The 130,126-nt window shown below is 35.0% G+C and overlaps 3 protein-coding genes across 7 annotated transcripts; 2 read left to right on the forward strand and 1 right to left on the reverse strand.

The window, feature by feature from the left end:
• The first annotated feature begins 3,922 nt into the window (after positions 1-3,922).
• LOC138693456 (JNK1/MAPK8-associated membrane protein) lies at positions 3,923-70,817 on the forward strand. 4 transcript variants are annotated; one of them, XM_069817435.1, is made up of 8 exons: positions 3,926-4,388; positions 15,352-15,589; positions 23,710-23,922; positions 33,903-34,072; positions 40,101-40,177; positions 51,959-52,189; positions 69,690-70,101; positions 70,266-70,817. In XM_069817435.1, the coding sequence occupies exons 1-6, from the start codon at positions 4,301-4,303 to the stop codon at positions 52,172-52,174; spliced, it is 1,002 nt and encodes a 333-aa protein (XP_069673536.1). In that variant the 5' UTR covers positions 3,926-4,300; the 3' UTR covers positions 52,175-52,189; positions 69,690-70,101; positions 70,266-70,817. The 4 variants fall into 4 exon arrangements, with proteins under 4 accessions (XP_069673538.1, XP_069673536.1, XP_069673535.1 ...); XM_069817436.1 differs by lacking the exon at positions 3,926-4,388 and adding an exon at positions 7,903-8,036; XM_069817437.1 differs by lacking the exon at positions 23,710-23,922 and having other exon boundaries at positions 3,923-4,388.
• On the reverse strand, positions 51,921-91,562 carry Wdr92 (WD repeat domain 92). Its single transcript, XM_069817433.1, has 8 exons — positions 91,328-91,562; positions 90,522-90,622; positions 80,762-80,892; positions 67,803-67,904; positions 64,948-65,063; positions 60,042-60,176; positions 57,060-57,157; positions 51,921-54,242 (listed from the first exon to the last, which is right to left on the reverse strand). The coding sequence occupies exons 1-8, from the start codon at positions 91,499-91,501 to the stop codon at positions 54,035-54,037; spliced, it is 1,065 nt and encodes a 354-aa protein (XP_069673534.1). The 5' UTR covers positions 91,502-91,562; the 3' UTR covers positions 51,921-54,034.
• A 265-nt stretch (positions 91,563-91,827) lies between these two features.
• On the forward strand, positions 91,828-120,899 carry LOC138693457 (ribosomal RNA processing protein 36 homolog). 2 transcript variants are annotated; one of them, XM_069817440.1, is made up of 6 exons: positions 91,828-92,206; positions 97,321-97,466; positions 104,185-104,302; positions 104,741-104,869; positions 107,259-107,376; positions 120,737-120,899. In XM_069817440.1, the coding sequence occupies exons 2-6, from the start codon at positions 97,348-97,350 to the stop codon at positions 120,874-120,876; spliced, it is 624 nt and encodes a 207-aa protein (XP_069673541.1). In that variant the 5' UTR covers positions 91,828-92,206; positions 97,321-97,347; the 3' UTR covers positions 120,877-120,899. The 2 variants fall into 2 exon arrangements, with proteins under 2 accessions (XP_069673541.1, XP_069673540.1); XM_069817439.1 differs by having other exon boundaries at positions 91,830-92,193.
• The last annotated feature ends 9,227 nt before the right edge of the window (positions 120,900-130,126 follow it).

Raw genomic sequence — 130,126 nt, forward strand, 5'->3', positions numbered from 1 at the left:
AGTCCTAGTTATTATTGAAGCCAAATGTGTGTCTATTGTCAAGAGTCCATTTTATTTATACTTGTTAAGACATCATTCATAGACTAGTTACCACTTTCAGTTTTGATACTACATACATTGAAATTAATCTATTATTATTCGTCCTATTTATACATTTATATTGAATGATTCGGTCTACCTTCATAACACATCTCATCAACAATACTCGATAAAGTTGAATTAGCTTCCATGCTGCGTTGTATTTATTTTGTCATGTTCCTATAGCAGGAATATTAAATAGGAATTCCTTAAAACAGATTTATATTCACTCCTATGCCTTTATATAGAATACCAGTACATATACTGTATTTCTTAAGATTTGGTTACTTTATAAACAGTATGTTAGTGCAAGAACTCTTTTTTTCATATTTAATAATTCTGGCATGTGTCATTAAATATGCTTGAGACCTCTGTCTCTCTGAATTACTCTTTACTAACTGGAAACATATTCCAAATTTATATTTTAAAAAAGTATTAAAATATCCTCACAATTTAGAGCATAACAATTCCCGAAATAATCATCCTACATTAAATTATTAAGATAAAAATGATTCAATCTATCGCTTGTAACAATACCTTTATGGTCCTAATAAATTAAGAAATAATTTACATCCAACAGATTTATTTTAAAATGGCCTGCAGTTATTATTTTGAATTTTATTGTACCTTAATAAATTGAGTTAAGGTACAATAAAATTTCATCAAGTTTCAAACAAAGTAATTCCATCTTTCCAACAGGGGGACAATAAATACTTAAAGTAATGCTAAACTCGAAAAACTTATTGATGCAACTTAATTTCATATTCTATACCACTAGCACCAAAAAAAAAAAAGTATCTTATTGTTCATACTGATTCAAGATGAATAGTTTCTTAGTGTTTGTCCATTCCACTTTTTTTATTGTCCTTCCCATTTCTATTTCTCTCATTTTTAGTAGGTACTTCACATGTAATATATGTTTTATTTTAATACATATAATGACCATGAAGATAAAATGGATTTGAGGGAGGTGGGGTATGATGATAGAGACTGGATTAATCTTGCACAGGATAGGGACCGATGGTGGGCTTATGTGAGGGCGGCAATGAACCTTCGGGTTCCTTAAAAGCCATTTGTAAGTAAGTAAGTAATGACCATGAAGATATTTGGATATGTCTTACAAAATTCTTGCTGAAGACCATTGTGGTAATATTCTGCCGCATCTGTAGTTTGTACATTTCGAAATTTTCGTGCTTCAGCCCAGAATTCAGGCGGGGGGAGGGGAGGTTGATGTGCCAATGTAGTTTTCCAGAATATAATAATATTCAAAACATTCTCTAATAGGAGGGGCCTCTGATATTAGCTCTGCAAAAAATCTGATACCGGTACTTCTGTTGCTGGTAAATAAGAAAGAACGAAATATAAAAATTTTTAACCACTTTCGAATTTCAGGTGCTTTGTGTCTCAGCTGCTGGTTTGATATACTGTTTGTTTCCTTTAATTTTCCAGAGCAAAAACTGTCCTAAGCGAAATTTACACTCTGTAATTTTAACACTGGGAACATTTATTTTGGCAGCATTGTGTGATGCTATTTCATAATATAACAAGAGCTTTGAAATGATTAACTGCTAACTACTTACCTGGGTGAAGCGGTTCCTGTGATTTCTGAAGTGAAAACCGTTCAATTTATAAGGAATTTTTTTGTGGAGATGCAGTTGATTGTATATGCAAGGTGTAAAAGTGCCTAAACTAACTGACCCCAGTGCTGTCATGGAGGCCACATGAGGCCATATATCGTATGGAACCTACAATTTTTTTTAATTAATCGTATGGGGAAATGAAAATTTTGTCTGTAAGGAGCCATACGGCATATGGTGCCTAAGTTTTGTACGTGGAGATCTATACAGATCTTAGATCATCTCTTCCTGTTCCTACTGTACCTATTTTGTTTGATGTTCATAAACAAAAATTATCCACCTCTTCAGCACTGGAATCCAGAATTATATAAAATAATGGTTGAAAAACAAGAAGTGCTGCAAATATACACTCCAAGATTCATCGAGACAAGTGTGCATCTATGGTGGTGCTACATGGTGTATTCTTTAAATCAAACTTGTACAATTAAATTGTAAAGCAAAACAATTTATTTACTTCTTCTTTAATATTAAAAAAAAATAATTAAATGGCAATTGGAGAGATAGAGAGAGGAGAGTAAAATATATTTCAAGGGAGAAAACAAGGGGTGGGGTGTATGGCCAAGAAAAAAATTACCATGACAGCACTGACCAAACCTAACCTGTTTACAGACTCGTGTATGCAAGGTGAATAAGCGGAGTATGAAGGAAACTACCTCAGCGCTAGTTTAACTCTTATAGATGAACTATATAAAGAATTTCAAGTGTCAATATTGTCTCAAAGGTTTCTGTGTAACAAACTTCATTTAGAAATGTCCATCTGCGATTATGTTAACTGCAGAAGAAGGAAGAAATATTGTCGTCATATGAAGTTACTCAAATTTCCAATTAAGGACAAGGAAAGGCTACAAAAATTATTTTTGATTTCACCCTTATAAATTGAACTATTTTCACTTCAGAAATCACCGTAACTACCTCAGCACTAGTTTCAGTAATTTAAGGACCAGTATAAAGTAAATTTGATTAAAGTTAGAAAGAAATTCGTAAGGGAGGCGGTCAGGAGGGATTGAGGTTGTCTACTAATTCGTTACAAACAACTATTATAGGCTATTTCATTTGACTAACGATGATTTGTAGAGAGCAAAATACCTACAGTAGGGTAAAGAATCTAAATCAGTACGTTTATGAGAACGGATATAAAAGTGTCAGGAAAATAACAGAATTACCGTATATTGCAATTAACTCTGCATTGGCAGAGAAACCGCACAGGGTATCTTAAATCTGTTGAAAATTAGAAAATTGTGTAAAAAAAAATGCATTCAGAGCGAATTTTCCAGCCTGATAATATCTCGCCCACGTTATGGACATAATTCAATACCGTAAGACTGATATGAAACGAATACTTGAACAATTTGTTAAACAAAGACGATGTTCAGTAGTTATTTAACAACATACAGAGCAAATAAAAACACAAACGCATATTCTAGCAATAGTTCAGATGAAAAGAAAATGATTAGTACGACCGCTTATTTGTAAAAAGAACACTGCCAGCTGTGTAGCCTACATGAAGCAATATATCAGGTCTACGTTATGAACACGTTGAATTTAATGTGGACGAGAAATGTACAGTTATTATTTATCTGCTTCAATATCGCATCATATAATACACCTGTAAAATGAAAACGTGTAGGGGGAGGGAGTTGTAATTCTTCCCCTTTCGGATAAATTTCAGAAGAGGGATACCTGCTTTTCCTTCATATTCAAAAATTGTAATCTTGGTCACACAAAATAAATTAGTGCCTTTTCGTGAGCATCATGATGTGCATTCAACAAACGCAGACAAATCTGCTCTTTTTAGTATTTTGTGATAGTTGTTGCTAGGGAGGTATTGTATACTGAAAATTAAAAACAATTAGATATCGTACATCAAATGATGACAGATTATATATTGAACGCAAACAACATTATATCAGCCATGTACCAAAATGTCATCTATGTGTGTTGATGAATTTGGGTAAAACAAGCTTCTGTATGCTACAATTTAGCGACACATCAAAGTCTTATTGTAACATAACCTCACTTTACAATGAGAAAGAAATTTGGAGGTGGCATCACGTAAAAAAGTCTTCCCACAGTCGTATTACTCTATGTACTTTTCAGGTACTCTGCCATCTAGTGTTTGTTATTGCAAGCTCATTTCTCGACACTAGCGACGCATAGCGTCCGTTATTTTCCAGTTGCGTCCAAATTTAACATAAGCTTGAGCGATCTGTTTTATATATGATCTAGGATTTTACATTGACAATATAGCAATTTAGCGGTTTCTGCACTGTATCATAGCGGGTTTTTAAAATTCGAGTTGGTGACACTGGCTACCACGCTTGCTCTTAAGCGCGATTTACATAGACGACAATCTACGATAAATTTTGACAGGCAAATAAATATTGATGGTCAATTAGTGTCGTTAAGATTTTTTATTGGGCTCTTGAGCTCTGTGATGTGTTAAGATTTTTTATTGGGCTCTTGAGCTCTGTGATGTATAATGATAAAATAATTTCTCTGTGATACTTGGTATTTGTGTGGTGTTGTAGTGGAGTTTGAAAGAACATAACCTATTATAATAGAGACATTAGAAATGAAGATATAATATGTGTGGAAGGCAACATCTATTTTACATGCTAATAACGTTATATACTGGTACTGTCGCTAGTGCTTCCGCATATGATATAGAATTAGGTAACTTGTATTTTATTACTGTATACGTATTATACCTATGCCGTTTGATAGTGGAATGTAACCACTGTAGCCAATTTTTTATATTTGCGTTCTCTGTGGTGTACGCTATTACAATAATGTGAATGAAATTGGATATTTATTAAGCATGTATGTGTATCGCCACAGTATTAGTTGTTGCTAGATACCAATGTAAGATCTAAAATTTATATAAGGTGAATCAGAATACAAGGCAGATGAGATGGTTTATTTTAAACCAAATTAACTTATTCATTTGTAAACATACCAATATAATTGAGTAATATTACACAAAATATAACCTAATGAGGTTTTATTCGAGTGAATTGAAGTTATCGTGACAGAACCCTTCACTATTCTTTTTTCTGGTCCAAGAACTAACATATTCTTGTTTGAAAAGAGGAAATATTCACTTATTGTTGAAATAGGCGTATATGCACCTGTACAGAGTTCATATAATGTCATATCTGGCTAAGTTTCGCGAAAAAAAATAACACTTTTGAAATAATCTGTTAAGTTAAGATGAACTGTTCCAGCATAACTTGATTTGACCTGAATTACTTATTGCTTAGTGTTTGTCATGAGGTAATTGTTAGGCTGTGATCGCTAGGAACGTGAGCAGGATTCTTGAATTAGGCCTAGGACCGATTAGGAACGTAGATCCACTCGTTGAATTTGATTTAATCACTAGTGTTTGATCTTGTAAGAAACAAATTTTAATGTTTTGGTAAATCGGTAGAAAACGTTTGTCAGTATGACGAACATCAATATCATCGAGGATCAGTGACAGATTAGGTTTGATTTGTTCAGGCTTTTGGTATGTGTTGCATGTACGTTTTTTGATAGGCATACCAAAAGCCTGAACAAATCACTGATCCTGGATGATATCTGCCATACTGATCAACATTTTCTACCGAATTATCTACAATTATATTACCTTGGTGGAAAATTTATTGCCGAACGTTAATGATGTTAATGAAAATTTTTGCATTGTAATTTTATTTAGATGTAGAGGAGACAGATTGGGTAGACCATGAACTAATTAATTTTGACGCCTTCAATTTACATCGTTAGTATTTCCAAACATACCGGTATATATTTTTTTATCAAGCATCCTATTAGTAATTTCTGTGTTATCAATAACACCCATACAATGTGATCAATTTTGAAAGTCCCGAAACACTGCTCATCCGGTCAACAGTCAGAGCCTCATGCAATCATTGGCATTCCCCTCCTTGAAAGCATTGCGCTCTTCCCACCTGCAGCCAGTTGTGAGCACAGAACAACAAAATAATAGAAGTGCATGGCACGTGTTATTGTTATGACAGGGAAGCAGAGAACAACTGATCCTCTCCAGGTGGCTGGGCTGTGAAACTTAACATTTGAACATTTGAGCGCGAAATTGGTTTTGTTGATAAAATTATAAAAAGATGGTTAAAAATGAATATTATTTTTGTGTGTTTATGTTATTTTATGTAAACATTTCATCAGAATAAGTATAAGTAAAATATAATTTTTTGTGATGAAATTTTCACGTATTTTCTTAATTAAATAACATATACACACAAACGACTCGTAACATATCAGATTCTCATCTTAAAACAAATGTCTATGGTGGCAATTTTGTTGTTCTGTATGGCTTTCTTGCAGGCACTTTCCCACCAGCATCCAATCAGAAAATACCATGTTTTGTGCTACTGGTGGCTGGGCAACAAAAAAACAGTCTGAACAGTCTTGCTACCGGAAACTCCTATTTCAGTTTCATCTCCAGGTTGCGAAAGAGATTTCATCAGAGTAGGAGAATTGAGTTGGGCTAAACTAGCACTGAGTAGTTGCCTTCGTACTCCGCTTATACACCTTGCATATACGAATCTGTGACAGGTTAGGTTTGATTGGTTTAGGCTTTTGTTATTCCTTGCATATACGATCAACTGCATCTCCACAAAAAATTCCTTATAAATTCAACGATTTTCATTTCCGAAATCACCAGAACTGCCACAGCGCTAGTTCCAACCTTCGTCATATATTAATCTTGAAGACATATGCCTACAACAAGTGCAGAAAGTTTTGTGGCAGAAAGATGAGCATTTAAGTCTGTACTTTGTTCCATAATGTCTGACAGACGACATAAACATTGCCAGCAGAGAGAAAGAGATAATTGCTATTGAACCAATTGCAGAGGTCTCCTTTCACGCTTATCTTGAAGCTGGGCGGTCTGAAGCATTTTACCCCCACCCAACTTCAGGACAGTGTAGAATGAGATCTCTGCCATTGTTGAATAGCAATTGTACTTCTCGACTGCTGGCAATGTTTACGTCGCTTGTCAGACATTATGGAACGAAGTGTAGACGTAAATTCCTGGCAACTCAGTTTCAACTCGAAAAGTAATATTAAAGTTAATGTATAAGTTTAATAAAATAGGTTCTGTGACTGACCAGAATAGAAAACGACATATGTCATGTGTTTACAGAAGAAAAACTTGATGAAATAGGAGCTACCTTGGAATATAGGTTCCAATTGTTGTACATATGTTTTCCAAAAAAGGGTGTGTTTGTATTTTTAGTAGAGATAATCTGTTATTTACTAAAATTGATATATCTGATCTCTGCAGTGAAAAAGATATTGAAATCTGTGGCATGCAAGTTGGTAGTCCGATATCAAATTTTATTATATTGTGTGTTTATAGGGCGCCAATGGGAGATTTTAGAAAATTTATAACCAACTTAGATTTATTATTGAAAAGATGGGTCCAGTAGGCCTATACATCCAATACCAGATGTTGGAACTATTTTCTTACATGTCTGCGATGTTGTTGTATGTTGTGATATGTCATTAGTTATTCATTGCTGTGTTATAGGATAGAAGTTTGCTGATTTAGTAAGCAGTGAATTTGAGTTTTGGGTCATTCCATGGTAAGAGGGACATTTTCCTCTGTTTTTGAAAATGGTATATTTGTGTTTATTTTTTTATTGTAAGGTTGTCTACCCTTTAGACTTCCTGTTCCACATTTAGAATTTTTGTGGGAAACAATTTTCTTTGTTGCTTTGCCTCCAAGAAGATAGCAACATAGCCTGTACATTTTATTACACAATTTTCAATAACTTGAAGGTAAGTTTTTGTTCAATTTTACAGTAACATAATATATTAGGGGTTTATAATTTTCTTTCTTATACTTTGAGGTACAAAATAGAACAAAAAGCATGTATATAGCTGTTGAATGAACAGAGTATTATGAAATTTAGAAATTGCATATTAACGTGTAATGTGAGTGACAAAATATGCTATTTTTTAAATAAAAAAGCAATAAATGCCATCCATTTTCATTAAAAATCTGGTATTACTAAATAGAGATAAAGAATATTATTGGGTGAAATTAGCAGCTTCGTATGAATTTTATTTAATATGATATATCAAATTAAATTAGTGTAATGTGAGTGACGCTTTTAATAGTAATACAGAAATTATAGTATGATGTTTTTACACATTTCAGGAGAAGCAAAGTACCTGACTTGGTTTTGGTGAGGAAATAAAATCTGACATCACTGGACATTGTTTTCATTCTGTGATTCAACAAAATGCCATCAACCTCTGCTGAGAGAATGAGAAAAATGAGGCAGAAGCTTAAGGAGGAAGGTAATTATGATAAATATAAAGAACAACATACAATCTGTGTAAGTAAATATAGAGAAAGGAGGAAAGAGAAATTGAAGAATTGTAAGATGGAAGTCAAGAAAGCAATTGAAGAAGAGGAAAAAAGAAAAAACAGAGAACGCGTTGCCAGATTTAGGCGCCTAAAGAAAGAGAGGGCCGAGACAAAGCTCGCAGAACAAGACCACAATTTCTGTGCCTACAAAAATTCAAGTTCCCTTGGGAAGGCTACATCTCGTGCTCGGAAAGCTCTTCCAAATTCACCACGCAAAAAAAGATTTGTTGTGAAAAGATTATTTGAGACTTATGTAGGAAATTCAAACTTGAGTGAGGAAAAGTGTTCTTCTACAAATCAAAAAGGATTGGATATAAGTACTGTCACTGCAGTAACTGAATTTTACAATAGAGACAAGCACCAGGACTGAAAGATGTGAGAACCATACATAAACCAGATGGTTCAAAGGAGAGAATGCAAATCCGGCATTTATATTCATCACTTAAGGAGACACATGCCCTCTTCATCTCAGAACATGGCAGTATCATTGGCAAGAGTAAATTTGCAGACCTCAGACCGAAACATGTTCTGCTCAGTTGCCAATTACCACATAATGTTTGTATGTGCAAGTACCACGAAAATTTCATTTTGGCTGTGAATTCTTTGCACAAAGTAGTTCCTGCATGCCCTGCTTACTCATCATCTTATCTGGATGAAATTGTATGTCAATCAGCAAAAGAAGATTGCTGGGTGATGAAATGCGCTGATTGTAAGGACAGGTTGTACAATCGTATGCAGGAAAATGTCTTTAATCAAGAGGCATCCACACTGAGTTGTTCATGGTACGTGTGGAAAGAAGAAGGACGTTTCACCAGAGTACAGGAGGAGGGTAGTGCAGCAGATCTGGCAGAATATATAATTTCCTTGTTGCCCTATTTCTTGGAACATTGTTTTGTGAAAAGAGAACAGGCAAAATTCTATAATGAAGAAAGGTTAATGGCTACGTCTTCCAGCTTCAAACCAAATGTAGCGGTCGTACAGGTGGACTTCTCTGAAAATTTTACATGTTCTGCACAAGATGAAGTACAAAGTTTTCATTGGGTGCAACCTCAAATCAGTTTATTTACTGTAGCAGCCTGGTATTCTGGAGAACATCATCCCATGATCATAGTGTCTGATAACCTGGATCATACAAAACACACTGTGGTTGCGTATATGGACAGGCTACTTGAAGAAATTCCAACTGAAATAAATGAAGTCAGTGTTTGGTCAGATGGACCAAGTTCGCAATTTAAGAATCGATATATTGCAGCTAGTCTGAAAGTGCTTCAAGAAAAGCATAAACTGCAGGTGATGAGATGGAACTATTTTGCCACTTCACATGGCAAAGGCCCGGTAGATGGCACGGGTGGCGCTGTGAAGAGGCAAGTCAGAACACATGTCTTATCAAGAAAATCTCAAGTTTTCAATGCAGAAAATTTTGTTGAAGTAGCCAGAAAAGTATCATCTGTGAAGATAATTGAAATGTCTTCTGTAGATATAGAAGAAAGAAATCAGAAAATGAAGGTGGATAAAGTTTTTGAGATAGCACCTATCATTAGTGGAATCACTAAAATCCATGCCATGTATCTTAAAAATGAACTGGAAACTTACTTCTTATCAAAGCATAGTAATATGTCGAATAACTTGGAAGTACTGGTATTACAAAAGAGAGACTGTACACAAGATGTCAGAAATGGGAAATGTGTGAAAGTGGAGCTGCAAGGAAAACACAACATCTCGCATTATGCTGCAATTTGTCAGTCTTCAATCGATGCTGAAGGTGAAGTGAAGGTTGCGTTTTTGAAAAAGGTGGGAGAAAATAAATCACACTTTACTGTCAATAAGGGAGATACAGCATTTGTGACTAGAGAACAAATAAAGTGCATCCTTCCAGATCCTGAATTGGAGTGCAGGGGTAACAGGATATATTATAAATTTGAAATGGATATAAATGTTGCTTAAATTTAGTTGTCGTATCTACTATGATCTGTTTTCAATATGCAGATATTATGTACTCATTTGTATTGGATTTATTACATGATAAATAATTGTAAATCAATCATGTTGTTGATTATGTAATGTGAGTGACGAAAAACTGTAATGTGAGTGACAGATAAAAATAGCATTTATTAATTTCAGATTTACTCCAATAAATTAAAACTTTTGCTTCAGTAATCTGTGTATCTTATTAATGTACAGCTGAAAAATTGTGTTTCCAGAACTTTTACAAGAGCAGGAATCTTCATTTTTTTTAACGGTGAAATTTGTCATGTCATCTTCCTGTAATGTGAGTGACAATAACATTTCAATTTTTTCTCCATTTATTAAAACCACTAAATTAAAAGATAATATATCAAAATGTAGAGAATTGAATGAGGAATAAACATGTTTTATTGATGTTTTAAATTTACTTAGGAAAATAGAATTTATGGTAAAAACAATGTGGGAAAATAGTCAACTTGTAATGTGAGTGACAATGGAATGACCCTTTTTACGTTTTCGTTGTTGGTGTGTCATTTTTTTATTTTTGCCTGAGTGGATTTTAGGATTTTATTTGATGTGCTGTTCGAGAATGGTTTATTTGATGATGGAGCTAATGGGACTGATTCTTATTTGCGTTTTGTTATGGGCTAAATGGGTTAAATGAGGGGATAGCTAAGTGACATGAGACCGAGGTATGTAACAAGGTTAGTGGGTTAGTCGAGGGCATATTTAAGTGACTTGAGGCCAAGGAATGAGAAAGTGAACAGCGAGTTATTTTTTTAATGATTTAAGTACGCCTTCTTTCCTGTGTGCAGTGTGGGGAGATATTGAAGTTGCACCTTATTTTGTTAATATAAAAAGTAATTTCCTAGTATCGAGGATTGGATATATGATGTCATGTATTATTTCCAAGTTGAGGTATGTGACAAGGTTAATGAGTTAGTTGAGGGGATTATTTAAGAGAGATGAGGCCGAGGAATTGTGTAGTATGAGGAGATACGAAGTTTGTATGTAGTATAGGTAGGCCTATACTTACAAATAGTTTTTAGAGAACCTGGAGGTTTATTGCTGCCCTCACATAAGCCCGCCATCGGTTCCTATCCTGAGCAAGTTAATCCAGTCCCTACCATCATATCCCTAATATTTGGAGGTAGTCTGTACACGTGAAGTAATACTGATTTAGGAACTCCTTTTAAATTATTATTAGATGTATTAGATTCACTCTTATTACCCACTATAGTGGGTCGTTTGTTTACTTTACGTTCAACCACTTGAGTCTGTAGTTCTGTGGAATTTTGTGTCGTAACTTCATGTTTATCCTCTTGATTATTTGCACGAAGAGTTAAAGGTTTATGTGTTTCACTGTATTTTTCTTCTGAACTGTATGCATTTTGAACATCACTACGAACATCACTTAATTCACTATGAACTTCACTTGATGTATTTGTAACCCTAACCGTATTTTTGTTATCGTCATTTTTATTCCTATCAGTTCCTTTACCCTCAGACGATTCCACTTTCAAACCTTGTAATAAATCTATGTGTTTAGTTAAAATGCCAATCTTTTCACGTAATTCAACCATTATCTGATTCTTTTGATTTAGAATATATTTAAATATGTATGTATGTATGTATGTATGTATGTATGTATCCAATGTCTACCCACTTCATTTTATGTGATTCGAATTCCGCATATTACGGATAGATGGCAGGACTGTGAACCATTTTTATAGTTGTACACAACTTCGGCGGATCACACTGTACATGATTTGTATCTGTGAAGAGTTATGTCGTGTACTAGTGTGAGTGTATGTGTAAGTGTAGAGTCGGAATGAGTGATGATGATGATGATGATAATGAGGAAGGGAGAAGGGGAAACCCAGTGCCGACATGTAGCGTACTCCTGTCGAATAGCACCAAGGGGGCCGCCAGACTTAATGTTCCTGTCCGACGGATGAATCACTATCAGCAGTGACATATGGCTTCTCTTCATATGCACTGCGGAGAGATTTGGGATTTAACCCAGGCATATTGCTGCACACTCTAGTGATTAGAAGTTGCGCATTGCCATCCTAGCCGCGAGGTAGAAATTTTACATGAAAATTTCTGACCCCGCCGGGAATCAAACCCGGGCCGGCTAGTCTGGAGGCAGACACACGACCACAGAGCTATCTTGGCAGACATATATTTAAATATTCTTAGATCGATTTTATTACTACTATCTGAGAATTCTTTTAATGCGTCACATAACCTTACTTCATCACTATTCGAAAATTCTGGATCTGTTGAATCGATCCCATTACCGTCATTTCCAATATCACAGCATTTTATCAAATTTTCGTCCAAAATTTGAACATTATTTAGTTTTGCACATCTAGGATGGAAACACGGTCCAACAGTCACAACATTTAGAGCCATTAACCATTTTTGAGCGACAACGCTTGCAGTTATTTTCACCAACCATGATGTCTTGGAACTTAGAACTTACGAGATGATACGCATATACTCCACTGCTACCCACAGATGAAGCAGCCCATGCGTCCGTACTCGACCATTGACGACAGTTGAATCATAATATTCTGGAGCAATTCATCTGATGCTAAGCACATACTTGTATTACAAAAGAAAGCTATAAGGATAATGGCTGATGTGCATAAAAGAGGAGTGGATCAGGACAGCACGTTTGCACATCTCCTTTTTATGTTAGGTTAGGTTAGAGTAATTTTAACTGTACGCTTCACTCGTGGTTAGGTTAGGTTAGGTTAGAGTAATTTTAACTGTATGCTTCACTCGTCATTTCAGTTTGAAAAGAACCTAACCTAACCTAACCTAACCACGAGTGAAGCGTACAGTTAAAATTACTCTAACCTAACATAAAAAGGAGATGTGCAAATGTGCTGTCCTGATCCACTCCTCATAAAAGGACATCATGTAAAAAGATTTTCCAAAACTTAGAAATCTTGACTTTACCTTGTGACTATATTCTTTTCCTAATGATGTTTTATATTATAAACCAAACTTTAGTACAATTAGTACAAATAGAAACATTCATAATTTTAATACAAGACACAAATCAGATCTCTATCTACCTACTGTTAATCTAAGCTCTTATAAAAAAGGAGTTCACTATTCATGTATTATGGTCTTCAATACACTGTCTAGTATTATCTTAAAGCTTTGAGAGGAGGTTCAGAACAGAATTAACCACATTTCTACATAGTCATACCTTCTACACAAATGATGAATTGTTTTTGCTTGTAAATTGAATTAATCTATTTACTGTGTAATTATTGTACAATTTTATATAGTCCAGCTGATGGATTTTGTATAATATAAACTGAATTAATCTGCTCGCTATACATTGTATATTTTATGTATAGCTTAATTATTGATAAATTGTTTGTACTTGTAAATTGAGACTTAATTTGCTTGCTGTGTATTGAATATTTTTGTGTAGCTCAACTGGTGTATTATATAGACTTGTAAATTGAATTTCCTCAACTGATATATTTTTGTATAGTTGAATTGATTGAATTGTATATGTTTGTAAATTGAATTAATCTGCATGCTATAGCTTATATTGCATAATTTTGTATGGCTCGACTGATGAATTATTTAGGCTTTTAAATTGAATTAATCTGCTGTGTATTGTGTTTCGGTATAGTTCAACTGCTTGCTCTGTATTGTATACCTATTCTTTTGTACTTATAGTTGAACTACTTATTGTCTATTGTACTGGGTACATTCTTATAGAGCCATCAGTGTAGCTCGGTCAGCAGATTCATTTGCCTGCTGATAAGAAGCTGCACTCGAGCTTGGGTTAGATTTCCATTTGATTGATTACCTTATTGAGTTTTTATCGAGGTTTTCCCCAACTGTAAGGCAATGTCAGGAAATCTATGGCGAATCCTCGGCCTCACCTCATCTTGCCAAGAAATTGTGGAACTCTTGACTTGTTCCACATCTTAAACCTTCAATGTTGATTTAATATCTATAGAATACAATAAATTAAATGAAAATAGTTCTCGAAAATCTTCCTCCTGCACTTGATGTACTTCTCTAACTAAATCTCACTCATGGCTACATAACACAACTGCCCCTACCAGCAAAATCTCACTGATGACTGACTGCAGGCAGGATTAGCGCCATGCTTTCATGGAGGGGAATACCAGCGATTTCACGGGACATGGGCCTATCAATGTTTCAGTACTTTTAAACTCCCTAGTCTGTATTTTCCCATATATGTTTCATAAAATTGTTATTTAGAGTATTGACAATAGATAATATACTGACAACAAAAGGAGAGCTTTAAGAATCATTCTTTGGATTTACCTACTTGTTTGAAGTTGTTTTAATGTTTGTAAGTAACTTCAGTTGTGAAACTGTAGTAAACTTATCTTACAGAATTAATAATATACTACATAAATTTATATTGTCGGGATTACAGGGGTGTCCAGAAGAGAGGTCATTGAGACAACAGCCCCTACTGAGAAATCAAAGAGTTTCTTTTACTTTTTAGTTTATTATGTAGATTTTTCAAACATAGGCTATGTAGGCTTTTATAGGCCTATATTTTTCAAATGCATTGATTTCAATACAATGTATGGGAGAGGGCTGATAATTCAACACAGAATGTTACTTTTTAAAAGTTAACCCATAGGTATTGAGGAAGTGTTTTGCCCCCCCCCCCCCCCTCTTATTTTTCTTTCTTTTTGCGGGATCTATTATAAAGAGTAGCACTGCAGCTCGAGACTTATTGTGCCTTACAACTTCATTACTGAGTTGCAAACCTGCAGGTATTCTTGTCAGGCAGGGTATGTTATGGCTATACTCTTCAGCATTCGTGTATTATGAATGGTGAATTATTGCTCTGTATGAACAGTGTAAAATTGTGTTCCACTTTATTGTAAAATAACTGTCACAATTCAAGCGGCATTAAATGAATTCTTGTTTAATGGAATTTAAGTTTCATTTTGAAAATATTTTAAGCTGAAATGCTTCATTAACGTGATATCTTCCTGATGAGGATAGATACAAAATGGTGCTTACATATACATTGTTACTGTACCATTAACATCCTGTGTCATTATGGATTTGATGCTGTGAGTCCGCAGATTATGTGGTTAGTACTAGAGTGTGAGATTATAGAGAATAGTAAAGTTCTGCTGAATTATGAATTGGCATGTGTCACACTGTTGTCAATTGAACAAAATAATGATTGATTGCAATTTTACTTATTTCTTTATCAACAAGAATAAATATTTGTGTTTTAATTCACAGGTCCAGGAAACCAACTTACTAGATGTCCTGGTTTGTACTGTGGAAGAGAATTATTGCCAAATGGTACTTGGAGTAATTGTGGAGCGTGTCCACGTGGCTTTAGAACCAATGGCACTTCGGCATGCATTGAATGCAGTGATAATCCAGAATTTTATGATTGGTTGTATCTTGGTTTCATGGCACTCCTTGCTCTTGTCTTACATTGGTTTTCTATAGACACAGCAGCTAAGAGAAGAAGGTAGCTCTATTGTTGTGGTTTATTTATTAGACATTTACATGATTCTAGGTCCATAATGTTGTGTTTCACTTTAAAATTGTTTATTGCTAAGAAGTTGCATAAATATACGTACTGTAGGCCTATTCAAATGTTTTTCATAGATTTTAGCTTTCTTATGGTCCTTGCTATTAATTGAAGAGGAATATTTATATGAGTAACTGAAGATTATTAACCTACACACTGACCCGCCTGGCATAACAAGGACAACTGAATTGTAGTAACTGAAAGTTGGAAGACTCGTACAATAATTGTTGCATATAGTTAAACAAAATGGACAGGAAACTAATAAATGCATATACTAATCTTTTAATAGGTCTTGGCAATTGTTACATCCACTGATAATTTCCAGCTGTTTTCTCCTAGGATGAAGTGAAAAAATTATATATTTGTAGGGTTGGATAAATTTAACAAGCCATAGAATGGTTTTATACTGTAATGCTTTGCACTTTCATTCAAGCTTATTACTTTATTATTATTATTATTATTATTATTATTATTATTATTATTATTATTATTATTATTATTACCATATTTACTCGAAAATAAGATCCCCATTTTTCAAGATTTTTGTCTTTGAATTTGAGAGGGTCTTATATTCCCATCGGGTCTTAAAATCGAGTATATAGAAACATGAAAATGCAGTTTGAGGACTTACATTGTAACTAAGCAAAGATTATTGTATTGTACTAACACAGACTAAATTTAAAGATATTAAGATGTAGAAACTTTCATAACTAGGTATGCAATAGTTATTTTATAAAACAAAGTACAAATCATTTTCTTATGTAGTATCTGAATCACACAAGGCACTTGAAAGCACTATGCCACTCTAGCACAAAACTACCAGTAGTTACTGATTTTATGAGCTGTAATACTGAAAGGCATGATCAAGTAAAAGAATAAATGGAATGACCAGCTTCCACACTCCTGTGTTCTCATTGGTTTCACTAAAAATTACTGAAAAAAGGTGAAGTCTGTCCTTGGACTGTACCTAACAGTATTCCACGTACTGTTCTGTATTGACTTAGGAATCTATTATATTCTCTTGACAACGATTTTCTGAAAAAACTTACAGTTTCTGGCAATAGAATTCAATTATTTGTATTTTATTATGGGGTATATTAGCATACAAAATATTTTTATAAAACAAACTTTAAAAAATTAGGAGAGTGTTATAATCAATGGGGTCTTATTTTCGAGTAAATACGGTATTTATTATTATTATTCGTATTATATGCATACATGCCTGAGTCCACACCTGTGGAGTAACGGTCAGCGCATCTGGCCGCGAAACCAGGTGGCCCAGGTTCGAATCCTGGTTGGGGCAAGTTATCTGGTTGAGGTTTTTTCCAGGGTTTTCCCTCAACCCAATACGAGCAAATGCTGGGTAACTTTAGGTGCTGGACTCCGGACTCATTTCACCGGCATTATGACCTTCATTTCATTCAGACGCTAAATAACCTAGATGTTGATACAGCGTCGTAAAATAACCCAATAAAATAAAAAATAAATACATGCCTGATGATACATTGTACGTACCTGAGTGTAGGCCATTTCATAATTTTACAGTTAAAAACTGATGAAAGTCGTGCTTAGCAATGTTTAGCATTTAACTTACACAATTTTTAAAGTAGAGAGAGCTACTATTTTTAAATAGTTTAGATGCACTTGAAATCACTGGAGAGAAAATTCAGACCTCTAGAAGGAGGGAGGATATCCCCCCTGGAATCAGCCCCTCTAATTCAATACTGATTATGTGAATTTAAACTTTATAGACATTTTGTGAATTTTAATGATCTACATAAACGACAAATCATTATCCAAGTTGGTAGGAAATTTGTCTTTATTTTATTTATTTACAAAATCAAATAAATTTCTTTATTATTTGATTATGAGTCAATTTTATTAATTGTGTCACATATTCTGTTGTTTAACTTCTTATTTAATTAATTGTTTAGAATAGTTTTATAATTAACATATTATAAAATAAGCTTACACTAGTTCATTTTCCATTATACGGAAATGAACATTGAGGTTTTCACGGAAATACACGTATTAAACATCCCTGATATGGAAAAATTATTTTTTGCATGACATTTGTCAGTGGATAGTGATTTCTTAAACTACTGAATGGACGAGTTTATTTAATAATAATAATAATAATAATAATAACAACAATAACAACAAGTTTATTGCTAGAAAAATATTCAAAGAAATTGTAAATATACAAAAATTCTAACACTAACACTCTCCTGAAAGAGAATGATCTTGTGCTATTTGTATTGGGTATTATAATTCAGCTCATCTGGGAATGACTTACATTACTCACTTACAAATGGTTTTTAGAGAACCCAGAAGTTCAATGCTGCCCTCACATAAATCCACCCTCAGTCCCTATTCTGAGCAAGATTAATCCAGTTCCTAATATCATATCTCGCCTCCCTCAAATCCATGTTAATATTATCTTCCCATCTAATCTCAGCCTCCCCAAAAGTCTTTTTCCCTCAGGTCTCTCAACTAATATTCTATATTCACTTTGGATTCACTTATACATGCTACATGGCATGCCCATCTCAAACATCTGGATTTAATGTTCCTAATTATGTTAGGTGAAGAATATAATGCATGCAGTTCTGCGTTGTGTAACTTTAACCATCCTCCTGTAACTTCATCCCTCTTAGCCTCAAATATTTTCCTAAGCACCTTATTTTCGATCACCCTTAATCTCTGTTCCTCTCTCAAAATGAGAGTCCAAGTTTCACAACCATACAGAAAAACTGGTAATATAACTGTTTTATAAATTCTAACTTTCAGTTTTTTTGAAAGCAGACTAGATGACAAAAGTTTCTCAGCTGTCATTTATACTATGATTTACATTAAATATCACTTTTAATAAAATAAATAATAGAGTTTATTTGAAGAAATGAAAAAAATGGCGATTTACTCAAAGCTAACTGAATTTCTTTCCATATATAAGATGAAGTGATGGAATAGTATAGAGTGGTTAATGTGGGAGGAAAGCATAGAAAAAAATTCGAAATCAAACTTGGGGAAAAAAATACTAACTTCGAAGTAATCTGTAGAGTCAACCAAGTTGTTGGCTTCAGAGTCATGTGATCTCAGTATAGGAAACTACTGGAGAAAGAAACAGATACTCGCTAATTTCGCCTGAAACAGAGCTCCTCTACATACTGTAAACCTATACTGCATGAAACCTTCCATATGAAGCTACATTAAGAGACAAACACAGTATCTTCACTACTACTATTATTACTACTACTACTACTACTACTACTACTACTACTACTACTACTACTACTACTACTACTACTACTACTACTGCTGCTGCTGCCGTCACCACTGCCCTGCCCCTGTTGCCATTGACACTATAACAACAACAACAACATTCATCTTCATATGACGCCTTTGTTGTATGTCATATTGTTGGCTTAGTATGACACGAAATTCGAAAAATTGAGGTTTTAATGTTAGTATCTGCTTCAGAAGACTGTCACAGAATGGCAGCAATCATCGGTGTAAACACAAATGCTGATATTTGTATGGTGTATGTATATTTCTTTCCTTTCTTAGAGTTACAGAGTTGTATGTATACATAGAGATCTGTGATATCAGAATTTGCTAATTTTAGCAGTATGTATCCATTTACACCTTTGTAATATTAAGTCCTTAGAGTAATAAGGTTGTTAGTCCCAAAGAAGACTTAGATAAAAAACAAATATTTAATTTGTCTAGTTTCATACATCTTATTTAGTCTTGCATTTTACGTTATGTTATGTTTGGCATAGTGTTTTGATAACCATTTATGCATTTAAACCAATGGATTGTAAACATTATTTAGAATATTTAGATACTGGCCTGTCAGTTGCAGATATTTATATATATATATATATATATATATATATATATATATATATATTATATAAGGAGCAGAAAGAAAGTGAAAATAAACCTTTTGTAAAGGAATGCATATACCGACACATTTTTGTCAATGAATATAACTTGTTCTTTACGAGTTCAAGAAAGACTGCTGTAATATATATGAAGAGGGAAATGTGAGTAAAAGTGAAAACACATTATCACAAGAAGCAGAAAAAATCTTTGAAAAGACATCTGCTAGAATACAGTTATCTGTCAGAATATGTTATAATACAGTTCACTATATAGGCCTACTTATTGATACGTTTTCTGCTTGACATTGTAATATCAAGTAAAACTAATAAAAATAAACTTTTTTTATGTAATACAAAAAATACGTTCATGACAAGAGTCTTTTTATAATTATTTTGTGTATTAAGTCAAGCAAATAAACCCATTATGGTATTTTCTTACAATAAAGTTAATGAACATGTTGAAACCTATTATTCTGTTCACCCATTCCCTATAATTCTTCAGTAACTTCTGGTTTTCAAGTGTAATACCTTATATACAAGGTTGCTATTTTAAGTAAAACATACGATAAGGATGTCCTTTATCACCTACCGTGTTCAACATCTACTTGGAGGAATTAGTGAAGAACTGTTTTCAGAATATGGGAGGAGTGATAATAGGAGGAAGAAGAATAAAATGTATAAGATTTGCTGATGATATGATGTTGTAGCAGAAGAGGAGATGATACTAAGGGATATACTACTGGAGCTGAGTGACAGCTGTAAGCAGTATGGAATGAAGATAAATGCCAACAAGACGAAGACCATGGTCAAAGAAAGAAAAGTAAAGAAGGTATACTTGCGAATTCTAAATGAGGCAGTAGAGCAAGTGGACAGTTTCAAATACTATAAGCAGTAACATGAGCTGTTGCCAGAACATCAAAAGAAGAACAACAATGGCAAAGGAAGCTTTTAATAGAAAAAGGAGCATCTTCTGCGGATCTCTGGAAAAAAAAAAAAACTAAGGGAAGACTAGTGAAGTGCTTTCTGTGGAGTGTGGAATTGTATGGGGCAGAACCATGGACATTACGACGAAGTGAAGAGAAGTGACTAGAAGCATTTGAAATGTGGATATGGAGATGGATGGAGCGTGTGAAGTGGACAGACAGAATAAGAAATGAAGCTGTGTCCGAAAGAGTGGATGAAGAAAGAATGGTGCTGAAACTGATCAGAAAGATGAAAAGGAATTGGCTGGGTCACTGACTGAGAAGAAACTGTCTTCTAAAAGATGCACTGAAGGGAATGGTGAACGGGAAAAGAGTTCAGGGCAGAAGAAGATATCAGATGATAGATGACATTAAGATATATGGATCATATGAGGAGACAAAGAGGAAGGCAGAAAATAAGAAAGACTGAAGAATGCTGGGTTTGCAGTGAAAGATCTGCCCTTGGGCAGAACACTATGAATGAATGAATACAGTGTTATAAGGTCCAGTGTTTAGAAATAATGTTAAATAATTTGTTAACAAGCATGTACAGTAGTGTGCAAATTAATCTGAACAACGTAATTACTTATGCAAAAACACTCAAACGGGATAAAAAAAAGGATCTAAGACATACCTCAGTAATCTATGTGGCCTCCCTTGTTCCTAATAACAGCTCTGAGACGATTTGGCATGAATTCCACTAATTTTCCACAAATATTCTTCATTTCTTCATCGCGAAACCATACACCAATGAGGGCAGAAATCATCTTCTCCTTTGTAGAACAATCCATTTTTTGCATTCTTCTTTTGCAAATTTACCACAAGTTCTCAATGGGGTTGATGTCGGGTGAGTTGCCTGGCCAGGGGAGTACCTGAATATTCTTCTTGTTGAAGAATTCTGTACTTTTTCGAGACGTATGGCATGGTGCCAGGTCTTGTTGGAACACACCTCTGCCATCCGGAAATGATTTTTGCAGCTGGGGTACGATTCTGGTTTCCAATAAGTGAATATATTTGTCAGAATTCATCATTCCCTTGATAGGTATTAATGCTCCAGGCCCTTCATGTGTAAAACAACCCCAAAACATTACTTTAGGGGGGTATTTGGGTGCTTGTTGGAGATGAGCTGCTGTTACTTTTTCGGATCCTTTCCGTACATAAGAAACATGGTGGCTGTGGACCTCGAAATGAGACTTATCGAAAAAAGTACATTCTTCCACTCATTCACTGTCCAGTGTTGATGTAATTTTGCCCACATTAAGTGTTTTTTGCACATAACAGGGGTTAGCAGTTGCTTCTTAATAGGCTTACAAGCCCTTCGTCCAGCTTCCAAAAGCCTACGCCGCACTGTTGTGACGTGAATATTCGCCCCAGTGGTAGCCATTAACTCGCGGGCTAAGTCGACGCAGTTAGTCTAGGATTTAATTTACTTATCCTGACAATTAAACGATCATGTGCAGGTGAAGTCTTCCTTTTTCGGCCACAATTTCCTTTTTTCTGGGGTGTGATGGATCCAGTCTCCCTGTATCGTTTTATGATCGAATTAATAGTAGCCAAACCGATGTGACATTCTGCAGAAATTTGCCTCTGTGTCATAGAAGAATGCTCTGCTAATGTTATAATTTTAGACCGTTTTCGTGGAGTTGTATCCATTTGTGAAGACGACAGAATGTACACAGGATTGCAGTATTAAGTCTTCAACACAACTGAAATGCTTATAAGTACAAAATGACAGGCAAAATGTCACATATTATAAAAAAAATAATGACACACCTTCAACAATGGAATTACACGTACTACAGATGTCAATTAAAGCGGTATGAGCAGCTGTGAGGCCAACAATGACAGAAAATGTAAAAATATGTCATGTTCGGATTAATTTGCATGCTATTGTATATTCAGAATGTTTAGAAATAATGTTAATTAATTTGTTAACAGGCATGTATATTCAGACACTACTGCTGCATATTTACATTTTTAACTAGGTTTAAAATATGAACGCTGGTATGAAGAAATAATGTTAAAACAATGATTACTGATGGCCTAAAACTTCTATGTCTTGTTTCTCAAAAGTAGCATGTTGCTACATGCAACCTTGCAATACTGAGCCAGCTATATGATGTGTTGCAAATACTGAGAAAAAACTCGACAATGATCTTGCCCTTTCCTTTGTATTAATGTAGTGCTAGATTCAGTAATGTTATACAGGTAGGCAAAAATGAAATTCTACCAGTTTGTCTATATTCGGAATAGGAACTGTCAGTATGAGCAACTATTTACATCAGTCAGCAGTCTTCCAAAAGAACACTTGTGGAGTTCAGTTCTACTATCTGTAATGATTCATATTAGCTATTCTGTATTAGATCAATAAGTATTTAAATTAATGAACTTAAATAATTGTGTCTTGTGAGACTGGTAGAAATATGTTGTTGTTGTTTTCTAATGCCAGGCGTTTGACAATAAAGTTATTTGACCTCTTGCACTCCAATATTTTTCAAAGATATTATCATGACCAGCCAGTGAAGCACAGATTTTGAGGTGTTCCGAATCCATTTCTTGGTTTGAGTTGCACAATAGACAGTTACGGGACTGATATATTCCAATTCTATGCAGGTGTTTGGCCAAACAATCATGGCCTGTTGCCAATCTAAATGCAGCTACAGACGATTTTCGTGGTAGAAATATTAAAGAAATAATTGCAGTTCTTAAAGGAATTGTTGAGGAAAGAAACAATATATAGAAACACAAAAAACTTACAGATTATAAATGTTTCAGCAGGGTGTCAGTTTGAATTTTTTTTCTGCTTCTGATTCATTTCATTCAGAATGCATGACATAGAATTGAAAAAAAATCATCACTTGCTGATCGTGTGTAACAGTTGCCATAATTTGAAATATTATTAATGGATGTGTGTTTTATTCATAGTCATCGTGAATTGATATAACGTGAAGGTATGAAAGGGATGTATAAAAAATAAAAACAAATGAGTAGAAGAGGTAGGATGGTAGGTAACAGAATAGAAGAGGAATATGAAAAGAGGAAGAAATGGAAATTGAAAATGGGAAAATATGTTCAAAACAAAATTGGGGGAAGAGGTAATGAAATGTAACTATATTTTTTGTACCAAGACGTGTATTAGAATTTTCTCTTCTTCCAATACATGCTATCTGCAAAACATATAGATAAGTATATCTATCTTTGTTCACAGTTTCTGTAAGGAAGTGTTGGTGTTGCACGTATCTGCTCTGTTTGAAATTGTAACGGCAGCAGTTCTCACTTTGCTGATGTCTGATCCTATGGGAAGCCTGACTGTGCGGTCTTGTCGAACAGAGAAACTGTCTGATTGGTATACCCTACTTCACAACCCAAATCCAAATTATGATGAGACACTACACTGCACTCAGGAAGCTGTGTACCCATTGTATGTTGATTCATGTTTTTATTCCTAAATTATTTTAAATGTCTTTTATTACATATACAATTGTCATCTTCATTAAGCTTATACATTGTATTGGGACACCAGAGAGAAGATGGGTTAATTGTCCAAATTACCATAAGAACACAACAAACATATTTTATTTAAGTTATTTTTATGTCTCTTCAGATTGCCATGAGGCAAAGAATACCGAACAATTTTAACTGTCATGAATTCTGAAGTGATTTGCTGTTGTCATGAAATTGGTTGTTTCTAACATTTAATACGAGGTTCATTTCGTAAATCATGGAAACTATGTTATATCTTCCGAATAACCGAAAATGTGGTTAGTTCAGTATATACATTTGAAAACCTGTTGTACACTGTATGGGATGCCATCGCCAAATTGCGTCTGTGTGCATTGGTGGCTAGTTGACAGCACACGCAAAAGTTAGTATGCTAGAGGCTGTTCTCCAAGATGGATGTAAGTAAAGTTGAACATCGGTCATGTGTGAAGCTTGCAGCTCTTCATGGCAGAAACACTCGTCAGTGTCATTCTGAGCTACAAGAAGCATTGGATGATAGTGTGTTGCCTTATTGAATTATTGCAGTTTGCAAACAGGGAGGACATCTTAACAGCGTTTCAGTGAGAGGTGGTACACATAGACGAATTGCACACAGACGATGGTATTCAACACCTGTGTTGGCAAAGATAAAAGATGTGTGGAAGCCTTAGCGGATTATTTTGAAGAGTGTTACTGTGAGTAATGTACAGTGATTTATATTTACGCATCTTTCAATTTCCCTTAACCATTGCCGCCTGTACCTGGACCCAATTTGGTACTAGCATTGCAAAGTACATTCCAGTGACCATTAATTGCATTTAATGAATTTCTATTCCTGCAGCTTTATTGGCTGATATAATGCCATGACTTACGAAATGGCCCTCGTATAAACATAACAAAAAGAATCTATTCCTTTCAATCATTTGCAGATTGATAACAATATATGTTGCATTTATTTTCTTAATTGATTGTACAACTTTATCTTTATTTCTAAGACTTAAATATTGACAATTTAGCCACAGTAGCTTTCTTCATGCAATATGATTACTGTCACTGATGTCATTAGCTATTAATTATTAAAGGGATATCCTAAGTAGGATATCACATGCACACATGACGATGTGGAAATATGTTTTTTTAATTACATGAAGCATGATCACAGTTTATTTCTAAAAAAAAAAGTGGTTACTCATATATGAAAGATTAAAAAATATTCTTATTATTAATAATAATATTATTTAATTATATTATTATTCATTTCATTCATTTAGTGTTCTGCCCAAGGGCAGGTCTTTCACTGCAAACCCAGCTTTCTCCAATATTTCCTATTTTCTGCCTTCCTCTTTGTCTCCTCATACGATGCATATATCTTAATGTCGTCTATCATCTGATATCTTCTTCTGCTCTTGAACTCTTCTTCTGTTCACCACTCCTTCCAGTGCATCCTTCAGTAAGCAGTTTCTTCTCAGTCATTGACCCAACCAATTCCTTTTCCTGATCAGTTTTAGCATCATTCTTTCTTCACCCACTCGTTCTAACACAGCTTCATTATATTATTATTATTATTATTATTATTATTATTATTATACACTATCATTCAGTTTAAATGTGCACTTAATACTGAAACTCAAGATTATGCTTGTTGAAAAAAAATTTCCTGTATACTGGACCATCGGTTGAGGCCAGGTCCACAACATGGCATATTTGCTTTCAGCACATGAGCTTACTTCTTCTGTGCACTGTTAGCCATCCGTCATGACTATTTACGGTGACGAAATGTTATAGAATGTTTTACTCACCTCATTTATTCAAGGTGTTGAAGTTATGTTTTTTTCTTTTTCTGTGTATTTTTGACACTGCCTTAAATTCATGTCATGATGTAGCAGCCATTTCTGAAGGATACAGTTTTCAGTTCTTCTGACTTATGTAGATTTGTTTTGCACACTCTTTCCTTCCATGTGCCATAGAGAATAGTCACAGGGTATTGTCCATTTGCTTGCAGAAAAACCAGGGGAAGAAGTAAACCAAATGAGCTTGCTACCGAAACAGTGATTGTTTCTATGAAACCTGACACATGACCAAAAAAAGCAGTGTTGCAAAATAAACGAAGTGCCTTTATACCCCTCTGACAGTTAAGTTCGTAAACTCATCCTAGAAAAAGTGTTACATGCTTCATTGCTGAATATCACTATGATCACCTTCAAAGTACTTGCCTTGGGAAGCTATGCTCTGACACCAGCACTTAGTCCACCCTTCAAAGCAATTCTGGAACTCTGTTTCTGGAATGGCCAACATAGCTGTTGTCGTATTACCCTTGATGTCCTGAATGTTATCAAAATGTCTTTGTACCAATATTTCCTTTATCTTTGGATAAAGAAAAAAAAAGTCATTTTGGACCAGATTAGGTGAGTAGGGAGGATGTTCCTATACAGTTACTGGCTAAAAACTCCCTCACAGACAGTGCCTTGTGGGCGGTACATTATCATGATTCATGAGCCATGAGTTGGCTAAAAGTTCAGGTTGTTTTCGTGAACTTTCTTGTGCAGCATTTTCAGCACTTTCAAATAATAAACTTGGTTAATTGTGTTTTCAATTGGTACAAATTCGACGAATTTTTGCAATGTTTTCGTTAATTCTGCTCATCACCATCCACCCTGACCTCTCTTCATCAGTGATTCTTTCTCTCTCCTCAGAAAAACATTTAATCCATTCGTGCACTGCCATTTTCGTCGTGGCATTGTCTCCATAAACTTGGAATAACATATCTCTGATTTCAGTTTCCATTGAATAATGCAATGAATTAGACATGTGAGGCCATGCACTTTATGAAGTAGTGAACCAAAGTAATGTAAGCAAATCGTTCTAAAGTGAAAGGAAATTGAGTGAAAATTCTGATTAAAATGGATCTTGAAAGCTTAAAGGAAAGCATCATTATAATTAATAAGAAGATAGAAGAGCTACAAAAAAGGAAAATAAGATGTTGAAGAGAAAGGTGAAAGACTTAGAAGAATAGAAAAGGAGGAATAATTTAATATTGTTTTGGATTGAGGAGCAAGAAAAGAGCAGTCTTGGGAGACATATGAAGTGTTATTGATTGTGTGTTGAGGGTGGATGGGATTAGATATTGGAAATGGAGGAATGAAAGAAGTCTGTAGGGTGGGACATGGGAACAACAGGTCTGGTGAAATTGGCAAATTCGATGCTAAAAGAGAAGATTGTGAGCAACAGGAAAACGTTAAAAGACTCAAATATTAGCATCGAAAATGACTTTGAGTATGAAGTGAGGTGTAGGAGAAAAGTGATAGTAACCTTTTTGAAAGCAGCGAGGATCAATGGAATCTACATGAGATTAGTAAAGGATAATTAAAAATAAATGGAGAGATATTCGACATTGAATGCTGTTTAGAAAGTCTTAATAAATCTGAAATAGAGAATATAAATGAGAGAAAAAAAAACAGAGATTAAGGGAAAAGTAAGGGAGATAGTGAATAAAAGCTTAAATAGAAGTAGTGGTGAAGTTGTGAAAAGTGAAAAGTCAGGAATGCAAGAGAATATGGAGGTTGGAGTTCTGATGAATACAACAAATTCCAAACAAGCAGCCGGTTCGAGTATGAAGACCCCAAGAAAGTTCTAACTTCAGGAGGAAGGAGAGGGATTGCCGACAGGAGTAGAGCAGGGAGAAGTGGAAGTCTATCATGACTTCACCAAAAGATCACTGTAGAAGTGAAGTGTATCAAGAGAGCAAAAGTGAAAGCGAAGATTTTTATGGCTCAGTGATAGAAAAGAAATGTAGATCAACAGCTAGAAAAGGTAAAGGAGCACAAGAAAGATGATAAGGGGAAAAAGGAGGGATAGTGGTAAGAAGTGGAAGTACAGATAATGTGAATAGAGCAGATAGCAAGAATCGAGTGAGTTGTAGCAAAGAAAAAACAATTTGTAATTTAAGAAAATGGTGTGTCAGTGGAGGGAAGAAATAGTAAAGAAATACGTAGTTGAAAAGTTGATGAGTAGTGATTCAGTATTAGTAGTAGTTCATGATGGTTGTATTTAAGACGTTGGCTAAGAGTAGTACGTATTGTAATGAATGTAAGAGTAGGGGTTGCCCAAGATATGTATCAGTAGGGATGAGGAAGTAATATGGACAGAAGAGAAAACAATAATAGATAGTAAATAAGAATATTATGTAAACTTATTACAGTAGTCTATATAGTACAAGAGTAATATAAGGTAGAGATAGTAACAAGAATTGTAGTGAAATTATGTAGTAAATGGAAACTGAAGGAAATAGTAAAGGAAATTGCCATGAATAGGGAAATAGAATAAGATAGGATTAAGATGTTAATAAGGGATAGAGAATAAATGTTGAAATATAGTGAGTAAATAAGTGTATAAAATGGATACAGAGATATAGTGGATGAATAAAGAATGTGATGAATATGCATCGGTCACTAAATGTCTTGATCTGTAAAAGTTGTAGTGTAAGAATGGGACTGCTGACCTGAATGCAGAAATGTGAAGAGCAGCAGGACCAGAGAATTTGGTGTGAGAATAAATCATATATCTCTGATTTCACTTCCGATGGCGGTAATCTCAGGAAGAAATGTTCATTTTTAATACCAATTCATTTACTGCATATATCTTGCTCTTTTGCTAAATGGACTTAATAAATTCCTGTAACTATAATAATGTTTTAGGGGATGACATTGGCAATCATATGCTGTATTCATTTATGAATTTCATTATTTCAGGACGAGTTTTGAGCATTGGATTTAGAAGCTGAGAGGAGTGGTATGGAGTGTTATCATAATGATTACTTACGGTTTTTCAAACAGTTTCAGCATGTCTTCAAACTATTCTCCAAATATAGTTGTAGACATGGATCCATGATAATCACCTGAAGCTTCCAATGAGGTCTTGTGTGTTACTAGTAGAGCATGGGGAATAAATCCATTTCTTCCTCCAGTGTGGAGTATGACAATCCTCTCCCCTTTTCTGATAGAAAATTTGTCATCACAAGGGGCTGTTACATCTGGCCATCAGCAAAAATTCCTCTAATGCATGTTGTTCCGTGTTTCATCAAGAGATAAATCTTTATATCTTAGCTCACTATAATGACGCACCAGATTCAATTAATCCATTCTTCAATACTGGATTCTTCTATATTCCATTACTTTGATTTGATGAGTGTGTTTCTTACAAAAAAAGCCCATTTTCTTCAAGATATCCATCAGTGTGGCTCTCTTAAAATTAAGTTAGTAATTTGTGCCTCGTGTTTTTTCTTGTACTGCACTTAAAATTATATCCAATATAGGGGATATTCATTCATTCATAGTGTTCTGCCCAAGGGCAAATCTTTCACTGCAAACCCAGCATTCTTCAATCTTTCCTATTTTCTGCCTTCCTTTTAGTCTCCGTATACATTTCATGTATCTTAATGTTGTCTTTCTTCTTCTGCCCTGAACTTTTCTCTCGTTCACCATTCCTTCCAGTGCATCCTTCAGTAGACAGTTTCTTCTTAGCCAGTGGCCCAGCCATTTTTTTTTCCTGATCAGTTTCAGCATTATTCTTTCTTTACCCACTGTTTTTAGCACAACTTCATTTCTTATTCAGTCTATCCATTTCACATGTTCCATTCCTCTCCACATTTCAAATACTTTTAGTCGTTTCTCTTCAATTCGTCATGTTTCTGCCCCATACAGTGCCACACTGCACACTCTCTTCCTTAGTTCTTTTTCCAGAGGTCCACAGAAGATGCTCCTTTTTATATTAAAAGCTTCCTTTGCCATTGCTTTCCTCCTTTTGATGTCCTGGCAGCAGCTCATGTTACTACTTATAGTACAACCCAAGTATTGAAGCTGTCTACTTGTTCTATTGCCTCATTTCGAATTCGCAAGTTTACCTTCTTTAGTTTTCTTCTGATAACTCTAGTCCTCGTCTTGTTTGCATTTATCTTCAATCCACACTGCTCACAGCTGTCATTTAGCTCCAGTAGCACGTCCCTTAGTATCACCTGCTCTTCTGCTAACAATGCCATATCATCAGCAAATAGGGGATATGTGAGTGATTTCTATAACATCCATAAGTAACTCTTATTATATTCCGCCCAAAGTCCTCAATGTTATTGAATTTCGTCACTGTAATTCAGATTGAGTTTCCTTTTTAGAGGTGTTTAACTTAGCTATATTGATACGAATGATTTTCTTCACTAAAGATCTTGAGACCAGTAACACGAACAGTTTTAGCTATTGGTGTCTCACAGTTTTCTTCTTTTTCACTGAAATATCAGTATATATTTTGAATTATATATGAACTTGTATCTTTAAATGACTTAGCTCTTCCAACAGGAGAAATAAAAAAAATATAATTTTCCTCATCATTATCTTGTTTGTTTGTTTGAACAGACTCACATATCACCACATACTTCAATCATTTTATAATACACCGAGAAAAGTTAACTGATATTAAAAACGACTTGCACATACTTCAGATTATACAAAATCTGGCTACTGTGTTGTGTTTGCATAAGTCCGTGATGGAGTAAAGAGTATCCATTGCATCCTTGAGTGTCACTGTGCTACCAATCTCACTCTCTGGTTTTTCTGCAAGTGAATGTACAATAAATTGAGGGGAACATTGAGGCCACACAGTATTGATGTGTCCTGTCTTCAAACACATCATGAATTGCCTGTAAAGAAAGAAAGAGAAAGAAACCTAATTACGTTCCCTTTCAGTCAGCAGATTGAAAAAAAAAAGGCTGCAAAATCAGGTAAAGTTCCTATCAGAGCTTAGTGTCTACTCAAAAAAAAAAAATGTTGGATCTATAATTCATTTGTTACTAATGGTGCACCAAACACCTATTTTTTGGGCATGACTGGGCACGTCATAGGGGAAATCTGGTTTTTCTCTATTCCAGTATTGGTTTTGAGAATTTACATATTCACGCAGGTGACTCAGGTCTCATCTGTCATGAACGTGGGTCAATCTGCACATGGTCTTAATTCATTCACAACTGTAAATGTGTAGGATTTTAGTTTTAATAATTTTGTTGCCTTTTGAACCAATCTATAGGAAATTCCTGTTTGTTGAGAAAGCTGTCTAAGAGATTTTTTGAGAATTTTCTAGTGGAAATGCAATGTTCAAAGTTTCCTCAGTAAGTACTCAACACATATAATTGAGTTTTTTTTTGGCTATTGCCTATTAAACAATGAACGATTTGGAACATCAACAGCAGGTAATTGTTGCTCAATTCATCTTTGTACTTTTCGAACAAATTCTGCCAATACATAGGAATCGTCTTTGAATTCTTTCTTCAGCAGTAAGATGTATAACAGGCATGAAAGATTAATAGTAGAAGATGACTGGCGCTGGTAAACAAAGTTGATCTATTATCTGCTACACACAGCTATTTTTCAGAGTCTCAATGTCGTATCAGATGTCTCTCAGCACTTGGGAAGAAGATACTCTGTGCAAAAACACTGTGCTGGGGACCTGGCCTTACTGTAACTGATCGCCTAGCAGTATTTATATACATATCGTATACAATTTACTGAAAAATAAATTAACTCGGCAAAGGGTGATCCTTCTCAGTTTCACGAGATATCTTAAGCTTTAGTCCACACATTTTAATGACCTGTATGAGACATGATCTTTCTTTCAGAATTGTTTAAACAGGAATTGCGTCTGCTTTCTAATAGTTCACACTTACCTCTGTTTATGGGTTAATTAGCCAAGCACACCTAATTTTACAGTTGACAGTTTCATTTGGATGTTGGAATATGTTCAAACTGAACGAAATTTAATATGAAAATATATTTTGGTGTCATTTACTTTAAGTTAGTTCGCATCCATTAAATAATTACATTATGTTAAAAAAAAAAAAGTACTATGTTGCATTTTGCTGTAGGCTAATCAATTTGAAAAATGACAATATCCAAGCCATTAGAGAATGGTTTCCTAACATGGTTACAATTGAAGGGTACACGGGAAAAACGAACAATGTCACATTTCCATTAAGGTTGAGATAATGATCTATTTCGGTATATTACTGCTAAATTTATTGGTGTTTCTACTTGAAATGAAGGAAATGACGAATGTATCCGTGGTTTTAATTCTCCTTTACCACTTTTAGTAAAAATAACACTAAAGTTTGTAGTAATACAGTGAATTAGATAATGACATCACCCTTAACAGCATTGTGACATTGTTCGTTTTTCCCGTGTACCCTTCAATTGGGAATATGATTTTATTACATATTCTATACTACATACTGAAGATATAATTTATCAAAATTATTTTTCACATTGTAATGTGTGGAGAGGATTTCCATGCAAATGCATATTTTTATATAAACTTGCTACACTTCTCAAACTTTGTAAATATCAGTTTCATGGCTTAATAAGTCGAAATAAGTATATTTTTTCCGTGCTTATGTGCAAATTTAGGCCTTTTTAAAATAAATTCCTGCATAATGGATGTTTTCAAGATTTTTCGTTTAATAATGCATATTTAGAGGTTTATCTTGCATATTACGTCATTTTTATAGTTTAATGCATATTTTGTGTTAAATCACATTTTATAAATGTTGCTACTTAGAGTTTGGCATTTCTGAGTTTACAATATTTGAGTGTATCTATTGAAAAATATAAGTGAAAAGACTATGGTTTGCAGGACTTGTACCTGAGAGCTCCTGGACCTTACCAGCTAATCTCCAGATTGTATTGTTACACTGGAATTTCAAACCCCTAACTCTTGTTCTATCCAAACCCCATGCTGAGACTTAAATTATTATTAGAAGAATGTTTCTCATGCATCCCTCCCATACTTAGTGCCTGTACTTTGCCGACAATAGCGCTAACATGCTTCCCTTACCTGCCTTTAATTTGGAAAGATAGTAGATCTGTAGTACATGCACAGTTGCTTTGTGAATTGCTATATTTGAGTTCTGTGAAGTGTAAAGTATTGCAATGCCTCTAATTAAATGTTTGAGAAGATATCTTGTGGCACAGTGAACAAATTTTGCAAAATTGCGTACTGCAATAACTAAGTTGTAGACTCTTAGAATTCTATTGAAATTATTGAAGATGTTCGAAAGTATTTAGGTTTGCCTATGTGATTGTGAGTACATCAGCTAAAGGCAAACTGGACAAAGTCATTAGTGGAAATCCCGATTATGAACTTATGTTTTCAGTGAAAATATTGAAGACACAGAATTCGACCTCATTTTGTCTCAAATTTCATAATTTAAATTTGCACCTGTGACGGAGAAAAGTCATTTTCTATGTACAAAAACATTTTGACAGATAAACTCGTGAATTTTACAGCTGAAATTTTGGAAACACTGTTAGTTACACATTGTGCCATTCGAAAATAAAATGTAAGTTTGAATATTGATAGTGCATATTTTTAGTGGTTTTTTCCTTCATTGTGCATGTTTGGTAATTTGATAGTACATGAATGCATGCATATTTTACTATTTGATAGTGTATGAAAATCCTGTCTCTAGTAATGTGAATATACTGACATGACACAGGAAATTATTGGAAATTGTTTTTTAGATGTTTCGGTTCAATTCGATATACAGTACATACTCTAAAAGAAATGCAAAAGCTAGAGAAAAGAGAATCCGAGAAATCTTATCCATATAAATGTCCTTTTTTATTTTATTTTATTTTTTAGTTGATATATCTGCTTGTCTGCAGACTATTTCCAGACGATGCTGAAATGTAACATTATATTGTATATTTCGATAATATGTAAATTAAGAGAAGTAGTAACATAATTAATTTATTTTAATAAAAATTTAAAAATTAGTGTAGTCATAAACTTGATGTCATTTATTTTAATAAAAGAAAAATTTTAATTATGTTGAATTGTAATTTTAGATGGAAACATTTAATGATGTAACGTTTGTATGTTTTGCAGGTATACAATGGTATTTATTTTCTACGCATTATCTGTTCTACTTATGTTACTTGTGAGGCCCTGGTTGGCTCAGCATTTCTTGCCACAACATGGGAAGATGTCGATTTATGCAGCACTTTATTTCTTTCCAACACTGGCATTAATTCAAGCAGTATTTGGAGGACTTATTTGTAAGATTTAAGTTTTTTCAAATCTTAATTTTAAATGTCACAAAAAATGAATGAATGAATGAATGAATGAATGAATGAATGAATGAATGAATGAATGAATGAATGAATGAATGAATGAAGAAAAGCAAAGATGAACTAAGGAAAAAGAGAGAAAAATAAGAAACGAGAATTATGAAATCGAAAGAAATATTATGGGACAGGATAGACAGAAAGAGATTAAATGCAGTAGATAGAATGGGGGAGGGGGAGGGAGCATGAGAAGCAATAAGCGACCAATAGAAAAGTATGTTAGTGATAGTATGAGGTACATTTTTGTGTGGGTGCAAGCATATTTCAACATTTCTTAGTGTTGCGTTTTCATGAAAATATTTTTTACTAATTCTATGTAAAATGGTTACCAGGAACAAAACTTTTTATAATTATGTTGAAAAAGTGTCCAGTTTTTGCGATAATTTAGCAATAATACAGATAAGATGGCAGATGTTTCTGACACTTTTCAATATGTCCTAATGTTGCATAATGCTATATTTGTTAATTAATCACAGTGGATTAAAATTATATATATTACTGAACTTAATTAAACAACATTTATCTAGTGTTCATGATGTACAGTACCAGAAAACAGTAATCAGTCACTTAAAATATTCTGAGTCCAGATACAAGACAGTGTGCATGCTCAGGAACCTAGAGCACAGATACACAAGCTATCGCTAATAGAGTTATTGAGTGTTTTCTTAACCCATTCTAAAATGTACTTGAAAAGATGCGAAGAAAATGGAATAATTTGCTGTAAATTATACAGGGTGATTCAGACCACCAAATACTCATAAGAAATATTAGCCAAACAAAACAAACCAGAAGAACATAAACATGAGCAATTATTAAAATATAAGATCCACAAAATCCTCAATAATTTAAAGTTATCAATCCACCAATAACAATTCCTCCGTAACAGTAATTTATTTCGGAAACTAGTGCATTAAAATTTTTGAGACAAAAATATTTGTAACTAAAGCACATGTGAACTTTCACTTGAGCTTTATTTCATCAATCAGCCCTAACAGGAAGTGAAGTCAGTGGTGTATCACTTTAAAATTTTAAATGGAAGTCGGAGTCAAATAGGGTACCATTTGATAGAGCTCTTCAAAACAAACAACTTTCATAGGAAATGTTTTTATCAATTACTACTCCTTTAATGAGAAAACATACGAAAAGACAATGCCATTAATAATGAGAAATGTTACAAGGAGAAAATATAAATAAGATAAGTCCATTTAATGTTGACATAGTACACACGCACAATTATTGGGTGAGTGTAGACCTGGTGGTTGGCTGCACCGTCGAGGGGTGAATACAAGTAAACTACCCCTTTCCCTTTGTTCGCTCAGCAGTGTTTCCTTCAGTCACCGCAATACAGTACCGACAGTATGTACGACCAGGTCTACATGTACACTACACTTAACCAGGTAATAAGCTGAGGTGGCCTTGCCCAACAATGTATAATAAGGAAGAAATGTTTTGTTTTCTCTGTTCCTACGTATGTACATTTTTCAAGTTTTGCTGTTACTTTTGTGACTAATAAAATAAGTACACAAAAGTTAAGAGTGATTACAAATACCTCCTACATACTACAAACATTAATGGTTTACACAAATCAGGAAGGTTTTGATATGTTGATAGTATTGGGCGAATCTTGTAGAAACTTCCGGGTTGCCGAGCATCTGTACACAAAAAGATACCTGCAATGTGCTTGTCAGTCTTGCCATGTTTTCAGGTGTCTTGCTGCTCGTGTACAAGCAACTGGACAGCTGCAGCCTAACCATAATCAAAATAGACGTATCAGACGACCTGTGCAAGATGAGAGATCAGCTGGTGTCATTGCTGCCATTCTTGTTAATCCTCATGACTTGATCAGGAGAATTAATTGCTACGGAATCTGGAATTACTCAGACAGTGGTGTGGAGGATTCTGAATGGCAGTAAATACCATCATTACCACATCAATATGCACTAGCAGCTTGAAGGAGAAGATTTTCAGAGTCATGTGGTTTTCTGCAATTGGTTGTCAGGCAAAAACCGCCGGCTTCATTGCAGTATTCTGTGGACAGATGAAGCGACATTCAAGAGCAATAGGGATGTCAATATCCATAATGCTCACTACTGGTCTTAAGTCAATCTTCTCTGACTGAGAGAAGTAGACAACCAGCATGGAGTGTCAATGTCTGGTGTGGCATCTTCGGACACCGAATAATTGGACCTTATTTCTTTGAAGATGCTCTGAATGGTGTCATCTATGCGGACTTCCTTAAGAACATCCTCAACCAGCTTTTGGAAGACATGCCACTGGCAACACGAGCAGTAATGTAGCTGCAGCAGGATGCTTGCCCAGCCCATTTCTCTTTGGTGGCACATGATGCAGCCAATCAGCTCTTCCCTGGGCAATGAATTGAGGGGGTTCCGGGAAGAAAGTGCCAAGCCACATTTTTTGCCAAATTGAACTAATCGTGTCATTTCATGGGAAATAATATATTTAAAATTATGGTGTCAAGAGTTTCTGCAGAAAACCTAACAGATGGCTCTATTATCTGTTTTATGTTCTTGCCCTAATACTTCATGCATCTTCTATAATGGCAAGACAATGTCAAGCAACAAAGGTAGTTTGGAGAGAATGGTGCACAGGAGGAAACTGAAGTTTTTTAATGAATCAAATGATGAAAGCAGTGATTCCAGCTTTGATTCTGATTATTTGCCACTTTCTGAAGAAGAATTAACATAAAAAACTGAAATACAGTTAAGTGTTGCTTGGCATTATATTGCCCTCAGAGTGTTAAATGTAGACGTGTTGTTTGGACAAAGTATGCATTTCATTTCAAAAAACATGTTTATAATTATTGCTTTTTCATTATTTATTTAAAGTGATGATACTGTCCATTAATGTCTAATGTCTTGTTCCTTTTATTACCTTATGTGAGTCAAGATATTCTTAAATTTAAAATTGTTGCTTGGCATTTTCTTGCCCTAAATTTTTGCAATACGTTGGTTGGTATTCTCTTATCCTAAATATTTATTATTTATATGATTGCATTACTATATTATTGAGTTACCATTAAGTAGATTTCTGAGTAGTATAAACATGCAAACTAATTTGACTTCTATAATACGGTATTTTATTATTGGAAGAAAAAATTCATTATTAAAATATTGTTTCAACTATATCAGTAATACATTTTCTTCAAGATGACAATAGAACTATCTTTCCACGAGAAGAAGAAAAAGAGTTAGCTCATGGCAGATCTTCATTCAATAGTCCTGAAAAACAACCTACATTGAGGAAGGGGGTATCTCTTCGGGAGTATTGAGGCCAGTCATATAAAGTGAAGGTACAAGAAGTATTCCCCAGAAAATTGCTACAAACAATATATTTTCATTTTCAGAGTTAAAATTAATGGAAGGTCAGTGAGAGTATGGAAAACAACCATTTATGAGCATTGACGGCCTTCAAAATCCTAGAGAATGAATGAACAACAGCAGAATGAATATGGAGTTTGAAGAGGTTTCTTGGAAGAAAAGGAACGCAAGTACCATGACTGTAGACAGAAAAATGTGGGACCTGTGAAAATAAAGGAAATCAAACTTACAGATGTAATGAAGCTAATGGAATATGTCCCCCCCAATCCACCATGGCTTTTACCTCAACTTAATATATGATGATGGGGAATATGATGTGGAAGATGTATAGGTTATTTCAAAAGTCAGTTTAAACATTAAACCGCTATAAATATTATAATATTTGAGATAGGGAAAAAAACAAAAACATCACAGTATTGGGAAAACAACGGGGTTTATAAAACATTGGGAAGATGTCCATCGTTCTCTTGTTCAACATACAGCTTCTTGTCTGAACACCATGCACAGTATTTTGCAGATAATGTCTTGGATTATTGGCAATTTCTTGCGAGATGGCATCTTTCAGTTGCAGTAGGGTTGTTTGATGTGTCAGGAAAACTCGTTCCTTAAGGTAACCCCACAACCATAAGTCGACCAGATTGAAATCTGGAGATAGCGGAGGCCACATTTTTGCAAAGTCCTACTGATGACGCGATCGCCAAACATAACATCTGCGTAATTAATTGTTCTGTAGGGATAAAGATGTGGGGTAGAGCACCATCTTGCATGAAGATGATGTTTTCCATATCGTGTTTCCTCAGTCTAGGGATGACGAAGTTCTGTAACATGCTGTAGTAGCGGTCCCCGTTTACTGTAACAGTCTGCCTTATTCCATTATTGCCCACACCTGTGAAGTAACGGTTAGCGCGTCTGGCCGGGAAACCAGGTGGCCTGAGTTCGATTCTCGATCAGGGCAAGTTACTTGGTTGAGGTTTTTTGAGGTTTCTCCTCAACCCAGTATGACCAAATGCTGGGTAACTTCTTTCGGTGCTGGACCCCGGACTCATTCACCGGCATTATCACCTTCATTTCATTCAGACGCTAAATAACCTAAGATGTTGATAAAGCGTCGTAAAATATCCTACTAAAAATTAATGGTGGAGTTAACACGCGTCATTGAGGTTCGTTTTCCGACCGAAGTCATCAATAGGCACTGTCCAACAATGTGGCCTCCGCGATCTCCAGATTTCAATCCGGCCGACTTTTGGTCGTGGGATTACCTTAAAGAACGAGTTTTCCTGACACATCCAACAACCCTACTGCAACTGAAAGATGCCATCTCGCAAGAAATTATAAATATTCCAAGACATTATCGGCAAATGCTGTGCATGGTGTCGCAGACAGAATGCTGTATGTTGAACAAGAGAACGGTGGATATCTTCCCAATGTTTTGTAAACCCCGTTGTTTGCCCAACACTGTGATGTTTTTTTTTCTTCCCCATCTCAAATATTATAATATTTATAGGGGTTTAATGTTTGAACTGACTTTTGAAATACCCTATATTTTAGGTTATTGTTTGTCTTTTGTGAAGTAACGAAAGTAATATAAAGTTTCTTTGTCTTAAAAATGATAAATAATAGTTGAAAATATAACATTTCTAATGTTAATAAAATTTCACACTATATAATTAGTAATTCTTTTAGCCAAGATACTGTCAAGCCACGGAACAGTATACATATAAATATAAATTTTTAATATAATATAATAAAAAAATATGTACAATATATTTCACATTTTAATTAGAAATATATCAAGGTAACTCATTATAGATGTAGAATAAAAATTTAACTTTTTCTGTGATTTGAGGATTTGATCAAACATTCAACTTGCCTTATTTCAAAAGTGTAAAAATGTGGCTTGGCACTTTCTTGCTGGGACCCCTTCAATTGGGAGATGTGGCCCTGTGGCATGGCCACAATCTCCTGACTTGAATCCTTTGGATTTCTATCTTTGGGGATGGTTAAAAAACATCTTTATTTTTCTAACTTCCTAATTAATGTTTAAAGTTGACATTTTTATTATAAAGCCTTCAAAAAAAGGTCAATATATTTTAATAATAATCAAGTCTAACAACACTACACAATGTCGGCAACTCTCCTGTTTGAAAATACATGTAGGCTATGCTATGGAAAGTTAAAAAAATAAATTGTCATAATCATGTTGTCTACATTGTACACTTAGCAAGTGCCACAGATAGTTTACTTTTTATCACGTCAAACACCAAAATACATACAAACAGTATACATCTCGCAATTGCTACAAAAATTTATACCAATATCAGAAATGTTGCGACTGAGAACCCTGTTCACCCATCTTTAATTTAAAGCTGCATGCGGAATGAAAAAGTTGCAGACAGCTGGTTTGGGAGCCTCTACTTTCTTTGTTGCAGTACACGAGTTTCACAGTATTTTGTACTTCAGTGCTGCAAAAGTAGCAACATGTGACTGTACTGAACCTTACACTTTAATCACTAAATAGCTACATACTTATATTTTATTTATAATCATAATAATAAATTTAAAATTTCCCAGGAATCGTGCTTTATTTTACTAATACACATATTTTCTTTTATTTGTTTCAGATTATTCTTTCCCGTATGTTGTTATCATTTTATCTGTTATATCAAATGCCGCTCATTTTGCTTTCAAATTGGATCAAGTAAGTATTAGAGTTCGAATAGTGAAATATCTACTTTTAATTACGCATTTAGTTTCTTTAAGTGTACATATATTTAAAAAGAAACTCAGTAGTGGTAGACCAGGTAAGAGAGAAACATTCTGGAACAGTGGTCCCCAGACAATGGTTTGAAAAGTGTTTCAAGAGATGTACTAGTGAAAAAAAAGTAGATAGGTAGGCTAATTTTTTTTTTTTTGGAATTACAAGATCACGGCAGTTCTTCCTCTCAGGTATGGGTTGAAAATGATGTATTTAGGAGAATGTATAAATGAAGAATAGAAACTGCAGCAATGGCATTTTGAAGAAGAGTAACTGGCTATACTTTCCAAGTCCAGCTCAGCAATACAGACATTGAAAAGATACTAAACATTTTTAATTATAAAAATATACAATACTAACTGGCATGAACATATTCTCTGAATGGGCCTAGACTATACAGAATGTATCAAAAAGGATGGCGCAAACTTACACGGTTGAAAATACACTATAATAGAAGCAAAAAAGTCCCAGTAAACATGGGTCTGCAAACGAGCCGTTTGTGAGAAAATTACGAATGTATGGTTACAAGTCGTCACTGACTTTATTGTAAACATTGTTCTAGTTCAAATTAAATTGAAATTTAGAATGTACTATTAATTTTTCATCTGATCCATTTTCTCTGAGGCACTGATGGAGTCTTGTAAATGTATGATTTTCGGGGTTTGATCAGAATATGTTTCTTGGTACAAGCATACAGCCTCCCATGCATTGTTGTTAGCCCTACCATATATAAAATTCATATCCACATACTCCTCGTTACTGTAAGGTTCCATTGTAACTACAGTACAGCAACACTGGCACTCCTCATGACATGACTGATATCTTTTGAGACTGTGTATTGTATCCGTTCTGTACATTCTGCGTTGCGTATATGGTTTGATTACAACTCCACTTCTCGGCAATGTTCAGTTTTGTAAACAAAGTGCACGGGACCACTTCTACTGCACAAGGAGTAAACCATACGATGTTACAAACAGTGATGTCAGTGACAGCGTGTAACCATACATTCGTAATTTTCTCAGAAATGGCTCGTTGTGGATTCATGTTTACTGAGACTTTTTTGCTTCTATTATCGTGTACTTTCAATCGTGTAAGTTTGCACCATCGTTTTTGATACATTCTGTATGAGACACCAAATACATAATTACAGAGATAAAACTCTAGGATGGTCTAGGATAAGTAAAACTTTTGAGACAAAATGGCCTTTCACTTGATGAGGATGAATAGTTTGTTAGAATATGACGTGTATAGGGTTTCCAATTTCGAGCGCCTCCAACATATTTTTCCTGGTCTTTTGCTAGCTCCTTGTCTGCCACAAAGGGACTCACTTTCACCATGAAGTACGCAAACAGAGACTATTCTTCAGTCTTATGATTAAACTACAGGATTAAGAGTGTTTAATCTTACCTTAAATTACAACAAATATTTGAAGTGATATCCATCTGCTCATCGACAAGCTTTGCATCACTTCAATAAATTGTTTAACATGAGTCTCAGTTCCTCTTATGTAATGTTGTGAAGAATATTACAAATGTCATGTAATGGGCACTCATGTAACTGATGAGATGCTTCCAAACTGTAATACAGTTACAGTTACTGTACAGAAAAGTAACTGAGTTACAGTTACATTTATCAATGCACAGTTATTTTTAAAGTTACTTCAAAGAAAATTATAATTGTGTTATATTACTTTTAACAACCCAAAATATACAAAGTATGTGGAAAAAGAAAGTGCTCACAATGTCAGCAGTTAAATATCATTCATTCAGAGCTTTCGGCCCAAGGGCAGGTCCTTCACTGCAAATCCAGCATTCTCCAATCTTTCTTCTTTTTCGTCTTCCTCTTAGTCTCCACACATGATCCATATTTCTTAGTGTTGTCTATCATCTGATATTTTCTTCTGCCTCGAACTTATCCCCGTTAATCATTCCTTCCAGTACATCCCTTCAGTCAGCAACCCAGCCAATATCTTTTTCTCTTCCTGATCACTTTCAGCATTATTCTTTTTTCACCCACTCTTCCTAGCACAGCTTCATTTCTTATTCTGTCTGTCCATTTCACAAGTTCCATTCTTCTCCATATCCACATTTCCAATGCTTCTAGTCATTTCTCTTCATTTCATTGTAATGTCCATGTTTCTGCTCCATACAATGCCACACTCAATACAAAGCACTTCACTAGTCTCTTCCTTAGTTCTTTTTGCAGAAGATGCTCTTTTTTCTATTAAAAGCTTCCTTTGCCATTGCTATTCTCCTTTTGACTTCCTGACAACAGCTCATGTTACTGCTTATAGCATGTATTTGAAGCTGTCCACTTGCTCTACTGCCTCATTTTGGTTTTGCAAGTTTACCTTCTTTATTTTTCTTCCGATAACTATAGTCTTCATTTTGCTTGCTATCTTGAGCCCATACTGCTCTCAGCTGTCAATTAGCTCCAGTAGCATGTCCCTTAGTACAGTGGTGACCAACTTGGCTGCTCTTACGAAGCACTGTGTGCACTCACATGTACTCACGATAAAAAAAAAGAGCAACATTGGCATTGCAAGCATTGGGATAGGATGGTGTGCTCTTGTATACTGTCAATGTGCAGCAAGGAGTGCTCTTGCACAAAGAGCATGAGTTGGTTACCACTGTCTTATTATCTCCTCCTTCTAACAATGCCATATCAGCAAATCTTATACACTTTATTCTTCTTTCTCTTACTATCACCCTTCCCATGTTCTGAAAACAGTTCTTCATTAAATCCTCCAAGTAGATGTTGAAAAAAGCCTTTAGTTCATCTCACCGCGGATGTAGTGTAGATCAGCCCCCTATGGCACATCCTGGGAAATGACTGTCAGTAAATTGGTCTACACAACTGGCTTCGTAAGGTGAATGACGAACAGTAAAGTATGTGCCATCAGTAAAAAAATATATCTAAGGAATGTAGGCTTTCACGGCCGGAGTCAATAGAACAGGTATTTTCTGGGCTAGAGGGCCGTGGTCTGTCAGTGATACAACCGAACGTTTCGTCCACTATCACTCCGCCCCATTGTCAACAGTATTGGTTCCCCGACCTACGCATTGGCAAAATATCTCACAAACCTTTTGAAGCCATACATAGGCAAGACGAGCTCCTACATCAAGGACTCTAACCATTTCGAGAGACTCAAGATGCTGGTTGTCGAACCACAGGACATTCTAGTGAGCTTTGATGTGGTATCACTGTTCACTAAAGTGCCGGTCAGCGACACCATAGAATGACTAGGCGACATCTTTTCTGAAGACATCGTGGCTCTCTTCCGACATGTTTTGACTACCACATATTTCCAATGGTCACAGATTTTCTACGAACAGGCAGAAGGAGTGGCCATGGAGAGTCCCCTCAATCCTGTAGTGGCTAATTTCTACATGGAATCCTTTGAGGAAGCGACCTTGGAGTCTGCGCACTTAAGCCTGCCTGTTGGTTCAGATACGTGGACGATACATTTGTCATCTGGAATCAGGAAAACAAGCCCTCAAGGACTTCCTAATCCACCTGAACAGCCACCACACACAGATCCAGTTCACCATGGAGACAGAGAAGGCTGTGATGGTCTATAGGAAGGAGAATGGTTCCCTCGGTCACAAAGTCCACCCACACTGACAGATATTTACACGACTCAAACCACCACCCCAGGCAGAAGCGGGCGATGATGAAAACTCTCTTCAACCAGGCCAAATGGGTCCCCGATTCACAACATCTAAAACAGGAAATCGGCCACCTCATGTCTACATTGGAGGCCAATGGCTACTCCACAGGAGAAATTAAAAGAGCCTTAAAACCAAGATGGCAAACACCACTTGATCCAAGACAAGGCCAAACCAAGAGAGGTACGGTTTTTCTCCTGTACTACAGACATGTTACAGACCGTATCAGCAAGATACTACAACAACACAATGTGGAGACAATCTTCACACCTACTAGGCAGACTAGTAACTGCTTACGGTCGGTCAAAGACAAACGTGACCGAATTTCATCAGCTGGAGTATACAGAATCCCGTGTTCCTGTGGGTCAGTGTACATAGGTACACTGACTCGCAAAACTTTTGTCCGATATACTGTAGAGTTTTCCTCGTTCTTAAGTTGGTATTTGTACTCACCCCAGTCGGCAGGTATCCTCCTTGCAGGTAACCACCATCCCTCCTCACAACAAGAAGGTTGACGACACGTAAGCTAGTTGATTCTAAACTGAAATAGAATCCTAGTTTATAAGTGAATAAACATGACATATTGTAGATCCTCCTCTAGCCACATTTCTTTGCGTTATGATGCGCGTATAGTTTATTTTCTTTGGCTGTTGTCATAGAAATAACACTACGTTAATTACATTAATTAAAGCTGGCACCAACAATCGACAGATTAATATTCTAAAAAAAATCTTGTAAATAATTTTATTAAGACAAATTTTTTATGGGCATATGTATAATTTAAATCTTAATTGTCAATTGTATCCCGTGGGATACGGAGTTTAATTTATATATTTGCACACAAAAATAGGTTTGCATGTTACTCTCATATAGTAACGGAACAAAAATGTGGATGTAACGAACAAAAAATAAACAAAGCATATAAGAAGGGCACTGTATTCCATATAATATTAAAGAAAATTATAATTGTTATTCCATTCTGTTGAAATGATAATATAAACGTGCTGAAGATAATGAGTGTTTCAGCATGGCCCTCTTCGTGCCCTTCTTTGCACATAGCCTTCTTTATTATTACAAACAAAAAATCTTCTTCTCTTTCTGTTTCTTCTTTATTATTACAAACAAAAATCTTCTTCTCTTTCTGTTTCTTCTTTATTATTAGGTCTACAAACAAAAATCTTCTTCTGTTTCTGTTTCTTCTTTATTACAAACAAAAATCTTCTTCTCTTTCTGTTTCTTCTTTATCATTACAAACAAAAATCTTCTTCTGTTTCTGTTTCTTCTTTATTATTACAAACAAAAATCTTCTTCTGTTTCTGTTTCTTCTTTCAACACCAAACATGATATTGGCTTGTAAACAGTAAACACTGACTGCTGATTTAGAACATGCAAAACATTTCTTCATGTGTATATTTTTATAAATAATATAACGCAGAGGAAATTAGTGAAAATTTATAATTTCAAGTAAAATCAAATTATAGTATGCCACAGATAAACTTCATTATTTCGTTTCTTTGCACTCCAGCTGGGTTTATGACATTTATTTGAAAACTGAATTTTCATAAATTTAAGTGCCAATGAAGAAACAGTTTTGTAATGAAGAATGGTAGTTAATAAATGAAATACTGATTTCCTTCTTAATTTGTTTTGATTAATGTAATCAATAGCCACTCCAGTTACCATCATATCGTATAACGTTGTCCATTCTTATCCTCATGGAAGTTACCAACCCATTTATATAGCGTTCAGACATGACTACATCATCCCAAGCATTCTGTAGTATTTCCCATAACTGTTGTGACGTCTGGGGTCTTGTGTTATCCAGGGTATCATTCACCGTGCTCTGAACTTCGGCCCAAACATTTTCCAACGGATCGAGATCAGGACTTTTTGGAACCCAAGGGACGAGTGAAATATCATCTTCATGAATCTGAAACCATCTCTGACACAACCAAGATGTGTGGATGGAGGAATTGTCCTGTTGGAAAAATATAATTCCATCAGGTTGCAGCATGCGCACGCTGGGTAGCATTATATTTTCCAGTATGTGGATGTATTGTTGGGAAGTCAAATTCTCTTCTATATTCCAAAGAGTTCCTCCTCCTAGCCTGGAAATCCATCCCCAAACAGCGACAGAAATACATCCACTGCGTTGTCTTGATGCTACATATTCAGGTTGGAACCTTGTGGACCCAGTAGGACGAAATACCTGAATAGGCCCATGACTGGTGTTTGAAAAAATCTTTTCATCTGAAAATATCACATTTTCCCATGGATATTCATAATATTCCTGGCAAAATGCGATGCGATCTATTTTGTGATCTTCCTTTAGTATATCCTTAATAGCCGCCCTCCTTGGTTTTGTGTTAGCTAGTGTCTTAATACGTCGAAGAACTGTGTCTCTCGATCCTGGGAAGTTAGCACGAGCACGAAGGATTTTAGCAGTGCTGAATGGTTGTTGTCTAACGGCAGCAATTAGTGCAGCGTCTTGTTCTGGAGTAGAAATGCTTGGTCGTCCGCCCCCTGGTTTTCTTGTTAAATAACCTTGTTCTCGATACTGTTTCCAGCAATGGGATGCTGTTCTTGGGTGCACTCCGTAGCATTCACCAGCACTAGCAGCGCTCATTCCTCCCTCTTCAATAAGTGCTATCACTTTAACTTTAGTATCCATTATTACAAACCTGTGTTATATTGTGATCCAACATTGTATTTATACGTGCATAAAAGATGAAAAATTATCCTGGAATGTTGTATAATACTCAAGAGAAATAATCAACATGTTTTAAACATTTCGGTGCAAAATTGACTCAATGTTGTTAGTTTTGTAGGTTACATATACCATTATTGCTCTAAAATGTTTTTAGTTCGATTAGCTCGGTATATCGATGGCTGAGAACCAGACTGTTCTAAGTCCAACTTTTTATAAGAAAGAAATCTGTGTTTCATTGCGTTCCAGTTCTTATCTTCATCTATGAATCGAACAAAATTGTAAATATTCCTCTCCATAAGGTTGCTATGAAACTATTCCAAATTGTTTCATGAAGCATAGAATGTCAGGACTTAATATAACTCTCCTGAAAAAAGAAATAGTAAAATGGACTTGGAACAGTCTGGTTCTGAGTCATCGATATACCTGGAACTCAGGGTTCGAATATCTCCCCCTCCATGACATGTGGAGTGGGGTATGTAGGTATATTGCCAACATAACGTCTCACAGAGCTCACTTCCACGTTATTTCATAGGAAAAAAGTTTTGCGAGCCAGTGTACAACAAAGCGTAGCTTAAAGACCCAAATCACCGAGCATAGAAGGAACTGCCGTCTAGGTCACGTGGACAAGTCAGCCATAGCAGAGCATGCTTTTAAAGATGGGGATCACAACATCAGGTTCCAGGACACAGACATCCGAAGCAGTACGCCACACTTCTGTGGCAGGTTACATCGGGAGGGTATTGAAATACATAAACACAACAACTTTAACAGTAAGGAGGAAAGACTCAAGGTGAACAAAGCTTGGTATCTGGCGCTCAGAAGCACACACATCAAACCCTTTCTCTGACAAACAATCGGAACACCGAAGCCACTGGTGCGGACTGCGGCGACGACAAGCCACAACCCTCCCACACCTTAAATATCGACGTGCTACCAGTTCTTGATACACATAGCAGATCTCTCTGTGCACGTGTACCACATGACTGAAGATGTCCACCGGAGTAGTGGACGAAACGTTTGGTTGTATCACCGACAGACCACAACCCTCTAGCCCAGAAAATACCCATCCTATATCTAAGAAGTTTCTCTCACATAGTAAATATTGAGTTAAAGTTTGCTTATGAAGTGTTTTTATCATTGATTTGCTTGAAATATTGTCTCACCTTTTTACTCATGATATGATTTATACTTAGCAAAAATATTCACCAATTGCAATATTCCACACTGCACTTAATATTCTAATGTCTACTTCGACCTTTGATACACTGAACACAGTGTCACTCTTATTGCATGATTACCAGGAAATGTGAATGAACTTCCCCACCCGGATTTTCTAGGAGAATGGAGGTGCTCTAGATTTGAATCCTGTATTTTTTCTAGGTAACTGCAAGAAATACTTTAATAACTGTAGTTTCTGAAAAATTACATTTCTGTTAAGCATATTATAGATACAAATAAAAAAGAAAAGGAAAAAAAAAACACACACACACACACACACACACACACACACACACACACACACACACACACACACACACACACACACACACACACACACACACACACACACACACACACACACACACACACACACACACACACACACACACACACACACACACACACACACACACACACACACACACACACACACACACACACACACACACACACACACACACACACACACACACACACACACACACACACACACACACACACACACACACACACACACACACACACACACACACACACACACACACACACACACACACACACACACACACACACACACACACACACACACACACACACACACACACACACACACACACACACACACACACACACACACACACACACACACACACACACACACACACACACACACACACACACACACACACACACACACACACACACACACACACACACACACACACACACACACACACACACACACACACACACACACACACACACACACACACACACACACACACACACACACACACACACACACACACACACACACACACACACACACACACACACACACACACACACACACACACACACACACACACACACACACACACACACACACACACACACACACACACACACACACACACACACACACACACACACACACACACACACACACACACACACACACACACACACACACACACACACACACACACACACACACACACACACACACACACACACACACACACACACACACACACACACACACACACACACACACACACACACACACACACACACACACACACACACACACACACACACACACACACACACACACACACACACACACACACACACACACACACACACACACACACACACACACACACACACACACACACACACACACACACACACACACACACACACACACACACACACACACACACACACACACACACACACACACACACACACACACACACACACACACACACACACACACACACACACACACACACACACACACACACACACACACACACACACACACACACACACACACACACACACACACACACACACACACACACACACACACACACACACACACACACACACACACACACACACACACACACACACACACACACACACACACACACACACACACACACACACACACACACACACACACACACACACACACACACACACACACACACACACACACACACACACACACACACACACACACACACACACACACACACACACACACACACACACACACACACACACACACACACACACACACACACACACACACACACACACACACACACACACACACACACACACACACACACACACACACACACACACACACACACACACACACACACACACACACACACACACACACACACACACACACACACACACACACACACACACACACACACACACACACACACACACACACACACACACACACACACACACACACACACACACACACACACACACACACACACACACACACACACACACACACACACACACACACACACACACACACACACACACACACACACACACACACACACACACACACACACACACACACACACACACACACACACACACACACACACACACACACACACACACACACACACACACACACACACACACACACACACACACACACACACACACACACACACACACACACACACACACACACACACACACACACACACACACACACACACACACACACACACACACACACACACACACACACACACACACACACACACACACACACACACACACACACACACACACACACACACACACACACACACACACACACACACACACACACACACACACACACACACACACACACACACACACACACACACACACACACACACACACACACACACACACACACACACACACACACACACCGCAGTAAAACTTCATTTATACGTTTTTATGGGGGTCCATAGTGGAATAGAATGTCCTTATTTGCGGCTAATATTAAAAACATCAATTTTTACCATTTTCTTTACTCTGAAAGTTGAAATTAGGACTGTTTATCACTTTTAAGACATAATTCCCCACATTTCTGAAGTTTCCAAGACTGTTGTAAACGTGTGTCAAATTGGGAGTCAGAATTTTTTCCTTGCATGAAATTCTCTGTCTCTCTTGTATACTTTATTCCATGATTCTACAGTATCCTCTGCCAAGTAGCCAACTGGCAAAACACTGTTCACAGCGATATGTTTTTTTATGTACGAATAGACTATTTTATGCACAGTCTTCAAATAAATGAGGATCGAGACTGTATTGGCATGCCAGAGCTATTTTAATAACTCTAAACCTTCAATGAATTCTATATCAACATCTGTAATTTCCGAAAATAATGTTGGTTAAGCAAATACACTTTGGGCCATATTCCCATCATTAGTTGAGCCACTCCCATTGGGCTTAGGCTTGTCAACATGTAAGCGCATAAATTCCTCTAATCTAATTTACCAAGTTTTTATTTCAATTCGATATGAAACATGTATAATGCATTGAAAATTGAAACCAGAGATGAAGGACGCTGATTCCGTGTTGTAGTGTTTCACGTTCAGACACAAATACTGGTCAATCTAAAGTTTTTGTGTTTCAATTGCAGGAGTTTCCTTCACAAAGCCAGCATGTTTGATTAGAATTTGTGTTTGTTAGAATGTTTAATATTTTTCCATCAATTAAGATCATATGTTATAACAGACGAAATTTTACAATGTCGTATTTCCATTGTTTAGAGTTATTTATACTTTTTATCTTTTTTTTTTTTTTTTTTTTTTTTTTTTTTGTCGATATTAGCCTTCTCCTTTAGGGCATGCTCTTTCATTTCTTTGATATTATAATTTCAGAGAGCGACAGAATCTTATTGACGGACTGAGTTGTTCCAAATAATATTAAATGATGGACTAATCATTCGCAATGGAACTGTAGTTATTGCAAACAACATACACTCAAATTCGTGGATTAATGACTTGGGATATGAGAATTTCTGTTTGTACAGTGCTTGGTCTGAACTTCCATCAAATCCATAGTTACAGATTAGTTCCAAATTTCAAAATTCGCTATGATGTCTTGCAGTAGATCCTCAAATGAAACTAATCTTTTAGTAGTGTGTTCTAGCAAGAGATTTAAGGGAATTTCAGCTCATGCAGGCCTAAAGATTTTAATGAAAGTTTTTATTCCTTAATGCTTTGATAAAGATGGAAAATATTGGTGTTTGGACTTTTATATACCTATAATTTGATGTTGATACGGAGCATTTGAGTCAAGATGTCCACTCACTACTGGTGGTTGAGCGGCCTCTGCATGCTATACAGGTTGCCTGTCTCCCACCAAACAGTGACTTGAAGTAAATAAAGATCTAAGTGTCATTTTCAGACTTTCGAGGAAAATTAGTCTTAATATACGTGTTATTGCCATGTACACATCCCACCATCTATGAACATCTAATGAAACAATAAAGGAACGAATCTGGACTTCGATTCTTATATAATATGTTATAGTGCTAGGTACATACACTGTTATTTCAGTAAAAACACCATTTTATCGAAAATGACACTTAGATCCTTAGGCCTATTTACTTCAAGTCTTCACTTTATGACAAACACATAATAAATTAAATTAATGAACAAACTTTATATATTGAATCTCATTCTTGTCAGTCTTTTTGTAAAATGTAACATGTAAATACTTAAAATACGAACAACTTATGCCATGAATTTCCTTTATCGCTTTCTTCTTTTTTTTTTTTTCCAGTCTATGCGGTTTTTAATTGTCAGCACTGTTACCGACATAAGGAATATTGTGATTCTTCTGGGACACTGGTTGCTTCATGCATATGGAATTATTGCAATTACACAGCTACAAGATCCTGTATTTCATTCTGCACTTGTCGCTCTTGTACCTCTACCAGCTGTTTTTTACATCCTCACCGCCCGTTTCACAGACCCTAACAAATTACATGTGGACTGATCTACAACAATGACAGTGAGTTCAATATATTTTTTAAATCAGAATTGAAACGGTATACATGCCCTAAATTTTACGATCTTCAGAATTAGTACATTTTGTTTTATTGTAAAAATTAAATTTTTTCGAAATTAAATAATATTTTCGGAATTATATTGTGAAATATTGTCATAATTTTCATTATTAGTTAACTTATTGAGGACATATCAGTATAATATAGTTTAGCGTAGCATACAATTATAGAAAGTGAAAATCTTTTGAAGACTGAAGTTCATGTAATGTAACTATTTTAAATAATAATGATGATGATGATGATGATGATGATGATGATGATGATGATGATACAGTAGAACCTCCTTTATCCTAACTATATGGAGTGCAGCTGTTTTGGATAACCTTTTATCCTAACTAAATGGGATGCAGCTGTTTTGGATAACATGTTTTCTGGATAATCCATGGTAGGCCTACTATTTCTAGTAATGAAAGAAAAATGGTGCAGTATAAATTCGTGTAACAGTGTGAAGCAAAAGCATGAATGTTATTATAATACATAAATATATTTTACTCTACATACGTTTTATTGACATCATGAAAGCACACTCTTGATAAAATAATTTAATACAATGTGAATGAACAACTGCTTAACACTGCACATGTGAATACACGTGAAATCAATTATCACCTCTCATTCAGCCGTAACTGGTTCCACGATTCTTGAGGTAGGGTGTAGGTGGAACAAAAGCTATGTAAACAAAGAATAACTTCCATTTGACAGGACAAAATAATGTACACCTGATGACTGCTATTGAACACAAAACAAGTGAAATGAGGGTGTGAAAAGCAGATTCCTTAGAGAGCATTTACTCTTATTTGAGCTTTGCTGTGGGTTAAGAACAAAACAGTAGCTGTGGTATGCATTGACAGACCTTCAGAATATAAAACGCAGTTATATTTCAGACAGCATTTTTTTTTTAAGGAAAGAGTGCGTATTATGGTCCAGAAATATGGTACTGATATATATTTTACTCCACCATTTCTGTTAAGTGAAGTTCGTTTAAGTGAGTTTGACTGTAATAATAATAATAATAATAATAATAATAATAATAATAATAATAATAATAATAATAATAATAATAATAGGCCTAATAACAATAATAATGCTTTGAGAAGTGAAAATCATAGTATGGATTAATTGTCATACAGGTACCAATTTAAAATGACCATAATGTTTTAAGCTAAAATAGGGGGATAGGTGCTAGAGGTCAATAATTCATCTCTTTCTTCCAGGAAATAATTTCATAAAACGTTGTCATGGTGTTGCAAATTCATATACTGTTGTTCAACATGTGGGGTGACTAATTCAGTTTGCTGAACACTAAACAGCAACTGAAGTAATTGCTATGACTTACACACTCGTATATATACATTAAATGTTAAAAACATTGCATGTCATCTGCATACAAGTATGTAAATATGGTAGTTTTAATTACACTTCAAATTTATTTCAAATGAAAATGGGAAAAAATGGAAATTCAGGTTAAATCTACATGGCAACATTATAAAATAGAAAGTATTATGATCACCCTGTATTAGCTTCTTCTATCAGTGTTACACGTTATACATCAATATCTTGCAAAAATAATGGATTTGCAAAAGTTATACTTTGTAATCATATTGTTAGGATGAATCTTGCTAATGTGTTTCCTCTGTCGAAGTTAGGACCTGTATACCGTTCATACTCTTTATAATTCGAGTTCATTTCAGTGGAAAGATATTATGGTATATTATACTAATACATATTGCAGTTCAGATATAGAATGATGCTCATTGGAAACATATCAACAATATGATATAATAAAAGCCTTATAAGGTGTTCAACTTTGTAACTATAATCACACGAACGGTCTGATCAAATGAGGTACACACAGCTAGTCCTTGTTTGTCTGGACTCCAGTCAAGACTTGAGATTGGCTGAGTAGACAAAGTTGTATTCTGAAGTAAGCTGAGAGTACCGGCATTTCCCATTTGGGCACCATCCACATCACATGTAACCCGTTTCTCAGGATAATTACTGCAGGAAAGACACCAAAAGTAATTAATATAATGTTTTCAAGCAATAAAAGAAAACAATTTGTAACATAATTGCAGGAAAGTAGTCTGAAATTATTTTGAAATATCATTGCAGTACCTGACATGTAATGATTTAATAGTTTAAGGGGACACTCAACTTAAAAATTGGAGAAAAAGTGTCATAGAAATGAAAAATTAAATTTCTACATTAATTTACGAGACAGAACTAAATCAATACGCAGAATTCTTCCCCTATTCATTGAGAAGTCACAGTCAAATGCACAAAGCCAAAAAATAAAAAATGATAATTAAAAGTGATATTTCAATTAATGATTGATTAAAAATTGAAATATTTTTTATTTTGAAAAGTATTGGATCTAATGAGCTGAGATTTTGCATGTTACTTTCCATGTGTATATTAAACTTTTTCTCCAAATTTGAAAAAGATTGGTCAAATAGGAAAAAAGCTCCCAAATATAGTTGAGTGTCCCCTTAAGCTAGAAATTTCTAAAGACAACAGTCAAGATATACCTTTTGAAAAATTTAATTGTATAGGTTATGTCATAGCGATTTTGATATTCCCAAAAACTAGTTCGATTAATTAAAATGTGTCTTAGTGAAACATATAGCCAGTTTCTGTCCGACGCCTTTCAATTCACTGCAGGCTAAAATAAGAAGATGCACTATCATTTTTACTTTTTAACTTTGCTCTGGAATATCCCATTAGAAAAGTCAGGAAAATCGAGAGGGTTTGGAATTTAACGGCTTACATCAGCTACTTGTTTATGTGAATAACGTGAATATGTTACAAGAAAATCCACAAACTATTAGGGAAAACACGGGAATTTTACTTGAAGCAAGTAGTGAATCCAGAAATGCATATAGAGTGTTAATTGAAATACCTGGGGGAAGAAGACCTTTGTGGAGGCCGAGACATAGATGGGAGGATAATATTAAAATGGATTTGAGGGAGGTGGGATATGATGCTAGGTACTGGATTAATCTTGCTCAGGATAGGGACCAATGGTGGGCTTATGTGAGGATGGCAATGAACCTCTTTAAAAGCCATTTGTAAATAAATAAGGTGATGTCATAGCTTATTGTGAATCTTTTGATTTTTGTATTGATTGTTAAATGTTTTAATTGCAGTTTTTGTTGTTTTGACATTTAGGCTCATATACAATGTAGTGTTCAATTATTACTGTCTTTATTACATCTTTTTAACAATCAATGCATTTTGGGGGGGGGGGGAATTGACTAATAAATTTTGAAGTTTTTAACAGTAACACTCCATAATGAGTAAGTTAAAGAATTACTAATAGCTGAAGTATAGTGTATTATCTTATGCCTAAATATCTGCCACTCAAAAACACATGAAATTCATTATTTACAAGATGTGTATATTACTTGCATGTGTGTTTATAAAATTCGAACTGTACTTACTTCATAGTTTTTTTTTTATAGAGATAGTAGAAGAAAAATATTTTAATGCAATTATATTTAGAGAATGCTGACATTAGAAATCTATATTGAAAAGTATATATTTAAGAAATATGTATGTATGTATGTATGTATGTGTATCCAATGCTTACCCACTTCATTTTATGTGATTCGGGTTCCACATATTGCGAATCAATGGCAGGACTGTGACCCATTTTCTAGTTATACACCACTTCCGCAGGCCACACTGTATATGATGTGTATCTGTGGAGAGTTATGTCCTGTACTAGGGTGAGTGTATGTGTAAGTGTTCGTGTAAGTGTAGTGTCTGGAATGGGTGGTGGTGGTGGTGAGGAAGGGAGAAGGGGAAACCCAGTGCTGGTATGTAGCCTACTCCTGTCGAATAGCACCAAAGGGGTTGCCAGGCTTAACATCCCCATCCAACAGACGAGTCACAATCAACAGTGACATATGCCTCTCTTCATATGCACTGCGGAGAGATTTGGGATTTAACCCAGGCATATTGGTGCACAATCTAGTGATTAGAAGTTGCGCACCACTATCTCTTCTAATCCCAAGGTAGAAATTTTACATGAAAATTTCTGAAATATATTGCATGGAATTATTTCAGGGAAGAAGATTACTTGTGTAGCTGAAGAAACTAATTTTCAAGTTTTTTAAGTTTTTAATAGTTTTTTCACTATATGGTTTCAATTACTGATGGGAATTTTTCATCTGGAAAAAAAGTATTACCAGTACTTATTAGAGTATTATGTTATATGTTGCGCACAGCACACAAATGGCCCAATGCAAAAAATTATATTCCCACTTTACTTCTTTGGAACAGTGCACGAAATCCGATACACAAACGAAATTTGTGCTGAAATCTCATGGAAAAACTGGGAATGATGATTAGGCCGATTTACATTTTGAAGAGAACAATATGAGGAGCTCTTTGGAGCAATAAACTCAGTATTCAAATTTTGTGGGTTGGGCCATTTGTGCGCTGAGCATTATATTGCATTATATGGAATGAACATTTCTCCCTTCGGCTCCTCAAAAATAATTGTTTCATTTTAACACTGGTGTCAGTATATTGTACTTTAGTTTATAAGTTAGTGATCAATATTTACGGGCTGTCTTAATTATTTTTAATATAGAAAATCACCATAAATGGACGTAAAGCTCTCTTTAAATTTTTTTACATCCTTACAGAAAGCAAATTCGTTTAAGTCGCAATTAAAGGTGTTTTTGGAGAAAAAGTACATTTGAGTTGATCATATAGAAATTATCTTAAAATATAAAATCCTCAGTAAAATTCCGTGTAAGTAGAATTGGTGTAATCTTTACTTGAATTTCTACAATAAGATATACTCACTATTTCCAAAGACACAGTGACCCAGCTCCGCCACATGTAGCAAATATGTCTCTGTTTTGTGGTAGATGTCGGCCTAACCAAATGGTTGATTTGTGTGCCTGTAAAGTAATGTTTAAAATTCATTTTACTTAAGTGGAGGCAGAGGTGAAATTTTCGAACAAAACTGAAGAAAAAATGAAAATTTGATTTTTTCCATTTTTATTATCTTTATTTTGATATTCCGATGTTAGTTTTTGATTTTGTGCCCTTAAAAGTATGAAATTAAAACCAAGATAACTGTATTATTATATTATTCCCATAATAAACTAATACTTATCATTATTTATATACCTTCTCTGAACATATAAATAAAAATAAATATTGAAAATTTCTTACAATATGGTGCATGGAGCATTTTATATCAAACGATATAAAGTTTTATAAAATTATTAATATTTACAGAACTATTGTACTTAGAAAGTTGAAACTTGGTATGTCCATTACTAATAACATACTTAGTATCCATGATCAATTTCAAACAAATCGGATAAATTTTGTGGATTTTGAAATATTCACCTCTGCCTCCCCTTAAGGCTTTATATTACACAAGAGCAAGTTGGTATGACAGTTCATGTAAATATGTATTTTTAATAGACCTGGGAGCCACTGGCGTAGCTCAGTTGGCTAAGGCGTTTGCCTTCTGATCCAGAGTTGTGCTCGGGCACAGGTTCGATCCCCAATTACTTTGATGGGTTTTTTCCGAGATATTCCCCAACTGTAAGGCGAATGTCAGGTAATCTATGGCGAATCCTCGGCCTCATCTCGCCAAATACCATCTCATTATCACCACTCTCATCAATGCTGAAAAACCTAGTAGTTAATACAGCATTGTTAAATAACCAAGTAAAAAAAATGAAATAAAATAGACCTGGAGTAGACTTCTATATATTTTACCACCAAAAACGAATTCAGTTATACCATAATTTATAAAAGCTCTAGCATGGCTCCCTTCGGAATGGTAGTAAAGTTGGGAGATATATGTTGTAGTTTTATGACACGTAAAGGAACTCTGGCAAAATTCATTGGCCATTTCTCACTCATGTCAAAATTCAATTATGGGGAAAGCATGAGTCTGTACTAGTGGCTTAAGGATGCGTGAGTTTTTTTCCCAACTTCCACCTGTAGTCCATCCATCTCTTCATTATTATTGTTGTCCCAAATTGACAACATCTTGTGAATATTTTCAATATTGTACAATTATGACATAACACAATATTTAATGTCTGATTAACCGTTATTTTTTGTTTTAATGATTCCCATTCACACGATACTAGCAACATTATTATTAACGTAGTAATTCTAATTTTGTGTTACTATTGCAAAAAGTCTGTGTATTTTTATTTTTAAAATCTGAAATAGTATAAAAAGTGGCCACTCATAGATATGTTTTTTTTTTTTTTTTCTGCCACAAGTGTGCTCATATAAGACATTGTTTCTTCTTTTAAATTAAATGTGTACCTAGTTTAATACTGTAGCACTTAGACATTTGTTTGCTGTTAAAATATATGATATATATTTGTTGTTAAGCACTTACTTCCGGTGAGATGGCACTTCACATATTTTGTATACAGTGCCATCCCACCTTATTACATAGCAAATTTATGCAAATCATAACATACTTCCTTCTCTCTTTCACTTATGTTCTCTTTAAATGTATCTTGTCACCTCTCGTTCACCAGCCTACCTATCTATATTTCCCCACTTCTCCACTACTGACCCTCACACTTATATCCTCCCTTCACTTCACTTCACTTCATTTCCTATTGATATCTTGACCCCCCCCCCCCCCCCTACTATTTTCTTGTATTTTAACCCACTACTTCCCCACTAAACAACTTCTTAAATCATAATGTTTCTTTTTACTATTCACTTTTATTTCTTCATCACTGCTCCCTGGATCCATTCGATTTTTCTTCACTTGCCTTGTTTTTCCCTGACTCCGCAACTCGCCTTAAAATGCTGATTGCAGGAATTTTGACACATATGTAGATTTCTACTATGTGTTGATATTTCCTCCTCAGATGACTTCATAGGCTTCTCTCCATTGCTTAAAGTTGCTTCTTTCAACATTCCATGTCTGATGAACTCCGTATCGTGCTTGCCATGCTATTTTCATGAATGTTGTCCAAGCTGATATCATTTCCAATGCTCCTCGACACTAATCCCCTAATTTTCTCCTTCAGGACTCTTCTATTCCTCTCCATTTCTTACGAATCTACTGCCGGCTCCTTAATGCTTTCGAGACATTCTTCTACACTAAAGATCAAATTGTTAATCTTTAATTTGTCTCTACACAGTTCTGCAAACTGACCACTTTTCCTAGCTTCTTTCAGGAAAGGGACCAAAACCCGTCTTCTGCTCCTTACTTCATAACTCCAATGTCCATTCTGATAGAAGTGTTCCCTAGCAACCTTCTGCTTCTCACGATCTTATCCTTCGTCATCATGCTCTTGAATTTCACTAGTATAGGCCTAACTTGATCTGGATGGCGATTTCGATTTCTTCTCCCTATTCTAAATACATCCACAATTTGTCCGTCGCACAAATCCATTCCAAAACACTCCCAGCACACTCCTATTATCTTCTCATATGTTTCACCACTATGTTTCTTTTCCTTTTCTTCTACTCCAAAAAATATCAAGTTCTTTGTCCTCTTTTCCTCCTCTAAGTGCTCCCATTTGCTTTTCAAATCTTCATTTTCGTGTTGGATTTCTTCCATCTTCTTCCTCATCTCCGCTATGGTCTCCTTCAATACTACTAAATCTTGTTTCAATTCAGTATCCTCCATTTCACTCCGGCTTCTTTCACTTATTACACAGGTCAATGCCTCTGCTACGCTTACTTCCACTGACTTGCACAAATGAACCTCCACACTCGGCTGCTTGCTTAAGACTGTTAAATTATATACAAAATAAATTGAACTGCTCTACCAAACGTACTCACCTTTTCTGTTAGATATGCAAAGCCTTTCTTGGAATGTTGAGTTCTTACATCAAACACACAGAATTTTGATTCCAGTGTTGTGGCTATCATCTTATTCATGGGAATGTCCTTTCTGTCGAACTCTATTCCACACACCTGTATAAAAAAAGAATAATGAACAAAGGATTAAAAATAAATAGTGCAATGTAAGTCGCATAAATTTCCAAACAGTAAATGTTAAGTTCATTTTACGGAAATCTGTGTTACAGTAAGTATGTAAAGCTTGTGGTAGGGATATGACAGATCTATTATGAAATTTCAGATTAATTTTTGGTACAGTATATGAGCAAGCAACATTTCATTGTTTTGGAAAAAGACTCCTCAATAATCTTTTTGAAAGCTGCCATGATGGTCTAGTGGCTAGCGCGCTGACTTATAATCCTGTGATCCCGGGTTCGATCCCTGGACTATTCCCAATTTATAACTTATGTTGGGCAAGCCCTTGGTCCAGGTAATACAGGGGTTTTCTCCTGGAGCTCTGGTTCTCCTAGGCATTCTAATAGGTCTTCATTATCATCTCATCGCAGGTACAGCATGGACCAGCACGCTATGGCACACCCTAGGCAACACTGTTGGTAAATTAGTCTACATAACTGGCTTCTTATAAATTAATGACGAACGGCAATTAGTAAAAAAAATCTTTTCAATATTAGTAATGCCGAAATTTTTATTTTTCTCAATTCACAGTGCAGTTTTTGCCTCATATCAGCAACAGAAAAGCAAGGAAAGAAGCTGTAGCAATTTTCGAGAGAATTGAATACAATTGCTTAGTGGCATGTTTACACAGATTCAAAATACGCACTTGGGCCTATGTACCATTTACAAAAAGCTAGATACCAGGGCGAATGTAGTTCACCTCCTTACATTTGAGAAGTTTGACTGGAATAAATAAAAAGCTGGATGGCTTTCAGACTACTCCCGGTAAGCAGGGAACAGATTTCTGTGTATGTGTAAATACATATCTATTTATGAAGCTAAAATGAATTATATTTTGTATTATCTTTCTGTATCACAATGTGTAGAGTTGAAAAATGTTACTTTTATTTTCCATATTTTTTTAGTTTAGCACATATTGTAATCGTTACTATGCAGAATCTTAAGAATATTCATAATATAATTGAGGAATTGAAAGAAAAAGCACTATTACAGTACCTATGAGAAATTAATTAGATTGCTTCGAGTATATACTGGAAATAATTGGTATAATATCCAAACTAAGGATAGATTAAAAACATACAAAAGTTTTATAAATTTAGTAGAGGAAATTAAAAAAAGATATGAGTATTCACCAAAGGAAAGAAAATTTATTAATGAAAGGTAATCCACTAAATATCATTAATATAAAACATAGTTTGGCCCTCACAAATGACGTTAAAAAATCTGAAACAAATAAACTAGCTCTGAAGACTCGCTAATTGAGATACAATACCACATAAGGAGTGGTTACACATTTATACAGATGAATTCTTTATATCACATTCAAGAGGAGCAGGAGCTGGAGGAACAAGACCTCTCTTTTCATTTTACCATTCTGCAGGAGAATATACAACAAACATTGAAGGAGAAGTTGATGTCATATTATCAGATTCAAGAGCAGTCATACAAGCTATAATTTCACAAAAGTCTACAAAAGGAACTAAAATTCAGGATTGTAAGAAAATTATTTATTACCTAATTAAACTACAAAAAAAATTAGTTTACAGTGGATTCCTTTCTATTGTGATATGAAGGGAAATGAAACAGCAGACTTTTGGCTGAAAAGAGCACTGAAATTTTACAATCATTTAATAACGGACTTTCATTTTACTATATAAAACAACTAATCAAAAGTAAATTCACATCTGCCCAAAAATAATAAAATTCGCATAGAGCAAAAGATAAAACCTGGGAAATTTTGACTACCCCGAGATAATCCCCTAAGGAACCCTAACAAACAAATGGTAGAGCAATATGGAAATGGATGGTAAGAACATCCATCTCTTAAAGAAAAGAAGCAATAACATGACTGTCTGGGACACCATTGACATTTTGGTATAATAAATTTCTAGTAAATGTGAAATGAGATATGCAAAGACCCAAATTCTGTCATGGACTTGGAACATCTATTGGTATATTATGGTTTAAGCAGGAAAAATCAAAATCAAAAGACATCACATGTTTGTAATGGGAAGTAAGGAGGAGAATGACGTGAAAGTCTAGATCTTGCCATTGGAAACAAACAAGCAGTGATTTTGGTGTAATTTCTTACGAGAGATGTAATGACAAGTGTAGGAAGTGAAGTACCAGTATTTGTTGAAAGCAAATGTTAATTTTCAATGGCAAGTTCTTGATTTTCAAATCATTCTCCTTCAGGTCTGAATTTCTGAATAGGCCTTATAGACCTGGGCTTAGGACAGCATTTTTCCCCCTTAAAGAATACCGAACTTTCAGAATGCCTCTTTTTTTTCTGGACACATGAAAGACTTCATGCAATTTTTTTTTTTTTTTTTTTTTTTTTTTGAGAAAAACGTCCGTTAATGCCTGGTGATAGCGTCATGGAAGGGTCAGTATCGGAGACTGGATCAGATCATTTTAGAATCAGTATCTACATTTAATGTAATCCTGGACTCTCTGTGTGTCTCTCTCAAAGAACATAGTGCTCACTATAGAGAACACCATGAAAAATTTGATTTGTTACAAAGTCTGAAGAATTCAGAAGCAACTACAGTTTCAGCAGCAGCAGCAGTAGTAGAGAATCTTATGTCGATCTATAAAGAGGATCTTGACTCCACCTTGCATGATAAATGTTTGCATCTAAAATCTCACTGCAACTTTTAATGGCGGACGACGATAAGGATGCAAATTTGTTATATCTATGTCAGCTTCTTCGTAATGAAGGTCTTGTGGAAGTATATCCAAACATAGATAGGCCATAGTTCTTCGGATGGCGTGAAGTACACCAGCCACCAACTGCTCAGGGAACATTCTTTCTCAATTTGGGGCATGTAAAGACTTACCTCAGGTCATTGATGGGTGAGAAACGAATTTCGACTTTGGCACTCAACATTGAAGGAAGGTTTGTGTAAAATATGGAATTTGATGACCTGACAGATGACATAAGTCTTATCGCTCTGTAACATTTTTCAGATCTTCTATGTACCTCTCGTTTATTAGCCTACTGCAAGTATTTTGATGTGATGGAAGTGGTGTGCCAGCAGTTGTGTCCAGTGTAGATGCTTAATTTTGTAATTTTCTTATATCAATCAATCATTTATCTTGATTTCTTTAGTTAGTTTCTTCAAGATATTCTCTGTCAAAAGATGATTTTATTTTCTCTGTGATGCTACACACTGGTGTTGTTGTCTCTTGTCTTTTTTGTTGTGTGTTCTCCATCTCAGTATCTATTAAATCTACATGAGTTGGAAGGAGGACAAAATGTAAGTCCAAGAAAATTTCGAAATTAGATGTAGTAAAATATATAATAGAAATTGTTGAAAGAAAAAAAACTATGACGATCTGGGCATGTAATAAGAATCATGAGAAGAAGACCAGATAATGTCTATACAGATGGAGTAAGACAAAGAATGGTAATGAGAAAACTACAAAATGAAGCTGTAATGGATGGACAATAGTGGAAAAGTAAATCAGCTAGAAAATTGAAAGTGCAATGTTATTATTTATTTTTGTTTGGCTGATGGAAACCACAGTATTATGGAAACACCCTAAAAAAATTAAATCTTCTCTGCTAAGCATCTAACATGTTTCAGTATTCACTCATCACTGCAAACCCAGCTTTTTCCAGTCTTTTCTATTTTCTTCCTTCCTCTTTGTCTCCTCATATGATCCATATATCTTAATGTCGTCTATCATCTGATATCTTCTTCTGCTCCGAACTCTTCTCCCATTCACCATTACTTCCAGTGCATTCTTCAGTAGGCAGTTTCTTCTCAGCCAATTCCTTTTCCTCTTCCTGATCAGTTTCAACATCATTCTTTCTTCACCCACTCTTTCCAGCCCAGCTTCATTTCTTATTCTGTCTGTCCACTTCACACATTCCATTCTTCTCCAAATCCACATTTCAAATGCTTCTATTCGCTTCTCTTCACTTCGTTGTAATGACCACGTTTCTGCCCCATATAATGCCACAGTCCATAGAAAGCACTTCACTAGTCTCTTCCTTAGTTCTTTTTCCAGAGATCCCCAGAAGATACTCCTTTTTCTATTAAAAGTTTCCTTTGCCATTGCTATCCTCCTTTAGGTTTCAGTATTATGAACCTATTATCTGGCTCTGTTACTTGTCGCGATAAATTAAAACTTGCTTGAAATGTTTAGAAAAAATATTTGCTGCAAGAAATGAACATTTATGCCCATCCTTTGCAAACTGAAAAAAGAATGTTGTACCATGAAGGGATCTGCATCATAACAGATTTTATAATAAAAAATTAAGCTAATATATGTAAAATTAAAGACAGATCAGAATGTTATTTTACATCTACTGTCCCTTTCGATCGAAATATTTCAGTATTAATATGATATAAAGTAGAATACATAAGCAAGCAGAAAATTAAAAAAGGAGAAAAAAAAGTTACATCTATTGAAGAGATGTACATCACAAACGTTATTTTTGTTTAATAAGAGGACATTACGAGACTGTCATTCTGTGACTATACAAATTCACAGTAATTAAAAAGTTATGTGAAATTTCAGAATAGATTTAATTAAAGAAAAAAAAAAAAAGAAAGAGTTCAATAACGATAGTAATGGTAACAACATAGACAGAGTTGAGAGTGATATAAAACCTAAACTGTATAACAGATTTCACAACAAAGAAATTACGGTATACTTCTTATAGTAATAAATAATGCAGTCTTAATATAAGTATACCTACTCCATTCTTCACGTTTGTTTCCCATCTCAGGGACATTGTCTTCAAATCAAACATCTTTATGTCCCCATTATCATAACCAGAACAGACTATTCTTTCTTCAGAATTGTATGAATTACCTGTGAAACAAGAATATCCCACTTCATTATTATGAATGTAACTAGTCGATGACATTTATTATACAGAGTGATTCACGAAGTTTCAACTATCTGCGTAGGGAAGTTCTTTACCACCACTAATGGAGCATTTTCCTGAAGTAGTTTGGAACATATTTTCCTAATAAAGATTTTTCCTATCTCAAATAATTCAGGGATAATCATTGATTTTCTAAATGTGATGATGTGAATAGAGATCTCAAATGTCAGGGCATGCACTTTCTTTTCAATGCATCAAGACTCATTTGTCACATGTTCAGTTGACAGTCATACATTGTGGAGTTAGCAGCTTGTTAGTTGTCTCAAGATGCCATATACATTTACAACTGAGAAATATGCCTATATGGTATTTACTGCATTTATGATGTGTGTGAGGGAAATGCAACAGCTGCTGTGGCCGAATATCACCTTTGTTATCCTAATCGTAGGATTCTGAATCCTAAGACTATTAATGGAACATTTAGCACACTAAGTCAGACTGGTTCACTTATCAGTATTCATATCCAGTATAAAAGACACCAACGTAAGAATATTGTTGAATTGAGGAAAACTTCTCCCACTTCACATGAAAGGATTAGACAGTATTTGAGTGACCCAATCTGTAGGCAATCCAGTATTGTCAATGTCGCTTCTTTAGATTGTTCAGCCTATCCTACTTTTAATTGACTTGAAGTCTAGTCAAACATTTAAAATATTACAGAAATATGTAAAGGACAAACGTTTTTGCTATTACGCCATCTTCAGATGAGCTCTCTAGCATTAATACTTTCATAAATACTGAACGTTTTGTGAACTTTTTTTTTTTTACTAATGGCAGGCACTTGACTATTCATCATTCACCCATATAAAGCCAATTGTGTAGACCAATTTACCGACAGAGTCGTTACCCAGGGTGCGCGTAAAAGGCTTCTATGCTACACCCACAATGAGATGAGATGATGGAGATTTGTTGGGATGCCACAGGGTAACTAGGGTTCCCAGAGAAAACCCCTGTGTTACCTGAACCATAGGCTTGTTCAACAAAGTTATAAATCAGGGGTATGCCAGGGATCAAACCCGCGTCCACAGGATTATAAGTCCAGCACTCTAATCACTAGACCACCGTGGCAGTCGTTTTGTAAATTTTGTTCACTGAAAAACTGGCAATCAAAAATTTAAAATTCTGTATTTTTAATGTGCACCATAGATCCAATGTGTATGCCAAATAAAATGGAAATCTGAGACGTCAGGATTAAAAAATAATTATTTATTGGTTTATTTGAATGCTCCACAAAGTAAATAAAACTGTCGTAGAATATAATACGAAAATATCTGTCTCCAAAACAAAAGGAATGATTATATTATGTGATAACATCTGAAGAGTTCACGGGAAAAACGATGAATGTCACATTTCTGTTACGGATTAGATAATGATCTAATTGAGTCTATAACTGCAAGATGTAGTGCTGTTTCTATAGAAAATAAAGGAAGGGATTACTGTATTCGTGGTGATAATTCTCCTTTTTACCATTTTTCATAAGAACAACATTAAATTTCGCAGTGATCCATTGAATTAGATAATGACATCAACCTTAAGAAAACTGTGACATTCATCGTTTTTCCCGCGAACTCTTCATCTCTTGAGAGTCATAATTGAATTTGAGTAACAAATAATCAAACCAGTGACATTTTCACATAATTTAGTAAGCATATTTTCGGAATATATTTCTGATATAAATATCAAAGCACAAACCTATAACAAAACATGTGGAATTTATTTATTCATTCATTCATTAATTCATTCATTCAGTCAGTCATTCAGTGTTCTGCCTAAGGGTAGGTCTTTTACTGCAAACCCAGCTTTCTCCATTCTTTCCCATTTTCTGTCTTCCTCTTTGTCTCCTCATATGAGCCATATCTTAATGTCATCTATCATCTGATAGAACAAAATGTTGACTAGCACAAAATTAAGACAATTATATTTCATCCATAGCAAATTTTAAATATGAAAATAAGAGTCAGATTAAAAAGAGTGTCGATAAATGGAAGCTGCTCAAATACACTTCTTTAAGATGCTTTCAGGATTCACAAATGTAGATTATCATAGGAACATTAACATCCCAGACAAATTAAAAGTTGAACATATGTATACTGTATTTGAAGATAAGCAAACAAATATCAATGTGGTTAGCTCCAGCATGTTGACAGGATGAACAACATTTACCAAAAATTGTTCTACACTATAGACTAAATGTGAATTCAGAGATGATAAAATTCAAGAAATGGAAAGAGAATGTGCAGTGACATGGACGAGAATATTTAAAATTGTTTCAAACTCAGCATTCTTGTGAGCACTTCTGCATGATGTCATCTGTTTATCCTCATTCATTCTCCTTTGGTGCAGCTCAGTACTTAGGACTATTTGATAGAACTAAACAAAATGCTAAATTTGTAAATTCATAATACAACTTTTTTTTATTATTAAAAAATGCTAACCTCTAAATTCTGTCTTATCATCGATGATTTTGATTACCTTGATTAATGGGAAATGTTCAAATCTTAATGCTTTATTCAACATAGTGATTTATAATTCAATAGATTTCTATGAAACAGAATGTTTATTAAGAAATACCTAAGTGGTCAACATTAAAACTCGTCCAGAATTATTAAAAATTGAGTAAGTTATGTTACTTTTGAAAAATGTTATTTAATTGAGGATATTACCAAAAGCAACTGTCCAGCAGTCTCTTCTAGCATCTCCTTCTGCTGGTTCCATGGTAGCTACAGGCTTTCCTTTTTGTCGAGTGTCCCATACTTTCACACTACCTGTTTAAAAGTAAATCCAATCCAATATTATTTATATATTTTATTCACTAATCGGACAGCATGAAACGAACATTTTCATGATTCCTGTGTACTAATAAATAAATAACAAATCACTTGTTTAACTTACAAACAAAGAATCATATTCCATTATGAATTGAAAATGAAAAATGTGACAAGGAGCAAAAAGCGAACTTTGTAATTTACAGTGTAATCTACAAATCTTTCATTTCATGTAAGGTACAGCAAGTTATTTCCACCAAACAATTTTTAAACCTATCATAAATGCAAGGCTTGGTAGAAGAAGGGCTCATCCCATTCTTCTATCAACAATTTTTGTTTTTTTGCAAAATCTGATAGCAGAAACCATCTAGTATGTATATTCACGAGTTTTTAGTTGTTGGATATGCCTCAACTTATTATTTTTGTTATTGAAGAAGAGGAGCATAACTTACTGCTTGTCTTCTTGATGGAAGAAGAGTCTTTTATCTCAGAAGTTTAAAAACTTGGAATAGGCCCTTCTTCTACTAAGCCCTTCAAACATCGAATATAGTGATGCTACATACATTGCAATGTAATATACTTGTATTTTTTCTTGTTTTATCTTCGACGTGTGAGTACCATTAGGTGCTAGGTTCATGGATTGAGACCCTGTTGACAGCGTGGACTTTTAATAATGATAAAAATTCTTGGCATGGATTCCTTGATAATGAAGTAAAGCTGAGAGGCCCAAGTCCTGTACTGTCTGGTGGCATACAGAAGGCCGAGCTAGAGTGTCCCCTCCACCTTCGCCCCCCACTTGCCTGTCTTACCCCCCACCAAACGACCAACTTGTCCTTCCATACGTTGCCAGACAGTATATTATAACGTGTGAAAGAAGCCTTCACCAAATGAGTGGGCTCCCAAAAAAACTTGCCGGATTGTTTTTATTATTATTACTTACGGCTTTTAAGGAACCCGGAGGTTCATTGTCACCCTCACATAAGCCCGCTATCAGTCCCTATTGTGAGCAAAATTAATTCAGTCTCTACAATCATATGCCATCTCCCTCAAATCCATTTTTATATTATCCTCCCATCTACATTTTGGCCTCTCCAAAGGTATTTTTCCTTCTGGCCTCCCAACTAACACTCTATATGCATTTCTGGATTTGCCCATATGTGTTACATGCCCTGCTCATCTCAAATGTCTGGATTTAATGTTCCTAATTATGTCAGGTGAAGAATACAATGCATGCAGTTCTACATTGTGCAACTTCCTCCATTCTCCTGTAACTTTATTCCACTTAGTCCCAAATATTTTCTAAGCACCTTATTCTCAAACACTCTTAACCTCTGTTCCTCTCTCAAAATGAGAGTCCAAGTTTCACAACCATAGAGAACAACAAATTCTGCTAGAAATTATTCTTGCCAGTCATCGAAGGATGGTCATGAATTCTGTCTGAAAGATGACCATATTATAAATGGAATTTTTCACACAACCAAATTAATGGAGCTAAGGAAGATGTTCATCAACCATATACCGAGGTGTAACCAACCATATCTGTACCTTTACTAATCTCCTATCTGTGAGGTAATATTATGGTATGATTGCTTCTAGATTTTGACATTTCTTACGAGCAGTTTATAATTCATGAGAATGCTATCATATTCTGGCATTTTCTTGAGTATGGCTTTATTAAATGTAATGAGTAGGTAGGCCTATTACAAATTAGAATTTTTGTTGATGTTACAATTCATTTGGATTCATCGATTCTCTTACTAAAAACTGCTTGTCTATTGATTACAGAACAATGAAACTTGGAAGGTCGATGTTGATGATTTTGAAAACCGCGTCATTCATGAAGAATTTTATATTTTATATAATTAACAAAACAACGGACATAATATTTATCTGAAGTCACTCTATATGTGCGACCAAACATGACAATTTGCTTAGTCATAAGCTAAGAAGGCACTTCATTCTCAAGAGAGATCTCAAAGAAAACTTGTGTAGTAAATTTTCCAGCAATTAATGAAAGCTAAGAAGGAACTTCATTCTCAAGAGAGATCTCAAAGAAAACTTGTGTAGTAAATTTTCCAGCAATTAATGAAAGTTATATATATTCTATAACACATTGGTATGATTTCTAGTAGTTAGAAGATGCTGTCAGCAAAATGATGATGACAGTGAGGAGAAAAATATAGCAGCAGCAGTAATGGTGAGTAATTTGTGTGCCATAACTTCATATTAAATTTTTGTTAAGTGAAAATCTATAATAATGCATTTGATTCAAATATGTAAAACCCATACGATTTGAATACATGATGCGAACATTATTTTGTACATATTTTCTCATGTTACTTTTCTCTTTACTGCTTTCAGAGAATTGTTTCCAGCAAAGTAAGAGAAGGAAATACAGTAATATAGAAACTTTACTTTCAAATGTATGTTTAAAGAAATTTGCAGGTATTCTACAATTGAGGACCGTTTTTGCAAAACTTGCCAACTGCAAAATTTGCAAAATTGAGATTTTGGTGGATTCATTAACATAAAGCAGGCCTCTACACAATGTTAAAGTTATCTTAATAAAATTGAATTATTTCTCTTCATTGTAGTCTGTGAAAGTGTGATGGTTGCACCTATAACCTACTTATCTCCATTCAGTTTTTTGTGTCTCCTGTAAAATTTAGTTTTTTTCAGTTAGCAAGTTTTGCAGAAACGGTCCTCAATTATAGCTACAAGAAATTACATTATTAGAAATGTGTTCTATATGCTGATAAATTATGTATAGGAACTACCAATTAAGTTCATTACTCATGGTCTTATGTGTATATAACTGTATATTATCCAATTACTTATAAATGTATCATGTTTTCAATATGTTCACTTTTATGTATCATATTAAGAAGTACATTTCTTTTGTTTTACATTACCGATCTTAATCTTTTTCTTTGAGTGACTAAGCAGGAGCTGAAGGAGAGATTGAATATGTGAATCCCTATGTTGATTACAAAGCAACTGGAATAGCACATGTAAGGTAGAGTCAGGATTCACTATTGTTTTCCACTGATAGACTGATTGTTTTCTTCCTCCTTCTGACAGTTGACTAAACAACTGTCAAAAACACACAAGATGAATAATGAGAGAGATGATAATTAAACACGTCTGCACTTTACCGAAACATACTGGTTAATTCTAATGTATCTAACGTAATATTAAAACAATTCTGGATATCAACAGAGTTGAGAAATTCGAGATGCCTTGAAAAGTAAATCCTTCTTCATACCGAAAGACTTACTCCTCTCTGTGGAACATAACGTTAAGTAATGTTGTGGTGACGTGGGAAGAAGTTTTTTTTTATAGTATATAACAATGTTGTGGGGAAACAGGCTCAATTTCTCAACTCGAAGTCTCAGTCAAGTGTTAGCAGTGCTGGATTAACATTAGTAGCAAAGATAGCATATGCTATGGGCCAGTGTTTTTGCGGGCCCTCAACAGATTTAAAATAAATAAATAAATAAATTGAAAATCTGAAAAATAAATAAATACTTGTAAGCTTACTTACTTACTTACTGGCTTTTAAGGAACCCGGAGGTTCATTGCCGCCCTCACATGAGCCCGCCATTGGTCCCTATCCTGAGCAAGATTAATCCATTCTCTATCATCATATCTCATCTCCCTCAAATCCATTTTAATATTATCTTCCCATCTACGTCTCGGCCTCCCTAAAGGTCTTTTTCCCTCCGGCCTCCCAACTAACACTCTATATGCATTTCTGGATTCGCCCATACGTGCTACATGCCCTGCCCATCTCAAACGTCTGGATTTAATGTTCCTAATTATGTCAGGTGAAGAATACAATGCGTGCAGTTCTGTATTGTGTAACTTTCTCCATTCTCCTGTAACGTCATCCCTCTTAGCCCCAAATATTTTCCTAAGCACCTTATTCTCAAACACCCTTAACCTATGTTCCTCTCTCAAAGTGAGAGTCCAAGTTTCACAACCATATGGAACAACCGGTAATATAATTGTTTTATAAATTCTAACTTTCACATTTTTTGACAGCAGACTGGATGATAAAAGTTTCTCAACCGAATAATAACAGGCATTTCCCATATTTATTCTGTGTTTAATTTCTTCCCAAGTATCATTTATATTTGTTACTGTTGCTCCCAGATATTTGAATTTTTCCACCTCTTCAAAAGATAAATTTCCAATTTTTATATTTCCATTTCGTACAATATTCTCGTCACGAGACATAATCATATACTTTGTCTTTTCGGGATTTACTTCCAAACCTACCTCTTTACTTACTTCCAGTAAATATTTATGTATATCCTTAAAGGGGAATGTTGTACTTTTAACAATTAAATATTTTGATGTGGCAAAGTTGACTAACCTAACTCCATTGTCATTACTAGATATGTGTAGGCTCTCTTTTCCAATAGTCGGTTTAAAAATATCCTCCCGTCCTACTTTAGCATTGAAATCCCCCAATAAAATTTTCATGTGATATCTAGGTAACTGATCAAAAGTCTGTTCCAATTCCTCATAGAAACTATCCTTTATATGGTCGTCTTTCTCTTCTGTAGGGGCATGAGCATTTATAACTACGATATCGCACCATCTACCCTTAAGTACTAAATATGATAACCTATCACTGATAAATTCGACCTTTTTTACTGCTGATTTTATTCTTTTATGAATAAAGAATCCTGTTCCTAATTGGTGATTATTGTTTCCTTCCCCATAATATAACAAATAATCTCCTATTTGTGTTATGCCATTCCCATCTAACCTAACCTCCTGTACTCCCACAAAGTCTATTCTATATCTAGCTAGTTCTTTTGCTACTAATGTTACCCCTCCTGTTCTATATAGACTTGTAACATTCCAAGTACCAAATCTCAAAACCTTATTCCTTTGCTGTGGTCGTGCCAGAGAATCAGTCCCATTCCGAGGCTTATTTGAAGGATTCGTAACAAGCTGTTTTTTACGGAGATGGGTTGTTAGCCCTTCACCCAACCCCCAAGCTGGAGGACCACCCCTCATCGGCTGTCCGCGACTGCTTATTCAATATATTCGCAGCTACCCTCCATATCTGGAGGCCGTCTCCTCGATCCGCAACCTGAGGACGCGCCATGCCGTGGTGATAGGGACCCACAATACATGGAATACTTGTAAGCTACCTGGGGAAAATGGCATCCAGCTTATTCAATCTGATAATGCTGTTGTTTACATGTCGAAAGAATCGCATGCTGAATGGTACTATTATATAAGTTGGTTGTGTGTTTGTGTTGACTCCTTGCTATATCATGTGCAGCCATTGTGTCCTCATTGGTTTGCAGACTACAAGGTGAGGAACATACAAGTTTGATTAAAATTAGATTGTAAGATTTAATCTGTATCTCAATTGAGATGAGTTTTATTTAACAGGCATTAAACATAAAATTTTCAGAACAATATTTCTATGTGGTTGTTGTGTGTCCATATGCGCTCATAGTCACAACAATCACATGTCATTGTTCACTAGTCTTTGTTGATGCCACTAATTATTTTAAGATAAACTGCTGATATGGTCTTGGCTTGCCACTTTTTTAAATTATAGGCCTACCTTTTTATTAACTGAAATTAAATGCAGTGGAGAACACTCATTTTCGAAACTGAAAATGATTAAAAATGAACTAAGGAGCACCATTGGTTAAAACAGATTGAACAATCTCACTCCATTGAGCAGTGAATAAGAACTTCTGCAAAAAGTAGACATTTCCAATATCATCTAAAAATTTTCTTGTGCTAAATGTAGAAAAGTTAACTTTTAAATTGTAGTTTTGTTACTTTTCATATTTGGCATTGGTACTTGCATGTAAATAGTAACAGTGGTAATTCTAGAGGCTATAAATTGGAGGGTGAACATATTTTTATATTGACTTCATTCCTCATGCATGGTTCTCTTATAATAATGCAATATTTCTGCTAGGTAATAAATTAGAATCTGAACCAGATTTTTTTTCATTACTTTATTCATTACATGCAAGTACTCATTATTTTTGTCAAAACCATGCCAGACTAAAACATGTACTGACATTTAATTGACTGATTCGCAAATTAAAATACTGAATTAACTGTCCGAGCAAATGACTTATATTTTAATATTTAGGCTATGTGCTTTTTTTATATTTGGGCCATGGTACACAGACTACTCGACATATTAAAGAGCCAGCAAGACTACAGTGAAGAAATACATACCATCAAATACATAGCACAAGAAAATGGATATAACCCCAAAATAATAGACAACATAATAAAAAAGACAAAACATAATTACAAGAAACATAGAAAATCAACACAAACACAAGAATACAAACAATACATCACACTAACATACGAAAACGAAAACATACAAGATCGCATCTTCATTCAGGAAATTAAATTGTTGTTGTTGTTTTCTAATGCCAGGCGTTTGACAATAAAGTCATTTGACCTCTTGCATTCCAATATTTTTCAAAGATATTATCATGACCAGCCACTGAAGTACAGATTTTGAGGTGTTCCGAATCCAGGAAATTAAATTACAACATTGCATAAAGAACAAAAAACACTCTACAAAAGCATTTCAACACACAAACCTAACAAATACAACCTAACTGGTGTATACAAACTCACAACAACTTATGCAATAGCGGCAACAATTCTACATCGGACAGACATGGAGATCATTTAAAACACATTACAAGGAACACATCACAACCATAACCAAATCACACAAGATATCCACATATGCAGAACACATTACAAACACAGCAATAGCAACATAGACACAGACATGGAAATTCTACATATCCAACCGAAAAACCAGAAACTAAACACTAGAAGAGTACGAAATATACAGACATATAAAAACACACCCTCAACAAATCCTCAATACATAACTGAACTTCAGAAAACACACTATTTCACTCCACACTAACTAACACAAACGCACCCCCAGCAAAACAACTGAAGAAACTGGAAGATGCAAGGACCTCACTAGTTCTGAAGATGGTTACTAAGCTAAAACTAGTTAACTAGGTATTTACAAACTTAGTTTACATTTAACTCGTGAAAGTGATCATCATAAATGTATTCCTAAGAAATATATTGTTAAAAGATGTGTAATCAAGATGTATAATTTTTTTAAATTTGGGGCCCTCTTATAATATGATGCTACAGGCCCCACACTAGCTTAATCCAGCACTAAATGTTGGTCACAAACTACAAATCATGGCTGAGTTTAGACAATGAAAGCACGTTTGCTACAACTTCTAAGAAATAAATGAGGCTGTTAGAACCACAGTGATCTAAGTAACAAATTTACAAAAAATGAGAAAAAGTGCACTGGCATAAATGTTATATCTGAGGGACAGAATGATATGCATGAGTTCTATCACCTACTTCCATTATGTGGTGCAAAAAGTTTACAATGTGAACTGAAAGTATGCATCTTCCAACTTTCAAAGTTAAATACCTTAGAACATCTCCCTTGCTACTTACTACTGTCTTATTTTATTTTTTTATTACTATTATTTTTAAGTTAATACTTGTATATCGGTATGTATTTTCCTGTATGTGCTTTGATTCTGGTTGAGTGGAAGAGAAGGCCTGATAGCCTTAACTCTGCCAGGGAAAATAAAAATGAAACTAAAGCCATTACTATTACTTACATCACTATGGTTTTGATGACCTCAAATGTAAGTTCATATTCAGCATTTGTACTGTTTCAAATTTTTTTTTTAAATTTATTAGTGTATATAGTAAATTCTCTGTGATCCGTTGCTATGTTGTCCATCCACTTCGTCGTCCGGCATTCACGTGATTTCCCAGGCCACGCCTTACTGCAAGGCGGTATGGAACTTAGTCAACTATTCCTCCATCGTCTGTATAATTTATTGATATGAGTAAATGTGATAAGAAAATATTTGTGAACATTTGAATAATACGGTAATTAAATCACTGATTACAGTAGTTACAATCAGTATATTCTTAAACATTTTATATACACAATCAGAATAAACTTAAAGCTTTCCATCTGAAAGAAATAAAAAAGCATGAATTTTCTGGAAATAAATTTCGAAAAAATTACGCATTTCTACAAAGCAAAATGAACTTCATTACATATTAAAAAATTATAATGTAAAGAACCCTTGCATACAATATACAGCAGCTGTTGTGCATACAATAATAACTTATTTCTTTATGAAAACTAAACTGGCAAATGAGATTATCCTGCAGAATAGATTGCTGTGCTTGAGCCCCATAAAACATATACAGTATATTCTTTACAGAACTAAAGAAAGAAAACTTCGATCACAAAATAAATGTTCTCTATGCCAGAGAATAACAATAATCTTCGTTCGTCAGTAAATAAAACGGAATGAAAAGACACTTTCACAACTCACTGAAGTAACATTCTGTATAAAATAAAATAATTATTCCTTAGTGATATTTAAACGAAATGTGTAACGTAATGACAGAGTCCCATGTTTAACAATGAGAAGCAGCATGATCCCGCCAACGCTTTACTGTTTGCAGTTCTTTGGCTGAAGCATTATGCTATTGCAAATAAACTAGAGCCGTCTGTAGTGCTGAGTAACCTTTGGCATGTGAAATTTCTTTCAAGTTGCCATCATTCTCTGATGCATTCATATCATTGTCGTTCGGTAAAAGACACTTCCATGATTGTATAATCAGAGCGCATGATACTAAATTCCAACACTCTGTTGCCCAGTAAATTACATCTTTCATCGTTATCTTTTTGAGCTGAACGGGTATGGAGTCTTCATCAGTTTTAACAAGATGTTTGGTTAACTTTTGTTTATAAAGACCTTTGAAATTATATAAAACTCCCTGATCCATAGGCTGTATCACAGCAGTGCAATTTGGGGATAGAAAAACAGCTCTAATTTCTTCTGAGATTAGTTCCGTTTCTGATGCATGTGATGGAGCATTGTCAATTAGCAAGATCGCTTTGGGAAACAATCCATTTGTTGAAGAATATTTAACTATGGAGGGAACAAATTGTGATGGAACCACTCTTTAAAGAGCTCAGAGATCATCCAGCCTTTTTTTCTGGCTCGTCACAATTGTATATCTGCTGGGGAGATAATTCTAGTTCACTCACCAAATCTCGGAATGTAGGTTTATATTCTTCAGCTGCAACGGTATCAGATGACAGCCTCTCTCCACAAATTGCAAGCGGACGAACACCAAACTTTTTCCTCTACATTGACAACCACCCATCACTAGCAGAGAAATTATCGCCTCCATGTTTCTTATGCATATCAAGCGCTTTCTCTTTCAGAATCAGGCCAGATATTGGAGTACCTTTCCTTCTTTGTTTTTGAAACCATAGAAACAGTTCCTTATCGTATTTGAAAACACTAGGCTGCTTCGATGTACAGCGCTTGTCATTAGAGCTCGTGGATGCACAATATTCTTCCAGTGCAGCCCAATTCTTCTTCCACTCATGAATTGTACTTCTTGGGATACCAGAAATAGTTTCCCCTTCATCCAGCCACTTCAAAATAGCCAGTTTGTCTTTTAAAGAATAACTAAACTTCGAGCATTTATCAGTAAATGTCTTAGAAAGCATGGTGAACTTCTTCCACACACACACCCTGTACTTGACTGAAAGCATGATGGGGTTGCAAGTAGGGGGAGGAAGTAAGTACATGGCGGGGAGGACGAAGGTACATACTGTACTGTGAGTAGCCAATAATAATTACCTACCCAACTGTCCGGATGAGAGAGAAGTTACTGTATTTGATTTTTTTAAGATCATAATTGCATCCATATTTAGTACATTTTAAAAGTAAGAACTTTCGGGCTCTAGTCATTAATTAATTATATTAAACACTTTATAAAATTCAGCTATTGCTTAGCAAAAGGCATTCAAGTGCTAATTTGGTAATTTAAGGGTTCAATTCTAGAATTGTAGAAGCTGCCAAAGTTCAGATGATGCAAAAGAAACATTTTCACTCATTTCATATTAGTGACTGCTGATCCAACTTACCACTCTTTAAGGAACTTTATTGAAAGATATGCCAGATTTGTAGTTGATAATTTGATAAGTAATATACACAGTTTATTTAAATTGCACGAGAAATAATAAAATAACTTTTGAGAGATGAGATTGATAGTTTCTATAAAGGACACGTTTATAACAATAAAACTAAAGTTTCGAGGGCTCAGGTTGATATCTTTCACCTGTCATCATAAGAGGATCCACGAGGTAGTGTGTTAGCTTCATACTCTGAAGGTCAGCTTTCTTTTTTTCTTTAATGACGCTGTATCAATTGCTAGATTATTTAGCATCAATGCGATTGGTGATAGCGAGATGAGGCTGAGAATTCGTCATAGATTGCCTGACATTTGCCTTATGGTTGAGGAAAACCTCGGAAAAAACTCAACCAGGTAATCAGTCCAAGTGGGAATCGAACCCATGTCCGAGCACAACTCAAGATCAGGAGGCAAGCACCTCAGCCAACTGAGCTACACTGGTGGCTGTCAGCTTTCTTCTCTGAAATTTACCATAAGAGTATTTGAAGAGTACTTTAATCTATGTCTCATATAATGAGAAAGGAAAAGGACCTGCGAGTTTGTAAAGTACCGGTAGGTAAAAATATGTAGTGAGGGACATAATTGTTGAGCGAGTGAAAATGTTTCAAGATCTGTAGCGTGGTTCACTCCTTCTCGTCAACATATGACCAAAAACTTTCAGCTCAAAGCATGCGTAGTGTGGCATTCTTTGACTTAAAAAAAACTCGAGGTGCTCCACTATTATGTCCCTCATTGTATATTAATTTACCTTAAAATATATGTAGCAAGCCAAAACCGTCTCAAAACTTTTTGTGATTCCAGAGTCAGACTATCAAAATTTTGTTTCAGACCTAATTAGTGAGAATTATAAATAGCAAAAATGTTTCTCAAAGTGAAATATCCAATTACTATATTAACTACACCTCAGCAAGCCAGAAAATATGTTGACAGTAATCATATGGAGCACTCGCGATGTTGTCAGTTTGATAAGCATTTGAAATTATATGTGATGCAAACTCATGTAGTGTTGGTCAGAATTTCACAACCTAAACTGATACACTTAAAACAATAGTTGCCAAGTTGGGGGGAGGAAGTTACAGATATGCATTTGCCAGCATCATAAAAGTAAGACATTCTCTGGCTGGCATTATGAAAGGAAACAAGCCATATATGCAGCAATAAGATGGACTTCTAAGAAATTATATGAATATGATATATTCGTACATCTTCTAGCCTATAGCTACTGTTTACATAAGAAACAGTTGCAAACTCCTCACTTCTAATAATTTTCCATTATATGAGTTGAACATTTAAGTAGTTATATTTTTTTTACTGATTATTTAATGATTCACTATGCCATTACCTCACATTCACCACCATCATCATCATTTAACTAACATGGAGTTGAGCCACTTGTTGACCTGTTCCGGTCTCACTTGAGGTTTTAGTCCAGTAGTCTCGTCATAGGTCATCCTCATCGTCTTCTTCCTGTTGGTTTATAGCTTTTTTTTAAATCTTGGGTGTCTGTTACTTGTCATTCTGTCTACATGCTGTAGCCAATCTGTTTTGTGATTTTCTATTTTTTCAAGATTGAGGTTATTTTCAATTTTTCTGCTTTAGTTTTGTAGTCTGATCAAGAGTAACCAGTTGTTTTTCTTATGAATCTCATTTGTGCTACTCTAATGCTTTATGCCTCTGATGCTTTGATGGTCATAGATTCACTACCATATAGAAGAGCAGGAAAGGTCAGGGTGTTGTACAATTTGATTCCAGTTTATTTAAAGTTTTCTTTCCTAGTTTGGTTATTTAACAATGCTGTATTAACTACTAGATTATTTAGTGTCGATAGGATTGATGATAGTGAGATGGTATTTGGCGAGATAAGACCAAGGATTCGTCATAGATTACCTGACAATCACCTTATTCAGGTAATCAGCTGAAGCAGGAATTAAACTCATTCCTGAGTGCAGCCCCAGACCAACAGATTAATGTATATGTCACCTGAACTAAACCAATGGCTCTTTGGTTTCAATATGCTATTTATTATGTGTGTTTTTTTTCACCTTGTTACTGATATTCTTTTCTCCTTCGTATGAGATAAAATTTCCTAAATAGTTGAATGTATTTACTTGTTCTATTCTATTACTTGATTTTCGATAACGATTTTGCTTTTTAATAGATCAGGTCCTTTAATGCCATTGTTTTTGTTCTACTTATAGAGCCTTTTAGCCAATATTCTGCTATCAGTAAGTTTAATCTAAATGGGGCTTTTTGTAAATTCTCTTCAGTGTCTGATATGATTAATTGGTTCTCTGAAAATAATAATACTTAATACTTTAAGTTGTAGAGACCCAGAAACAAAATTTGGGCCACCTGAGTTTTCCAAAATTCAGGTGGCCCAAATTTTGTTTCTGGGTCTGTACATTCCTTGAGAGATGAATATCTTGTATGTTTTCGTTTTGCTACTTTGTTGTTATTTTTTTTCATATATATGTTCAAGATAGTGGGTGAAAAGGAGCATCTATTCACCATATAGGGAGAAAACCTCGGAAAAAACCCAACCAGGTTTCTAACCCACGCCCAAGTGCAACCTCACATACATTACAAATCCCATTTGTTGCCCGAGACTACAACAGTGAGCTTCAAGTTGTCGCCTTTCTTAAGACTTTCCTGTCTGTGGGTTTTCCCCTCCATGTTTACAGAACTTATATGTAATGTAAATGACTAATGAGCATACGGTATCAATAAACACCAGCTATCTTTACAATGCAGTAGAATTTGGATACCATTCTAAATCTTACCATCTCTACTGCCAGTTACAATTTCTGGCGCACCACAACCAATATTCTGTCCTCCAACACCATCTATGCAGTTTATTATCTCCTTATGTGCATTTGATGAAAACACTGGACCTATTGTATTCTCCAGATTCCTGCAAGATATAAATACAACTGTTAGCATCATTATCGAATTTGTAGACTAGATCTAAAGCTCACTGGAAAAATGAAGAAGGCTGTTGGTATTTTTGTTCTTATAATTTATTGTGAAAGGCTCTATATTTTAAACCAGGATTGGCTGGTTTAAACCATTGTGGTTTAAATCATGGTTTAAACGAAATTACTTTTTAAAATACCACTGTTTTTTATTTTTTATTCTTGCTATTTTTACTACTTTCCAATTATATTATTGAAACAACAATGGACATTCAAATTTAAAAATGATAATAGTTTGAGTGGCATTTGTCGGTTGTTAGATCAATATTCAGCCAATGTCAGTTGTATTACTACACATTCTTGTTGCTTGTGTTACATTTGGCAATATTTCCATATAATACAAAAATTTTCTAGAAAGGGAAGGCGTGTCAAGTGCAAGAAATATGGACATGAAGTTGAAGTTGCAAGAATAAAAAAGCAGCAATTGTTGGATAATACGTCAAGAACAGGAACAGTATAAAAAAATGTTCTTCCCAATTTAAACAAAATACAATTCAGAAGTCATCTGTATCTGGAAGTGACAAGTCTTTAGATACTTACTTTACTAGAACTACCTCAACAGTAAAAAAGAATTTTGATCATCAAGTAGCCCACTTCATTTATGCCTCTAATTCTAAATTTAGAAGTGTAGGACATCCCCAGTTTCTTAAATTAATGCAGGATCCTCCTCCAGGTTATTTCCCTCCAACTGGAAAGGAAATAGGTGGTTCTCTACTAAATTATATTTTTGAAGAAGAAAGGTCAAAACTTTGTAATATTTTTTTATCTTGTTTATTTTTATTGTCATAAACATCTATAACCACCACATTTCTATATACTGGTTCCACCATAACTTTCTATTACATTTTGCTACAATTAATATGAAATCCCAACAGTCTTTTTAACTAATAACTCCACTAATCCTAATATTAACATAACTCCAAACAGTCCATTTCTCTGTACTGATCTTAAATATCCACCATCTGTTATTTCACCTCCCATATCACACTCTATTCACGTTTATTCCTTCATTCTATTCTTACTAACATAATTTTATATATGTATAATTACGGTCTTTCTACAGCCCATCTTACTCGTCCTACTTTAGCCTTTTACATTTTATATGTTTCAAGTCATTGAAAAAAACTATTGTTTTTCATATAGTATATTCCTATTGATCATTATTACTCTGTGTAAATATCGTTCTTAAATTTTAACTGTCTATCCTATATAAAATTACTGTATTAACATTTTCTTAACTCCCACCGTCCCCCAGTTACAAAAAAGAAAAAATTGCTATTCCTATTTAACACTGAACACTTTACATGGTTTTACTCACTGGAATGCTCTTCTTCCTAATACAGATCATTTTAATAACCTTGCTAAATCTTTACATAAGTTTTAAGTTCACTTTAGTTGCAACATTCATAATAAACTATCTAAGACTTGTAACTACCCTTGCTAATATTATCTTTCAAGACAGTTCTGTAGTTGGAAACAAATTTTAGGGGGTACTATTGAAATATCCTTGGTCAGACTAGACTACATGAACTTAACTCTTCTTCTTTTCCAAGGTTACTTCTTCGTCATGCAATCTCCTCTGCAGATCTCCTTCCAGATCGCAGCCACAATTGCACATAAGGCAAGGAATTAAACACTGACCCTGATGGTCCAACACTTTTTAGGAACAAAAGCCTAGGAATTCTCTTTCTTAGTGCAGATATCGTTTATTATAGTAATGCTCATTCACATTCTTTAGTTGAAATTGGAATAAAATCTATAATATGTAACTGGACTCTAATTGAGCTTCTGGCTGATATGTACAGTAGCGTGCAAATTAATCCGAACATGACATATTTTTACATTTTCTGTCATTGTTGGCCTCACAGTTGCTCATACCGCTTTAATTGACATCTGTAATACGTGTAATTCCATTGTTGAAGGTCTGTCATTATTTTTTTTATAATATGTGACATGTTGCCTCTCGTTTTGTACTGATAAGCATTTCAGTTGTGTTGAAGACTTAATACTGCAATCCTGTGTACATTCTGTCGTCTTCACAAATGGATACAACTCCACGAAAACGGTCTAAAATTATAACATTAGCAGAGCATTCTTCTATGACACAGAGGCAAATTGCTGCAGAATGTCACATCGGATTGGCTATTGTTAATTCGATCATAAAACGATACAGGGAGACTGGATCCATCACACCCCAGAAAAAAGGAAACTATGGCCGGAAAAGGAAGACTTCACCTGCAGATGATCGTTTAATTGTCAGGAAAAGTAAATTAAATCCTAGACTAACTGCTGTCGACTTAACCCGCGAGTTAATGGCTACCACTGGGGCGAATATTCATGTCACAACAGTGCGGCGTAGGCTTTTGGAAGCTGGACGAAGGGCTTGTAAGCCTATTAAGAAGCAACTGCTAACCCCTGTTATGTGCAAAAAACGCTTAAAAATTACATCAACACTGGAAGAATGTACTTTTTTCCGATGAGTCTCATTTCGAGGTCCACGGTCACCGTGTTTCTTACATACGGAAAGTATCCGAAAAAGTAAGAGCAGCTCATCTCCAACAAGCATCCAAATACCCCCCTAAAGTAATGTTTTGGGGTTGTTTTACACATGAAGGGCCTGGAGCATTAATACCTATCACGGGAATGATGAATTCTGACAAATATATTCACTTATTGGAAACCAGAATCGTACCCCAGCTGCAAAAATCATTTCCGGATGGCAGAGGTGTGTTCCAACAAGACCTGGCACCATGCCATACATCTCGAAAAACTACAGAATTCTTCAACAAGAAGAATATTCAGGTACTCCCCTGGCCAGGCAACTCACCCGACATCAACCCCATTGAGAACTTGTGGTAAATTTGCAAAAGAAGAATGCAAAAAATGGATTGTTCTACAAAGGAGAAGATGATTTCTGCCCTCATTGGTGTATGGTTTCGCGATGAAGAAATGAAGAATATTTGTGGAAAATTAGTGGAATCCATGCGAAATCGTCTCAGAGTTGTTATTAGGAACAAGGGAGGCCACATAGATTACTGAGGTATGTCTTAGATCCTTTTTTTTATCCCGTTTGAGTGTTTTTGCTTAAGTAATTACGTTGTTCAGATTAATTTGCATGCTACTGTACGTCTATTTTCAGGCAATACATCTCACTTAACGATATGTATAAGAGGAAAAGCAATTTGTTTGTATACATATGAAGTCTGATTAGTGAAATATGTCACTAGTCAGCAATGTATGCACTGGAGGAAAGAAATTGACCACCCTACCTCATTATCACCTGGCTCAGTACCTCATGAGCAATGCCTTATTAGTGTCATAAGGTTCAAACCTGTCTTCGAACAGTTGACTTACCACAATTAACAATGCGTAACAAATCACAAAGCTCTAGTAGTTTCACGTTGATGTCAGTATATTTCCATCTTGAAGACAAGCGAAAGTACATTCAGGCTTTCAGGAAACACACAACTTTAAGATGCTTATATCACTACAGGTTATATCTGTTTGTATTTGCAACAGAAAATTCTTTCAACAGTCTCGTTTTTCTGACTGTCTTCCATTTTCGAATCACTGCATTAGAATTCTTGAGGCGCCACATCAGAAGATTAGTATTATGAGAAGGCATCTACGCAAGTTTTGAAAGTAGCGAGTCTGTATAGCAGATTTCTTGAGTCGCCATGCCATAAAGTTAGTGTTCCATTACTTTTAGAAATACCGCGGTGCTATGCAAGTTTGAAATTAACAAATCACAGCTACTCCTGAAGTGTCAGACTATGGTTTTCGATAAAACAATGAATGGATAAGCGTTTAAGCAAACCTCAAGATGTCAGCCGCTTTTATGCCAGATATCAAAATCAAAATGTTTTTCAAATAGCTAACATCCTCCATTTCAAGGTATTTTAAAGACTAGTTACGCATACAGTAATTAATATATGTTCGAGTCTATATTTTTTTGTTGGCTAGTTTTTATTTTAGAGGGTATGGCATACCGACCCATAGTGGCCCAACTGCAGCACTACTTTCAGAGCTTCCCTACATCATTTTCTAAGATTTACCATAAACGTCTACTGAAATCTGTACTAATCAACTAGACACTGTTTTAAATTTCCCATAATCCATTTCAATTCTTTAACTTCCTAACTGACTTCTATATCCAAGTCCTCTTAAACACACTTTCATTACACTAAACACGATTTACCAACATTACATTACCAAACTACTATATTACAATATGTTAATTTTATGTGTCATTTTTCTTTCTGACATTTTTATTACTTATGCTGCTTATGCAGCAACTTCTTAGATTGTAACTTTTTTGGCCCTTAAAGTCTACCTATCAGCAACAAAAGACTGCCATGTGGTGACGAAAGCATAATCTCTTCTCCCCTCATCCTTATCGAATTCTGACGTCTTCTCTGAAAGCTATTCACACCTTCCCTCGAGCTCATGTAAAGCTCACTTGTTTCTGTTTCTTGGCTTCTGCTTCCTGCTGAGCCATGTGGTCTCTCTGACCATATGTTGCTGCGTTGTCCTATTTGGTCGACTATTCCACTTGGCTCAACAGATTCCTGACAGGGTCCTGCTCAGTCGTCGTTTTTGCCCATCAGCTGTCTGGTCTCCAATGTGGGCTTTAATCTCGTCAATACTTCATTCTGCTGACTCGATCATTTCTCGTCTTCACTGACCAACTCGTCTATAATCTCTTCCGGATGTTCGGTATTCAGTCTAATGGGGAACGAAATATGTAAAGAATTATTGGGTGATTTCTACCCTTGGATATTTGGGATTTCTGATGATATTCAAAGTCATACAGGTTTCCATTTATCTTTATTTTATCCTTCACTAAGATCGCGAATTGATCTCTCGATCTCCCTCTTTTATAAATGGTAGTAACATCTTTTTTTCGCTCCTTGTTTCCACACTTTAAGTTCGTATCTCTCTGCATATTCAAGTGATTCAAGATAAATATTTTTGTCCTCATACTCGTAAATTTTCACTAATATCGGATGATTTCTCCCTCTTCCAAGTCTGAAGGCTTCTTCAATCTGTCCATTGATCAGGTTTAGGCCAAAAACCTCATTACACAGATGAGTTACTAAATTATATGTTTCCATTCCATTTTTACGCAGGTCTTCATCCATTTAAAAATAATCAAGTTTTCCTTCTTCACCTAGAATTCGAAATGTTTAATTTTGCTCTGCAGATGGTCGTTCCCTTGCTGAAGTTTCTTTATGCTTTCGGTATTGTTCACAATTTCTTGCTTTAGTCCGGATATTTTACTGCTCAGTTCAATGAAGTTCTGTTTGTTTTCCTCCATCATTGCCTTGAATCCCTCCTTCATCTCTTCATGAATTGATAATAAAAGTGAAATATTTTTTCCATTTGTTGGTCCTGGGTTTAACTCTATATCTCCAATTATCAATAATATTGACAATACTATTCTTATTGCCTGAAATAGTCAATCATAGTCCAAGAGTCTTTCATTTCCAAACACTTCAAGCATTTTTGTCCTGAATCTTCCTATTCTTGCTTGATACACACATAACTCAACCCCCCTCTTGCTTCCACAATTCACTCCTGTCGTACCCAAAATTAACTTAGTGCCCACTATGGCCATGAAACACATTATTGTATTTGTTCCACTTCAGGTGAATGTACTCATACTCGAAGCTATAACCTTACATTGCTCTGTCAGCATCTGGGCTTTACAGAGTTCAGTTAAACACGGCTGTCTTCATTTGCTGTTGATTGATGATTGACTTTGTAATATAGTTGGAAGTGAGATGTGTGTCATGGGTTTGACGAATGATCAAATATCCAGAATGGGCCTATTGTTTATATAACAATAACAACTTCAAAAGGTGACAGTTATTAAATTGACACAATTCATACCTCTGGAAATCTTCATACTGCTGATTATCTAGCACATGTGGCAGCCAATAGCATTAAAAAATGTGAAACAGGAGCAAATTGCAAAGTGAGATCTGTTGTCACAGATAATGCAGATCATATAACCAAAATGCGGCAAATTTTAGAACACAATGATGATTTGGATCATATAACTTACGGTTGTTCTGCCTATGTACTATAAATCTTCTAAGTCATGATTTTCAAATACCAGATGTTACAAAACATGTGCTCAATGCTGTAAAGTATTTAAGAAATTATAATTTCGCCAGTTCTTGTTTGAATCAACTAGTCCTTCCTATTGAAGTTAGATGTATTAATAGTATGGTAGACTGTGAATATTGTATTAGCATTTGGGCTTATATACTGAAAATATGTGAAGATAATCGTGAAGTGATTGATAAGGTTGTGCAACAACAAGTATTCAATCTAAGTTCCGAAAGAAACGAAGATTTCATCTCATTGTTGAAACTCATTTCATCAACAATTGACAAAGTACTGATACAAAGAAACAACTGCACCATCTCAGAGTCAGTTTCTGTGTGAAAAAATTGGTGAAGAATTTTAATGACCAGTCTTCTAGGAAAAAAGTTAAAAAAAAAATACAACATGGCCTCAACTCCAGCAAACCTCCTTGAATACATGTTAGATTCCAAATAAAAACAGCAGAAATGGACCTCACTTCAAAAGAAAAAAAAACACTGCCCTGAATTTTGTTGGAGAACGTTATCTAGGAACTTCTTTGTAGCATTAATCATAAAATTCCAAGCTAAATAATCACCACCATTTCATAAAGCTTTCTTTGAACCTGAAGTGACGAAGGGACTGGTGGAAGAGTCATAAAATGAATTGGATAAATTTAATGACAAAGTGTTTCCTTAATTCAACAGCTATTCACAGCTAACACCTCTTCTGCTAATGTTGACCGCAATTTTTAATCATTTGGACTAGTGCACTCTAAACTTAGAAACAGATTGGGAACAGAAAAAGCCTCAAAGTGGTTCTCCTGTTTAGAGTGTTCAATATGGAGCAAAATTTGTATGATTTTGATGTTTAACTAAATGTTGTCAATTTATTGCTGGAAGAGAAACAATAGGGCGTGAGCAGGGGTTATATAGGTACATCATCTATGATGTCACGAAAAAAAAATATAGCCTACAAAGTTTATTTAGCTCTTTTCTCTTTCTTTCTAGATCAGTTTATCACTGTTATTAATATAATGAAGTTAATGTGATGCTGCAAAGCAAATGCTATTTCGCTGTTCATTGTTTGTGATTAATGTTGAAAATAGAAATCATTTAAAAAAAAAAAAAAAAAAAAAAAAAGAATAGCTTCTTTGGTTTTTTTTAACTGTTTTTTTTACCAACCCTGTTTCAAACTGATTTATTACTCTTGGTGTTACTGTAAACATTATTAACTAGTTTACGTTTAATTTATGTTGTGAAAATAGTAGTAAGTGTTATATATTGTTAATTCAACATAATGCATGTGACTGATGAGTCCGCCATTGATACTAAAAAGCAAAAACTGGAACACTCTTCTCAGTTATCTTCTTTTGCTTCATATAATACGTTTTCACCTCTGAATGCGTCAGAAGAAATGTCAACTTGAGTAAATACAGATCCAGAAACAAAGTTTGAGCCACCTGAATTTTCTAAGTTCCAGTTATAACATACTGCACATGCTCAGTGCGCAGTAGGTACTTATGTTATAACTGGAACTTGGAAAATTCAGGTGGCCCAAATTTTGTTTCAGGGTCTGTACAAATTCCAATTCAAATAGATAACAATACGAAACCTCCACCAGTTTATATTACAAATATGAATTTAATTAAAGGAGCTAACTGTTGACAGTCTCAAACAATAAAGTCAAGTTTAATTCGAAACCATTGAAAGCTACTGGCCAGCAATTATCTGGAAAGAAATAAAGCAGAATATTACATATTTCTGATGAAAAGTGGAAGAAACTTTAGAGTTGTAGTTAGAGAGTTATATCCTACATGTGACATTAAAATGATGATGGATGAGCTCTGTGATTTGGGTTTTCAGCCAGCCCAAAACATATCAGTTTATCACCCAGTCACAAAAGTTCCTTTGCCTTTGTTCTTCCTAGACTTGAAGCCTAATCAGAAGAATGAAAAAATATGAGGTAATTCGATAATATAATATATATACAGAGAGAGAGAGAGAGAGAGAGAGAAACTCATCCGGCCTTAATTAAGGATGACGACGAGGATATAATAATAATAATAATAATAATAATAATAATAATAATAATATAATATACTCAATAGCAAAAAGCATCTCAACACATTCTCAAAAAGACTGTGTTTCAGAATAATACTATTAAACATAAAACAATATCAGAGTCACATACTTGAGGTTGCACTTATGCTGATAATGGTAAACAATTGTTCAAATGAATAAAGACAACAGTTTAATAAGTTAGTCGATAAAATAGTCACTCTCATAAGTCCACTTATTAACATATTGCAACAAGTAATACCAGTGTTAGTAAATTCAAACTGAAAAATTATAAATAAATAAAGATTTTAATTTGGAATTGCAGAGGGGTGATCAATAAGTATTATTGGTTAAAATTATATACATATGATATTGATGTTTTAATGGCCACTGAAACAAACCTTTCTCCAAGCATTCACTTTTTTATGCCTGGATGTCATATGTACTGAGTGGATCATCCTAGCAATATTAAGACAGGATAGCTCGGCTATTTTCATTAAATCTTATTTGATCCATGAGGAACTTTCCTCTGTTATTGAAGAAGAATTTCAAATAACAAGAATCGATATTTATTTACATCACAAAAAATATCAAATTGGTTCATTCTACTCTGCCCCTGCAAATAAGATTACTGTTGCCAATTTATGGCATAGGCTATTATACACCTGATGGAATCTCATTATCTCGTATGTAGAGATTTTAACAGTAAATACCCTAGGTGGGGATCAAATTTAACAAATCCAAGAGGATATCATCTAATTGATGTAGACTACCAGTTTTCTCTATAATATTTTCATCCAATAGAACAAACTCATTATCCAGATTTTGTGCAAATGCCAGATGTTTTAGATTTTTTAATTGGAGAAAATATTGAAAATGTTTGTACTTCACCAGCAACTGTCATTCATGAATTTAGTTCAGATTATTATATTGTTGTTACAACTATATTGTCCGCTCCTGGAATATATAATGATACTAATTTTAGATTAATAACTAATAAGCATTCTTTTGATTTACCCTGTATAAACAGATAATGTTAGATTACATCGCTTAGCAATTTTACTTATTTGTTCACCATTTTCTATTGCAGCAATAACCTGCAGTTTTTTTTCTAGACCAAGTCTTCTTCTCTTCCCTGACATCTTTATCGTGTATCGAGTACTCGTTATGTACATGAAAGCAGTATCGCATGAACTGAACCAACCCTGCTTGCAAGGTGAAAGCCACCCTCCTCTAAATTGGAGTCCTATTGTACTAACAAAACTAATGTAACATGCATTAACTGAAAACTGCTTAACTTGGGCTGCAACTCTTCTGACAGTAAGGGAAGTTATCACAAGTAATTTGAACTAAGAAAATAAAAATTTATAAAATAAATGTTATTTTACTTACGGTAAGTACCGGAGTAGGTTACTTACCATACGCTGAGTTTTCCCTCAAAATCACCTGTAGCCAAGAAACGGTCCCTTAAACTGGATGCACCGAATGTACCACATTTGAATGCTTTGGGTTTTTCCACCTAAATAATTTTAATGAATTATATTGCTGATTAACTTTTCAACTTCAATTTTTAAAATTAACACAGTAAAGAAGTTGGAAAAGTTAATCAGTGCGTTAAAAGTGTATATACGGTACAAACAATGAAGAAATATATTAAATACAACAAATATATGGAACTTTGAAATAGAGAACAGCAGTTTTTCAAATTATAATATGACAATGGTAACAGACTTCTTAAGATATGTTTGTAAGACAGAGGGAATATTTAAGCTTTGGTTACTTTAATATTAAAAAAAAGTAACATTTGAGGTAATGTATACATAATTGAATCGCTCCATGCAGAAAGGGCTTCAGTCACAAATTTTGAAAAAACGAGATATCGATGGAAATCATATCTTTATGGATGGTTCCATCAGCCTGTGCAGAAAGGAATTCAGTCCAATGCTTGGAAAGACAGAAACTGAAGCGTCAGGCTCAGAGTTATATGCAGAAAGGAATACAAAGTACAGACTGTTTTCCTTAGTTTTCTCAAAACCAGGTCTAATGGACTGAAGCCCTTTCTGCATGGGGCGATTCAATTATATTAAACTAGACTTTGCATATTTCAAGTATTGCTGTAAAAATATAGTCCACAAATGTTTATGAGTACACCGTTTGAGATTGGAATTTAAACCGTCAAATTTTGTTCAATTTTAATTTCATAACCTGAATATTTGAAACGTACCTCCTTCACAAGGGTTACATCTCCTTCGCTTATTTCATAAATATTAATAACTCCAGTTCCTTTAGGTTTCGAACCCAAGACAACAAATTTAGCTGAACATGGTATCCACCGACAATCAAATAACGATAACGCTGTGGCCTTTTCCACATGACATATTATTTGTGGTTTCTCCATAACAAGCACCAAACAAACACGTTTACATAACTATTTACTTGTAACCTAGCAACACGCTTTTTTTTTTTTTAATAGTTTCACAGGCTGCCAATGCTCAAGAAAAAAATCGCGGAGGTATTCAGTTAAAAGACCATACGGTACATAGGTAATCTGTGGACAGTATATGCTTCTCTCAATATGCTACATTTTTATAAAATATATTCGCTGCGATTCGAGGACTCAATTAATAAATATATTGAGTAAAACTACTTATATTTTTTTTATAGTAGTAATCAGCTACAATTAATCGGATGTTAGCCAACATGACAGATATACAGGAGGTGAAGAGTCGCCATTTTCTCCCTAAACGTTCCTTATTAATTTGGAGCGTAAAGTTTGTGAAACTTGTATTATTGATGAAAGGATTTAGCAGTTTTTTTAAGCAGCACAGCGGCAAAACACTATTTTTACATGGAAAACATACCAATTTGGCAACTTATACAGTTTTATAGCGTTTTTTTAAGAATCAAGTTGGTGACATTGAGTGGTTGTAGGTCGGAAAAACAACTGATCCAGCAGCTGCAGCAGGCAGTGTCAGAAGCTAATATGCGGACAAACTCAGGTTGAAGCGTCAAAAAGTAAATACTAGTGAAGTGAAAAGTATCACCATGGAAAAACATGAAGATACTATAGCTGATGAAGTTTCAGAGAGGGTAATATTTTTGGGTGATTGACACTTTTTGGTTTGATTTTTTTGACTAAACTAACGCTTACATACTTTGCATATTATGTGTACCTCGGTTTTACTGTGACAACGTGTTTTAGTTTCGTGTTAGCATTCGGCTTGTTGTATTGTTTATGTTAATGAAGAATTTTAGATAAGGGCGCAAATAGCTGGAGTAGCTGATGCACCCTTTTAAAACCCTACTAACTAACTGACCTTGCATATACGAATCTGTGATAGGTTAAGTTTGGTTAGTTTAGGCTTTTATTATACCACAGCCTAATGTATACAGTCGCGCAACTCACACACATAAAATATGCCAACATTTGACAACTGGCGCGATAGTAGCGCTCCAGCGGCAGACAAGTTAAATGTGTGTAGAGTACATGTGATAACACAGCAGAGAAATGATACTGTGTAGTTTATTTGATATTTTTATGTCATACAGTAACTGCATATAAGTCTTGTTAATTTTATTTTAGAAACCTACAATCCTTTTACACCCAGTAATAGGGATGCCAGTAACGTAGGTGTAACATTCCACAGAAGTTTCTTGCTTTCAGCATCCATTAACAGAGGCCTACACTCTTCAAAATGAAGTGAACACGATGAGCATATTCCGAATCTCAGCGCTGAGCAATCTGATGGGATCACGGTGTTCCGAATTTCACTGATGGCGTGACTGATGCTCCACCGGTGTCGCACCGGTGCCATCAGGTTGCAGAGGTGGTGGCAGTCTCCATCAGCCGCCATCAGTGAATCTGATTGGTTCTTGTATAGGGCGGGAATTAGCAGACGAATAACATCGTGCCCTGTTATGTCATGGCGGTGTGTTCTGCTTTAGTTCTGCTGTATTGTTTGTAATGAACACAACGTTAATGGCTTATGAGCGAACATGTCAACAGATCAGTTATTACTACCAGTTCAAGAAATAAATTGTTTATGCTCTCTTTTCTTTGAACGAGATGGCAGTACGGAAATTTTGCAAAATTTTGCTAGCGTTGCACAGACAACAACTTGTGCAGTCGCCATGACAGCCATCGATCCTTCCAGCAGTTTTGTTCCTATTTCGCTGCAGCGTGACGTCATTGTTGTCCACTGGTCTGGTGAGATTCAGAATATGCTAAATGTGATATTATTGTAGGCCTACAAATAAAATTAATTGAAACCTTTATTCATTAAATCTAATCTTCTAAAACTTATCAGTATTTTCTATTACTGAAAGAAATAAAAATACAGAAATAACAGCTTGTATCGTAACTTGGCTAAGGTTTATTAAATAAATTTCTTCTGCATTGTATAGAGTAATTAACTGAAAAAGTTTTTATTTCTAGTAGTACACTTCAACATGAGCACCATTGATAGCTCGACAGGTATCAAAATGACATTCAACCTCTAGCCAGGTGTTCACCAACATATCAGGTGTTATAAGCTCAACTGCATGAATCGTAAGCTGTGTCAAATCAATCAAATTACGAACTTTTCTGCTATACACAAAATTTTTAATAAATCCCCACACAAAAAAAATCATTTGGTTTGAGTTGATGACGGAGCTGAAGTTTGTAAGCACGCATATGAAGACATTTGCATAGAATCTTGCGAACTGTTGAACAATGAATCTGTAGTTTCCTACTAGCCTGCTTAATTGATTTACTTGGGCTTCTAGCAAATGATTCACGCACCTGATCCACAGTCATTTCGGCCACATGCTTTTTAGAATGTTTCCCAGTATTTGAAATCAAACTTCCATTATCTCGTAGAGTTCTATCCCATTCGTAAATGGATTTGCATGTAGAAGGAGCCACATTCCATTCCCTCTGTATGCACTGCTGAACATGCATAACTGAATTCAATTCTGCAAACCAGAACACGCATTGAACTTTTTGCTGTACCGTCCACATCTCTATTGACAAGGAACTAGACTGATAAATTCAAATTTTCATTCATGCAACAATGAGCTTGAAACGAAACATTTCACACAACAATGGCCATGCAACAATAAGCTTGAATCAAAACATTGCACACAACAATGGCCATGGAAAAGATATGAAATGAAATCTTGTAGAGTTTTTCTATTGATTGAGCTTTATCTTAAGGAATTATAATATACAGTTGTGAAATTATAAGCTGTTATTTCTGTACACTCTTAGTGTGGACACGGTGTATAATAAATTAATGGATTTCATCAGTGGCGAAGCTCTTAAGAGGCTTTTGAGACTTAGCTTACCCAAAAATTTTGAATTATTATACCTAGTAATAGTAGGCCTATAAATTCACTGTTGGCAGTCATTCCTGGATGGAGAGTTCAGTGCGGAAGGCTTGTGGTAGAAGCCTCTAAAGGTGCCCATACATGTACGAGTCTGGCTCGAGAATCCAACTGGGAAAGCATGACTCGGGAGCCAGGCCCATGAGCCAAACTCATATGTGTATGGGCCTCTTAAAGGCATGGCTATAATCTTGACTCGCAAGCTCGAGTGGGGACTGGAAACTGGGAAGGGGATATCGCTTCGCTACATCTGCGTATGAAATGCGTATGATCACTGTTACAATAATACGTCACACTATATTGATGTTCTATGATTCCACTGCATTGTTGAGTGTTTGTTGAATAAAAAATGCATATATATATTGTGTGTGTGCGTGCGTGCGTGCGCGTGCACTTGTAGAATTAAAATAGAAACCATTTTCAAGTTGGACATATGAAACAAAATATGCTTACAAAGATAGGAGATCAACACCACATTTCCTTATTAAAATAATGGAAGGAGGAAGACAAAATAGAAAATTTTAATTTTCATGGTATATCCTTGGTAACAGGATGCTCAGAGACAAATAAGTTATGGTATATTGTTATAGCCTACCTGTATTATATTTGGAGAGTTGTAAATGATCTTCTTTTGGGTTCTGTAGATATAAGATAAGCAGATTTTTCAGCCTACCCATATTTACATCTTAACTTTGTTACTGAATTTCATAATATGATAATAAGGTAATTTCCTAGAAGATGATGCTCACGGTAAGAGAGCTCCCTATGACGTCATGCGTGTGTGACATCAGAAATTCAAATGAACAGTGTTAACATACATTATTTAATGAAGTTGTTTTTTTTGTTTTTTTTTTTTTTGTTTTTTTTTTTTTTTTTTTTTTTTGTAAATAAAATATAGAAAAATAAATATGAATATACCTTGTTTTATTTGTCAACTTCTACTCTTCTGTTACTACTGTATGCGATTCGTCTGTCTCAACAACTGTGCCCTGTCTTCCTATTGGCTTAGTATTATTACTCACGATAACGTAGCAAACTTCTCTGCAAAAGCTGTAATATTCTTGAACTGCATTTATGCTCAGGTCAATTTTAGATGCTGTTACTTCTAATGTAAAATTATGTAACCAACAATACATTAATGCTAGGCTCTGTTGCACTGTAATTTTCGCATTTTGAAACCGTGTTTTAGTGGGAGCTGAAATGGTTTTCCTGCAATTTAAACACTTGAAAATATACGGAATATTTTGATTCGATTTCTTTTGTTTAGAAAATTTGTCTTTAGCACCACAATTTTCACAATCTTTTTCCATTGCAATTGGAATTAACACGTCAAATTGAGCAAATTGTGTAGAACTTTCAGTGTTCCCTATTAATGTTCCTAAGTTTAATCCCGATATGTCACTACACATACTTTTACTTTCTTCACCGACAGCTCTTTCTTCCATAGACATATTTGGTCGAACTGACTGCATCACAATGTCACTCACTAAATGACTAAAAGTATACATCTCTAGATTTCAATTAGTATTTTTCCATAATATTTTTAGTTACAATTGGTATGTAAAGTTATCTATTTTTGAAAATTGAAACTAAGCTGCTGCTGCTGCTCCTCCTGTTATACGTTTTATGACTATTTTATACGAATAGCAACATTTTTGTATCACTTTTCAACTCGCTCTAATAGCTCAGTTGGTAGAGCATTGGTATGGAGAATAAAGAAGAGACTCACCATGGTTCGATTCTCGTCCAGGTAAAGTAGCAAATTGAAAAAAATGTAATAATTAGAATGTGTAACCTGAGAAATCAGTCATAGAATTAAGAAAATGCGAAATAAATGTGAGTTACTTACAGGAACGCGGGTGAAAAGAGAGAGAGAGATCCACAAATTTATGGTTTATGACGTCACCTATGATGTAATTAGTTCCTTATTCAAATGGATTACTACTGCTAACTCTCTCTTACAATGAACATTATCTTCTAGGAAATTACCGATCATAATAATAGTAATAATAATAATATATATTAAATCAGCGATTTAAAAATATCAACTAGGATATGTTTGGAGACTCTAAACCCCCTACACCTAAAATGTTGTTGCAACTAATGCTGAGTTCTTGGCAATAAAGCCATTAACTCTATGCCTAAAATGTAATAATCAGTAATGTAACATGCACTGAGATTTATTGAGGGGTTAAAGTACAGAATCCGAGGCATTACATAGTATGTCACTTTTGCTCTAAAGTAGCACTGGAAACAAGACATCGAAAAAGAAATATAAAGACTAGTATTTTCCCTGTACCAAAACAGTTCTACCAGAAAAAAATTAGCAAATAAAAAAGCAAGTGTTTTCCATGTATTGTTGTTTTCTAATGCCAGGCGTTTGACAATAAAGTCATTTGACCTCTTGCACTCCAATATTTTTCAGCCACTGAAGCACAGATTTTGGGGTGTTGCGAATCTATTTCTTGGCTTGAGTTGCACAATGGGCAGTTAGGGGACTGATATATTCCAATTCTATGCAGGTGTTTGGCCAAACAATCATGGCCTGTTGCCAATCTAAATGCAGCTACAGACGATTTTCGTGGTAAATCGGGAATTAACTGTGAATTTTGATGCAGAGAGTTCCATTTTTTCCCTGTTTTCCATGTGTATCACTTAGGATTCTGCACTTTTACCATTGATTGTTACTTATAACTCTGCCAGGTTAAGTAAACTATTTTTTTTATTATTATTATTATTATTATTATTATTATTATTATTATTATTATTATTATAATAACCCTATTGGCGTTGGTTCTTTTCATATAAAGTCAAATTTCTGCAGGCTTTCCAATGTCATTTTTTTTACAGACTTCCATACGTGAGGAGCTCTCAAAAATGAGCTTTGAAGAACTTCAAAGATTGAAAGAAGAACTTGGTTCTAAAGTATATAATGAAGCTATGTTTGGTTCAAGGAAATCGACAGAAATCAGTTTTAAAAGAGATAATAAAAACAGGTAAAGTCTTACTTAGTAATTTAGTAAGTTGTACACATTGTATTGTACCATAATTAATGTATTTGGGCCATCCATGGTTACTGGTATAACATTTGCACTCAAGTTTTTGTTTTAAATAATCTAATATACAATGTTTACTTGAGCACACTGATTATTGGAATGTCTTCTTCTTCAGCAGAGCAAACACCTCCAACAAATAGATTTAGAAAAACCATTATAACAAAATAAATATTTAACTTTAACCTTGATTATGGGTGTGACATTTTTCAGACATAGATTTATGACCTTAAACATTCTAATGAATAACTCTGTGAATTATATGGTAAAGAATGGGTAGAATGGAAAAAAATTCTCTCTGACACTGGGACTCGAACCTGGGTTTTCAACTCTGCGTGCTGACGCTTTTTCCACTGAGTCACATCAGTTTCAAATTCTGATGCTGGATTGAATCCTTCTCAGTTTTTAAGTTCTACCTTTCTGTTCCCCTTTGTTGGCCTACCCTCATGTACTGTGTCACCATTCTTCACCATACGGTAATGCAGAATTTCTGCACGGAAATATCATATCGTCGTGTGAATGCAAGAACTAGGTAACTCGAAATTTGCGTTTTTTAGTTACCTCTTTTATAGCACAGCAAAAATTGCACAAAATGTAATGCAAGAACTTGGTGACTGATCGAACGATACCAGCGATATCTATTTTCCAATATAACAAATAGGTAAATGAAAACGAGACATATTCCTTAGTGGAATAAATAAGTAAATAGGCAATGTCACAAAATATGAAAAATCAAGTTACCTAGTTCTTGCATTTACACGGCGATATGTACTTAGGTACACCATAGTAATATCTGTGAATTATGTTGAGAGTAGTAAATATCGCTATTTTTCCAAGAATGCACAGTTGGATTATAATTCTTTTAGATATTAATTTTTTTACATATATAGGCCTACATCTTGATTACACAACTTTTAACACTATATCACTTAAGACTATATAGTTTATTGCTTTCACGTGTTAAATACTATGACGAGTGCAACAAGGTGTTGAATTAAGTGTGTAATATGTAGGAAAAAATGTTTTATTTTACAACAGTACTTAGAAACTGTACAAATAGTCAGAAATAGGTTTGAAACTTATTTTTTTAGGTAAGTACGTTTAGTAAGTAAGTAGGTCACACAATTGCAAATCATAACCTACTGTAGACTTTGTAGGCCTACTCCCTTGTACAACCCTGATAAAAAATGAACATGAACAGGCCCTACTTAACTGATTTGCTTGAAATGGGAAATGTTATTTTACTTACAAACTAGGAAAAGGGTCATTCCATGTCAAAGGACCCTGAATGCAAAAAAATTAAAATATTTCAAAGTAATTGTAATATTCATATTTCTAGAGTAGATGAACCTTTATACCAGATAAATAGTTAATTTCATGAAAATATTAAATTATTTAATGTCTATGCATATTTGACTTTAGTATTAATAGTACTGCTGATAAAAGAAAAAATACACCTCATATGTTGCCTGCTTTGATCATCTTTGCTTGTCGTTGCGTGAGAAACTTGCTGTGTAGGTGTTCCACAATCTACTGTGAAATTTTGAAGCAAATCAGATGAGTTTTTCAAGTACTGGGACTAAATCAAAATATTAAGATCATATGTCACGCCCGCAACACAAAACATGATTTTATTTATGCCTATAAGAAAGTAATTAACTTAGCAAAGTGAAACTTTCTGAAAGTGACGTTATCCACAAGATCTAAATTTTAACATATAACCACTTTTTTTGTAGCATGACTATTTTGCACTCAAAATTGCGTTGCGTGTGTGACATTAGCCTCATATTATCAAATGTCACACCCGCAACACAAAACATGAAAAAACAGGGAATGACAAAAATATGCTCCTCAAACTGATAAAATGAAGTTAAAAGCTAAAGCGCAAGCAAGATAGAATAAGACAGAGGCGGCACAGAGAAAAACTAAAGTAAGTACCTGAGATAAGTAATGCATCTCCAACAAGGGGTTCATATAGGAGTAACAGATCACTAGGGAAAGCAGTTTATAAAGTGAACAGAGGTTTACCAAACAGCCTAAGGAAAAGGAAAGCAGTGGTATCGAAATTTATATTTGAGGAATTGCCGTAATTTGCAAAAAGACTGAATCTGCTACAGACATTAAAAAAAGAAGATACTGTAAAAGATTGAATGATGAAACAAAAGATAACATGGTGCAGTTTTATCTCCGTGATGACATAAGCAGGACTGAGCTAGGTAAAAAAGACAAAGTCACCATAAAGAATGTTCAAACCAGAGAAAGAAATGGTACAGAAACGTACTATGATGATGACCATTGCTGAAGCCTATGAAGAGTTTGTGAAGGAATGTACCAGAGTGTAAAAGGTGTAACAACACTATTTACATTTGCAGAAGAAGTGAATTCATTATCATCATTCCTGGATAATCGTTGGAAAAATGTACAGCCAATTCCAAGCCTGCATAAAGTTTACTTTGTGTCTCCTATTAAAGAAGGTGTGGTGAAGGTTTCTGTAAGCTCTCAACAAGAAGAATTAGCAACAGTCCAATTATTACATCTTGAAGAATAAGAAGAAGAAGATGAAGTGAAGTCTAGATCTTCATGCAACAACAAGACAATACCAAACTTGAGCCAGGGGACTTTGTACTTGTATCTTTAACTGCAACAGGAAAGTCTAACAGGAAACAAGATGTCTTCTTTGCTATTGTGATGGAGTATGAGGAAGTGTTGGGTGTTGCCAGTAAATGAGGACAAATCTTGGGAGGACTTGTCAGTGATCCTGAAGAAAGTGAAACCTCCTAATTTGCTTAATAACAGGGGTCAATTTGCCTTTAGGTGACTATGCTTGCGTTTTAGCCTACATGAATGTTTGTAAACATTTTTGAAATTTGAATGTGTTTTTTTTAATTAATATCAATAGCAGTGGTATTTTTTTGTTTTCTTTGTAAATAAAAAATATCTATGTCACATTGCTGCTGATAAAAATATGTAAACTTAACATGTCTTCAAGTGTCACACACGCAACATTTTCAAATTAGAATTTACATGGAATGTTAATGTTCCTCAGCAACTTCTATTATATCATCTCAAAAGTATACATTTTATTTATATCACCAACAAGTTATAATCACATTCATAATCCAAGAGAACAGAATTGTAATAAAATCTTCACTTGCATGAGAAGGAGTTGTATCATTTTGTCACACATGCAACAAAGATTGACATTTTATTTTTGTTAAGTGTATTTTTCTTAACCAACTCAAAACTTCTTAACTCAATTAAGTAATTGGTGGTTAATATAATATATAAAAACAAAAATGTTAGCTCTTAAAATATTTAATCTACAGTGTCTTTTGTAAGTGAATCTGCTGTTAAAATGTCACACATGCAACCATCGAATGACCCAAAACCAAATAAAAAGAAATAAAATTTAGTCAACAATTGTTGTATCTTGTTAATGATGTAATGAACCTTGAACCTTAAAAGTTGGTCATTTAGCTCACTGATGACATTTTCGAGTGAAGCTTTCACTTCTCTAGGTTTCGACCGGCTATGTAGGCTACTTCATTCCACTGCTTCTAAGTAACATTCTTTTCAATATTTGTCTCAGGTTGAATGATATGGTCAGAAATCTTAGTTTGCAAAAATAATACAGTCTAGTCATACATTTCTCCTCAGCAATATTGCAAGATAAGATTTCCAAAAGTTCACCAGGTGTTCAAGAAGAATATGGTACTTACTTTTTTTACAGCTTCAACTTTCTAAAGTCGAAATTTACATGATAATAAAACAGACGCAAACATTGTGAAGTAAACTGGAGAGTAGGACCACATGAGGTCGTAATTTGTAGAACTTGCTTAGCCCAACTCTGTCACTGCCCTTAGCATTTTATTCTGTAAACAATTGAAAGGCTTCCCTTATACAACAACCACGTATTTCTTCTGGAGTATATGTTACTTGCCTGTTTTTGGATCTTTGACAGACTTTGTATCTCTTTCCTGGAGCTGGTAATGTCATCTCTGTAATAAGTTGTACATGAGTTCAATTTGTTCTTTTGTAATAGCTCTTTGGGACCCACGCTTGCTACCTTCAATTTTCGTAAACGCAGGTGTAATTTCAGATATTAATTTCACGAGAACAGCTTGCTGCTTAGATGGACTTTTGGACATTGACTTCTTCACTCTGCTGACTTCACTCACATGCAGATAGCACCACAATGCATTCCACCTGGGCTTATTTGTTATGGATGTGACAAAAAATACATGATAAAAAACATTTAAAAATTTAATTGACATTGCATTATTTTTGGGGATGAACTCATTCCTAACCTTACTTCTGCCAATTTTAACACACTTATTAATTTTAGTTTAGTAATAAACTTAACTTAATCACTTTTTTCGTTATTGGTGTGACACCAATACGTACTAAGTTATTACCAGTAAGTGATATAATAGGAAAGATATTACCTCAACTATTTTTTATTGCAGTCATGCAGGTAATCATTGGTGTTTGGAAATAACTTCCTGGTATATTGGGGATTTAACTTTTCTTACTATAACTACATCAAAGAGTTTCTTTCAGGAAGTCTGGTGTTAATAGGAAATGATACCTCTCTCTGCTCATAATCTTGTGAATACAGAATATTTTCCATACAGTAGCTCCACAGTCCATTTTACTTTGGATTGAAGATAAAAAGTTATGTAACAGTGTGAGCCCAGAATTATGAAATGTTGTTGTTGTTTTCTAATGCCAGGCGTTTGACAGTAAAGTCATTTGACCTCTTGCACTCCAATATTTTTCAAAGATATTATCATGGCCAGCCAATGAAGCACAGATTTTGAGGTGTTCCGAATCCATTTCTTGGTTTGAGTTGCACAATGGACAGTTAGGGGACTGATATATTCCAATTCTATGCAGGTGTTTGGCCAAAAAATCATGGCCTGTTGCCAATCTAAATGCAGCTACAGACGATTTTCGTGGTAAATCGGGAATTAACTGTGGATTTTGATGCAGAGTTCCATTTTTTCCCTTGAGATTGTGTTATCAAATTTTGTTTGTTAAAGTCTAAGTATGTAGATTTAATAAATCTTTTCACAGAGTAATATGTAGATTTAGTAACAGGTCTGTACATAGCAGTGCTGCCCTTCTTTGCTAAAGCATCTGCATTCTCGTTTCCCAGGATTCCACAATGGGATGGTATCCATTGGAATAAAATTCTTTTATTGAGTGATATTAGTTATTTCTGCTGTTTGAGATGAAGGTGTGTGTTTAGAGACGATTGATAGAACAGCTGCTTTGGAGTCTGACAATATAACTGCATTCTTAAATTTATTGATGTGGCATAGAAGATTCCTGAGACTTTCACTTATTGCAATGATTTCACCATCAAAACTTGTTGTTCCATATCCAAGAGATCTATAAAGTGAGAAGAGACAGCACGTAACACCTGCACCGGCACCATGTTCTCTGGAGATCAAGGATCCGTCAGTGTATAAATGAAGCCAGTTTTGTGGAGGGTACCTAATATTAATTGTCTCTAAAGACAATTGTTTCAGTATTTCAGTGTTTACTTCTGATTTCAGTATTTCTTCTGTTAAATTTATATTATATTCTATATTTAATAGCGTTAAAGGGTTTATGAAATGTGTTAAGATACAAAAGTATCCAAAACAAAGAATCATCTATTCTAATTCATGGTTTGGCTATCTTGTCATAGAAATTGAAATAATTTTTCTTATTTCATATATTGCATTGACGTGCAGTCTTTCTGAGCTTACCATACATCTCGTAAAAAATGTGACAGTCCCCCTTTTTGGCCTAGGTGTCCAGAATCCCCGTCAATTTTGTCAGGTTCTGCAGAAGTTTCGTATTTAAAAAAGGAATTCATTTTTGTAATGTAAAAATAAATAATTCCTCTGACATTTACTTCATAATTTAATGTCGAAATTATTGTTTTGATTTGTATAAATGTTTGATTTTGAAATCAACAAACATGAATGAATTATGTATGAATGTTTTTTTTAACTGGTTTATTTTACGATGCTTTATCAATGGCGATGATTGTCTAGCATCTCAGAGAGATGAAGGTGACAATGCCAGCAAAATGAGTCCAGAATCCATTCCCGTAAATTATCCAGCATTTGTTCTTAATGGGCTGAGGGAAAACATCGAAAAAAACCTTAACCAGGTAACTTGTTGCCATCAGGATTTGAACCCAGACCCACTTATTTCACTGTCAGACATGCTAACTGTTCCTCCACAGTGGTGGACCTACATGAATGGTACTATTAAAAATAATAAGTGCAAAGTCCTGTCAAGTAATGTAAATAAATGGACATGAATAAGCACTGTTTAAAGGCAATAGTATTCTTTATTTTGTTAACTCCGATGTTTCAGTCTTACTTAATACATTTTCCAGTACCTTTTAACTGCAATTTCCTTACAAAAGACGTCAATACTAAAGTGTCTTGTATTTTCATCAAGCATTTGCATTTATGACAGGCTCAAATCTTCCAAATTTAGTTTTAAATAATTAGTACTTTTCTAGGTTATTGATACACACTTTAACATTTAGATTATTTGAAAGTAAAAGATAGAAAAACGAGGCAGAGGTTTACTTTATAAATTATAGTCATTCAGTTATGTTTATTATTAGTAAATATATAGTAGTATATTGTTACAGGCCTCGTGAAATGTCATCCAAACGTCCTCTTCCGACAGAAAATTTAATTATTCCGACAAAAAGAACAATTCTACGTGATCCTAGATTTGACAGTCTGTGTGGATCATTCAATGAAAAGGTAAATACTCTCTGCTATTTATTGCATTCTGGTACATATTCTGTTTTATAAAACTCCAACATATTACTGTGTCTGATGCTTCTATAGTACAATCATTTAGTTGCATGGTTATGAAGTAAAATAATAAATTATGTTAATTCGTTACAGATTATTATACAATAAATGTAAGTCTGTATTATTTGTTGCTTCTTGTTCAATGACATCAAGCTTTTGATTTTATATCATTTGAGTTCTGGCATTCCAGTATAAGCTGTTAGATCTTACCAATCATTGGAAAGTGGCCTTTATTTGTGGATGAGTATGTAGAATGTAGATGAATCCAGAAGTCCTATTTTATATGAATGTTCAGGAAGACAGTTGTGTCTCATTTCTAAGCTCAGTGTGGTCTGTGCACATGCATGCGTGTAATTTACTTCTTTATGCTTGGAATTGTTACAGGCTTTTCAGCGTTCATATTCCTTCATCAATAAAATAAGGGAGAAAGAAAAAGAACACCTTAAAGAGGAAATGAAAACTGAAGCTAACGTCGGCAAGAAAGAGAAAATAAAATATTTGCTTCAGCGGATGGTAATGTTATATATATTTTAGGAACTGGGATTAATTAAAATTAACTTGATTTTGAAGTTTTGTTAGTAGTATATCTATAGGGCATTTTGGCAAAATGCTTTTTTACTGGGTCGAAGTAAATCATTATTTGCATAGATATAAATGTGATTTGGAGTAAGTCAAAGTGATAGGACCAATTGTTATTTTGTCTGTTTTGCCTTTTTAAGTGTTTCATACTAATAAATGCCATTTTTTGTCATTTTAAAACAATATTTCTTGTTTATTTGCAGTTTTCTAATTAATTGTAATGTAATGTGTATGAAATTTAAATATTTGAAACAGTGACTAGCTTCATTAACAACAGTAAATAAAAGTAATTTATTTCGGTGCTTAATCTGCTAATAATTGTGTTCTAATGCTATTGGTGTAATATGAATAATGATCGACAGTCCACAGTTAAAAATATAATATTTTCATGTCTTCACAGTACCAACAATTAGCTTTATAATTTTAAATATTAAGCTCGTTCTCATCGAAGTTGTCATGTAACATTTCCAATTGTTTTCTTTCATATTTTCAAATCTTACTGTTACAATTTTTTGCTACACGTGTTTATTATTGTAAGAGAAAGAAATTTGAGTGAGGAACAGTCAGTATTGTCTGGTGAGAGAAGGTATAAGATCGGTTAGTTAGAATGCCTAAATTCAGTAAACCATTGAAAAGTAAACTTCATGCTTACGTTAGTGAATTTGGTGCCCATGTGTTTTCAACCAATGGAACAGTTTTGTTATGTAAGGTTTGTGAAAAGACGGTTAATCACGAAAAAAAAAAAAGTATTTTATAAGTCAACATGTGTCACCTACGAATTAAATATGTAAGTTATGTTGATATAATTTAAATTTATTGCTAAAATATATTATGCCTTTTTAAAATCTATGAAGCATTTAAAAAAAAAATGTTGTTGTTGTTGTTATCTAATGCCGGGCTTTGGCAACGAAGCCATTAGTGTTCTTTTTAAAAAATTATTGTGCCTTTTTTATGTTTTTATTGCCTTTCTTGCTTGCCTATTTTAACTGTTATAAATACCTAAACATCTGGGCTCTATTTATCTATGTATATTCGGACTTGTTTGTAGATTTAAGTTATAACTTGATTTTCAAGTTTTTTGTAAAAGAATTTATCTTGTATAGTCGAACCACTTATTTCTAGATTTATTCATGTTATAATATTGCAATAATTTTATTGAAATTTTTACATTCAGACTCTAAGACTTAGTATGCAAATTAATGTATGGTAAACAAGGAATACTGAACACATGGACGAAATATGTAGAAGAGTTATATGAGACAGGGAATCGTCCAGATAAGTTAGCCATAGAAGACGAAGCAACAGTATCAGAAGACGAAAAATGATTTTCTATTTTAAGAGAAGAAGTTGAACTAGTACTTAGGGAAATGAAGAATGGGAAAGCAACAGGAGTTGATAGAACCCGTATTGAGTTAGTGAAATGCTTGAGTGGGGACAAGAAGGAAATTCTATAATTATGCAACAAAATATATGACAAAGGCAAATGGTCTGAAGATTTTGCGGAGACAGTGTTGCTTTCCACACTGAAGAAAAATAATGCCAAGAAGTGTAACGAGTTCAGGACTATCAGCCTGATATCACATCTGGTGAAGATTCTTCTGTGAATACTGAATCAACATTTGTATTCTAAGATGGAATGACAGAATGGGTGAAGAAAGAATGATGCTGAAACTGATCAGAAAAAGAAAAGGGAATTGGTCGCATCACTGGCTGAGAAGAAACTGCCTACTGAAGGATGCACTGGAAGGAATGATGAACGGGAGAAGAGTTCAGGGCAGAAAAAGATGTCAGGTGATAGACGACATTAAGATATATGGATCATATGTGGAGGCTAAGAGGAAGGCAAAAAATAGGAAAGATTGGAGAAATTTGAGTTTACAGTGAAAGATCTGCCCTTAGGCAGAACACGTATTCATGTATGTAGTATAGTTATGCCTATATGTATTAAAGTAAAATGGTGTCATTTTGTTTTATTGTTGTAATGGTAGTTGTGTATATTGCAGAGAAAGCCTTCGTATCTGTCTATAAAACCTACAGATATGAAAATATTTCAATATTAACTCATATTTAGAGAATTTAAGCAACAACTTTTAAAGAAATACCTTCTTTAATTTCTTATAATTTCTTAATGGGTAAACTAGCATACCAAGTGTCGTCAGACTTAAAGTTTTAACTAAAATCAAAGTGAAGGAAGAATACATTTTCTTCAAAGTAACTTTCATCTGATTTTTTACATTAAAGGCAAACATTTTGTTCCAAAATCACCAGCTTTCTCTTACAAAACTAACTTACATGTTTGTAATGAAGAAAATGTTATTCGCAGGAAAACCAAGACAGAGAAGAGAGAAAGCGGAAAAAGAAATTAGAGAAAAAGAGACAAGAACGTAATACTCAAATAGAATTACTGAAGCAGGGAAAGAAACCTATTTATTACAAAAAATGTAAGTACTGTGATTGAAAGCATACATGTAATGCAAACACAGCTCACTGAAACAAAAGATTATTTTCATCATTTTTAATTTCTGCTACAATTTAGAGTTTTATAAATTATTTATATTTTATTGTCTTATATTCTTTATTTACATTTCCACTGTTCTAAAAGAAGCGCGAGAAAGCTTATGATTGTTTTAAGCAATAATAGAAATTATTTGACAGCCTTGTAAACGTTATTTATTCAGATATTTAAATATAGCACAGTGAAGTACTGCATCACATTGTAAGAGGTAATCTACCAGGCTATGTGAATATTGGTTCTTTTTCATTCATTGTGACTGTGTGTTTATTTCTTGAATCTTACTCTAGTGGTAACATATATATACACATATACATATATACAGTAAAACCCTGATAAGACACTGTTCAAGGGACCACGTGTAAACTGCATATTAGGTGGGTATACTAATTTTGACTTATATACAGTCTCTATTAGCATATTTCTTTATTGAAATACATAATTCATGAGAGGTAATACAGTATTACTACATTATGTAATTACTGTACTGTACGTTAAGAATTTGCGATACTATATGTATGTACTGTACTTCTGATTAAGAGTACTGTTTTCATTGTACTTTCGTAAGACTTCCAATTTTTCAGACATAAAAAGTGCTTTTCGTTTAACACTCAAACACTCATTATAATCACACTCGCAGACACTTCAATACACTGAAAGATAACAAACTGACCAGCAAACATTTCCAGAATTTTATTACGGCCAAGTGAGGAATGTTGTTTGAGAGAGAGGGTTAGCAAGAGGGTGGGGTATTGTAACTGTTGTTGTTTTCTAATGCCAGGCATTTGACAATAAAGTATTGTAACTGTGTGTAAGCTTTAAGCGTGCAGGTCAGGGGTCGAATAAAAGAGCGTATTAAGAGGGTGGGGTATTGTATAGTACGAAGGTTTAAATGCGCAGGTAAAGGATCGAATACCAATACTCTTCAGGTTAATGGCACCAGTAAGTTCAATGGCCGAAATGATTCATTTCTGTTACAGTACATTGCTGAAAATTACATCGAAAATATTCCACAAAAATAGTGTATTATGCAGGACTTGAGCGCAACAAACGGGGTATTTTATAAAGGCGTTATATATGAAATGTTCAGGGACCAGACAAAAAAAGCGTATTACACGGAATAGCGTAATAAGCGGGCGCGTCTTATCGAGGTTATATATATATATATATATATATATATATATATATATATATAACCTCTTGCCATCCTCATTGAATAATCAATATCTTGATAGTAGTCTTGATTATTCAGTGAGGATGGTGAGACCTCGTATATGTATATATATCATTAACAGTATTCATAAACTGTAGTTAAATATGGCCATAAAGTCATTTAAATATGCGCTCCTGCCTATATGACTTATAGGCTATGTCTAAAATGCAGGAAGTAGGCCATTGACGATACAATGAAAGAATTCGGCTGGCACCATGGATCGTATTCTGGCATAGCTCTGTTGAAAAGAGCTCATAGAGCAGAGAGGTCACGGGTTTGATTCCTGGTACCAGAACGAATTTTTCTCAAATTAATAGGTATTTACATGTTGAGTACTAACATAAAATAGTAGTCTTGATTATTCAATGAGGATGGCGAGACCTCATATATGAATATATGTATACACTACTGTGCAAAAGTCTTAGGCACTCTATGCAATACGTTTATATTGTGTTCTAGTTCCTAGAATTGAGAATGAAAGTAGTCTAAAACAAGTTAGAATGAAGTCTTACCAGTGAAATAAGTACAAGAATTCGTCTCCGTCATCAAAACCAAGCTTAATGTAAAACCATGGAAACACCATTCCTTTATAGACCCATGACACAACCCTCGCTCGGGTATATTGAGTGCTGTGTTTACAAATTGCATATAAACAGAACAAGTTGTAATCAATGTTGTGTACTAGATGAAATGAATGTGTTTCTTTAAGAATAGAACAACATTGAAGTTAGTGATAGACCGAGCCTCTTCTTAACAGGTTGAACAAGAAAAAAAGCAGCTATGGTAAAAATTTCAGTTGAAATGACATACAAAATTTGTTTTTTGAGTGAGCAGTATCATTGTCAAGCAAGTATTGCACGACAAACTGGTGTCTCGCATTGCGCAGTACAGGAGATTCTGAGGGAAAAGCTACAGTTGGGGACAGTAGATGATCGAAAGCGGAATGGCAGGCCCAAGAAATTGACTGCAAGGGATGAACAATATCTAAAAGCGACAGCCCTGAGAAGTAGAGCAGCTTCAAGTGCACAGCTGTCAACAGAACTTTCTGAAAACAGTAATACTAAAGTACATGCATCTACAGTATGACGGTCACTCATCAAAAATGGTCTTCATAGACGTGTTATTGCAAAAAAATCTTTCTTACGGAAGGGTAATAGGACAAGATGATTATCATTCGCAAGAGAACACAAACTATAGGGAGCCAATAATGGAAACAAGTCCTTTGGAGCGACGAATCAAAATTTGAAATCTTCGGAAGTCATCGAAGGCAGTATGTCAGGCGGAGGAAAGGAGAACAATTAAAGGAGGCATGTCTGCAACCAACTATGAAACATGAGGGTGGTAGTGTGGAAATATGGAGTTAATGGAGTGAGTGATGTAATAAGAATTGAAGGTAAGATGACGGCTGTTAAATACAAACAAATATTGATTCATCATGTAATGGCATCAGATTTGCGATTAATTGGAAGAGATTTTGTCTTTCAAAAGGAAAATGATCCGAAGCACACAGAAAATATAGCGAAAAACCTACTTGCAGCAAAAACAAGGTAGAGGAGATGTTCAGCTGTTGGATTGGCCTCCTCATAGTCCAGATTTAAATGACAAGTTAAATGGTAAGTTGTAGCCGATTTAAGTGAACACCATATTTTAACGTTTTGGTGGCTACTTCATTCACACACAACCCCCAGAATGTCTGGAGGACCACACCTGCTGTTGGTCGACGGGTCCATTGGACCTAGCTGGGAGATCTTGTTGATCACCAGCTTTCCCTCCTTAAGCCTCGGCCAAGAAATAAAAGACAGTTTTAACAAGAAAGAAGATACCTTGGCAATATTTATTGACTTTCAGTTAGCATATGACTCTGTTTGGAGAAATAAATTATTACTAAAACTCCAGAAATTAGGTATCTCCAGCAATATGTTCAGATGGATATCAGAATTCCTTAGTCAAAGATTCATTGTCACTAAATTCAATAATTCACTTTCTAGTTACAGACATACATATTGAGGTCTACCTCAGGCGCTGTCCTCAGCACAACTTTCTTCAATATTTATATAAATGACTTACCCTCCCTATTAGAGGAATCAAACATGAAAAAAGCACTATTTGCAGATGATATAGTTTTGTGGACTTCCAGATCTCACAGACATAGAGACAAAATTCAAAATTCTGCTCTTAAAGCTCTAAATCAACTACATGAATGGAATATATCAAATTTGATGACACTCAATTTAAGCAAAAGTAACTACCATATATTTTTACTCGGTAAAAAAGAAAGAGAATTCAATATCCAATACAATGGCCAAAACCTTCCTAGGACTTACGAATCCAAATATCTTGGAGTTATTTTCGATAGTAAGTTAACATGGAGCAATCATTTGAAATACATTTCTGAAAGAGCTCGTAAAAGATTCTTCCTTCTAAAAAGACTAGCAGGAAAGAAATGGGGATGCTCTAGGAATACTTTGAACACTACATACAAAATGTTTATACAGCCAGTGCTGACATACTGTGGAGAAATTTTAATTACTTCACCTTTCATAACGGACATAGAATATGTTCAAAACCAAGCTTGCAGACTCATTACTGGTGGAATCAAAACAACTCCAATAGATTCTATGAGATTCCTCACTAATATTAACAGTATCAAAATGACAATAGAAGAAAAAGCACTGATTCAATATGAAAAACTTATCAGATTACCAGGAAACAATTGGCATTCATACAGTCCTCTCTGTAGATTGAAAACTCAAAAAAGTTTCATATCCATTGTTCAAGAATTAAAACAGAAAATCAATATCCCGAATTTAAAAGAAAACTTACAAATTAAACCAAACCCTTTAACTCTATTAAATATAGAATATAATTTAAATTTAACAGAAGAAATACGGAAATCAGAAGTAAACACTGAAATACTGAAACAATTGTCTTTAGAGACAATTAATAGTAGGTACCCTCCACAAAACTGGCTTCATTTATACACCGACGGATCCTTGATCTCCAGAGAACAAGGTGCCGGTGCAGGTGTTACGTGCTGTCTCTTCTCACTTTATAGATCACTTGGATATGGAACAACAAGTTTTGATGGTGAAATCACTGCAATAAGTGAATGTCTCAGGAATCTTCTATGCCACATCAATAAATTTAGGAATGCAGTTATATTGTCAGACTCCAAAGCAGCTATTCTATCAATCGTCTCTAAACACACACCTTCATCTCAAACAGCAGAAATAACTAAAATGCTCTCTCAATTAATATCACTCAATAAAAGAATTGTATTCCAATGGATACCATCCCATTGTGGAATCCTGGGAAACGAGAATGTGGATGCTTTAGCAAAGAAGGGCAGCACTGCTACTTACAGACCTGTTACTAAATCTATGTATTACTCTGTGAAGAGATTTATTAAATCTACATACTTAGACTTCAACAAACAAAATTTGATAACACAATCCCAAGGGAAAAAATGGAACTCTCTGCATCAAAATCCATAGTTAATTCCCGATTTACCACGAAAATCGTCTGTAGCTGCATTTAGATTGGCAACAGGCCATGATTGTTTGGCTAAACACCTGTATAGAATTGGAATATATCAGTTCCCTAACTGCCCATTGTGCAACTCAAACGAAGAAATGGATTCGGAACACCTCAAAATCTGTGCTCATTGGCTGGTCATGATAATATCTTTGAAAAATATTAGAGTGCAAGAGGTCAAATGACTTTATTGTCAAACGCCTGGCATTAGAAAACAACAACAATAACACAGTCCAGATTTAAATATTGTAGAGTGTCTTTGGGATTATCTGGGCAAAAAGAAGGTGAAAAAGCAGCCAAAGTCTGCAGCTACATTGTGGCAGATGGAGGAATATTCCTGCGACAAGTCTCCAGAAATTGCAAGAAAGTATACCTAAGAGAGAGAATTCAAGAGATATTGTTGTCTAAAGGCGGTCACACATCATATTAGTGTCATGAACCTACTCAGTAGAGTCGGGCAAACAGCCTCTTACTCCCGCTCGTCTCGTAGGCGAGACTGGCTGGCCGATAACGCCAGTTCCGAGAATCGTAATCTCGAGATTGGCACTCTCGGGAACGAGGAATACCGGGTCCCGGCCTGTTATCGCACGGCCGACTTATCGTTACGAAATGCGTACACTGACTGCCGGCTTAATTGCCGCTCATCACTGAAATTCGTGACTCTTTCTGAAATATTAATGTTCATAAAGTAATTTAAGAAGGCACAGCAGTGTGGTATGCAATAATACAGCACATTATGATTGTCGACATTCTTACAGAAGTCACACTATTTTAATGAACTACTTATTGCCTTTCTGGAGAAGCAAAATAATGCAGCACTTTCAGTCGTTACCTAATCCTAAGCTAGTCTAAAACAATAACACGTTATGGTTGGAGCTATGATATACTTTCTCGCTATCAGCATTTCGTTGACATTGCATATTTAATCATTCGATAGTGTTTTGTATACGCTATAGTAATGGATAACACACGACTGTATTATTATATTGCGCGTTCACATCTGGATGTTTCGTTGTTATGCAACGGCATCTTCATCAGCATGGGTAATTATTGTGCTGTGTAAGGACGAAATAAAATAATTAATACTTATTTATATTATAAAGGACCAAAGACTCTGACAAAAGATATTTTTGTTTCCCAACTGATAAAATGCTGCATGTGAAATGGAAACACTTTTGCAAGAGGAAGGACAGAATTACGAAATAGAGTAGATCCTTTCACAAATTGATCATAATTACTTACAAATGCATTTTAAGGAACCCGGAGGTTCATTGCCGCTCTCACATAAGCCCCCCATCAGTCTCTAACCTGAGCAAGATTAATTCAGTCTCTACCATCATATCCATTTTTATATTATCTTCCCATCTACGTCTCTGCCTCTCCAAACGTCCTTTCCCTCCGGCCATCCAACTAACACTCTATATCCATTTCTGGATTCGCCCATACATGCTAGATGTTCTGCCCATTTCAAACCTCTGAATTTAATATTCCTAATTATGTCAGGTGTAGTACAATGCGTGCAGTTCTACGTTGTGCAACTTCCTCCATTCTCCATCCCTCTTAGCCCCAAATATCTTCCTAAGAATCTTATTCTCGAACACCCTTAACCTCTGTTCCTCAAAGTGAGAGTCCAAATTTCACCACCATTCAGAACAACCGGTAATGTAACTGTTTTATAAATTCTAACTTTCAAGTTTTTTGAGAGCAGGCTGGGTGACAAAAGCTTCTCAACCGAATAATAACAGGCATTTCCCCCCATATTTATTCTGCGTTTCCTCCTGAGTGTAATTTATATTTGCTTTATCATAACAACAGAGAATAAATGAGGGTTATTATTATTATTATTATTATTATTATTATTATTATTAAATTAGTTACTTTACGACGCTTTATCAACTGCTATAGCTATCTAGCGTCTGAATGAGATGATAATGCCAGCGAAATGAGTCCAGGGTCCAGTGCCGAAAGTTACCCAGAATTTGCTCTCAATGGGTTGAGGCGAGGAACCTCAGCCAGGTAAAGGCTGGTTCACAATAAACCGGGAACGGAAACGACAACGAGAAATAATCTATACTAATAATAAATCTGTAAGCGAAATTTTTCTGGTAATTTTCGTTTTTCCAAAAATAATTGGTCCTAACATATATAATTAATTAATTATCCTGAAACCGAAAATCGCTTTTTTGAAATTTTTGTTTGTATGTCTGTCTGTCTGTCTGGATGTTTGTTACCTTTTCACGCGATAATGGCTGAACGGATTTCGATGAAAATTGGAACATAAATTAAGTTCGTTGTAACTTAGATTTTAGGCTATATGTCATTCAAAATACTTTATTTAAAAGGGGGGGGGGGGTTATAAGGTGGCCTGAAGTAAATAAACCGAAATATCTCGCTTATTATTGATTTTTGTGAAAAATGTTACATAACAAAAATTTCTTTAAAAATGATTTCCGATAAGTTTTATTCCAGGCAAAATTTTGATAGGACTGATCTTTAAGTCTGTCTGTCTGTCTGTCTGGATGTTAGTTACCTTTTCAGGCGATAATGGCTGAACGGATTTCAGTGAAAATTTGAATATAAATTAAGTTCGTTGTAACTTAGATTTTAGGCTATGTAGCATTCAAAATACTTTATTTAAAAGGGCGGTTGTAAGGGGGCCTGAATTAAATAAACCAAAATATCTCGCTTATTATTGATTTTTGTGAAAAATGTTACATAACAGAAGGTTCTTCAAAAATGATTTTCGATAAGTTTTATTCCAGGCAAAATTTTGATAGCTCTGATATTTAAGGATATAAAAGAGTTTTAAAATAACAATACATTTCCACCGCCGCCTCAGATTGTAGCGTCGTTGTTCCGTAACTGCTATGTGCAAACTATTAAATTTTTTAGTAGGAAGAAAAACAAATTTATTCGTTCTATGGCAGTAGTGCATTGAAGATCGTGAATTTTTACATTTTTACACAATCAACTCTATTAATTTGGAGTGATTTATTAAAGGATGCATTCAAGACTAATTTAGAAAAATGTTAAACGAGTTATATTTGCACCAAATGAGTGGTCTCTGGATCAAAATGATAGCATTTTAATTATTTAAATACAATTTAAATTAAGTAACATATTAAACAATTTATTCTTCTATCAAACACGAATGTTCCCTGGACCCAATGTTCTATTTTAATTATGTAATTACTTTATATTTATTTCTAATAAGTGCAGCGGAGCGCACGGGTACAGCTAGTGTTAAAATAAATGTATTTAAATGTGAACATTCACAATTAACGAGAAGATTAACGGGAACGTGAAAGTTAATTGTGAATACTCACATTCAAATGTATTTATTTTAACAATATTTCCGTTATCGTTGTCGTTTCCGTTCTCGGTTTATTGTGAACCAGTCTTAACTTGTCCCAACCAAGATTCGAACCGGAAGCCGATCGTTTCACAGTCAGGTGTGCTAACCGTTTACTCTACAGCGATTATTATTATTATTATTATTATATCATTATTATTAGTAGTATTACCGTTATCATCATTATCGTAATCATTAGGATGATTAAGATTATGATTATCAGGATTATTATGATGGTTATTATTTATTACTGTCTTGTAAGTTATCATTAGGTACAAGTATTAGAAATCTGATTAATTCTTAATTTGTTATTCTCGTTCCTATAACATAGGATAATTATTGTAAATCATATAGGCCTATATAATTTTATATTGTAACATGGCTAGAATACGATAATGATTGTTCTGTAACAATAATTTATAACGTGCACACCAATAGAAAGTGTAGTTTTCTATAGTATAGGCTGGTTCAGAATAAACCGGGAACGGAAACGAGAACGGAAATAATGTTAAAATAAATGTACAGTATTAAATGTGAGCATTCAGAATAGTTAATTGTGAATGCTTACCTTTAAATACATTTATTTTAAAAATATTTCCGTTCTAGTTCTCGTTGCCGTTTCCGTTCTCGGTTTATTGTGAACCAGCTTTTAATATTTTCATGTTTCATATCATTGTGTTACAAACAATTTTTTTATTTAGTTGCTATAAAAGATAGCCTAATTACTATAAAGTGTAAACCATCTTGGACTATATAGCCTCATTTTCAACTATCTTTATTAAAATATCAATTAATACTATCCGTCCAATAACGAGTTTTCATGCGTTGAAAGGTTCCGTACAAATTTTACGGAACAAACGTTTGAGTCATGAGTCCTGCGCTAACAGGTTAACTCGCAGTTATTCGAGAACCAGTAAAAATTTTGAGTGGCCATCACTTTTAAAAGTAATTTCCATCCTTTCTCAACATTTCTCTCGCTTTGACCCCCCATCTAACGTGAAAAACAAAAAAGTTTTCAAAGGTGAAAGGTGAAGTTGCAAATGTCTATTCTGAACACATCAATCTCCATCGAAGTTAATATTTTTTTTCTCACTTTCCAAAAAATATTTTCAGTTCGATTTTTTTCCTATGTTTTCCTTAGACATTGAGCTATCAATCCAAAAAATTACAGCGCGATTGATTAAGTATTATAGGAGCTACGACATGATATATATTTAAAGAACCGGGAAATGCATAAGCCAATGCTTCCTATAGGAGCACGGCCCGAGCGATATTGCTTGCTTATCAGTACAACAGTCCCGCATAGACGTCCGAGACTGTCGGGAGTGATCTAGTATCGGTAATCTCGGGAGCAAGAGAATCTCGTGTTCTCTATCAATGAGTCATTTGGCTACGTTAGGTACTCGCGCACTGGGCGAGACTGCGGTGATTACGCAACCGAGAACGGGCGATAATATGAGGCAGTCTGCCCGACTCTACTACTCAGTGATTCTTGTGTGTGCTATTGCTTATTTCTGTGTTTTCTAAATATTTTGGTAATAAATACTTTATTTTTCATGGTATTTTTGTTCTTTTTTTACAATTTTTATTACCTGCCTAAGACTTTTGCACAGTAGTGTATATCAATGTTAACAGTATTCATAAACTGTTATTAAATATCACCATAAAGTCATTTAAATATATATGACCTATATGTCTAAAATGCAGGTAGTAGGCCATTAACAATACAATGAGGAGAGTTCGGCTGGCACCGTGGATCATGTCCCGGCATAGCTCAGTTGGAAAGAGCATTCAGCGTGCTGAGCTGAGAGGTCCCAGGTTCGATTCCCAGTGCCGGAACGAATTTTTCTCGAATTAATAGCTATGTTGTTTCTTGTTTTCTAGTGGCATCAAGCTTATGATTTTAAACTATTTGCCTTGTGATATTGTAGTATAGTGCTGTCAGATTTTCTTCATCATTTGTTAAACTTTCACATGTTGCTGATAGTCATATTGGTTTTCTTCAAGAGGATGCATATAGATTAATTTAGAATTCCTGTTTTTCATAAACATTCGGTAAGATAGTCTTGGTAACATGAATCTAAACTTGACTTCAGTAAAGTTTTCAACTGAGATTTTTCCTATCCTTTTGTGTAACAGTAAAGAAAAGAGCCAGACTAATGTGTATAAAGTCACTTTCATATTCCTTATAGTTTAACAGTAAAAGGGTGCATTTACCCATATAGTTGAAGTGTTTATTCAGCCAGTGACCCAGATTAAAATCCTGGAAAAATAAAGTCTAACAACAAGTTATGTTCGATAAGTCTTCTTGAAAACTTCAATATCTGCTGTTATCAGATGTAGAAAGTAATGGGAAATTACTGCTGATGTCGTACCAGGATTTGGTGACAAAGAATGAGTGAAGTGTGTTACTTGACTGGACAAGAAAATAATTTGGTACAAAGACTAATAACTTCTCATGTATAAAATTTTACAGATACTTAATGAATGGTGTTAGTTTGTCATCCTGGTGAATTCAATGATTCCATCCATATACATACATATACACTTCCATTGAGTATTCAAGAGTTACAATATAATGTTATTCTTCATTCTTGTATACAGTCTTTTAACACTTATATAATCACTGATAACTGTTAAGTTATTTAAATTAATAAATAACAACTTTACTGTGTTAACATTTTAAATAAAGGTGTTATTGTACCTGATTCAGGGCCTGATTTACAGTTTCAGAGGCCTGGAGCATAATTTTCTTCATGAGGCCCATTTTCACATGTGACGATTATGCCTAATATCATTTTGTTTACATATAACTGTCGGCCTGGGTAGCGTAATCAGTATAGAGCTGGCCTTCTGTGCTCGAGGTTGCAGGTTCGATCCCAGTCCAGGTCAATGGCATTTAAATGTGTCAATAGATTTACTGGCATGTAAAAACTCCTGCAGGACAAAATTCCAGCACACCAGCGACGCTGATATAACCTCAGCAGTTGCGAGTGTCGTTAAATAAACCATAATTTAATTTAATTTTAAATATAACTAACAGCCTTGACAGACTGAAGTAATACTACTACTACTTAATCATAGCCACAACACTTTTTAAAATGTCCCTCCAATATTTACATTCGTTATCATAGTCTGAAATCATAGCACAGCCAATACAACTGTTTTTTTTTTTCTGATATAGCAACAGAAGAGAAAACAGACTATGTATGAGAAAAAGAAACTTAATTCTTCTTTTGTCTGATAATAGCATGATTTCAATTTGAAAAGTCATTTTTACTTAGGACTACACATTATTACTGAAGAGTTTGCAACTGTAACAGTATACACTCAAGACTGCCATTTTAGATGAATAAATGAGCCAGTTTTCAGGTTACATTACATTATTTCTGTACACTAAGATATAAGAATCATTCTATCACCTATCTCCTTTCACCGTGTATTTATTTCCCGAGATTTTTTTTATAAATTCTCGATTTTGAGGAGAAGGATTAAAAATAAAGTGATACTATAAGGTAGCATCAAAGATGATTGCATAAGTTGTAGTACAGTCACTTATTTCTTTTAGTGCAATTCAGAAATTTGAGAAGAATTTTCATTTTTCCTAAATTCAGAGTTAGGCTTACTTTGGTTCCACAGTTTAGTAGCTGTGGTGGATTGCTGTCCTTGTATGCCAAAATTTTCTTCATTAGTCTATATTAAAATATTGTTAACTTTTGTAACTGGAAATCTCTAAGGAAATTACTGCTAGCAACACCTGAAGAAACATACATGCTCAGTAATCAACATTGTTTTTCCTGTTATATTTCAGTAACTTTCCATTTTCTCTTTGGCTCCTGATTCAAATTTGCTTGGGAATTCAATTTTTAGTTATGGACATTTCTATAAATACACTTTTACACTACCACTATACACGATAATAGTCCCATACCAACATAAATTAGATAACCTGCAAGGAACACCTGCACTAGACACTTGGTTTAACACTCATTGCAAAGAGAACAGACAATGTTGACTTCGACTGCTGCATTTATGATTAATTATTTGAATAGGCCTACTGTTACAAGTTGAACACATTAAACTCTGTAGTCAACTTACTATCACTCTAAACTTAAAACAATAAAGTATTGACGCTGTTTCTAAAATAATAGTCTAATTAATTTCGTAATGCCACCGGCGTGGCTCAGTCGATTAAAGTGCTTGCCTGCTGGTCTGAAGTTGTGCTCAGGCGAGGGTTCAATCCCTGCTTAGGCTGATTACTTAGTTGGGTTTTTTCCGAGGTTTTCCCCAACTGTAAGGTGAATGCCAGGTAATCTATGGCGAATCCTCGGCCTCATCTCGCCAAATACCATCTCGCTATCACCAGTCTCATCGACGCTAAATAACCTCGTAGCTGATACAGCGTCATTAAATAACCAACTAAAAAAATTTCGTAATTATCTGTTAATAATTACTTATTTCCTGAATTCTGATTTTCAATTGGCAGAGTTTGTTATCTATTTCAATTTTAATAAATCATTTTAAAAAAAGCTTGTTTCTGAATTTTGAGCAGAATGTTGAGGCCCTGAGCAGAGGCACCATAGGCTCCTGCCTAAATCGGGCCCTGACTGTGACCCATTTTCAAATTGCACACCACTTCGCCAGGCCACGTTATGCATGATGTGTATCTGTGAAGAGTTATGTCATGTACTAGGGTGACTGTATGTGAAGTGTTCGTGTAAGTGCAGTGTAGGAAATGGGTGAAGATGATGATGAAGGTGAGGAAGGGAGAAAGGGAAACCCAGTGCAGGCACATAGCCTACTCTTGTCGAATAGCACCAAGGAGGCTGCCAGGCTTAACGTCCCCATCCAATGGACGAATCACTATCAACAGTGACATGTGCCTTCCCTTCATATTACGTATTGCGGAGAGATTTGGGATTTAACCCAGACTTATTGGTGCACAATTTAGTGGTTAGAAGTTGTGCACTGCCATCTCTCCTAGTCCTGAGGTAGAAATTTTACAAGAAAATTTCTGACTCCGCTGGGAATCGAACCCAGGCCTGCTAGTCTGGAGGCAGACACGCTACAGAGCTAACTCAGTGGACCAGTTGTTAAAAGTAAATTATAAGAGCATATTACCTCATTTGTTATTTGCAAGTATACATCTGCATTTAAAAGTCTGATATTTTCATACAATTTTTTTTACAGCTGAAAGAAAAATTATTGATCTGGTGGAACAATATGAAGAACTGAAGAAAGGAGGGAAATTGCATAAGCATATTGAGAAGCACAGAAAAAAGAATGCACAAAAAGACAGAAAGAAACTAAAAGCTGTAAAAAGTACATGATAATAAAGTTACCTGTAAATTTCCTTTGTTTCCATTTAATGAAGAAAGTTGAGAATTTCCTCATAAATTTGTTCTTCTGTTTAACAATAAGTTATGGGAAACGAGCTCTCGCAATTTGTAGTCAATACTTTCTGCATTACTGTAACATTTATGATTCTTACTAAATTGTTACTGTATATAGTATTGTACTTCGACCAAAATCCCTATAAAATCTAGTGCTGCAGCCATACAAACAGGTAAGTCATCTGCCTTTGCTAAAGGAATTTCATAAACTTCCCATAGAGTCTAGCTAAGAGCAATATAATTAGTTGAGCTTGACTTCAACAAATGTCGCTAGTGGTTCTATTAGTAAAATCAGGTGGAATGTGTTTGAAGCATGTAAAATGGTGTCTGGAAAAATCCATCTGTCATTAGGAAACTAATCCAGCATTGTGATAGTTCAAATAAGTACACGAATTATTGCTTTCCTGTGAGTAAAGAATTTTTCGTACAGTTCTTCAGTAATGTTTATTTCAACATCAAATTTAGATAAGTAAAACTGTTACGTGAATGTGGACTATTATAATGTCTTAAAGGTGAACAAATGAGGTCATTGATTTTAATGATTAATTTATATGAATCTGGAATGCTTAAACCAGCAGTCAGTGTGTTCATACTAGTTATCCTTAGTTTATAACTTATATTAATTTTAGGTTAGGTATGCTATTACTATGGGTCGAACACACTTGTCTAAACCTAAGTCTCGCATTTATGTACATTATACACAAAATCGTGATGTAGCACACTCCAACAGTAATGCAGGTAAGTTACTATTAAACAGTGAAAAAGTGAGACATACATGAGAGCATCATATATATATATATATATAGTATGTCTCGTGACCAGAATATTGTACGAAATGGAAATATAAAAATTGGAGATTTATCCTTTGAAGAGGTGGAAAAATTCAAATATCTTGGAGCAACAGTAACAAATATGAATGACACTCGGGAGGAAATTAAACGCAGAATAAATAAGGGAAATGCGTGTTATTATTCGGTTGAGAACTCTTATCATCCAGTCTGCTGTCAAAAAATCTGAAAGTTAGAATTTATAAAACAGTTATATTACCAGTTCTTCTGTATGGTTGTGAAACTTGGACTCTCACTCTGAGAGAGGAACATAGGTTAAGGGTGTTTGAGAATAAGGTGCTTAGGAAAATATTTGGGGCTAAGCGGGATGAAGTTACAGGAGAATGGAGAAAGTTATACAACACACACATTGTATTCTTCACCTAACATAATTAGGAACTTAAAATCCAGACGTTTGAGATGGGCAGGGCATGTAGCACGTATGGGCAAATCCAGAAATGCATATAAAGTGTTAGTTGGGAGACCGGAGGGAAAAATACCTTAAGGGAGGCCGAGACGTAGATAGGAGGATAATATTAAAATGTATTTGAGGAAGATGGGGTGTGGTGATAGAGACTGGATTAATCTTGCACAGGATAGGGACCGATGGCTGGCTTATGTGAGGGCGGCAATGAACCTTCGGGTTCCTTAAAAGCCATTTGTAAGTAAGTATATATATATATATTTTCAAAGCCTGCTTTCTTCTTTTCCAGGGTGCATGTCTTATCACTCAGCTTATTCACAAATCCTTGAATCTTAATCCATACTAGTCAGAATATTTTCGTTCCTACTTTGCGTTTTTCATTCATATGTACGAAAATGTTGGAAAGATATGTCAACTTAGATACCCATTCATCATCTGCAAATAAATTTGTGTACTCATGTTCCTCAACAGTAAAAAAATATAAGTATCTCCTTTTTAAGTTCAGACATTTGCACTAACACTTTACCTCGTGATAATCATCCCACTTCTGTATGTAACAGGAGTGTAGTGTGCTCTGATCCCATTTCCTGACACAATTGAAAAAAGCCACGTATTTAGGAGTCGTGATTTGATGACTTTTACTACTTCGTCCATCATAATTTCCAGAGAAGATGGCAAAGAGTTAGCAACAAGGGTTTCGTGGTGAATGAGACAATGGTCGCTCTATATGTTAGGAATTACTTCACGTACTTTAATCACGAATCCTTTCACTCGGCCCGTTGTAGAAGCAGCTCCGTTTGTACAAACTCTGAATCCTCTTATGTTAATTCATTACGGATCACATATTCATTAGTTATACAAAAGATTTCTTCACCGATTGCTAGCTTGGACAGTTCTTTGCAAAAAAAGAAATTACTTGCAATTACATTTCCATCAATGTACCAAATGTAGGAAAGAAGTTGTGCGTGAATTTGTCGATCTGAAGTGACAATTTCTGATTGCTCTTTATTTTCTTCATAATGTCTTCGATGTCACTGGACAGTCACTAACTCGGCAGCTGATTGTGTCGGCAGAGAGAGGAATTTTTTTAATTTCACTAGCAGCTTCTGAACCCAGGATTATTTTCATCATTTCTTTACAAGCAGGCATTAACAACGTTTCAGCTATTGTGTGTATTTTTTTGGCCTTTATGATAAGTTCAGCTACCTTATAGCTAGTTTCCTGTACCATACATCAGTAGAAAGTGATCCTATCATTTTTCTTGGAAAATGTCTCTGATAGAAGAAATAAGGGGGTCAGATGTTAGCACAAAGCCTTCGGAAAATATGCTCATTTGTAGCAGTTCTGGAGTGATATTCTTTGCATGATTTTATATTCTTGTTTCTTGCATCTTGAGCTTCATCTAACATCTGATCATTTGGAAGGAGGGCAACAGAAATGGCCGCTGATTCATGTACAAGCACCTTGTGCAATGTTGCTGGTATGTTGTACCAGGGGTACTTCTCTTTCATAATCTCCCTCATTTATATCATAGCAATGACTATTATTATACTGTATATCTATAAAATTGTGTTTATGGTGAGACTGTCCACTGGACTCATACCAATCCCATTTACTTATACAATTTTGAAAATATGTGAAGTCTAATGTTTTAATGACGGGGTCCTGCAGATTTACTATACAGCTGGTTTGGTTTGATAAATTTTGCAGCCTAACCTTTGCGCATATTTCAGTGAACAACAGGGATATGTGCTATTTTTAGGATGTAATATTCGATCATACGAAGAATAAATATCAGCTGTTTTCCCTTCTTTGTTAGAGCTCTCGCTGCGATTTACGAAACTATAATGCAAATTGAAAGTATAAAATAAGTACCAGAAACAGGGAACATAACCTACTGTCACACATATTTAACATTGACCACCTGACCTTGGCATCATTCTAAATTCACCTCACAACTACTCTTAGATAAGATGAGTGCAGTGTGAGTGACAAAAACCATAAACACACACACACACACATGCGCTTCGACCACTGCCTGCTGGATCGCATCCTATGGCTGCTTACATTGCCTGCTCAATCAACGCTTATGCACGAGTAGCTGCTAAGTGCCAGATAGTGACTTAATGCATACCAGTATTAACATTATCAAGTGGTGTGCACTACTGCCACCTAGCGGCAAAATAACTTTGAGTAGGCAGTTTACGCAGCAGGCAGTGCAAGGTTTCTTGTCTACAGCCACCGAATGGATATTTGTTATCCATAATAGTGACAGACTAAGGTGTAAGATAGGGCAGCAGCTGTCCCTCAAACCACGTTTTAGATCATGCAGAAGTCATTTCTGAGTGATAATCACTGCCTTTTGTTGTCAAACAGTTAGCTTGCTTTGGGGCACAAAATCTGCAGTTGCTAACCAGCATGTACAACAATGAGACAAATGTCTTTTCCAGTGGAGTTCAGTACTGTTAAACCATCACTTATTTACCAACAGCTCTTCTTTGTACAGTTCTGGGTAACCCATGTTTAAATAAAGAAATACGGGATGTGCTAACCTCCCTAATTGCATTCATTGTTTTGGCAGCTAAAATATTGCTCCTCTCAAGTAGGAATTTTCTTCTGTCGCTTTCCCATACTAAAAAGACTATATCACTCACTATTTTTAACATGACCATTTCTCAGCAGTGCAAGCAATAGCTTCTGTCATTTTTGTGACCAGTTCGTCAGCTGTAGGAAATTCACAGTTTTGATACATATCTGTTATTGTATTACGTAATACTTTTTCATCAAAATCATCGAACTATGGTCTTCTTTAATTGATTAGGATGTTTCTCAGGTGATTTAAAAACCAGAAATCCACTGTGATTCTGTGATGTTCTGGCTTCACTTTCAATTGTCTGTACAGTGTGAAGTTCAATTCCACAAGCAGAAGCATTACATACATTCCTGACATTTGAACAGCACCATTAGCAGAAGAGCATGTGGAACAAGTAGCATTTTGCAATTCATTTCGAAAAAATATATTCAGAACACCATTCCACGTGCCTGTTTGTGTAAAATCACACAACCACCCTCTTCCACTTTTTCTTTTCCTCCATTTTCCATATTCTTACAATTGGCAGCAAGAATACAATTTACAAAAAAAAAAGAACAGAAACCAATGCTTAAAAACCACTGAATCATGCACAACAAAAACAGATTCAGACTGACATTCATTGAACAATACTGTCTATGTCAGTACTACATCACTTCCTTTTGCTACCATGCATTTCTCAAGTTACAGCACTCACCCTCTTTCATATACCATCTCAACTCTAGTACAGTTCTTATATGTTTGTAAAGTTAAGTTATTTTATGGAAATGTTAGAAGTAAATGTGTAAAAATTAATGGAAGAGACGTCATAATTAAGTTCTGTTACTTATGTGGACAATATGTGGAAATATTTACTAGAAATCAATAAAGACACTTGTACCACTTCTTACACAATCTCGCAAGTAATGTCTATTGCAGAGTGCTGCGCAGTAGCCCACCACTCAGCACTGTCAGACCTCGCTTCGAAGCCAGCTACAGTGCTCAGCACTGCACTGGCATCACCCTACCAGTTGGTTGCATTCTATTGCTATTATGCTTGTGCTTATGCTGACCAAGTAAATGTATCTTGTGTTGTATTTCCTGTAGATCTGACTGATTCACGTCTATTGTAATATCCATTGAAAATCCCTGCAGTGGCCTGTCATGCAGGCTGTCCAGGTTCGAGTCCCAATCAGGCCTGGGATTTTTCATTGAAAAATTACACTTGTGGCGGACGAGGTTCAGTTGGGGGTTTTTTTGGCTTTTCCTGTTTCCCCAAATCGTTTAGCTATATTCAGTCATCATTCCATAACATTTCCCGAATGCCAACTGGCAATGCACAGAGGGCCTGGCTTAGGGATAAGGGAGGTTGCCTGTTCGAAATCTGAGTACACAGCAAACCTCAATGTAGTCAGTGGGTAGTTAGCACAATAGATCTTGAAAGGTCGCAGTGCTGGGTCATGATGCCTTCTCCCAAAAGTCCATTCCATTTCAATATTCAATGGAAATGTGGCAACGGATGTTAAATCAAATTTGAATACTATTTGAGCTCTCCAATAATGATCTGACAAATAACTTTTATTTCCAGAAAGTGTAAATAATTAAAATCGACATTTTGCGACGTGTGTCGAAACACTGTTGTCGAACAGGGAATGGCATGTTTGACATTCACTTTTCCATACATAGCTCCAGTATTTTTAACATCTGTGCGAGAACCAGGAAGCCTTCACAGTCACTGTCCCATTGGTACTTTTTAATTTCTAATCAGACTCTGTTGTTTTAAACTCTGTAGCAGTGATTTTCCCCTTCACTACTTTTTCTTTAGAGAGACTGTATTTTAGAATCTATGCTTTCATCACAGAGATTGTATTTTCTTTGCAGTGCACCATTATTTGGACTTATCTTAAAAAACAGAAATCAAGAACTGAAACAAAAACGTTAGAAACAGTAGCTGATTGTTGATTGAACCGCATACGCAAGCACAAGCCTGCGCAAACTCAGTTAATAATAACTGATAAAAAAGGAGACTTGGGTTTGATGCCTTGATACTTGCCCACAGCACAAAACCACTTAGCAAGCAACCCAGCCCGGACTGTGCAGTGACATCACAGGCTCTTCCGTCCAACAATGTGAATCCCAGTGTGGAGGCAGCCCATGGGCTGGGCCGTTGTGCAGATCTCTGGTAAAGAACTCGAGCAGACATTACTAAAAATCAACTAGTACAATTCTTGTTACTTCTTGCTCTATCTCTCAAATATATTGTATCCCCATACCTCTGTTTTGAAAATGTTACATAGATGTTTTTTAATTGCTGTAATGCTTCTCTCGAAGGTTTTCATTTGGCAGACAAGAAATTATTGCTCTGAATGAAGATTTTTGGGATATTACAGATGATCATGCTACTAGCACTGACTGTCTTATTTTCTCATTACACAAAGTGTAATGAGAAATCTTCATCTTTGGTGCATGCATCTAGCCTGTGTGCGAATAATATGCCTCCTGTTTGTGTATTGGACAATTTTCCAAAGGTTGCTGTTGTTTGGGCTCGCCTGTATGACTTCTAGAGCTGTGCATACAGCAACATTCAGCCTGCCTGACCTGCTTGGGCTGGTGAACAGGCAAGAGCATATTTAACCCAACAGTAGAAGCAAGTTTATGTGTTGCGTTGTGAGTCTGGTTCCACGTGAGCTTGTTCCTAGGATGGCAGGCTCTTTTCGTGCCTCTTCTGTTTTGTTTTACGTGTAGTTAGCTTTCACGGTCAGTACTGGATTCAATAAATATAAAAGTTGTGTCTAAGATAACTATTAACTTTTTATTTTATTGTTAATTTCAAAGTTTATTTCTCGTAAAACTTCAATTATTGAAACAGGTCTAAATAAATGCTGTTTTTAAGGAGAAAAAAAATATATCCAATAGGGCCTGTCCTAACTTTAAGAATCCTTCCCCTTCCACAGTAGAAAATGGTCTCAAGTCTTTCGCGCACATTTCCACACATCTTTCCACTAAACAATCTTTATCAGTTTTCAAAATATTTTACCCATCTTGAACATTTCTTTCCATTTTACATAATATATGACGCAACATGCCTGAGGTATCTGTTTTCACTTATAAAATCTTTCCATACGTATTGAATTTCGCACCACCCTCTGGTTTTAGTGCTTCTTTTTCATTTACTCAAGAGAATTTTTTCCAGGCTTCAGATCCATTCCTATTTCTATTAACCAGAACATAGTCTCCGCACTTAACTTGTCTTGCACTTGTTGAGAATCCATAGCGTACAGTTAAACTACACACAGGCTTCATATCAACCCATTGGACTCGCTTGGGTCATACTATGCTTGGTATGAGAAGGAGTGGGAACTAACAGGCAAGCTTGTGCTCGGCCTGTTGTTTACATGGTCAAGAGCGGGATGTCAGACGTATTCTGAAGGACACGGGCCAGGCAGGTTTGAAGGGGAAAACGCACAGCTCTAATAACTTCTGACATTTTATTTTCAATGTGTGAGAGTTTTGTTGTACACCCTTTGACATGATAATTGGTCGCTATTCAGAGACAAAGTCCCATCTCGCAATAGCTCGGGCATCATCATTTAACTCGCGTGAATTTCTTTAATTTCAGTGTAATTTTACTCTTAATACATTCGATGTAAAACGTGTATTTTATTCAAGGACAATACTTCATAACTTTATTATGTACGAGTGGTTAAATGCATGGCTATGCAATAAAACTTTATTTATACGTTTTTATGGAGGTTTGAAGAAAAAAACATAACTGAAATGGCATTTAATTACATCTGCAATAGCATTAATAATTAATTATATCTGATTATTTTACAAAAAAAAAAAGTCAGTTACAAAGACACTTCCCCGTTCTTCCACTCACTGGAATTAAAAAAAACAATCAGCAACAGCAATCTTCTCGGTGTTGAGTCTATTGTCAAAATATTTTCAGTTTGGAGGAGTATTAGGATAATTGTAGTCAGTGTGGTCATAGCTTTGGACCTGGATTCTCACTGTTTAAAATGTTCCATTTCTTCCCTTTCCATATACTTCTCTTCCCACTGGAATATAATCGATCTACTGAAGCAAGCACATGCGGAGACAAGAATGAGCAGCTTCGAATTTCCAGGAATTTCAAAGACTGCCCCATCTTAACAATGAACACACATTGTACCATATATTCATGATTACTGTGTAATACATATGTACTTTCTTTTTGACAAAAGTCTTGAAAACTGGGATGCGTATTATATTCGCACCCTGTTTGAGACTCTGTTCAGACGAACAATTAAAATTGACGCTCTATTTGTGTTACGAGATATGGTGGGGAAACAACTAACAGAAACAGCCATGGCGAGTTCGTGATTTCTCGTCTTTTGCGCAATTTTCATTTGTAATTTCTTGTCCATTTTTGGCAACAATCACTGATAAGAATACTATTTTAACTATTAGAATGACTTAATAACATTTTTTTTTCTTTTACTGTAAAATTTTATGAATACAACTCTCAACAAAAAAAACTAGCATGACGTTTGTCAGTCACCAGACCCAGACATGTTACTGGAAGTTTCAGTTCTGCTACTGCAAATGAGGACGAATGTGATGTACAGCTAGAAGGGAGTGCCTTTATAACCTGTTCTGATAATATAATTTTAATCTTGAGTGGTTTTTAGCACAGGTGCGTATTATATTCGCTAGTTTTTTTTTCTGCATTTTAGGATAAAAATTGGTGTGCATATTATTTTCGATGACGTAAATAGTATCTGCCGCTTGAGGCAACACAACAATACATCCGTCGGTATTCCATGTTGGTAATTTTAAATCAACTCGGAAACAGCTTCTAGTACGGTATTTTCGCTGCCTTACATTTTCACTGGAAACCTAATTTTGAGCAAAATTTAATTATAACATACAAATTAAGTTTTGTACCTCTCGTGAGTTAAAATACGATCATATGTGTGAAAAATGTATACGGTAACTGAAATAAACTAACATGGAAGGTATAGGAATTTTGCCGGATCTTCAGAAAAAAATGTGTGAGAAACGTATAAATTAAGTTTTACTGAAATCATACTATCGTGAGTTCAATTCCACTTTATTTAAAAGGGATGTATATCTTTTGAACAGTTATTACTGATTTTAATTAATTATGATTTCATAATTTGTTAAATTATGGTAGATAAACTGAATATTTTTACACTAAGAACACCAGTTATAGAACTGAAACTGCATTCTCCTAAAACAGAAAGAAATAGAAAAGAAAATCTGCATCATCACATAATAAGTCTAGATAAAAATAACAATAATCATTTACTATGAAATAAAGAGCCATTTTGCCAAAATTAGTCAAATATTAATATTGGTTCC

The sequence above is a fragment of the Periplaneta americana genome, chromosome 17 (genome assembly GCF_040183065.1).
Source record: "Periplaneta americana isolate PAMFEO1 chromosome 17, P.americana_PAMFEO1_priV1, whole genome shotgun sequence".
Taxonomy (NCBI): domain Eukaryota; kingdom Metazoa; phylum Arthropoda; class Insecta; order Blattodea; family Blattidae; genus Periplaneta; species Periplaneta americana.

Bases quoted from the DNA above. Each gene is read 5' to 3' on its own strand.
- LOC138693456 (XM_069817435.1), top strand. From the start codon at position 4,301: ATGTGTGGAAGGCAACATCTATTTTACATGCTAATAACGTTATATACT. The intron at 15,590-23,709 runs GTAGCTCTATTG...CTTTGTTCACAG, and splicing joins ACAGCAGCTAAGAGAAGAAG to TTTCTGTAAGGAAGTGTTGG. The intron at 23,923-33,902 runs GTATGTTGATTC...TATGTTTTGCAG, and splicing joins CAGGAAGCTGTGTACCCATT to GTATACAATGGTATTTATTT.
- Wdr92 (XM_069817433.1), bottom strand. From the start codon at position 91,501: ATGGAGAAACCACAAATAATATGTCATGTGGAAAAGGCCACAGCGTTA. The intron at 90,623-91,327 runs GTACGTTTCAAA...AAAATTATTTAG, and splicing joins ATGTAACCCTTGTGAAGGAG to GTGGAAAAACCCAAAGCATT. The intron at 57,158-60,041 runs GTGAGTACGTTT...ATTACTTTACAG, and splicing joins TTGCATATCTAACAGAAAAG to GCACACAAATCAACCATTTG.
- LOC138693457 (XM_069817439.1), top strand. From the start codon at position 92,149: ATGGAAAAACATGAAGATACTATAGCTGATGAAGTTTCAGAGAGG. The intron at 92,194-97,320 runs GTAATATTTTTG...TTTTTTTTACAG, and splicing joins CTGATGAAGTTTCAGAGAGG to ACTTCCATACGTGAGGAGCT. The intron at 104,870-107,258 runs GTAATGTTATAT...TGTTATTCGCAG, and splicing joins AATATTTGCTTCAGCGGATG to GAAAACCAAGACAGAGAAGA.